At 25.4% G+C, this 120,161-nt stretch overlaps 25 protein-coding genes and 1 long non-coding RNA gene across 53 annotated transcripts; 15 read left to right on the forward strand and 11 right to left on the reverse strand.

The window, feature by feature from the left end:
- The first annotated feature begins 909 nt into the window (after nucleotides 1-909).
- On the forward strand, nucleotides 910-4,152 carry LOC122849327 (calpain-A-like). Its single transcript, XM_044148018.1, has 11 exons — nucleotides 910-975; nucleotides 1,072-1,230; nucleotides 1,585-1,680; nucleotides 1,750-2,472; nucleotides 2,615-2,817; nucleotides 2,891-2,933; nucleotides 2,996-3,092; nucleotides 3,218-3,345; nucleotides 3,425-3,617; nucleotides 3,697-3,869; nucleotides 3,937-4,152. The coding sequence occupies exons 1-11, from the start codon at nucleotides 910-912 to the stop codon at nucleotides 4,150-4,152; spliced, it is 2,097 nt and encodes a 698-aa protein (XP_044003953.1).
- Nucleotides 4,153-5,870: 1,718 nt separating this feature from the next.
- On the forward strand, nucleotides 5,871-8,966 carry LOC122848066 (pre-mRNA-processing factor 6-like). Its single transcript, XM_044145879.1, has 2 exons — nucleotides 5,871-5,965; nucleotides 6,054-8,966. The coding sequence occupies exons 1-2, from the start codon at nucleotides 5,871-5,873 to the stop codon at nucleotides 8,740-8,742; spliced, it is 2,784 nt and encodes a 927-aa protein (XP_044001814.1). The 3' UTR covers nucleotides 8,743-8,966.
- A 1,361-nt stretch (nucleotides 8,967-10,327) lies between these two features.
- LOC122849328 (protein PTHB1) lies at nucleotides 10,328-20,638 on the reverse strand. The gene is made up of 11 exons (XM_044148020.1): nucleotides 20,277-20,638; nucleotides 19,133-19,221; nucleotides 17,818-18,082; nucleotides 16,019-16,278; nucleotides 15,508-15,638; nucleotides 13,502-13,679; nucleotides 13,000-13,427; nucleotides 12,639-12,929; nucleotides 11,788-11,958; nucleotides 10,854-10,991; nucleotides 10,328-10,601 (listed from the first exon to the last, which is right to left on the reverse strand). Exons 1-11 carry the CDS (start codon nucleotides 20,549-20,551, stop codon nucleotides 10,374-10,376), a joined length of 2,454 nt encoding a protein of 817 aa, XP_044003955.1. The 5' UTR covers nucleotides 20,552-20,638; the 3' UTR covers nucleotides 10,328-10,373.
- A 1,031-nt stretch (nucleotides 20,639-21,669) lies between these two features.
- Nucleotides 21,670-23,673, forward strand: LOC122849329. The gene is made up of 4 exons (XM_044148021.1): nucleotides 21,670-21,826; nucleotides 21,899-22,347; nucleotides 22,431-22,475; nucleotides 22,562-23,673. Exons 1-4 carry the CDS (start codon nucleotides 21,670-21,672, stop codon nucleotides 23,648-23,650), a joined length of 1,740 nt encoding a protein of 579 aa, XP_044003956.1. The 3' UTR covers nucleotides 23,651-23,673.
- Nucleotides 23,674-23,970: 297 nt separating this feature from the next.
- Nucleotides 23,971-27,110, forward strand: LOC122848067 (pre-mRNA-processing factor 6-like). The gene is made up of 2 exons (XM_044145880.1): nucleotides 23,971-24,275; nucleotides 24,360-27,110. Exons 1-2 carry the CDS (start codon nucleotides 24,181-24,183, stop codon nucleotides 27,037-27,039), a joined length of 2,775 nt encoding a protein of 924 aa, XP_044001815.1. The 5' UTR covers nucleotides 23,971-24,180; the 3' UTR covers nucleotides 27,040-27,110.
- A 754-nt stretch (nucleotides 27,111-27,864) lies between these two features.
- LOC122849330 lies at nucleotides 27,865-29,773 on the forward strand. The gene is made up of 4 exons (XM_044148022.1): nucleotides 27,865-28,031; nucleotides 28,104-28,558; nucleotides 28,643-28,687; nucleotides 28,775-29,773. Exons 1-4 carry the CDS (start codon nucleotides 27,872-27,874, stop codon nucleotides 29,771-29,773), a joined length of 1,659 nt encoding a protein of 552 aa, XP_044003957.1. The 5' UTR covers nucleotides 27,865-27,871.
- Nucleotides 29,774-30,611: 838 nt separating this feature from the next.
- Nucleotides 30,612-31,648, forward strand: LOC122849331. Its single transcript, XM_044148023.1, has 3 exons — nucleotides 30,612-30,662; nucleotides 30,958-31,139; nucleotides 31,191-31,648. The coding sequence occupies exons 2-3, from the start codon at nucleotides 30,983-30,985 to the stop codon at nucleotides 31,646-31,648; spliced, it is 615 nt and encodes a 204-aa protein (XP_044003958.1). The 5' UTR covers nucleotides 30,612-30,662; nucleotides 30,958-30,982.
- Nucleotides 31,649-33,186: 1,538 nt separating this feature from the next.
- Nucleotides 33,187-35,003, forward strand: LOC122848102. The gene is made up of 3 exons (XM_044145938.1): nucleotides 33,187-33,555; nucleotides 33,642-33,686; nucleotides 33,774-35,003. Exons 1-3 carry the CDS (start codon nucleotides 33,292-33,294, stop codon nucleotides 34,857-34,859), a joined length of 1,395 nt encoding a protein of 464 aa, XP_044001873.1. The 5' UTR covers nucleotides 33,187-33,291; the 3' UTR covers nucleotides 34,860-35,003.
- Nucleotides 35,004-35,418: 415 nt separating this feature from the next.
- On the reverse strand, nucleotides 35,419-37,446 carry LOC122848105 (dnaJ homolog subfamily C member 1-like). The gene is made up of 6 exons (XM_044145941.1): nucleotides 37,024-37,446; nucleotides 36,841-36,942; nucleotides 36,548-36,766; nucleotides 36,211-36,455; nucleotides 35,621-36,140; nucleotides 35,419-35,540 (listed from the first exon to the last, which is right to left on the reverse strand). The coding sequence occupies exons 1-6, from the start codon at nucleotides 37,168-37,170 to the stop codon at nucleotides 35,469-35,471; spliced, it is 1,305 nt and encodes a 434-aa protein (XP_044001876.1). The 5' UTR covers nucleotides 37,171-37,446; the 3' UTR covers nucleotides 35,419-35,468.
- Nucleotides 37,447-38,090: 644 nt separating this feature from the next.
- On the reverse strand, nucleotides 38,091-42,414 carry LOC122849332 (mutS protein homolog 4-like). Its single transcript, XM_044148024.1, has 5 exons — nucleotides 40,553-42,414; nucleotides 40,274-40,489; nucleotides 39,997-40,205; nucleotides 39,746-39,938; nucleotides 38,091-39,674 (listed from the first exon to the last, which is right to left on the reverse strand). Exons 1-5 carry the CDS (start codon nucleotides 42,410-42,412, stop codon nucleotides 38,091-38,093), a joined length of 4,062 nt encoding a protein of 1,353 aa, XP_044003959.1. The 5' UTR covers nucleotides 42,413-42,414.
- Nucleotides 42,415-42,726: 312 nt separating this feature from the next.
- Nucleotides 42,727-45,377, reverse strand: LOC122848095 (T-cell activation inhibitor, mitochondrial). Of its 2 annotated transcripts, none has more exons than XM_044145927.1 (8): nucleotides 45,027-45,377; nucleotides 44,836-44,950; nucleotides 44,338-44,723; nucleotides 43,953-44,265; nucleotides 43,778-43,878; nucleotides 43,566-43,709; nucleotides 43,340-43,471; nucleotides 42,727-43,259 (listed from the first exon to the last, which is right to left on the reverse strand). In XM_044145927.1, exons 1-8 carry the CDS (start codon nucleotides 45,047-45,049, stop codon nucleotides 43,025-43,027), a joined length of 1,449 nt encoding a protein of 482 aa, XP_044001862.1. In that variant the 5' UTR covers nucleotides 45,050-45,377; the 3' UTR covers nucleotides 42,727-43,024. The 2 variants fall into 2 exon arrangements, with proteins under 2 accessions (XP_044001862.1, XP_044001861.1); XM_044145926.1 differs by having other exon boundaries at nucleotides 42,728-43,259; nucleotides 43,566-43,727; nucleotides 45,027-45,342.
- A 21-nt stretch (nucleotides 45,378-45,398) lies between these two features.
- On the forward strand, nucleotides 45,399-48,115 carry LOC122848098 (equilibrative nucleoside transporter 3-like). Its single transcript, XM_044145929.1, has 9 exons — nucleotides 45,399-45,792; nucleotides 45,899-46,044; nucleotides 46,115-46,196; nucleotides 46,259-46,437; nucleotides 46,505-46,883; nucleotides 46,946-47,180; nucleotides 47,254-47,339; nucleotides 47,405-47,604; nucleotides 47,681-48,115. The coding sequence occupies exons 2-9, from the start codon at nucleotides 45,902-45,904 to the stop codon at nucleotides 47,790-47,792; spliced, it is 1,416 nt and encodes a 471-aa protein (XP_044001864.1). The 5' UTR covers nucleotides 45,399-45,792; nucleotides 45,899-45,901; the 3' UTR covers nucleotides 47,793-48,115.
- On the reverse strand, nucleotides 48,101-52,133 carry LOC122848056 (DNA-directed RNA polymerase III subunit RPC2). Its single transcript, XM_044145859.1, has 4 exons — nucleotides 51,933-52,133; nucleotides 51,704-51,858; nucleotides 51,455-51,631; nucleotides 48,101-51,387 (listed from the first exon to the last, which is right to left on the reverse strand). Exons 1-4 carry the CDS (start codon nucleotides 52,005-52,007, stop codon nucleotides 48,306-48,308), a joined length of 3,489 nt encoding a protein of 1,162 aa, XP_044001794.1. The 5' UTR covers nucleotides 52,008-52,133; the 3' UTR covers nucleotides 48,101-48,305.
- An 18-nt stretch (nucleotides 52,134-52,151) lies between these two features.
- Nucleotides 52,152-54,820, forward strand: LOC122848110 (isovaleryl-CoA dehydrogenase, mitochondrial). The gene is made up of 8 exons (XM_044145948.1): nucleotides 52,152-52,661; nucleotides 52,724-52,813; nucleotides 52,887-53,108; nucleotides 53,184-53,511; nucleotides 53,586-53,679; nucleotides 53,756-53,846; nucleotides 53,918-54,086; nucleotides 54,148-54,820. The coding sequence occupies exons 1-8, from the start codon at nucleotides 52,521-52,523 to the stop codon at nucleotides 54,279-54,281; spliced, it is 1,269 nt and encodes a 422-aa protein (XP_044001883.1). The 5' UTR covers nucleotides 52,152-52,520; the 3' UTR covers nucleotides 54,282-54,820.
- LOC122848119 (PDZ and LIM domain protein Zasp) lies at nucleotides 54,684-64,001 on the forward strand. 9 transcript variants are annotated; one of them, XM_044145967.1, is made up of 10 exons: nucleotides 55,128-55,941; nucleotides 56,102-56,232; nucleotides 56,504-56,657; nucleotides 60,179-60,334; nucleotides 60,682-60,732; nucleotides 61,224-61,312; nucleotides 62,653-62,797; nucleotides 62,872-62,904; nucleotides 63,141-63,218; nucleotides 63,488-63,591. In XM_044145967.1, exons 1-9 carry the CDS (start codon nucleotides 55,831-55,833, stop codon nucleotides 63,198-63,200), a joined length of 930 nt encoding a protein of 309 aa, XP_044001902.1. In that variant the 5' UTR covers nucleotides 55,128-55,830; the 3' UTR covers nucleotides 63,201-63,218; nucleotides 63,488-63,591. The 9 variants fall into 9 exon arrangements, with proteins under 9 accessions (XP_044001905.1, XP_044001907.1, XP_044001908.1 ...); XM_044145966.1 differs by having other exon boundaries at nucleotides 63,485-63,521; XM_044145970.1 differs by lacking the exons at nucleotides 55,128-55,941; nucleotides 63,141-63,218 and adding an exon at nucleotides 54,684-54,904 and having other exon boundaries at nucleotides 63,485-63,996.
- A 2,292-nt stretch (nucleotides 64,002-66,293) lies between these two features.
- On the forward strand, nucleotides 66,294-72,825 carry LOC122848053 (GATOR complex protein Iml1). Of its 7 annotated transcripts, XM_044145853.1 has the most exons (13): nucleotides 66,294-66,534; nucleotides 66,619-66,803; nucleotides 66,873-66,998; nucleotides 67,072-68,434; nucleotides 68,494-68,580; nucleotides 68,778-68,786; nucleotides 68,871-69,088; nucleotides 69,153-69,533; nucleotides 69,604-69,804; nucleotides 70,118-70,267; nucleotides 70,744-70,817; nucleotides 71,050-71,226; nucleotides 71,292-72,566. In XM_044145853.1, exons 1-13 carry the CDS (start codon nucleotides 66,456-66,458, stop codon nucleotides 72,544-72,546), a joined length of 4,305 nt encoding a protein of 1,434 aa, XP_044001788.1. In that variant the 5' UTR covers nucleotides 66,294-66,455; the 3' UTR covers nucleotides 72,547-72,566. The 7 variants fall into 7 exon arrangements, with proteins under 7 accessions (XP_044001788.1, XP_044001786.1, XP_044001789.1 ...); XM_044145851.1 differs by having other exon boundaries at nucleotides 66,294-66,803; nucleotides 71,101-71,226; nucleotides 71,292-72,825; XM_044145854.1 differs by having other exon boundaries at nucleotides 66,294-66,803; nucleotides 70,118-70,213; nucleotides 71,101-71,226; nucleotides 71,292-72,825.
- A 27-nt stretch (nucleotides 72,826-72,852) lies between these two features.
- LOC122849333 (4-coumarate--CoA ligase 1-like) lies at nucleotides 72,853-75,210 on the reverse strand. The gene is made up of 7 exons (XM_044148025.1): nucleotides 75,204-75,210; nucleotides 74,938-75,119; nucleotides 74,516-74,692; nucleotides 74,098-74,435; nucleotides 73,891-74,037; nucleotides 73,581-73,829; nucleotides 72,853-73,518 (listed from the first exon to the last, which is right to left on the reverse strand). Exons 1-7 carry the CDS (start codon nucleotides 75,208-75,210, stop codon nucleotides 72,909-72,911), a joined length of 1,710 nt encoding a protein of 569 aa, XP_044003960.1. The 3' UTR covers nucleotides 72,853-72,908.
- A 66-nt stretch (nucleotides 75,211-75,276) lies between these two features.
- LOC122848120 (protein ABHD11-like) lies at nucleotides 75,277-76,438 on the forward strand. The gene has a single exon (XM_044145974.1). The coding sequence runs from the start codon at nucleotides 75,527-75,529 to the stop codon at nucleotides 76,421-76,423; it is 897 nt and encodes a 298-aa protein (XP_044001909.1). The 5' UTR covers nucleotides 75,277-75,526; the 3' UTR covers nucleotides 76,424-76,438.
- Nucleotides 76,438-79,743, reverse strand: LOC122848082 (SCF E3 ubiquitin ligase complex F-box protein GRR1-like). Of its 2 annotated transcripts, none has more exons than XM_044145905.1 (5): nucleotides 79,373-79,743; nucleotides 78,910-79,085; nucleotides 78,386-78,837; nucleotides 78,263-78,301; nucleotides 76,438-78,177 (listed from the first exon to the last, which is right to left on the reverse strand). In XM_044145905.1, the coding sequence occupies exons 2-5, from the start codon at nucleotides 79,064-79,066 to the stop codon at nucleotides 77,089-77,091; spliced, it is 1,737 nt and encodes a 578-aa protein (XP_044001840.1). In that variant the 5' UTR covers nucleotides 79,067-79,085; nucleotides 79,373-79,743; the 3' UTR covers nucleotides 76,438-77,088. The 2 variants fall into 2 exon arrangements, with proteins under 2 accessions (XP_044001840.1, XP_044001842.1); XM_044145907.1 differs by lacking the exon at nucleotides 79,373-79,743 and adding an exon at nucleotides 79,279-79,370 and having other exon boundaries at nucleotides 76,595-78,177.
- A 146-nt stretch (nucleotides 79,744-79,889) lies between these two features.
- Nucleotides 79,890-81,590, reverse strand: LOC122848103 (F-box/LRR-repeat protein 2-like). The gene is made up of 3 exons (XM_044145939.1): nucleotides 81,281-81,590; nucleotides 81,157-81,195; nucleotides 79,890-81,071 (listed from the first exon to the last, which is right to left on the reverse strand). Exons 1-3 carry the CDS (start codon nucleotides 81,545-81,547, stop codon nucleotides 79,986-79,988), a joined length of 1,392 nt encoding a protein of 463 aa, XP_044001874.1. The 5' UTR covers nucleotides 81,548-81,590; the 3' UTR covers nucleotides 79,890-79,985.
- Nucleotides 81,591-81,619: 29 nt separating this feature from the next.
- LOC122848139 lies at nucleotides 81,620-82,387 on the reverse strand. Its single transcript, XR_006373442.1, has 3 exons — nucleotides 82,273-82,387; nucleotides 81,812-81,984; nucleotides 81,620-81,735 (listed from the first exon to the last, which is right to left on the reverse strand). It is a non-coding gene; the product is annotated as an uncharacterized LOC122848139 (long non-coding RNA).
- Nucleotides 82,388-82,575: 188 nt separating this feature from the next.
- LOC122848057 (2-oxoglutarate dehydrogenase, mitochondrial) lies at nucleotides 82,576-91,831 on the forward strand. 6 transcript variants are annotated; one of them, XM_044145860.1, is made up of 10 exons: nucleotides 82,576-82,703; nucleotides 83,966-84,223; nucleotides 84,322-84,531; nucleotides 86,214-86,316; nucleotides 86,654-86,716; nucleotides 87,392-87,882; nucleotides 87,959-88,138; nucleotides 88,207-89,945; nucleotides 90,139-90,276; nucleotides 90,397-91,831. In XM_044145860.1, exons 2-10 carry the CDS (start codon nucleotides 83,972-83,974, stop codon nucleotides 90,494-90,496), a joined length of 3,276 nt encoding a protein of 1,091 aa, XP_044001795.1. In that variant the 5' UTR covers nucleotides 82,576-82,703; nucleotides 83,966-83,971; the 3' UTR covers nucleotides 90,497-91,831. The 6 variants fall into 6 exon arrangements, with proteins under 6 accessions (XP_044001795.1, XP_044001796.1, XP_044001798.1 ...); XM_044145861.1 differs by lacking the exons at nucleotides 86,214-86,316; nucleotides 86,654-86,716 and adding an exon at nucleotides 85,350-85,470; XM_044145863.1 differs by lacking the exon at nucleotides 90,139-90,276.
- LOC122848077 (rac GTPase-activating protein 1-like) lies at nucleotides 91,583-94,272 on the reverse strand. Its single transcript, XM_044145897.1, has 2 exons — nucleotides 93,850-94,272; nucleotides 91,583-93,772 (listed from the first exon to the last, which is right to left on the reverse strand). Exons 1-2 carry the CDS (start codon nucleotides 93,932-93,934, stop codon nucleotides 91,911-91,913), a joined length of 1,947 nt encoding a protein of 648 aa, XP_044001832.1. The 5' UTR covers nucleotides 93,935-94,272; the 3' UTR covers nucleotides 91,583-91,910.
- A 450-nt stretch (nucleotides 94,273-94,722) lies between these two features.
- On the forward strand, nucleotides 94,723-103,745 carry LOC122848049 (dedicator of cytokinesis protein 9). 4 transcript variants are annotated; one of them, XM_044145825.1, is made up of 8 exons: nucleotides 94,723-94,936; nucleotides 95,291-95,407; nucleotides 95,568-98,817; nucleotides 98,953-98,982; nucleotides 99,099-100,612; nucleotides 100,686-101,015; nucleotides 101,328-101,469; nucleotides 101,638-103,745. In XM_044145825.1, exons 1-8 carry the CDS (start codon nucleotides 94,838-94,840, stop codon nucleotides 102,783-102,785), a joined length of 6,630 nt encoding a protein of 2,209 aa, XP_044001760.1. In that variant the 5' UTR covers nucleotides 94,723-94,837; the 3' UTR covers nucleotides 102,786-103,745. The 4 variants fall into 4 exon arrangements, with proteins under 4 accessions (XP_044001760.1, XP_044001759.1, XP_044001761.1 ...); XM_044145824.1 differs by having other exon boundaries at nucleotides 101,328-101,478; nucleotides 101,638-103,744; XM_044145826.1 differs by lacking the exon at nucleotides 98,953-98,982 and having other exon boundaries at nucleotides 101,328-101,478; nucleotides 101,638-103,081.
- A 1,137-nt stretch (nucleotides 103,746-104,882) lies between these two features.
- On the reverse strand, nucleotides 104,883-107,016 carry LOC122848112. 3 transcript variants are annotated; one of them, XM_044145950.1, is made up of 6 exons: nucleotides 106,948-107,016; nucleotides 106,503-106,534; nucleotides 106,309-106,422; nucleotides 106,059-106,245; nucleotides 105,596-105,973; nucleotides 104,883-105,525 (listed from the first exon to the last, which is right to left on the reverse strand). In XM_044145950.1, exons 1-6 carry the CDS (start codon nucleotides 107,008-107,010, stop codon nucleotides 105,103-105,105), a joined length of 1,197 nt encoding a protein of 398 aa, XP_044001885.1. In that variant the 5' UTR covers nucleotides 107,011-107,016; the 3' UTR covers nucleotides 104,883-105,102. The 3 variants fall into 3 exon arrangements, with proteins under 3 accessions (XP_044001885.1, XP_044001886.1, XP_044001887.1); XM_044145951.1 differs by lacking the exon at nucleotides 106,948-107,016 and adding an exon at nucleotides 106,828-106,912 and having other exon boundaries at nucleotides 104,884-105,525; XM_044145952.1 differs by lacking the exon at nucleotides 106,948-107,016 and adding an exon at nucleotides 106,700-106,820 and having other exon boundaries at nucleotides 104,884-105,525.
- Nucleotides 107,017-107,820: 804 nt separating this feature from the next.
- Nucleotides 107,821-114,017, forward strand: LOC122848083 (F-box/LRR-repeat protein fbxl-1-like). Of its 2 annotated transcripts, XM_044145908.1 has the most exons (7): nucleotides 108,599-109,010; nucleotides 109,096-109,134; nucleotides 109,220-110,266; nucleotides 111,967-112,139; nucleotides 112,212-112,663; nucleotides 112,748-112,789; nucleotides 112,874-114,017. In XM_044145908.1, the coding sequence occupies exons 4-7, from the start codon at nucleotides 111,986-111,988 to the stop codon at nucleotides 113,954-113,956; spliced, it is 1,731 nt and encodes a 576-aa protein (XP_044001843.1). In that variant the 5' UTR covers nucleotides 108,599-109,010; nucleotides 109,096-109,134; nucleotides 109,220-110,266; nucleotides 111,967-111,985; the 3' UTR covers nucleotides 113,957-114,017. The 2 variants fall into 2 exon arrangements, with proteins under 2 accessions (XP_044001844.1, XP_044001843.1); XM_044145909.1 differs by lacking the exons at nucleotides 111,967-112,139; nucleotides 112,212-112,663; nucleotides 112,748-112,789; nucleotides 112,874-114,017 and adding exons at nucleotides 107,821-107,989; nucleotides 108,280-108,495 and having other exon boundaries at nucleotides 108,571-109,010; nucleotides 109,220-110,791.
- Nucleotides 114,018-120,161: the final 6,144 nt, after the last annotated feature.

A 120,161-nucleotide genomic window follows, 5' to 3' on the forward strand; every position in this document is an offset into this window, starting at 1 on the left:
ACATCTCTTATGATGCGAATATATAGTAAACAAGCAATTTCTTTTTTATCGTTCAAACAACAAACGGATATATTATATAGTAGTAAATACATCAGCAATGTCGTTTGTCGTTATCTTGTATGTATAAAATAACCGACAAGTCTGAAGCTGGTTTATCTTCTGCGAATTAATTGATGAAACTTAAATGATAAATATTTGAAAAAAAATTATTAACAAATGTATTATTGTTTTTTGTAAATAAAATTTAATAAATTAATAAATTTATCAATCAGTTTAATGATGAAATTAAAAAAAATATTCATAGATAAACACTTGAAATGATTGCAAAATAATTTTTGTCTATGATCATTACATGTTTTTAGTGAATAAATTATTTCATCGCAATTTATTTTCGAAATAATTTTAAAAAATATTTTCCAATTAAAGGCTGTTTATTTTTATGTATAGCCGGAAAAACAAATAAAATTCAAGGTAATGTGATAACAGAAATTATTCCTAAACAAACTATAAAAAAAAAAAAAAACTGCAACGCAAACTTTGAATTTTTTATTGGTTAAAAAATTTTAATAAATAAAAAATATTAGTTAATATTTATTATCGTACTGTATATTAAATATTTTACGACAACAAAAACATGATAACTCGAATTCCTGGGTGTAAATTTTATTTTTTTATTTTTTAATAACAATTTCTTGCTCAAAAAATAAATAAGCACTGTATTGAACAGACTTACCAGAAATTTTAAATTAAAAAATTTTCAAAGTATATTCTAAATACTCTGTAATTATGAAAATAAATTATATTTTTTTGATGTTTTTGCTGAATCAACTTGTTGGTAATTTTTTTCTGATATTTCCAAAATAAAATTTTATAAAATATAAATATATTTTTCAAGGTCATTGTAGTTCAATGAGGGATGATCCTCCCACAAGATTCCAAAGATTTTCGTCCGATGAAAACCTTCGAGAAATAACAGTAGAAAATGTCCAGGTCAACTAAGCTCCATCAAAATAATTTGTCTATTAAAATTTACTCGAATATTAAATGTAAAAAATTTATCTACTATTTCAGCTAACCGAGTACGTAAATGATGAAATAATTGAATTCCAACAGCAGGATTTCCATGATCTTCAAAGAAATTTACTAGAAAAAAAGGATCAATTCGAAGATGATCAATTTTCAGAAGAATTATTTGAATTGTCTAAAGAGAAAATTTTGAAAAGACCCAAGGTATTGAAAATAATATAATTCTACAAAAAAATAAAATTTTTGTACTGAATTTTTATTAAATACTGAACCATTTTTTTTTTTTAGGATATTATAAACAATCCAGTGTTATTTATTAAAAATAAAAAATATTTTCTTCCGAGACAAGGAAGACTTAATGACTGCTGGTTTATAGTTGCACTTATAAATCTTCAATATTATCCAAATTTATTTCAATTCATTGTGCAGCCAAATGAGCAGTCATTCGATAATAATTATGCTGGCATATTCCACTTCAGGTAAATACATGATCCACCATCATCATCATCATCATCATCATGATAAAAATAAAAATTTGCTATCATCAGATTCTGGCAGGCCGGAACATGGGTTGACGTTGTTATCGATGATCGTCTTCCAACTGAAAATGGAAAACTTGTCTATGCATCATCAGGATATGAAAATGAATTTTGGGTTTGTATATTTATTATTTGTTATTTTCTTAAAATTATCTAAATGTACTTTTTATTTACAATATTTTAGCCAGCTCTAATTGAAAAAGCTTACGCAAAATTACTTTATCGTTCATATGAAAAACTAAGTGAGGGTAATTTTAGAATATCAATGCAAGATTTATCAGGAGGTATAGGTGAAGAATACTTAACAGAAAGCTCATCAGAAAAATTATTTGAAATTATTCAAGATGCAAAAATCAGACCTACATTGATAGCTTGTGGGACTTCATTCAAAGTAACACCTGAAATGAGCGAATTTGGTTTGATGCAACGTCATCAGTATGCTATCACAGATGTAAAATTAGTGAAAAAAAAAAATGTTGATGATGAATCAAAGCTTATACGTATTCGAAATCCACATGGTAAAAAAATAAAAGTTTCTCATTTTGGTAAGATCCCTGATAGTTTTGAGAAAGAAATTATCAAGTCCAAATTAAAAATTGAAGTTGATGGTGAAATTTGGATTTTATATGAAGACTTTATTAAACTTTTTGAATTTGTTGAAATTTGTAATTTAACACCTAATCGAATAATCAATAATATTTATGCTAAAAAAGAAGGTAAAAAATTGTCACTATCAGCAATTGAAGGTAAATGGATGGGAGGAATAAATTCAAGAGAAGCAAGTGTAGATGTTATATCAAAAATTTATCCAAAATATAGTATAGTATTGACAAAGCCAGACTATGAAGATGAAAAATGTAATATTTTAATTGGCTTGTCAATAGAACGTAGACAAGATTTAGAAGAAGTTAAGAAAACTCAAATATATTTCAAAATTATCTATAAATCAGTATGTTTATTTTTTTAAATTATTAAATTTTTCATTAGAAAAAAATTACATGGCATCAAAAATACTTTATAAATTAAATATTAAAAATTTAAATTTCCAGATTGATGGAGATGAGATAATTGATGCACAAAAATCATTTGATTCTGATGATACAGAATTTGATCCAGTTGGAGGTTTTGGTCAAGCTGCTAAACGTTTGTATTTAAAACTTGGTACATATTACATCATACCATATACAACTGACACATTCAAAGGAGCAACTTTTTATCTGCAAATTTTATCTGAACATAAAAATATTTTAAAGTAAAGTTTTAAATTTTTATTTTTATTTCTATAGATTAATAAATTGTTTGAATTTTTCTATTTTTTAATTCAGGGTTCATGACCGAGATATTGATATCAACCAAATCATGAGTAAGGTAAATTATTTTCATCATTTTATTGTTATCATTACTATAAATATTATTTTTTTTTTCAACAGTTACATACCTTGACACCTGCAGATGACAATGAAAACCTAGATGATCAACTATTTTTAAATATGGCATCTAAAGTTGATGGAAAAATTGATTTTAAAAGTTTATATTTCATTTTAAGAAATGATAAATTTTCTTTTAATAAAAACTGTATGTATATATAAATTTTTTAAATTATTATTTTTGATTTTTTGTTAATTATAATTATTGATAATTTATTATACCAGGTTATATTTTACATGAACTAGTTGATGAAGTATTTCTTGAGTTAGAAACAATATTAGAAACTAAAAAATTTGTGTCGAAAAAAAAATTGTCTATTGCAAGAATAGCGAAAGTAACATTGACTGTTGAAGTAAGATAACTTTAAATTTTCTTTTATTTTAGAAAAATAATTCTGATGATATATGTGTTTTTATTTTTTTTTTTTTCAGGAAGCTTTTGAACGTTATGAAGAAGCTGGATCACCTGGAAGTATGTCCGTTCTTTTTTTGACACAAGTGCTAGAACGAAATGGATATTTGAAAAATGAAGAAGTCATTGAGACTGTACATGAAGAAATGGGAATGGAATTAATTCATGTCAATGATATAATTTTAATTGTCGTGGCTTTGAAAAGTAGATTTGGTAAAAAATGAAAATTAACTTATCATTTGTTGTATATTTTAATAAATATTTAAAACGAATCTTGTAATTTTATTGGCAGGATTACCTTGTGAGGAATTCAATGCAAATTTGTGCCAGGATTTTATTGCAATGGTACGCGGTTATGATGATTTTCAAGGCAATTATTTAAACTTTAATGAACCGACGATTCATGATTTAAGAATTGACACAAAACAGTTTGAAAAGATTACTCAGTTTATCACCGAATCAAAAGTAAATATATCTAAATTAAATTTTATTAATTGATGTTCAAATATGATAATAAATATTATTTGTTTAGAAACAATTCGACAATTATGCAACTGAATCATATTTTTCTGTACAATTTAAACAACTTAAAAATACTCTAGATGCAATTGATTATAAATTGAGATACAGTATGATTGCAAATATATTCCAAAAATATGGAAATGAGCTTGATATTTTTTATGATCAGTTTATACAGTCTGTTGTTGATACAACACTAATATTAGGTACAAAAAAAAAGACTGAATAATAATTAATATAATTAATTTACTTTTAAATTTTGTAAATTTTTTTTTTGTTGCAGCAAAAATACAAAAAATTAAAATTGCTGATAAAAATTTAAATGTCGATGAAGCTTACCAGAAATTATTTCTACAATTGTGGGAAAAAAAAAAATGAAAAAAAATTTAGATTGAAAATAAAGTGGATAAAATTTAATTATAAAAAAAAAATTAAAAAATTAAATATAAAATTAATATTGGATTATTTAAATATTCAATAGATTTGATTATAAAAAAAAACAAAAAATATTGTTTAAAAATAAATAAATAAAATTGTGTATTTTAAAAAATTTATTTGTGAAAATTTTTAAATTTTTATTTTTATATTTTTTAAATCTAAAAATAAAATAATACATATGTAAACTTGAACTATATGTTAATGACCGCAAAATAGACCCTGATGACCTTTTCTAAAAAAATCATTTCATAAATATATTATTGAAATAAAAATATCTAAACTAGATGACTAGAAATGAAAAAAAAAAAATTTTAAAATTTCTAAAAATATTTCAAAGCTTTTATTCAAGTGTATAAATATCTATATACTTTTCAATATTTTTTGAATAATAAATATTAATGTGTATTATTTTTCAGTATTTTTTTTTGTTAAATAATTTCATAGTAGATATGATATATATATAGACACACATTTGTTGTTGTCGGGCGTGTCTACTTATTATTACCGGCGCCGTATTATATGCGCCTAGAATATACTATTTTTTTTTTTTCTCGACTATATATTGCACACTAGATAAATGCAATATATTCTTCAACCTTGCCCGCCTTCTTCCGTTGATCATCATCGTCGTCATTCTTTTCCTCACAATATCAGCAAAAATATATAAAATTTTTAACACAAAAAAATGAAAAAAAATATTATATTATATTGCATATAGTGTACAAGATTACAATCTCAATATTAATATATATAAAAAATCATATTGCATACATATACATATATATATTTATATAATACGCATTGCACATAGTGTGCATTACACACTCGATGTGTGTACTCTTTTTATTATCCAATTATTGCCGTCACTCTATACACGAGAGAAATGGCGCCGCCGCGTCCGCGTATGTGTATAATAATTTTTTTTTCATTTAAAAAAAAAAAAAAACAATTTTATTTTTTTTATATAAAATATAAATGGGCCCCCATGCATAGACATGCATAAATTAAAATAAAAAATTACAATTCATTTTCTTTTTTTTTTTTTTTGCTTTTTTGAGTAAATTTTCAAGTTTTTAAAAGTTTAGTGGGTAAGTGGCTCAGTCTAGTGGTTTTTCATGACATTTTTAGTGGGAAGATGGCTATCGAGTCTGCACCCGTATTCACAGGTGTTTACAGGGCAAATTTTATACAATTTAGGGCTTTTTTTTGCCAATAATGGCGCTAGTCAAATTTTTTTTATATAGATTTCACATCATAAAGAATTTCACAAGCGCTACCAGTGGAGGAAAAAAGAGTCCTAAATTGTAATGCCCTGTAAATACGGGTGCGAAAAGTGAAAACGTATTTAATACGTTGTATTGCCAAAAAAAAAAAAAAATTATAAAAAATTAATTAATAAATAATTATTGACTCGAGTGAACTATTTAGATAGATCTATTTATTTATTTATTCATAGATCTATTTATTTATCTATATAATAAATAAATAAATAAATATATAATATAAACAATGGCAGTTCCATCAGTATCAATGTCAACAAGAAATAAAAAACATTTTCTTGGTGTACCAGCACCTTTGGGCTATGTTGCTGGTGTTGGAAGAGGGTATGTAAATTTAATAAATTTAATAAATATTATTAAATTGTATTTTATTTTGTTGTTTTATTTAACATTTTTTATTTATTATTTTTAGAGCTACTGGATTTACAACACGTTCAGATATTGGTCCAGCAAGAGATGCAAATGATGTATCTGATGATCGTCATGCACCACCACCAGCAAAAAGAGCTAAAAAAAAAGAAGAAGAAGGAGAAGAAGAAGATTTAAATGATACAAATTATGATGATTTTAATGGCTATGGTGTATCATTATTTAGTAAAGATCCATATGATAAAGATGATGAAGAAGCTGATGCAATTTATGAAGAAATTGATAAAAGAATGGATGAAAAACGTAAAGAATATCGTGAAAAATGTTTACGTCAAGAATTAGAACGTTATCGTCAAGAACGTCCAAAAATACAACAACAATTTTCTGATTTAAAACGTGAACTTGTTAATGTCAGTGAAATGGATTGGAAAAATGTACCAGAAGTTGGTGATGCACGTAATCGTAAACAAAGAAATCCACGTGCTGAAAAATTTACACCGTTACCAGATTCAATATTATCATATAATCTTGGTGGTCAAACAACAACAAGTATTGATCCATCATTTTTATCATCACCTGGTAGTGGTATGTTAACACCAACTGGTCATTTAGATTTACGTAAAATTGGACAAGCACGTAATACATTAATGAATGTTAAACTTATGCAAGCATCTGATTCAGTTGAAGGACAAACAGTTGTTGATCCAAAAGGTTATTTAACTGATTTACAAAGTATGATACCAACATATGGTGGTGATATTAATGATATTAAAAAAGCACGTTCATTATTAAAATCAGTTAGAGAAACAAATCCATATCATCCACCAGCATGGATTGCATCAGCAAGATTAGAAGAAGTTACTGGTAAATTACAAGCAGCTAGAAATTTAATAATGGAAGGTTGTAAAGGTAATCCAATGTCTGAAGATTTATGGTTAGAAGCAGCACGTTTACAACCACCAGATACAGCAAAAGCTGTTATTGCACAATCAGTTAAATATATATCAACATCTGTACGTATATGGATTAAAGCTGCTGATCTTGAGAGTGAAATAAAAGCTAAAAGACGTGTATATCGTAATGCACTTGAAAAAATACCACATTCAGTTAGATTATGGAAAGCTGCTGTTGAACTTGAAGAACCTGAAGATGCTAAAACTTTACTTAGTCGTTCAGTTGAATGTTGTTCAACAAGTGTTGATTTATGGCTAGCATTGGCACGTCTTGAAACATATGATAATGCAAGAAAAGTACTTGAAAAAGCACTTGAAATTATACCAACTGATCGTCAAATATGGACAACAGCAGCAAAATTAGAAGAAGCTAATGGTAACAACCATATGGTTGAAAAAAAAATTGATGATGCAATATCATCATTAAAAGCAAATGGTGTTGAAATAAATCGTGAACATTGGTTTAAAGAAGCTATGGAAGCTGAAAAATCAGGTGCTGTATATACATGTCAAGTTATTATTAAATCAATAATTGGTTGTGATGTTGAAGAAGAAGATAGAAAACATACATGGATACAAGATGCTGAAACATGTGTACAACAAGGTGCATTAGAATGTGCACGTTCAGTATATGCATATGCATTAAAAATATTTCCAAGAAAAAAATCAATATGGTTACGTGCTGCATATTTTGAAAAACAATATGGTACACGTGAATCATTAGAAAAATTATTACAACGTGCTGTACGTGTTGAACATTGTCCTAAAAATGAAACATTATGGTTAATGCGCGCTAAATCAAAATGGCTTGCTAATGAAGTAGACGCAGCAAGAGATATATTATTATTGGCATTAAAAGAAAATGCATATTCCGAAGAAATATGGCTTGCTGCTGTTAAACTTGAATCTGAAAATTCTGAATATGAAAGAGCCCGACAATTATTAAAAAACGCAAGAGAATCAGCACCAACAGCACGTGTTATGATGAAAAGTGTTAAATTAGAATGGGCATTAAATAATCTTGATGCTGCATTGAATTTAGTAAATGAAGCACTTGAAAAATTTGATAATTTTCCAAAGCTATGGCTTATGAAAGGACAAATTGAAGAACAAAAAAATAATTATAAAGCAGCACTTGATACATATGATCAGGGTACTAAAAAATGTCCAACATCAATACCATTATGGAAGCTATTAGCTAATTTAGAAAGACAAATAAATCAAATATCAAGAGCAAGATCAGTATTGGATAGGGGTCGTTTAAAAAATCAAAAAAATCCAGAACTTTGGCTTGAAGCTATTAGAATTGAAATGACACCAGATGGTGTACGTAATATGGCACATGCACTTATGGCTCACGCATTACAAAAATTTCCAAAATCTGGTATACTTTGGGCTGAAGCTATATTTATGGAACCAAGAGCACAAAGAAAAACAAAAAGTGTTGATGCATTAAAAAAATGTGAACATGATCCAATTGTATTACTTGCTGTATCAAAATTATTTTGGTGTGAGCATAAAATAACAAAATGTCGTGATTGGTTTAATCGTACAGTTAAAATTGATCCTGATTATGGTGATGCATGGGCATATTTTTATAAATTTGAATTATTAAATGGTACAAAAGAACAACAACAAGAAGTTCAAAAAAAATGTATTGCTGCTGAACCACATCATGGTGAACAATGGTGTAAAGTATCTAAAAATATTGCAAATTGGGTATTAAAAACTGAACAAATTTTAAATATTGTAGCAAATGAACTGCCAATACCAATTTAAGGTGTTACTCGAGTAAAATCAAAATAGTTAGAGACCAATGTAATTGATAAAAAACAATTCTATGCAAAGAAATACATCTATTCATAACTTTTTTTTTGTCCTTGGTAATTTTGTTTATTTATAATAGACTATTAAAGTTGCTATTTTTTTCGAGCTTAAACACGGTGAGATAGGGAGATTTTACTTTTTTTTGGGTTCAACCGAAGGGGGAGTCACTCCAAAATTTAGTGTACACCAGATTCCAATGATTGCATATAGTGTACAAAATTACAATCTCAATATTAATTCCTTATATAAAAAGGACAAACATCATCGGTCTTCCAGACATTTAATTGGTCATTGTTTTTCTCTCACTTACTCTCATACGAATTTCTTTCCGTTTGCCTTTTTCTATTATTTTTTTTTATATTTTTTTTTTAAATTGACATATTAAGCTAGCACAACTTTTTTAATAATCATCGAATCTGAATGCAATTGAGCTTAAAATTTTGTGCGAATTATGTGTTTTTTATGTGTAAATAAATAAATTTAAAAAATATTTCGTCAATTTATTCATTCTTTTTTTTTTTTATGATAATACTTGTGTTTATTAAATTAATGAACAATGAACATTTTAGAAGGTATGGATACAGGCGCTCGTAGTGCGCCAATGTGCTCGTATATATAAAAATCATATTGCATACATATATACATATTATATATATTTATATAATACACATTGCACATAGTGTGCATCACACACTCGATGTGTGTACTCTTTTTATTATCCAATTATTGCCGTCACTCTACACGAGAGAAATGGCGCCGCCGCGTCCGCGTATGTGTATAATAATTTTTTTTTCATTTAAAAAAAAAAAAAACAATTTTATTTTTTTTATATAAAATATAAATGGGCCCCCATGCATAGACATGCATACTTTGTTTATAACACAATAATAATAATATTAAATAAATTTTTATATAATTTAATTTCGAAAAACTTTTTCGAAATTTAAAAATTTTTTCAAATCGAAAAAAGGTAAATTTTTATATCGAAAAAAAAAAAAAATAAATGTTATGTAATATATGGATTAATTATTTATTTATTTTATTACGTATATTTTTTATTAAATTATATATTTATTCATAATTTTCTTGGAATAATAAAATAGTAATTTTATTTTTTACGTTGATTTTTTTTTTGCATTGGAAAAACTTAATAATTATGTTTATAATTACAACAGTTAATACTCAAGTTTGTTGGACATATTATTTGCATGTGAAACAGTTGTAAAAATTATATTTTTTTATAAACATGAATAGACGATAAAATATATATGTATACACATTCATTTCCTCAATCATTTCTCGCACGTGATCTTATGGCGTCGAGTTGGCGCTTTCAACCGTCAATTTTCCTAGATATATTTTTTTTTTTTTGAATTACTATTATTATTTTATTTATCGATACACATATGTATATTGTATATACGATGAATTAATATATGCCAAAGGTATGAGAATATATATTTATTATCAAAAGCACAAAATTATACAAACTCGCAATAAAAAAATTAATTTTAAACAGATTTTTTCTATTTAAATTTGTTTATTTGTCAATTTACTTATTTATTTATTATTGAATGAATTAATTATTGTCTTGGTGATGGATTTTCATCAACAACATCTTCTTGTACAGTATCTGTTGGTTTATTTAAACGTTCAATAGCATGAACAAGACGTTTTTTTAATTTAGCTAAATCACGAATTGTTTCTAATTTATTCCAGGATAATTGACGTGTTGATGGTTCACTTTCTGGTTTTTTAGATGTAACACGTAGCAGTGTAAACAATGCAACATCAGCAACCTCTTCCCAGTCCTAAAGAAAAATTTTAAATATTACTTTTTATTATTATTATTTAAATTTTTATAGTTATTTTTAAATGAATGGATTATATTGTTAAATTCACACGATGGAAATACGGCTATTACATGTGTTAATGATTCATATGTAGTTAATGTAAGTATATTTTTTATTTTTTTATTTACTTGTGAATTTAAAAATATTATTCATTTATTTATGTTTTTTTTTTTGAATTGTGAGGAATTATTTATGTATGAATTAACTCACCACGTCGTCTCTCAGCTGTGGCTCAAATCCAATTGCTGATTCTAATATTGAATATTTATCATCACTTATATTTGGACGAATCAAAAAGAGCAATAACTTTACAGCACATTGTAAATTATGAGCTGCATTCTCACGTTCCTTAAATAAAATTATTATGCAATTTTTATTATTAAATTATTTTGACAATTGGAGATTATTTTATTTCAATTTAAAAAATTGACAGTGTTTTTTTTTTTTTAAATTTATTGTTAATTAATTTATTGTAAAAAAAAAAAAATTTATTTATAAATTTTAAATATATTGATTATTAATTTTGAATTAATTTACAAATCTTTTTATTAATTTTTTTTATTGATTTTAAAATAAAACACTGGAATTTAAAAAACAAAAAATAAATATTTATTTTTAAAAATATTTTTACTTAAATTATAGAAATATAAATAAACAAAAAAATTATAAATATATTTTAACAAATACTATACTAAATAATAAATACCGTTAAACAAAAAATTATTAATCCAATTTAATTTACGATGTTAAAACAAGGTGTCTAGAAAATCCCAGCATTTAAATCATTTCAACTCTTCTACCTACTTTATAGCTATCCATATATTTATTTTCAAGCTAAATAAATAAATATAAAATAAAAAAATAACCAGATTACAAGATGACGATATGCAATTAGTTAAAATCAAGTAATTAAACATCATACATATATTTTTTTTCTATAAAAATAAATAAAAAACGAGTTGTTATGAACACGGGCATTTAAATGTTGCAAAATTATCCATATAAATACCCGTGTTTATTTATATAATATTTATAAATATAAAAAAATATATACAAGCATAAATACTAGACTAAAAAATAAAGAAAAATAAAAATATTTAAAAACACAGTAGTTTTATATTTTTAACATTATAATGATAATTACCAACTGTGCTTCTTCAAGTTTATCCAAGTGTGTAAACATGAGGCTATATGTTGATTCCAAAAGTACTGATATTCCACTAGATTCCAATGGTTTAATGCTTTTATCTCTGATACATTTTAATAATCCTTTTTCTATCATTCTCAACTGGTTCGTCAACAGAGTCAGTTCTTTCTAATCACCATAAAAAAAATAGATAAATATTAATTCAAGTAATTTTCGATTTTTGTTATTAATTTTTTTGTCTTTTTGTTGACCAACATTATCATCAACAAAATAATTAATTTTCAATTAATATATTTTTATTAATAAACTGATAAATAGTCAGTTTAAAATAATAATAATAATAATTTATTTAAATAATTAATTGATGCTTTAAATACACTTGGTCAATAAATGAATAATAATTTTATTTATTCTTCAAATGTGACAAGTGTCGATGATTTTAATACGACCATAAACACTCCCAACTATTTAATGAAAATAATAATTTAATTGCTAATTATTAATTAATATTGTAAATGATTTATAGAAGATTTAGAAATTATTTAAATGATGCTTGATCAAATTAAAATTAATTATTCGCAATCTATTTTATATTTACCAATAAAATTCTAAATATTTTATAAATTTATTACATCAATATTAATATTTTTCATATAAATAAATTTATTATTTATAAATAGATCAGCTATTGTTATTAAAAATATTTAAAACCATGTTGTATTATCGGTAGAAAAAAAAATTAAATAAAGATTTAGCAATTATTGATTAAATTAAACAGTGCCAGTTGATTCTAATCACCAAACAAAAATAAATAAATAAATAAATAAATATTATTAATATGAACTTACAGATATACGTTTGACTTGTTGACGACTGACAAAATGAGTATCAATTTGATTCTGTAAAAGTTGCAGATGGTTTTGTCCAATTGATGCAATAATATTTCCAATATTTATTGATGATTTTTTACGTAATCTAGCAATTAATTGTTGCACAACAATTGTGATTGATAATGAATCATTTGATTGTACACGATAACGATTTGTATTTGTACCAGCAACAATTGTCACAATATTATTTGTATTAATATGACGTAATCCAATTGCATTTGATGTTTTTTTTTCAATTTCATCAATGATAAATTCTTAAACAATAAATGCAAGTATACATTAATAAATAGTCAAATTAATTGATAAAATAAATTGTTGCTGAAAATGACGATTGATTTTCTGGTGCTGTTGGTAGAAATATAAGTCTCAATGGTAATTGAATTATTTTTTGTACAACACGTGGTCCACCAACATCTGTTTCATAAACAATTGTCAAATTTGCCTCAGATGATATTGCTGTTTTATTACCCTCAATTTTAATGACTGATTGAATTATTTGTTTGTCACGTAAGACTGAAAAAACATGATACTTATCATGAGCAACAAGTGGCTGCAATACGTCAATGCTTAATTGAACATCGTGAAGTAAAATATAAGATGAAAGTTCAATGGTGATTGTGCATATGTTGCGCTGAATTGTTGGCTCTTCACTTGTTGATTCAATTGGCATTTGGTTTATTGGTTCTAGGGACGTTTTAATTGTTGTAAGTAGCTCTGATTCCATTGTTGCAATTGTTAATTTATCGTCTTGAAATTTAAAAACAAAAAAATTTTAAATTTACTTGGAGTGTTGAGTTGTTTAGAAATTTATATTCGGGTACCTTTTTCTGGTGCAATTTTTGATAATCTACGTAATTCAATTAATTCTTTTTCAGCTTGAGCATAATCAAAACCTCTGCGATGAATTGGAGGAGCAACAAAAAGAGACGGTTCAGCTCCGAGATAGCATGCTTCTAGTTTTCCATCGTCAGATAAAATTACTACAACTCCTTCTAAATTCTTTAAAATAATATAATTATAAATTAATATTCAGTGAGTCAGATAATAATAAATGTCTACTTGTTTATTTTTGAAATAAAAAATGTGAAGGATGATGATCAACTCATCGTCCAACAATTTATTTTAAATATTTTTTTTTCTTCAAGGAATTTATGACCAATCGAAATGAAAAAAGGACTATTCCAAATAAACTATAATATATCTTTGAAATATAATTTTTTTACACGTGTATTTTTTATTTTTATGTATATTATCTTGAAAAATTCGAGCTGGCCATTAGCTTATCGAAAACGGGGTCGAGTGTCGATTGCCAACGGTCTTTCTTGGCCATCCAAGTCTCACGAAAACCCATCAATAAGATTGCATTTTGCTTTCGACTTGTCTCTATCTTGAAATAAAAAAGCTAAAAAAAATTCCATTCGATCGGGACACATATCCAACCATTTTTCACGCTTTTTTATTTTCTACATTTTTTTTTTTTTTAAATGTCTTCTAGAGATTTCGATGACACATCGATAAGTATTTATTTTTTTATATATTTTTTTTTGTTGAATTTATTCGAGAGATTATTTAATAGAATAATATAATTTTTTTTTTTTTCTATATATAGAAAATTCAGGGACTGTTGATAACCACATAACCACAAGTCACAACCGGAAGAAGCAAAAAAGATATACTAATATTATATATATTTGAGAAAAAAAAAATTAAAATGTTGATTGTTTTAGTGTAAAAGATTACGAAGGTCAACTGACAATCTCCCAACTATGATTACGATATATTTTAAACTGTTTTGTAGATAAAAATATATGTACTATTATTATATTTTTTTTTTTCTTTAAAGGTCGACATGGTCATTGAATAAAAAAAACTATACAGCACAAATAGTTGTGTCTATATAATAAATTGCATATAAATTATTTAAACACCTTGTGTTATAATAACAGGCTTGATTATAATTTACACACAAAATACTGCGATTAGTTAATACTTGTTACTAAATTATATAATAATTTTTTTTTTTTTTTCCAATTGAACAATATATACTAAACATGACAAGTTTAAGCTTTCATGAAGCATTCAAAAATATAAATAATATTTTTTTAAATAATTATTTTATTTTGTAAATATATTTTAATAATTAATTTTATAATTACACATTAGACAATGAATTATTTATTTTTAATTTACAATAATGACTGAAGCGTATTTTGCGATTTTTTTTTTATTAATTTTTTTGTCTTTTTGTTGACCAACATTACCATCAACAAAATAATTAATTTTCAATTAATATATTTTTATAACTAAACCGATAAATAGTCAGTTTAAAATAATAATAATAATAATAATTTATTTAAATAATTAATTGATGCTTTAAATACACTTGGTCAATAAATAAATAATAATTTTATTTATTCTTCAAATGTGACAAGTGTCGATGATTTTAATACGACCATAAACTCTCCCAACTATTTAATGAAAATAATAATTTAATTGCTAATTATTAATTAATATTGTAAATGATTTATAGAAGATTTAGCAATTATTCAAATGATGCTTGATCAAATTAAAATTAATTATTCGCAATCTATTTTATATTTACCAATAAAATTCTAAATATTTTATAAATTTATTACATCAATATTAATATTTTTTATATAAATAAATTTATTTATTTATAAATAGATCAATTATTATTATTAAAAATATTTAAAACCATGTTACATTATCAGTAGATGGAAAAAAAAAAAATAATTAAATGAAAAATATTCTGTCAGAGTAAAAAATTATTATGATAAAAAAAATATATAATAAAATAGCATTTTACCTGAAAATTTGCTCTTGCAATGGCAACAGGTGTGAAAGGCAATTGCGCGGACCATTTGAGTGTCGTGCCCTCGTAAACCAGCAGGGTGTCTGTATCGGCGACGACGAGAACCATCAGCTTGCCGTCCGGTTCTTAAACATGCAAAGTATTAATTTTTTTTTTTAAATAATAATAACGAATAATAATGTAAAAATTAAAAAAAAAAAGAATTAAAACTGTCTGTTAAAAAATTATACACAAATAAAATAACCGAGATAATATAAAATGAATAAAAGTCAAAAATGAATAAAGGCATCTACTAAAAGTAACTGTAAAAAATATATATAAAATGAGAGGTGTCACATCAACATCATAAACTTGTTCAACACATGTGATCTGTAAATGACATTCACCTTATAATTAATTATAAGCCATAAATTATATATTTAAATATAACAAAATAAAATTACAGAATTACAAATTAATATTATACATTTAAACTGGTTAAATTATAAATAAATAATTATCTTACCAATGACAAATGCTCGAAAAACCATTGGTGTATAATCAAGCCTTTTGACATATTTAACATTCGAACAATCATCACGAAAACAATAAATATGTTTTTCAGTTAAAACAATTATTCCAATTTCGAAACTACTCAGAACAACTGTCTCAATTCCCAGTACATTTTCACTAATATTATAGATCCAGTCAGGCTCCAATATTTTATCCTCATTTTTCATTTTATTTTCTTCTAATTTTCTGCTAAATTCAGCCATATTTTGGTATCTATTTTTGAAACAATAAAAATTAATTAATATGACAAAGAAAATAATGTCAATCATTGACAAGCCAATTATTTTTCATGCAAATTATTTTTTATCCTCGTATCATTATCATCATCGTCATTATCATCATCGTTGTTGTTTTTTTTTTTTTTTTCATTTTGTTGTTTGGCAACGTCATCACGAGTGATCGTATATGGTTATCCATATATAACTCGGTTTAAATATGAATTATTCATTTTGAATGGTATATGTATATTCTTGTCTATTTCAAACGACTTTAAGTGCACTTGGATTATAAATTATTTATTTATTCGTAAACTTGCACACACGTTTGTTCACAAATCTATACTGTAACATGTCAAGTCATAAATTTTTTTTTTTTTTTATTTTTCTTTAATTTTTATTATATCAGTTTGTATGGTTATTAAATTCTTTTGTATATTTAATTTTTAAATGCAAATTATTGTGTTTATTTCTTTAAAAATAAAATAGATATTATAGAAAATTTTTTTTTATAAAAAAAAATAATAATAGTTACTTTATTGGGCTTATTAAATTATAAATAGAAATTTTTTTTTCTTAATTTTGATTTTATATGTAAATAATGTAATTAGTAATTACAAATTAATTTTTTTGTACAATAGCAATTGGAATGACGAAAAACAAATTCTTTTTTAATAGTTAAAAATTCATTGAAAATTATTTTTATAGCCTAAAAAAAAATATTTCTAAATTAAATTTTCGTGATATTATGTTTTTATAATTTGAATAACACTCAAATATAATTACCTAAAAAATTTTAGAATTTAATTTCAATTATTTTTATTTTTTTTTTTCAATTTTATATTGCCCAATTTTAGTTGCAAATGAAATTCAGCATTTTTCGCTGCAGATCATATATATTTCTAAATGGAATTTTCACGAGATTATACTTTTATAATTTAAACAACACTTAAATAAAATTACCCTAGAAGTTTAAAAATTTAATTTTAATTATTTTTATTTTTTTTTTAATTTTATATTTCCTCTGACTTGCTGACAAAATTCAATTTTTTCATTCATATTTATTTCACATAATAATTATAATAAAATTTGTCAAAATAAAAATACCAATGAAAAGAAAAAATTATTATTTCTATAAATAACTAAATAAATTAAAAAAAAAAATATTCTTTTTATTAAAAAAAATTAATTTATGAAGATAATATTATTGAATTTATAAATTATGAAAAATATATAAAATCAAAGTTTGTCAAGGTGAATAAATAATTTATTTATCAAGATGTACGTAATTAATAGTCAACATGAAAAACACATGTATAATTTTCTAGTCTTAGTTTTCACTTGTGTACAATGAACTGTATTGTATTAAAAATTATTTTTAAACATTATTAATTAATCTACTGGCGCCATGAAATTCCTTTTTTTTTTTTCTCAATTTATTTAATAATAATAATAATATTGATTCAAATGAAAAATATAAAAACTATAACTATAATTAAATAATCTATCAATATTATTTATTATTATTTTAATTTACCTGTAACATTCGAGAATACGCCCTGGACTTGTTGTTATAAAAATATCATTATTAGATATATAAGCAATTTTTTCTGGTAACAATCTGTCTTTTAATGTTTGTGTAAATGTTGGTGCTTCTTGTTCGTAAAATAATAATGTACCATCAATACATTGTACACAAAAAAAATCTCTTCCTTTTACAGCACCAAATGATCCAGACACAAGTGATACAGGAAAACGAGATAATTCATGACTGTAAATTATTTCCAGGACACATCTATCACCTGTTAAAAATTACAATTATTATTAATTATTAAAATTTCATTTTAATTTTTAATTTAACAGATTAAATAATTAAATAATAAAAAAAAAATAAATACTGTCATTATTGAGAAGAGAATTATCTATTTTTTTTTTCTAATCAATTTCTATGTCAAATTAATAATAAAATTTTCCATTCTTCATTTAATGAAAAACAATTAAATAAAAAATAAATTTTAATTTTAACAATCATAAAATTAAATAACCATTTAAAATAAAGCAAAAAAATAATTCAATTCAATTTTTTTAAACATCTGCATTTTTTGTAGAAAAAAAAAACAATAAAAAAAATAAAATAATTAGCTAAAAATTAAGTTAAATCAATGCTCTAAAATAATATATAAAAATAAAAATATTATATGATAATAAAAAAAAATTAATAACGATAACAACAATGTGGGTCACAGACATATTTATTCCGTTAATTCATCACTATACAATAAAGTCAATGATCGGCTGAGATAAATAACGCAAAAAAAATAAAAATAAAAAAATAATAATAATATTGAGTAATTGAATGCGCGTAATAGATACATGTGTGTATAAATTTAACGATATTCATCACAACAAGTATTTTGATATCTCAAGATGTGAAACGATCGACCGGTTGAACCTCCCCTGTTGTCGATCCCTTGATATGGGTCACTGAAACCTTCTCACATGTACACAAATACACATGTAACTATGTCCTCCAACTTTTAAAAATACAAACTTGTATGTTATACTTACTTACTGTTTTTTTTTTTTATTATTTTTATTTATTTTTAAATATACGCGTAAACACTGAAAACATGACAGAGTGTAATATACTCTCCAACACGAAACATACATTAACTGGAAATCGTGCAAGTGTATTTTACTTTATTAATTTTTTAATTCAATTTTTTTCATTTTATTAAGTTTAATTGGAAATTGCTTCTGTTGAAAATTTATTTTTTTTGTATTTGTTATTATTAAATGTAATTAATTTAGAAGTGTAGGTTTTTTTTTTTTTGCATGAATTTTATACTTGCCATGTTCTGTTGATCCTGGTGTAAGTGTTACACTGTAGACTAATAATTTATTGGGTGTTAAAATTCCTAGACGAAGATCTTGAGAACCACTGAAAATTAAAAAAATTAATTATATTACTTATATTAAATAAACAAGGCAATAAATAAATAATCCCATGTATTTTTTAAATATCAATCAACTTCAAGCTTTCATGGAGTTTTTAAAAATGTAAATAATATTTTTTTAAATGATTATTTTGTTTTGTAAATATATTTTGATAATTAATTTTATAATTATACACATTAAACAATGGATTATTCATGTTTTAATTGACAATAATGACTAAAGTATTTTTTGATTTTTTTTATTAATTTTTTTGTCTTTTTGTCGACAAACATTATCATCAACAAAATAATTAATTTTCAATTAATATATTTTTATTAATAAACTGATAAATAGTCAGTTTAAAATAATAATAATAATAATAATTTATTTAAATAATTTATTGATGCTTTAAATTCACTTGATCAATAAATAAATAATAATTTTATTTATTCTTCAAATGTGACAAGTGTCGATGATTTTAATACGACCATAAATTCTCCCAACTATTTAATGAAAATAATAATTTAATTGCTAATTATTAATTAATATTGTAAATGATTTATAGAAGATTTAGCAATTATTTAAATGATACTTAATCAAATTAAAATTAATTATTCGCAATCTTATTTTATACTTACCAATAAAATTCTAAATATTTTACAAATTTATTACATCAATATTAATATTTTTTATATAAATAAATTTATTATTTATAAATAGATCAATTATTATTATTAAAAAAATTTAAAACCATGTTACATTATCAGTAAAGTAAATTATTAATAGTATTCTGTCAGAGGAAAAAAATAAAAAAATAAAAATTATTTATAAAAAGTCATTATTTAAATAATTCTTGTAATTTAAAAAAAATTATTGTAAATTCAAGGTCCCTCTAAATGACCGACATTATTTTTCTTATTTTATTTACATTTTATCTATTTATGCAAATTTAAAAGAAAAAAAACAATTTCCATTTAACTTATTATATGTAAAATATTTTTATTATATAAATTTAATTTCTATTGTAAAAATCATAAATGAATAATTCAATTTTCTTACGAAACAAATTTTCCAACTTTAGTATCAATAATGCAATTGGCAATATGTGCCTCAATAACAAGATCCGTTGTTTTATATCCCGTTGGTGCACCAGTCTCATTATCCCATTCAGATGAAGGACTGTATATTCTCAGGTTACCACTATGACTTGATACAATTACAACATCTTTTTTATCATCACCAAATAATGACACAACAAGAAGACTTTTATTATCAAATGTCTCATTTATACCACACTCAGTATGCCACCACTCTTTTGTACGAAACAACGACATTATTTATTGTTACTATTTCCACTAAAAAAAACTATGTTCCATTAAAAATTTTCCTTTAATGTTCCATTATTAACAATCAAAAAATTATCATCAACACTTTGTAGACATTATATTTTTAATAGTAAATTTTTTACAACCCTTGTTGCGTTGCCATAGAAACGATATCGAAAACACAAACAGTCTGTTGGAATTATTATTTCACTTGAATTCCAAAATTATCCACTAAATTAACAACAATAATAAATAAAATATTAAAATATTTATTTTCAATTTATTTATTTATAATCGTGAATTTAAATTATATAAAATTGTTTTTTTCAAGTTAATTATTTAGATTTAATTTATTTCGTCAAATGAAATTCAAATTGCCGGATGTTCTAGCGACTTGTTGCGGAACAAGTATTAACTACTTTTTAAGGTCACGTGATCAAATTAAATGGCTGAAAAAAAAAAAAATACATAATGCGGCCATATTCATATATGTAATACTACAATTACAGTAGTATTACATATATGGCCATATTAGCAATATATAAATATGTATCATATATATGTATATTATAATTACAATATTTATATGTATATATTTATTACCATAAAGAATATTATATGAATTATTCATTATGACATATGCACATAAATATGACAATTGTTATGTAATTATTATCATTAATATACAATTTGTAATATTCATAATAACATAGATTATTTCATCTATGTATATTTATTACATATTTATATGATTATTTACGTATAACCTAAAAAATAATGTTGAACAATTTTCATTGACTATTCAGGTATGTAAGTAGTTGTTTCCTTAAATTTTTGCTGATTTTAATTAATTTCTCTGTAGTCAGATGAATCAATATTTAATTAGTAATAAAAAACACGTGTTTAGGTTATTTTTTCTTCAACATTTTAATCAACAATTTCTTTATTTATCTTAAAAAAAAAATATACCGACAGGTATTATTAACTATATTCATTTGATTATTAAATTATTTGACATAAAAAATTTAAATTTATCATTATGGTTTTAATAAATATTTAATCAACAATCTTGACAGTCCAATAATATGTATTGTTTATATTTACAGTATAATACAGTATAAGTCGTGATGAATCCTGCAAAAAGAAGACGTATTGAGGAAGATCAACAAGTCTCTGCAGATGATACTGACAAGAAAATAGATCTCATCAACTCTCTTGATAATGATTCACTAGCACAAATATTTATGCTGCTGCCAATATCAGAGAGAATAACTATGGATCAAGGTATAATCATTAAAATATGTATTATTTAGTTTGTTGATATTAGTGTTTTAAATTTAATACTTTCTATTTCAGTTTGTTCCAAATGGAAAGAGGCCTGTCAACTAGCTTGGTATGACATTAAAAAATACAAATGTACCAATGCAATTGTTCGTAGTTATGAAAAATGTATTTTAACACAATCATACGTAGAAAAAGTATTATTCTATTGTGGTGTTTATTTAAAAGAATTAATTCTTTCAAAAATTTGTGACTCAAGTATCATGCCAGTAGTTGCTAAATACTGCAAAAATTTAACAACACTTGAATTTGAAATTATCAGATTTTGTTCTTCTGATACTAGTTACTTTGTTCAAGCATTCACACAGTTGAAGCAATTAAAAATCCTTAAAATACATATATTTGGAGAAAAAATTTACTTCCAGATATTAAATAATCTTTCAAAAGATATAGAGGAAATTCATTTATATTTTACCCTCGCTTTCATATCAGGCTCTGGTATAAACTCAGAACAATTTCTTGAGGTACGTAGCTATCGTTAGCCAAATATTATATTTTTTTGTCATTGATATAAAAGAATACTAACGTTTAAATTTATTTTTCTCAGATACTGAATGCAAATGATGAAAACCCAGTATCACCATCACTTTTCGTAAGTACTTATTGTTAGTCAATAATTATTTTTATTGTCATTTATAAGAACAAAATATTAACTTAGTCAAATTAATTTTATTTCAGTCTTTAAGAGAATTTACCAATCTTCGAAGTTTGACAATACGTTGTCAAAATATCACCGATATTATCCAAGAAATATCAAAAAAAACAACACTTGTTTATCTTGATCTCCAACAATGTCATACTGAAAACGAGATTTTTACATTCAATCAACTTTCAAACTTGGAACATCTCAACATTAAAGATGTATATTTCTGGGATAGCTGTTTTGAGAAGAGATTGATTCCAAATCCAATCAGTGATATTTTCAATACATGCAAAAAGCTAAAACATCTTGATGCACCAGACTTTGATGTTGATTTAGCTGAAATTAAAATGGAAAACTGGGTAAACTTGAGAAACTTGGTATATATATATATTCGCTGGCAAGCTAGTAATGCCATAATCAAAAAAATCATCAAGTATTGCAATAATTTGGAATTCATAAATATTGATGAATTAAATAGTGAATCTATTATAGAATTAACAAAATTAGAAAACCTCAATCACTTAGATTTCGAGATGACAAATATCGATAACGAAGTAATGGTTGCAATTTTAAATAATTGTAAAAAACTTAAACATCTGGTAATTTACGGGAGTAGAGTAGAGGCATCACTTTTTGATGATTTATCAAATTTGCTATATATTGAAAATTTAAATTTGGAATTTAGTAAGAAACTTGGAGATAGTGCTATGATTGCTATTGCTGCAAATTGTAAACTCGTGAAATGTTTGAATATTGAAAATTGTCAGTCCATCACTTCAACTGGTTATACTGCTTTAACGAGTTTAAAAAATTTGAAAGAACTAAACGTTAAACTTAGTAAAAATGTTGAAGACAATTTTATTGTCAAATTAAAAGGAATAAAAATTTTAAATTGTTCTCATTGCAACCAACTGACTGATGCTGGTGTCATTCATTTTATAGAAAATAATCCAGATCTTGAATATCTTAATATCGGTCATATCAGAAATATTACAACTAAAACAATAACTGCTGCAGATGAGGCATCTAAAAATCGTACAAATGATACTTTTTTATCAATAAAAACTTATAAAAGGGTTCTTCAAAAAGCTCTCATCAAATGTCAATGGTTAACTTATGGTTAGAATGGAATTGGAGTATTTTTTTTTTCTCAGCAGGTAGATCTTGTATTTTTTCTACATTTTAACAAAAAAATCATATTTAAAATAATAAAAATTACAAAAAAAAAACATATAAAATTTATTGAAAGTTGATATGTAAAATAATAATAAAATTAAAAAAAAAAATTATAATTCATTTCCTTTTTTTTTTTTTTGCTTTTTTGAGTAAATTTTCAAGTTTTCAAAAGTTTAGTGGGTAAGTGGCTCAGTCTAGTGGTTTTTCATGACATTTTTAGTGGGAAGATGGCTACCGAGTCTGGCAACAGCGCAACACTGGTCTCTAGTCTGCTTGAGTCTGCTCTAGTCTTCTTGGTGAAAACGTATTCAATACGTCGTATTGTCAAAAGAAAAAAAAATATATATAAATAATAATACAACAATATATTTTGTGTGTTGCATACATAATAAAAAAAGACTCATCATTAATTAATAAATAATTATTGATTCTCTATATTTATGTATGTGTAATAAATAAATAAATAAATAAATAAACAATGGCAGTTCCATCAGCATCAATTTCAACAAGAAATAAAAAACATTTTCTTGGTGTACCAGCACCTTTGGGCTATGTTGCTGGTGTTGGAAGAGGGTATGTAAATCTTATCTTATAAATATTATTAAATTGTATTTTATTTTGTTGTTTTATTTAACATTTTTTATTTATTATTTTTAGAGCTACTGGATTTACAACACGTTCAGATATTGGTCCAGCAAGAGATGCAAATGATGTATCTGATGATCGTCATGCACCACCACCAATAAAAAGAGCTAAAAAAAAAGAAGAAGAAGAAGAAGAAGAAGATTTAAATGATTCAAATTATGATGATTTTAATGGTTATGGTGTATCATTATTTAGTAAAGATCCATATGATAAAGATGATGAAGAAGCTGATGCAATTTATGAAGAAATTGATAAAAGAATGGATGAAAAACGTAAAGAATATCGTGAAAAACGTTTACGTCAAGAATTAGAACGTTATCGTCAAGAATGTCCAAAAATACAACAACAATTTTCTGATTTAAAACGTGAACTTGTTAATGTCAGTGAAATGGATTGGAAAAATATACCAGAAGTTGGTGATGCACGTAATCGTAAACAAAGAAATCCACGTGCTGAAAAATTTACACCATTACCAGATTCTATATTATCACATAATCTTGGTGGTCAAACAACAACAAGTATTGATCCATCATTTTTATCATCACCTGGTAGTGGTATGTTAACACCAACTGGTGATTTAGATTTACGTAAAATTGGACAAGCACGTAATACATTAATGAATGTTAAACTTATGCAAGCATCTGATTCAGTTGAAGGACAAACAGTTGTTGATCCAAAAGGTTATTTAACTGATTTACAAAGTATGATACCAACATATGGTGGTGATATTAATGATATTAAAAAAGCACGTTTATTATTAAAATCAGTTAGAGAAACAAATCCAAAGCATCCACCAGCATGGATTGCATCAGCAAGATTAGAAGAAGTTACTGGTAAATTACAAGCAGCTAGAAATTTAATAATGAAAGGTTGTGAAGATAATCCAATGTCTGAAGATTTATGGTTAGAAGCAGCACGTTTACAACCACCAGATACAGCAAAAACTGTTATTGCACAATCAGTCAGACATATACCAACATCTGTACGTATATGGATTAAAGCTGCTGATCTTGAGAGTAAAATAGAAGCTAAAAGACGTGTATATCGTAAAGCACTTGAACATATACCACATTCAGTTAGATTATGGAAAGCTGCTGTTGAACTTGAAGAACCTAAAGAAGCTAAAATATTACTTAGTCGTTCAGTTGAATGTTGTCCAACAAGTGTTGATTTATGGTTAGCATTGGCACGTCTTGAAACATCTAATAATGCAAGAAAAGTACTTAATAAAGCACGTAAAAAGATACCAAATGATCGTCAAATATGGACAACAGCAGCAAAATTAGAAGAAGCTAATGGTAACAAACATATGGTTGATAAAATAATTGATCGTGCAATATCATCATTAAAAGCAAATGGTGTTGAAATAAATCGTGAACATTGGTTTAAAGAAGCTATGGAAGCTGAAAAATCAGGTGCTGTATATACATGTCAAGTTATTATTAAATCAATAATTGGTGTTGGTGTTGAAGAAGAAGATAGAAAACATACATGGATACAAGATGCTGAAACATGTACACAACAAGGTGCATTAGAATGTGCACGTTCAGTATATGCATATGCATTAACAATATTTCCAGGTAAAAAATCAATATGGTTACGTGCTGCATATTTTGAAAAACAATATGGTACACGTAAATCATTAGAAACATTATTACAAAGTGCTGTTAAACATTGTCCTAAAAATGAAACATTATGGTTAATGGGCGCTAAATCAAAATGGCTTGCTAATGAAGTAGACGCAGCAAGATATCTATTATCATTGGCATTTCAGGCAAATGCAAATTCCGAAGAAATATGGCTTGCTGCTGTTAAACTTGAATCTGAAAATTCTGAATATGAAAGAGCCCGACAATTATTAAAAAAAGCAAGAGATTCAGCACCAACACCACGTGTTATGATGAAAAGTGTTAAATTAGAATGGGCATTAAATAATCTTGATGCTGCATTGAATTTAGTAAATGAAGCACTTGAAAAATTTGATAATTTTCCAAAGCTATGGCTTATGAAAGGACAAATTGAAGAACAAAAAAATAATTATACAGCAGCTCTTGATACATATAAACAGGGTACTAAAAAATGTCCAACATCAATACCATTATGGAAGCTATTAGCTAATTTAGAAAGACAAATAAATCCAATATCAACAGCAAGATCAGTATTGGATAGGGGTCGTTTAAAAAATCAAAAAAATCCAGAACTTTGGCTTGAAGCTATTAGAATTGAAATGAAAGGTGGTGTACGTCATATGGCACATGCACTTATGTCTAAAGCATTACAAGATTGTCCAAAATCTGGTATACTTTGGGCTGAAGCTATATTTATGGAACCAAGAGCACAAAGAAAAACAAAAAGTGTTGATGCATTAAAAAAATGTGAACATGATCCAATTGTATTACTTGCTGTATCAAAATTATTTTGGTGTGAGCATAAAATAACAAAATGTCGTGATTGGTTTAATCGTACAGTTAAAATTGATCCTGATTATGGTGATGCATGGGCATATTTTTATAAATTTGAATTATTAAATGGTACACAAGAACAACAACAAGAAGTCCAAAAAAAATGTATTGCTGCTGAACCACATCATGGTGAAGAATGGTGTAAAGTATCTAAAAATATTGCAAATTGGGTATTAAATACTGAACAAATTTTAAATATTGTAGCGAATGAATTGCCAATACCAATTTAATTTTTTCATTAAATATATATTTTTTTTTTATTTCATATAAAATAATAATTAAAAAAAAAAAAAAAAAAAAATATTTGTGTTGTGTGTTTGTGTGTATATGTTTTTCTTTTTTTTCCATCATTTGGTTCAATTGGATTATGTTATTTCATGATCATTTATTAATCGTGAATTTGAATTAGATTAATTGGTTTTTTTTCAAGTTAATTATTTAGATTTAATTTATTTTCGTCAAATGGAATTCAAATTGCCGGATGTATTAGCGACTTGTTGCGGAAAAAATATTAACTAATTTATAAGGTCACGTGATCAAATTAAATGGCAGAAAAAAAAAATTGCATACATGCGTACAATACTACATATATGCACATAGCGGCCATATTAGCAATATATAAATATGTATGTAGTAGTTTATTACATATTTATATGATTGTTGATTTTTATCACGTGTTATAACCTATGAAAAAGAATAACAAAGTTGGACGAAATTTTTTTTTTTTTCATTATCTATTCAGGTAAGTTAGTAAATAGTTGTTTCCTTAAATTTTTGCTGATTTTAATTAATTTCTCTGTAGTCAGATAAATCAATATTTAATTAGTGATAAAAAACACGTGTTTAGGTTATTTTTTCTTCTATATTTCATTCAAAATATTCTTTATTTATTGGCAAAAAAAATATGCATATAGATTTAACTATGTTTATTTGATTATTAAATTATTTGACATAAAAAATTTAAATTTATCATGATGGATTTAATAAATAATTAATCAAAAATCTTGGCAGTCTAATAATATGTATTGTTTATATTTACAGTATATTTACTCATCATAAGTCATGATGAATCGTGCAAAGAGAAGACGTATTGAGAAAGATCACCAAGTCTCTGCAGATGATGTTGAGGAGAAAATGGATTTCATCAATTCTCTTAATAATGATTCATTAGCACGAATATTCATGATGCTGCCTATATCTGAGAGGATAACTATGAATCAAGGTATAATTATTAAAATATATATTATTTAGTTTGTTGATATAATTGTTTTAAATTCAATATTTTCTATTCCAGTTTGTTCCAAATGGAAAGAGGCCTGTCAACTAGCTTGGCATGACATTAAAAAATACAAATGTACCAATACAATTGTTCGTAATCATGAAAAATGTATTTTAACACAATCATACGTAGAAAAAATATTGGTCAATTGTGGTATTTACTTGAAAGAATTGATTCTTTCAAAAGTTTGTGATTCAAGTATCATGCCAATAATTGCTAAACACTGCAAAAATTTAACAACACTTGAATTTGTAATTTACATATATAAAGAAGAACGTTATACTGATCGCTTTCGTAAAGCATTTAAACAGTTGAAACAATTGAAAGCCATTAAAATACATATATATGGATATAACTTTAAATTTCAAATGCTGAACAGTCTTCCAAAAGATATAAATGAAATTCATTTATTTTTTATACCTTATGTATCGCAAGAATCGTTGGGTCTAGACCCAAAGGAATGTTCTTTGGTACGTAGCTATCGTTAGCCAATAATTATATTTTTTTTCCATTAATATGAAAGAATACTAATGTGTAAATTTATTTTTCTTTAGGTAATATCTTCCTATTTATTCTACTCAGTAAAGGTATCACGTTTCGTAAGTATACTTATTGTTAGTCAATAATTATTTTTATCGTCATTCATAAGAAAGAATATTAACTATGTTTAATTAATTTCATTTTAGTCTTTAAAAAAATTTACCAATCTTCAAAAGTTGACAATGCATTCTTGCACTATCAACAATATTATTCAAGAAATATCACAAAAAACAACACTTGTTTATCTCGATCTCCAAGAGTGTAAGACGACAAAAAAGATATTTACATTCAATCAACTTTCAAACTTGGAACATCTCAACATTAAAGGAGTGTCCTTCGAGGATAGTCCATGGCAAAATATTCCAAACCCAATCAGTGGTATTTTCAATACATGCAAAAAGCTAAAACATCTTAAGGCACCAGATTTTGATGTTGATCTGGCTGAAATTAAAATGGAAAACTGGGCAAACTTGCAAAACTTGGCATATCTAAATATTCGTTGGCAAGCAAGTGATGCAATAATTAAAAACATCATCAAGTATTGCAATAATTTAGAATTCATAAATATTGATGATAAAGAAGTAATGGTTGCAATTTTAGATAATTGTAAAAAACTCAAACATCTGGTAATTCACGAGAATGATAGAGTGGAGACATCAATTTTTAATGATTTATCAAAAGTGCAGTATATTGAGAATTTAAATTTAGCACATTCTGGCAAACTTAAAAATAGTGCTATTATTGCTATTGCTAAAAATTGTAAGCTCTTAAAATGTTTGAATATTCAAAATTGTTCCATCACTCCAACTGGTTATATTGCTTTAACGAGTTTAGAAAATTTGAAAGAACTCAATATTGAATCAAATAAAAATGTTAAAGAAGATTTTATTGTCAAATTGAGAGGAATAAAAAGTTTAAATTGTTCTAAATGCAAAAAACTTACTGATGCTGGTGTCATTCAATTTATAAAAAATAATCCAGATCTTGAATTTCTTGATATCAGCGATATCCCGAAAGTTACAATTGACACGATTATTGCTGCAGAGGAGGTATCTAAAAATCGTACAAATGATACTTTTTTATCCATAAAAACTTATGATCATTATCTTTCAAGAGCCTGCATTGAATCTCAATGGTTAGTTTAATTTTAGAATGAAATTGGAGTATTTTTTCCTCATCGTGTACATCTTGTATTCTTTCTACATTTCTACAAAAGAATCATTTTTAAAATAATGAAAATTAAAAAAAAAATCATTATAAAGCTGTTGTATTATTATTTTTGCTAATTAATTGTTCCATTTATGTTGAATTTCGTTTGAACAAAAATATGTAGTTATGGAAAATTAGATTTAAAATAAAATTTTTTAAATAAATTTAAATTTTAAATTTTTAAAAGATGATGAGTTGAACTGATTAAATAATCTTGTGACATAATGAGTCTGATTATAATATGAATTTATATAACATTGATAATTATATGCCAAATAAGCAACAATAAATTGACAAGTCAAGGTAAATTAATAAAGTTTCAAATTATTAATTAAGACTCAAATTTAAAAAAAAAAATTTTTTTTTTATTTCCATATTGTTTTTTTGAGCCAAAAAATTGATGAATAAAGAATAATTTTGTATACCTATTTACATTTCGATTGATAATTTTTTTTTTTTTTGTATTTTTTTTGTTTCACATTGTAAATTTACATATAAGTAAAATATATAAAAAATTTTATCTTCGTCGTTACAATTATCAATAATATATATTTTTAATTGGTTGGTCAACGGAATACTTGAATAATGAATGGCCAATCAATAATGAGCGTTTTTACATATGGCTGCCGAAAATTTCGATATGGCGCCTCCGATAATAGAGCGAACCTAATACTAACAGTCGGTATATTTATCTCCATCTCACTCTCATCAAAACAAAAATAAACAATAACAACAATAAAAAAAAAAAAAGAGATTGATTGATCCTATAATTATTACAAGTAATAACAAAGCTTTTTTTTTTCATTCAAGTAATTTACGATTCAGGTAATTGTTTCCTTAAATTTTTGCTGATTTTAATTGATTTTTCTGTGATCAGATGAATCAATATTTAATTAGTGATAGAAAACACTGCAAAACAAGTGTTTATAGGTTATTTTTTCTTTAATATTTTAATCAACAATTTCTTTATTTATAATCAAACAAAATATATATTTATAACTATGTTCATTTGATTATTGAATTATTAGATATAAAAAATTTAAATTTATTATTATGGCTTTAATAAATATTTTATCAACAATCTCGACAATCCAATAATATGTATTGTTTATATTTACAGTATATTTAACTCATCATAAGTCGTGATGAATCGTGCAAAGAGAAGACGTATTGAGAAAGATCACCAAGTCTCTACAGATTATGTTGAGGAGAAAATTGATCTCATCAATTCTCTTGATAATGATTCCTTAGCACAAATATTCATGCTGCTGCCTATATCTGAGAGAATAACTATGGATCAAGGTATAATCATTAAAATATATATTATTAAGTTTGTTGATATTAATGTTTTAGATTTAATATTTTTTATTCCAGTTTGTTCTAAATGGAAAGAGGCCTGTCAACTAGCTTGGCATGACATTAAAAAATACAAATGTAGTGATGCAATTGTTCGTGGTTATGAAAAATGTATTTTAACACAATCATACGTAGAAAAAGTATTATTTAATTGTGGTATTTATTTGAAAAAATTGATTCTTTCAAAAGTTTGTGACTCAAGTATCATGCCAATAATTGCTGAATACTGCAAAAATCTAAGTACACTTGAATTTGTAATTGTCGTAAATAAAGATGATAGTTACACTGATCGCTTTGTTCAAGCATTCACACAGTTGGAGCAATTGAAAGTCGTTAAACTACATATAACTGGAAAAAGATTTCAATTTCAAATGCTGAATAGTCTTCCAAAAGATATAAATGAAATTCATTTATTTTTGAGATATGCTGAACCGCCACGGATGAAGATATTTTAAAAGCTTGCATCGAATCTCAATGGTTAATTCATTGTTAAAATAGAACTGAAGTATTTTTTTTTCTGCAGGTACTTATCATATTTAAAATAATAAAAATTAAAAAAAAAATCATTATAAATCTGTTATATTATTATTTTTGCTAATTAACTGTTCCGTATTTGTTGAATATTCTTTAAAATAAGTAAATTGACAAGTCTAGGTAAATTAATAACGCTATTATCAATTAAATAAGACTGATTGAAAAAAAAAATATTTTATAAAACATGTTTCGAATCTTTTGTAGCTAAAGAAGAGGGTATTTAATTATTATGCTTATTATTTCTCGTAATTTGTTTGATTGTGTAGTAGTGTTTTACTACATAATACATATATGAAAAAATGAGTCTGTTTCGGGTCGAACCACAGATGTCTGTCGGAGTGTCGGTCCCAGACTGACCAGATTTTAATTCTTTTTATTTTTTAAACAAAATACAATAAGCTGATAAGTTTTAAAAATTACTCTGTTTTTTATGGCTAGATCGTGAGATCATACAATTTAAAATAACATGTGACTAACAATTTGTTTTATATTTTTTTTCAAAATACTTTAAACGACGATTTAATTCATGTACTTTTTAATACCTTTTTTAACAAACTCGAATATTCCCAGACATGGTCAACTAATGCATAGATTTTTTGAGTAAAAATCACGTAACAAATAAAACTATAAACTCAAGTTTCTCTTTGGTAATATTATAGCATATTTTTTAAAACATTATTTGTCAAGAATTAGAGAAAATCTCACATCTGTCAAACAACTGCACTAACGTATTTTCGATACACAGAATGATCGTAAAATCGACAATAAAAAAGTAAATTTATAACTATTTAAAATAAAATAAATTCATGAAAACGTCTTGGACTTTCCGGTCGTAAAATCTATATTTTTTGTTTACACATGGTACTTTTATGCCACCCCTTGGACCACACAAGGCCCAATTTTATGTCTAAAAATCCCACCACCAACACATATAGTTTTTTACCCTCTCTTGAAGTAATTTTTGACCAATTAAAATTAATTTTTAACTAAGTATACACCCATTTTTTGGACTTGACAATTTTCAACAAACTGAGAAATCAGTTGCTCTCCAACACTCGTTTACGTTACATCTCTAATTAATATTGATTCGCGTACAACGGGATTTCTTTATACTATATAAAGTATATTTACTCATGAATCGTGATGAGTCGTGCAAAGAGAAGACGTATTGTGAAAAATCAACAAGTCTCTGCAGATGATAGTGAGGAAAAAATTGATCTCATCAACTCTCTTGATAATGATTCATTAGCACAAATATTCATGCTGCTGCCTATATATGAGAGAATGACTATGAATGAAGGTATAATCATTAAAATATAGATATATTATTTAGCTTGTTGATATTAATGTTTTAAATCTGTTATTTTCTATTTCAGTTTGTTCCAAATGGAAAGAGGCCTGTCAACTAGCTTGGCATGACATTAAAAAATACAAATGTACGGATACAATTGTTCGTAGTTATGAAAAATATATTTTAACACAAACATACGTAGAAAAAATATTATTCAATTGTGGTATTTATTTAAAAGAATTAATTCTTTCAAAAGTTTGTAAATCAAGTATCATGCCAGTAATTGCTGAACACTGCAAAAATTTAACAACACTTGAATTTGCACTTCTCGAATATGGGGATGATAATACTCATCGCTTTGTTGAAGCATTTACACAATTGGAGCAATTGAAAGTTGTCAAAATACATTTATCTGGCTTTGGCTTTCAACTTTATATGCTGAATAGTCTTCCAAAAGATATAAATGAAATTCATTTATTTTTTAGACCTTTTGAAGCGGCAAAAGCGTTAGGTCTAGACACAATGCAATGGTTGATGGTAAGGAGCTATCGTTAGCCAATAATTATATTTTTTTGTCATTAATATGAAATAATATACTAACTTTTAAATTTATTTTTCTTCAGTTAGTATCTACCAGTAAAAAAAACTCAGTAACACCATCACGTTTCGTAAGTACTTATCGTTAGTCAATATAATTATTTTTATTGTCATTCATAAGAAAGAATATTAACTTTGTTAAATTGATTTTGTTTCAGTCTTTGAGAAAATTTACCAATCTTCGTAGTTTGACAATACGTTCTTACGATATCACCGACATTATCCAAGAAATATCAAAAAAAACAACACTTGTTTATCTCAATCTTGAAAGAAGTATTTGTACAAATGAGATTTTTACATTCAATCAACTTTTAAACTTGGAACATCTTAACATTAAGGACGTGTCCTTCAAGGATAGTCAATCAGAAAATATTCCAAGTCTACTCAGTGGTATTTTCAATTCATGCAAAAATCTAAAACATCTTGATGCACCAGATTTTCATGTTGATCTAGCTGAAATTAACATGGAAAACTGGGTAAACTTGAAAAACTTAGTATATTTAAATATTCGTTGGCAAGCAAGTGATGCAATCATCAAAAAAATCATCAAGTATTGCAATAATTTAGAATTCATAAATACTTATACATTTAACAGTGAATTTATTATAAAATTAACAAAATTAGAAAACCTTAATTTTTTAAAATTTGATGATATGACAAATAGTTTTAATAAAGAAGTAATGGTTGCAATTTTAAATAATTGTAAAAAACTTAAACATCTGGTAATTTCCGGGTTTCATATAGAGGAGGCATCAATTTTAAATGATTTATCAAAATTGCAATATATTGAAAGTTTAAATTTAGCATTTTGTTGGAGCATTGAAAACAGTGCTATTATTGCTATTGCTAAAAATTGTAAGCTCTTGAAATGTTTAAATATTGAAGGATGTTCTATTACTTCAAGTGCTTATATTGCTTTAACGAGTTTAAAAAATTTGAAAGAGCTCCATGTTCAATCAAATTATAAGGTCAAAGACAATTTTATTGTCAAATTGAGAGGAATAAAAAGTTTAAATTGTTCTGGATGTGAAAAACTTACTAATGCTGGTGTCATTCAATTTATAAAAAATAATCCAGATCTTGAATTTCTCAATATCAGCGACACAAAAATTACAATTAATACGATTGTTGCTGCAGATGAGGTATCTAAAAATCGTACCAATAATACTTTTTTATCTATAAAAACTAACAATCCAGATCTTAGAAAAGCTTGCATTAAATCGCAATGGTTAATTTATTGTTAAAACGAAATTGGAGTATTTTTTAATAATAAATTGAAGAACTCCCAATGGGATTTTTCGCATATAATAATTCTCCAAAGAATTATCTATAGATTGCAAAAAAAAAAATCTAAATAAGTTGAAAAATAAAAAAGTTCAGGCTGCCTACACCCCTAAATCTTAATTAATTAATATTAAAATAAATATAAAATAATAAAAATAAAAAAAAAAACATTATAAAGCTGTTGTATTATTATTTTTGCTAATTAACTGTTCCATATTTGTTGAATTTTCTTTAAAATAAGTAAATTGACAAGTCCAGGTAAATTAATAAAGTTATTATTAATTAAATAAGACTCATATTGAAAAAAATAAATTACATCTTTAATGTAGAATATCCATGTATTTCGATATAATTTTTTTTTTTTTATATGTACATTTATTTTATCATTTAAATAATTAATAAATTTTTCAAAGACAAATTGTCGGTCCAAGAGAAAAATAAAAATATATTTAATTAAAAATAAAAAATATTGTGCTGTTATTAATTTTTTCTTTTTACATTTTATAGGAATTTATTTACTTTTTTTTTTTCATTTTAAATTTAATTTTTAGTTGTTATTTGGCAACTTGTTATTGAGGTGGTTCTTTTTGTTTTTTTTTAACAAGCTCAACCAAGTGACGATATCGAACTTGACATTCTTCCTGTTGATTAGAAAAAAAATACAAAAATATAATTATCAAATACACCAAAACATTATAAATTAATAAAAAATAATAATAACCTTTGTTTTTCCTTCAACAAAATGTGATATTTTTTCCCATCTATCACCACTTGTATTTTTAGGATATTTAAGTAATGCAGCTTCAAGTAATTTCTGTTGATCTTGACTCCACTCAGATGTATCATTTGTATCAGCACGTGTTTTAATTTTTTTTGGCTGTTCATCAATGACAACCTCTTCATTTGCTGGACCAGGTTTTAATCCTTCATCTTTAACTTTTTTAGCCATATGTGTTACTTCATTGACTGTTCTTGACATTGTTTCAGCAATTTTTTCCCATCTATCTGGTGTACCACCTGGATATTTTTTAACTAATTTAATAAGTTCTAAAATATCATCATCTGTCCATAGACCACCAGTTAATTTTAATTTATCATTTGTATTATTATTTGATCTTGGTAATTCTTTTTTATATGAATTTATTGTATTTACACTTTGTTCTTGTGGTGTAAAACCTTGTCTTCTTCTTCTTGGACCACGTGGTACTGGTTCTGGTTCTAGTTCTTCATTAGCTTCAGCACTATAAAATAAACATTTCATTTTTTTATCAGCAATTATATTATTATTTTTTTAATTATTATTAAACTTACAGTGCTGCTTCTTCTTCTTCTTTTTTTCTTCTTTTTCTTTCTTCAAGCAATTCTTTTAATGCTCTTATTGCTGATGGTATACCAACTATTGAATAAAATGTCCAGCATGGAAGTTGAAATGGCAATGTATTCCATACACTTGGTGTTGGTATTTTTTCAAGTATCTCAGCTAAATCTGGTACTTCCATTTTACCTTTTCTATTTTTTTTTTGTAATCTTTGTAGCTTACTTCCCAGTACTTGTTCCTATTTTTAAAATAACAAAATACACAATATATTAATTAAAATTAATTATACAATTTACTTAATTTTGTAATGACAATATCAACTAAACTAACATATGTGTAACGTTTTTCAAAATAAGCTGCCCAACCAACAAGATATTGTCCAATGGTTATAACAATAAATAATATAACACTCATTTCCAATAATCCCATTTTTCGTACATGACGATAATAATATACAGCTGATCGCCAATTTGGTAGTCCATTTATCAGGACATTATCATAATGTTTACGTTTCTCTGAATCTTTCAAGACATCATAAACAGACACCAGCTAAAATCATCAAAATTTAATTATAATTTTTGCTCCATTTTATTTGCCTTGTGATGACAGATTTATCAACTTACATTTCTAAATTGTACATCAGCATCTGGAGCACTATTCTTGTCTGGATGCAGCTGTAGAGATAATTGGCGAAATGCCTTTCTGATGCTACTGCTGTTTGCATTCTGTAAAATTAAAGATTTTTTTATCAATGAAAAGTTTGATTATTAATTTTGATAATTTTAAAAATAGATAGGTATATTTACTTGTGGTACACCAAGAAGTTCATAGAAATTTTGGTTAACTTCTTCAACAACATCAAATACTTCTAATTCTTCAGTATCCCATGCAAATGTCTGTTTACATATGGTCAATAACAAAAGTGCCGAAATAATATTTAACAAAAAATTCATTTTTATAGTTTGATAAATAACAACACATTACACATTAAAACAAATAAATAATTATTATATTTGCTATATTTTGGTCCACAATTTATGATATTTTAATGAATTTAATTTAATTTAATTTAACATTTATTTTATAATATTTAAAGTTGAAAAAAAAAAAGAGTTGTCAATGTTAATTTATTTGCCACATTGTCAGATGTCGGTTGATACTTGGACAACTCCACGTCTCTTCCACATAGTACACATAAAAAAAATTTTACAACTTGTTTTCCGGGGGGCTTTTTCATTAAATTATTGTTATTATTTTTATGAATTAATGAATTTTATTCCATTGGGTATGTAAACAAGTGCAGACGAGAGTCAGTGAAATTAAATATCGATTGTCGGTAAATTAGAAATACCGGGAATATTTGAATTTAAAATGGAATATTTCGATTAATCAAATTTACAAGTTAAAAAATTATTTATAATGTTTATACATTTTTTTTTTATAATTTTTTATTTTTCATAACAAAATATACTTTACAAACTTTTAACATGAATTAATTTTTTAATTAAAATTTATAAAGTAATAACCAATTTTAATTTATTAGAATTTAAATCATTTTTTAATTTATATAATTGTTAATAATAATTGTGTATTATTATTTACTATTTTTCTCAATTTATCAATATAAAACTAAATGTTTAATTTTTTTTTTTATAACAAAAAAACTTGAAATTTAAATTTAATTTTTTTTAATAAAGTTAAATGAAATAAAATAAATAAAGTTGTTGAGGATGAAAGAGAACCTCAAAATTATAATTATTAATATTGTTTAAAGTTATTATAAAAAAAAAAAAATAAATAATTATAATTTCTACCTGATTTATTATAATTAAATTAATTATTTTCAGGTATTAATTTATGATTTACTTGAAAATTAATTACGATCACTGTCTGTAACTAAAACAGTATCATCTATACTTGGTTGACTTGCTAAAAAGTCTTCTTCATTAAACTGACTTCCTTCAATAAGCCGAAAAACAGCTGCTTCTTTTTTACGAGCAGTTATTTGTGCCATTTCATTTTCCATAGATGATGTTTGAGAAATAACAAATTTTTCATATTCCTCATCAGAGTCAGTCATCCCTGGTAATAAATTAACATTTTTTCTATCATGGCTGCAGCTTGGTGAATTGATATTATAACCAGTCATTGCATGAAGCTCTGATTTTGTCAACATTGCAGGTGATTCTTGTGACGTACTTGATTGTTTTTTTTTCATATTATTATTTGTAACAAGTTTATCAAGTTTAAATTCTTTTTGAATTTCTGACAGTAAATTAATGCTACGAGAAGTTGTTGATTTTTTACCAACAGAAGTACGACTTGCTGGTGATTTTTTAACAAACGAAGATTGACCAGCTGGTGTTGAATTTTTAACAAAAGTTTTTGTTGTTAATGGTGTTTTTGGCTTTGTCACTTCAGACAGTATTAATTCGCTTCGTTTGACAATTTCAGATGTAAATAATTGATCACGTGATTTAACAAAATCGTCTCTTGATGTACTTGCTTGATCATAATCAATATTTTTTAATAAATACTTCATGTGTCTGTATTCTTCAGGCAATTCATCATTATTTCGTGATGGTACTTGAAATTTTGGTATGCCCAAAGTTGCAGCTGCCAATGCTGGTGTCATTACTGTTTTTTTACTCTTTAAATTATCTTCATAATCATCATCATTATCATCATGTGATATTTTATTTTTCATTGATTCATTTTCTTTTCTAAATTCTTGCCAAAATTCTGGTATTGTAAATTGATTTTTTGATGATGTACTTTTGACTGATCTTGGTACTGTTGTATTTTTTGGCTTGATAAATAATTTATTTTGTGGTGTTCTTGATGATGTTGGTATATAAAGAGGTGAATCTTTGTCTGTTAATATATTTTTAAAATTAAATGCTGGTCTTTTTGGTGTCATTGATGAATTTGATGATGTTACATTATCACGTTGATAAAATGGAAGATAATTTGGATCACCAGTACGTTTTGTTGATTGTTTTTTTTGTTGTGTCAATGGCAAATTAGGTTGTGACAGCTTTGGAACCTTTGCTCTTGGCTCAAGTACTCGTGAAACTGATGATGGTCTTTTTGATGGTGATTTTTGAAGAGTCACACGGTTTGATGATAAATAATTTTGTGATTTAACAGATATATTATCATCACAGTCACAGTAACTTGTCTCATCATCATTAACAATTAATTTACCATCTTTTGTTTGACCACAATAAGTTAAATTTGATTTTTGTTTATTTGGCACATCATTTTCTGTATCAGATAAATTATTAATATCTGTTTCCTCCGAATCATTACAAGTTAAAAGATCAATACCATTTAATAACGTTAATAATTCATCATCTTTTATATTTTTTTCTTCTATTTTTTCATAAACACTTGCCAATGCATCATAATTCATTTTAACACGATAATCAATTTGGTATCTAATTGTTTTATTAATCTGTAATTAATTTGTTTTTCATAGCATTAATTATCAAACGAATCATTGAATAATATTTATAAATTATTTACCTCCATTGTTTCTTTGATTTTATCAATATACATTTGTGCATCATCAAGTATTTTTTTTGGTAAACATGTTGATCTTGCAAGAATCATTCCATAATGTTCAATAACAACAACACCTTTTTTTAATTTATGTGTATAAACAAGTCGTGCTTCTTCAGGTCTATCTGTATCTCTTGGTATTGCTTCTAAATGATGACTAAAAATTAAAAATAAATCAATTGTAAATAATGTCGTTGACTTAATTTAATACGTACTTTGTTACATTTGGATAAACATCAGCCAACTTCCAGAGAAATGTAAAATGAGTTGCACTAAATGTAAAAGCTGGTGATAATAAAAGTAGCCTTGATATTTCCCATGCAATTGATGAGCCTTCTTCGACAGTTGTACTTCGACACAGCTCATCAAGAACAACGACTGATTTATTCGTCAATGATTGAAGTATATAATGAGCCTCCTTGATCTATCAATTAAAATATTTAATAAATTATTTGAATATAATTTTAAAAAATACTTGAATTATATTCATACCTCCATGGTAAATGTTGATGCATTAAATTCAAAATCATCTCTTGCACTTAGCCGACAAAAAATTCTATCAGATATTCTAAATTGTGCTTTTGTTGCTGGTACACGACATCCAATTTGTGCCATTATATGAAGCAACACAACTTGCTTTAAATACACAGACTTTCCACTCATATTTGGTCCACTTATTGTATGGAAATTATAAGCAATTGATGCAACCTTTAAAATAACAAATTTAATATCAAAAATAAATATGTAACATTTGAAAAATAATAAACTTACAATGTCATTTGGTGTTGGTGATTCAAATCCTAGAATATCCATAACAGGATGTCTTGAATTTTTAACATTTAAGCTTTCACCAAATGTTGGCTGAACATAATCAGCAATTGAACTTATTGATGCCAGTGACATTATAAGATCAACCTCAGCAACATCATCATTCAATTGAAACAAACAACCAATATGTTTTCTCAAATTAGCCAACAGTTCATCAAGTATTGCATTACTCATAAGATGTATTTCATCACGTGCATCTTTACAATGTTGACCATAAATAACAAGCTCTTCAGTTGTCATGAATATTATTTTATTTTTTCTATGTGCATGAATAAATTCATCTGGTAAACTTTTCAAGTCAAATGTTTTACCTTTTGGTATTTCTAATTGCACATGATAACCAAGTGAATTTGTAAAACCAAGTGATAATGATAGTTTATAATTTTCACTATATTTTTCAACCATTTTAACCATGTCATCAATCAATTCACAATATGCTTGACGTGCAATATCAAGCATATCATTTATTTTAGCTTTTATTGCAAAACATCTTTGCATATTTGCTGATGTACAACCTTTCAATGCTTTAGCATCTGGTTGTATAATTTTATCAATTTCATTTTTCATATCATTAAATCTTTCATCACTAATTGTACTCAGCACACGTTTAAAAAATGGTGATTTTGATGTTTTTAATGCACCCTGAAGTTCTGGTATAATGTCAATTGTATTTTTCAACAACAATATATAATTTAAATTTCTTTCAGCACATTGTATTGTATCTGCTTGACTTGTTTTCATAGCAAGACCAAGAAGACGATTACCACCAGATAAACGACGTATAACTGGTTGTAAAATTAAATGCAATGAACGATTTGATAATAATTCTTCAATACATGCTTGACGTGTTTGTATTACATTGATATTACATGATGGTTGTAAAATTGATGCACGAAGTAAACGACGACCCATTGGTGTTGAACAACGATCAAGTGAACTAAATAAACTATATTTTTTATTAGCACCATTACAATTAACAAGCTCTAAACTTTTAGCACTTTCAATGTCAATCATTGTAACATTTTCAGCACTTTGATAATTTATTCTCAATGATTTTGGCTCATAAACAAGATGTTGAATTGATTCAATGTATTTAAATAATGCTGATGCAGCAGCTAATGCATAATATTTACTATTAATAACAAGTTTAACTGATGAAAATTCATCAGCACAATGAGTTTTAATTCTTTCAAATCCAGTTGTTGCATTATAATGCATTCTAGCAATTTCAGTTATTGGAATATTGTTGAATTTTGATTTAATGGCATTATATAAACTTTCTGGATTTTGATCTTTTGATCCCATTGTTACTGGTAATAATATTTCAACTGGTTGAAACATGTTTATTGTTGTTAATGTGTTAATATAAGAATTATTATCACTTGTTTGACAAAGTACCATGTGTGGATATTGTGCATCCATTGCAGCCATTCCAATTTCACCTCTTGCATCACCACGACCACCAGTTATTGATATTATAACAAATTGATCATTTCCACCTGATGAATCATCTGTTGTTGTTGCACGACGATTTGCAGGTGTTGAACGAGTTGATACAGTTGAATTAATTCTTTTGTATGAAGATGATGATGTTGTTTGATGATGTTGTCCACGATTTGATGTTGCTCTTGGTGTTGTGTTTGGTAGATGATCAACAAGTGTACGTCTTTGATTATGAACTGGATATTTTGGCACAATATCAACTATTTGATTTGTTACAACTCCAGCAAGTCTTCCTCGACCTCGACCTCGACCTCGAAGTCTACCACGTCCACGACCTCGTAAATTATTATCTTGACCCATTACATTCATTGTTACTAATTTATGCAATACTCCATCAACAACAATCAACAATCTGCTCTTTTTTTTTTTTTATCTATTTATTTATTTTGCTCTCTCTCTCTCTCTCTTTGTCTCTCTTGAAACAAAACAACAACAACCCGCGAAATATTTGAAATTGTTTTTCGTTTTTAATAGTTCACGACGCCACCGGTTAAACATTATTGTTATTATTTAATTTTTTTATAATTAACGTTAATTAATTGATTAAAAATACTATAAATAAATATTCCAGAAAAAAAAAAATTGCATTTTGTTTAAATAATTATAAATTATCAATTTTTGTTTTTCATAAAATCATATATATTTTATTATTTTAAATATAATTGTTTAACAATTTTATTAATGGTTTATTTAAACTATAAAAAATAATATTTAACTAAATTGATAATTTTATTTACATAATTTTTAAAAAATTAATTTATAAAAAGAAAAAAGCTGATTAATTAATATTTTACATATTAATTTATAATAAAAAAAAAAAAAGAAATATTATTTTTCTATCAAATTAATTGACAATTATTTCTAATGAGGTATATCAAATTGTTTGTTTAATGATTTTTTTTTTTTTGTAATTTAAAGCTTCCAATCCCATGGAACACAAAGTACACCATCACTCATTACTGAATAATAATGAGTGATCCAAAGCTTGACACCCTCAAGCATTGGTGCAAGAATTATTTTATTTTTCAATAAATTTTCACAGCATTGAACCATTAAATCTGGTGTTATACTGTCATCCTTGTTGAGTCCAGCAAGACCAAGTTCTTTCAGTGCTTTCTCATGAATTTCTCGTTCAACATGTTTTATTCTAAACAACCAAAAAAAAATCCCTCATATAAACAATTGACAATTATTATTAAAATCTACAAATAAAATCATTAATCTTACTCATGATAATGATTCAATCTTTTCGTAGCTTCATCCAAATTTTCAGTGATAAATGTAACAAGTAAAAATCCAGGACACGATGATGGAACAATAAATTGTCCAGTTGGTGACAGCATAAGTGGTCCAGCTTCCCTATCATAATATGAATAACAATAAAACAAAAAAAAAATAAAAAAAAAATGAAAAGAATATTAATTAATTAAATATATAAAATGTAAACACTAACGTCTCGATGACAAGTTCATATGATGATAAACTGGCCGGCCAAACCTTTGGATATTTAGTCTTCCCTCGATAATCCAAGATTGTTGTTGTCAGTTGTCGTAGCTGTTGTTCATACTGGCCGACCATGACTTTTGGCATAAATTTCCTGCACATATAGAGTACCCTAAGCCTTAACATTATTTCATAAATCCAATTAATCACGTCATTACGCACCGTCTGCCAATTTTAATATCAAGCAATACTTGTGATACTGTTTTTTCAAATGTTGGTAATCTCAGCAATACAACATCATGTTTACGTACATTTTTAATAAGCTGTTGATTAAATTATTATTATTATTAAAATATTAATTAATCAATTATTATTAATTTAATTTGATGATACATACATCCAGCCAATTGTGACGTACTTCACCGGAATTAAGCATAACATTACCCTCTAAATTAATACCAGTTTCATTTGCAAATATTAATGTACGATCTTTGAGAACAGCCATTTGTTCTGGATGATGTTTAGCAAGTGCTTGAAATGACAATAAACAACCACGATAATGTGAAACATTCCAGCCACAGTCCCAGCTAACATTTTTTAGTCCAAGATCTTTTAATAATATTTTTTCTAATTTTTCAACTTCTTCTCTAATTGGTCTACATGATTCTAATTTAATATGAGCAGTATTAACATGTTTATCTAAATATGCCCTGAAAATAAACAATAATTTTATTGTTGTAATTGTTTTTTCAACTATTTGTATTAACAATGACAAAGATTACTTGAATGTATCAGGTTCAGCATCCATTTTTCTTCTCATAAAAATTGATTGAAATAATGGATCATCTTCAAGATCAGAAAATCTATCACCTGTTGTTTTATGATTATTTTTGTAAAATTTATTTTCATTATCATCATTTGATGGTTTTTCAATTTTATCAACAAATGTCGTTGGTAAATTGCAACTTTTTAATATAGAAATAATTGTTGTTTTTAAATTAACTTTATCATTTAATTGTATTTTAACGAGTTTAAATTTTCCAGCTTTAACATCAATATCATTTTTTGAACGTAAATAAAATGGTAATGTTGTTGGTTTTATTGGTCTTTGTTGTTGTAGAGATTCAATAACACAACTCAATTGTTTCAATGAATTTTCATTGACAGTCTATTGACAAATGAATTAATAATTAAAATAAAAATAATAATACAAAGTTCAATTGATAATAATTGTGTGTTGGGGAATGACTAAATATGCTGGTAGTTTATAAATAGCTCACCCTTTGTGTTGGAAATTGACCAAATAAATCAGGATGTACTGTAAAATAAAATGGCCTAAGTGCTGTTGATATTTCTCCAGTACTTAATGCTCTAACAGCATCATTTCTACAAAATCTAAAAATTTTAAAAATTCATTAATTAATTTTTAAACTTGTTAATTATATTTATAAAAAAAAAAAACAATACTCACGTTTTTTTTAATGACGAGTACATAATTAAAATAACACAATTTAAATAACGTAAATATTTTTTTTCTATTTTTTCTAAAACTCGTTTGTTGTTTTCTATATTTTTTTACATTCACTTTTATTCTAGATACTAGATAATAATTTATCAAGGATATTTACAATTACAGTAACAACAATAATAACAATAATATTTTTAAAAAATTAAAAAACAGCTGTTGTTGATGTACAGATACGTATCATCATTATCATCATCATCTCAGTGTGAGATGGTGAGAAATAAAAACAGAGATGATTTTTATTTTTGTTGATGCAACATGACAGCTGTCTTACTTACTACGCCATAAGCTAGTGACATCTTCGGGTTTAATTTAAGCATCAGCTGATTGTCAGCAATTGTCAGTGGGGGACAAAAAAAAAAGTAAATAAATAAATAAAAAAAAATAACGACATAAGAAGGGATATAAAATTATAAAATTCCAATGTATCTGCACACAAAGGAAAATAATAAAAATCATAACCAGCTGTTTGTGTTTTAATCTGATTTTTATGGATTATTTATAATGAAACTAATTAAAAAATAAATTAATTCAAATGATTAATAGAGTATTTAGTTTTATTTAGTTTTATTTGACACAACGAGATGCTTGGATATCTCTTTGGCTATCAAAAATCATTTAGAGTAATAATTTTAAGTTGATAGCAAAAAAACACCAAGATAAATAAAGTTCATTTCCTTGGTGTTGATTCGGGGGCCACTGAGTCATATCTGTAAGTTTAACAAATTAACTCAAAAATAAATGATAACCTTGTCAACATTGATATGATATTTTAAATAATTTACAACAATTTGTTGTTGTTTATTTTTTAAATATAGAAGATGGCATACTCGGTTAATCAAAGGCCTTTATTGGGTCTTGAAAATGACAGCGAATTTGATGATGACATTGAACCTGATTTTGACAATGCAACAGTATCAATTCAAGATAAAAAATTATTACTAAATAATCAACCAAAAGATAGGTAAATAATTTGTAATAATAATTTATTTATCAAATTATTAATTTGTTTTTTTTTGTCAATTATTTTACAGATTTAATTTTGCTTATATTGTTTTTTATCTTCTTGGCATCAACACAATGGTACCATGGAATTTTTTCATGACTGCAAATGATGTATGTAGCTAAAATTAATAGCACAAAAAATATTATTATTAATCCTTCTTTTTATTGTTTAGTATTGGATGTATAAATTTCGTGAAATACATGAAAATAATACTGGCCATGATCATTATTCACACATGGAAATAATGGCCAACAAAACAGAGCTACAAGCAAGTTTTACATCTTACCTAAATGTTGCGAGTGCAGTTCCAAGTTTATGTTTTTTAATTCTCAATGCATTTCTTTGTGATTGGTAAATAAAAAGCTACTTAATTCAAAACTATTTATAAATTTTTATGGTGTTTTTTCTATTGTTAAAGGATATCAATGAAAACAAGAATGATAACATCACAATTAATGATACTGTTGTTATTCCTATTGACAACTTCATTTGTTAAAATAAACACAGACAAATGGCAAGATGATTTTTTGATAATAACACTTGTAACTGTTGCAATTGTCAGTGCTTTGAGTTCAATATTTGGTGGTACATTATTTGGTATTGTTGGACGTTTTTCACCAAAATACATAACAGCAATGTCAGGTGGACAAGCATTGAGTGGTATTGTAACAACAATTGTTGCAATAACATCAATATGGATTGGTGCTAGTCCAGTTATTTCTGGACTTGTTTATTTTGCAATTGGTGATGTTGTTATACTTTGTTCATTTATTGCATATTTATTTCTTGATAAACAAGTAAGTTAATCATTTTTTTATTTCAATTTAAATCTGTTGATTTATTTTTAATTATTATTTAGGAATTTTTTAAATATCACATGAAAGAAGATATGTGTATTCAACAGCCAAATTTTTCATTGAATAATGAAGTTAGCTTTGTCGAAGGCCACAGAGTATCATTTAAAAAAATTCTAATTAAAATATGGCCATATGGATTTAGTATGTTTATGGTTTTTTTTGTTTCAATGTCAGTTTATCCAGCTGTTACTGTTTTGGTTGAAAGTCAAGACAAAGGAAAACATAATCCATGGAATGGTTTGTCATTAAACATTTAAAATAATTATGTATATTTTATTAAATATCTAATTTAAATTTAATTATTTTGCAGATGTTTATTTTGTACCTGTTGTTACATTTCTTGTATTTAGCTGTGGGGATTATGCTGGTCGTTTGCTGTCTGGTTTTTTTCTCTGGGTAAGATGGATCAAAAGATTAATGTCATTAATAAAATATTAATTTCCATTTATTATTTTAATTAGCCAAAAAGAAAACCTTGGCTTGTTGTGCTGTTATCAATATTGAGAATATTATTTATTCCTGCATTTTTATTTTGCAATGTACAACCTCGTAAGAATTTACCAGTTTATATAACAAGTGATATTTATTATATTATTCTTACTGTTTTATTTGCAATTGGTAATGGATATTTATGCAATATTTCATTTGTACTTGCTCCTACGTAAGTAGAATTATTTTATCTTATCAATATTTCGATTATTTATTTGTAGTAATTTAATTTAATTTTAATTCAACAGAATGGTAGAACAGCAAGATCAAGAAGTTGCTGCTGCAATGATGGGTGCTTTTCTTGGCTTAGGTCTTACATTTGGGTCAGCGATAAGTCTTATTTTTGTTAAAATAATTTAGCACAATTTACTGTAATAATAAACATATACTAAATTTTATAATTATACTTATTATTTTTTGTAAAAATATATTATTTTTTTAGATAAAAATTTTTAATATTATATTCTATTATTAATTTTAATATTTATTTTCAATTATAATAAATAATAATTGTTAAAAGTAAGGCAGTTGTTGGTTTGTAATAATTATTAATTACTTACTTCCTGGGACAATTGCAGCTAGCTAAATAAATAAATAAAAATTGCAAAATTATCTAGTCACCAGTGTCAATGTTACATTAAAAAAAGCACCACAACAATCAACAAAAATCTGTAAAAATAAAACCTCTATTTTTGATAAAACAAAATATAAATTTGTACATGAATTGAAACTCTTTATTAATTATTAATTAATTATCAAGTTTATAAAATATCATTTACAATCAAAAAAATAAAGTATAAATAATCAAGAAGCCTATTTAAAAAAGTATAAATATTTATTAAATATATTATATAATAAAAATATATAATATATTTAATCACAATAGTTTTTAAGTGAAAGTCTTGTGACAATATTCATTGATTGAAGTTCTTGAAATAATAATTTACAAGCATATGGCATAGTCATTGTTGATATTGATCCTTGTGCACGACAACCATGACACCATCCACTGTATGCCATGAGTCCACATTTATTACAAATATCAAGTTTAAATGCATCACTTGATAACATGAGTCTTTCAATGAGCATCATACTAGCACCATAACCAATAAGACAGTCTCTTTCCATTTCACCAAGTCTCAAACCACCATCTTTTGCTCTACCCTCTGTTGGTTGTCTTGTTAATACAGCTCTTGGTCCAGTTGAACGTGCATGAATTTTATCTTGTACCATGTGTTTTAATTTTTGATAATAAACTGGTCCAGAATAAATATATGCCTGTATTGGCTCACCAGTTGTACCAGAATAAAAAATATCTTTACCCATATAATTATAACCATGACGAGCTAAATCTTCACAAACATCATCAACTTTTGATCCACCAAATGCTGTACCATAATGAAATTTACCATCAAGTACACCAGCTTTACCAGATAATAATTCAATTAATTTACCAACTGTCATACGTGATGGAAAACCATGTGGATTCATAATCATATCTGGACAAATACCAGAATCATTAAATGGCATATCTTGTTGTTCAACAATTAATCCAGTAACGCCTTTTTGTCCATGACGACTACTAAATTTATCACCAATTTCTGGTCTTCTTGTTTGTCTTAATAAAATTTTAGTTATTTTTATATTATCATTATCAACTTCAATAACTTTTTCAACATATGCCTCAACTGGATTTTTATAAAAAATTGGTTTATCAGTATATTCATCAATGTTTCTAGCATTAATATCATTTGTTGATTTATTTGCATTACTAACTTGATCATCAGTATTTTTTGGTACTGCTTTATTAATAAGTACCTGTCTATTTTCAACTCTTGCACCAACAGCAGGAGTACCACTCCATGCAATGTATTCTTTTTCTTTATATGTCGCATCATCAAATGATTTTGTACATAATGCTTCATGTGGCCATACTGGTGCTTTTGTATCTTTATGTACAGTTGGTAATTTAATAACATCTCTAGCATTAGATTGATAGTTTATTAATGTTGTTTTAGCACTTTTATAAACAAGACATCTACCATAGCCACGATCAATTGATGCTTTATTTAATATTAATGCATCTTCAATATCATAACCACTGTATGACATTACAGCAACAATTGCATTTTGTCCAGCTGGTAATTTATCAAAATTAATAAGATCAAGTGTACGTGTTTTAACCATTGGTGCATGTGGATATACTAAATTATACATAATTGTATCAACTCTATTACGTTGATTGTAGCCAATTGTTCCCATTGCTTGTTTACCCATAGCACATTGATATGTATTACGTGGACTTTGATTATGATGTGGAAATGGTACAAGACCAGCACATACACCAAGCAATGTAAATGGTTCAATTTCAAGATGTGTTGTATTTTCTTCAATTTTTTCTTCATTAAATGCAATTAAACAATCATTTTCTTCATTAACATCAAGATATTCAATAATACCTTCATGTAAAAAATCTTCAAATTTTTTAATACCATGCTCAAGATCTTCAATATGTTTTTCTGTAATAAGTGGTTTACCTTTTTCAATAATAATATATGGACGACATAAACGACCACTATCAGAACTTATTTGTATTGATTTATAACGACGTTGTACAAATATTGATACAGAATAATGTATAAAACCTTTACGTCTTAACATTCTAAATACATTTAATAAACGTTGATGATTAATAACAACACCAAGTATATTACCATTTAAATAAACAGTATGTACACTTTTATGATTAATTTCTTGTCCACCAAGTATTCTAATATCTTCAGTACCACAATTAAATAATATTCTTGCTATTGGTAGTTCATCAACTTCAGTTGTAATATGTGTCATTAATGCTAAATTTTTAACAAGACCACAACCTTCACCTTCTGGTGTATCACTTGGACATAACATACCCCATTGTGATGGTTGTAATGAACGTGGTCCAGATACTTTACGTGTTTTTTCAAATTGTGAATTAACTCTTGTCATCATACCAAGTGCTGATATATATGATAAACGTGATAGTACTTGTGTTACACCATGACGTTCCATTCTAAAACGTTTTATTGTCCAATTACCAGATGATATTGCAAATACAAGAGCATTTGTTATTATTGTATCATGAACCAAGTATTTACCAATGTCAAATATTGATGTTTTTTGTTTTGGTATTAATTTTTTAGCCTTTTCTTGTAGCTCAGAGTTAAATCTTTTAAAACAATCTTCAAACATCAAGGCTAATAATGAACCAGCCAACTCAAGACGTTTGTTACCATAATAATCACGATCATCAAGTAATGATGGATCATTTTGTGCACTTATAACACGACGTACCATTTGTGCTAAATATACTGCTTTTGTTTTAAAACTATAATCAACAACTGGCACATGTGATAATATCATTTGCATTATAATATCTTTCATACTATCATATAAATTTTGTTTTGATGGTGTAGCCTGTTTTTTTTGTGGTATATTACGTTGTTTACGTTTATTTGACATATATTTTAATGCTTGATTTTGTGAATATACATTTAACAAATGACATTCTTCAAAACTTTGAAAAAATTTATTTTGAAATTCATCATCAGTACCAATTAATTGCATTATTTCCATGTCAGATGTTATTCCCATTGCTTTAAATAAAACACATATTGGTATGTCATCTTGAAATATATTATGACGTAAATAATATTTTCCAGATTTACCAACAATTGTTGTTTTTGTTTTTCTTTCATCAGTTGAACTGTTACAAAATGCAACAAAACAACCTTTTGTATCTTTTTCAAGAAGTATTCTATTTCTCAACATTTGTTCTTGAATTAGAATAACTTTTTCTTGACCGTTTATAACAAAATAACCACCTGGATCAAGAGGACAATCATCTAGCTCAGCCAATTGAAAATGTGATTTATCAGTTAAAACACAGTTGGAACTCCTCAACATTATTGGCATTCTAATTGAAAAATTTACAATTTTTATTAGCTTTATGATTTATTAATTTTATTTAATAATTTTATTACCTTCCAATTGCTACATCGTGTAAAACAACACGATCACTACCTCGACTGTACTCTACATCCACCAATATTTGGGCTGTATAATTTATGTCTCGTAGACGACATTCATGTGGTGTTGTTGGACGTAAATTACCTTTTCCATCAGGTTCATTTGGAGGTCCAATTCTAACATCAAGATATCTTTAAAATAAAACATAATATTATTAACATTACACAACACATTATGCACCATTAAATATATGATTAATTTACCTCAAGAAAAATAATGGATCAGCTTCACTAAAAATTTGATTATTTGCCTGGACAATTTTTTTAATGTCAACATTTATAAAATAATTAAATGAATCAATGTGTTGTTTAACTAATCCCTTGCCTTTTAAAAATGCTGGTACCAATTTCCATTTATCCTGTTAAATAATTATTAAATTAATTATTAACAAATTACTAAACAATCACATAACCTCAAAATATGATGATTTACCTTAATTGGTTTAACAATTGGTGAACACTTTTGTCCATCAATATTCTTCGGGGTATTATTTTTATATTCACCCATTTTTAAATTATGTATTCTCAATTATTGAGAGTTATTTTATTGTTTTATAAATTAATGGAGTAAAAACATGTGTTTCTCTCGTTTCTCTCCATTTTTTTTTCGCTCCAAGTTGATGATGATGATTTAAGTGCACTCTTGTGCCAGTGAAAAAAAGCTTGATCCCCGCATTGTTTATTTTGAATTTTTTTTTTTTAATAATAATATTAATCAACAAGTGGGAGAAATATATTTTTCATTTTATTAAAAAATAGGTCAAGTGATATCAAATCACTGTGTCTTAAAAATAAAATCATTAAATTATCGAGAGACAAAAACATGCAGGAATATTTATCAAATAATCAAAATGTTAATATATTCCAAGTTTTAATATGTTTATTTATTCGCGACTTGTGTTATCATGTGATTGATAAGACAATTTATATACACAAAACGATTCGGTAGAATTACCATATGTTTAATCCACTTGAAAATACATTTTTGCAAATTGAAAAATACTTTTATTATTAAAAAAAAATGATGGCTGGTTTGTATCGTAATGCATTAAATGTTTCAAGATTTTTAAAAGGTAAATTTGTAATAAATAATTCAAGATGTTTATCAAAATATTATCCAATTGATGAAAATATTTATGGATTAACAGATCAACAAAAAGAGGTTAGTTGAAATTACAAATAAATTATATAAATAAATTGAGCATTTTATTAATTTTTTTACAGTTGAGATCAGTTGTTTTTAATTTTGCACAAAAAGAGCTGGCACCAAGAGCTCAAGAGATTGATAAAAATAATAATTTTCCAGATTTACGAGTAAGTTAATAATGTATTTAATTAATTTGCAAAAATTAATTGGTAATTGTTTTTGTTGTTGAATGATGATTAGGTATTTTGGAAAAAACTTGGTGACTTGGGTCTTCTTGGTATAACAGCAAAAGGTGCATATGGTGGTAGTGATGGTACATATTTAGATCATGTTATTGTTATGGAAGAATTAAGTCGTGCTTGTGCATCAATTGCTTTGAGTTATGGTGCACACTCGAATTTATGTATCAATCAGATCAACAGAAATGGAACAGAACAACAAAAACTCAAGTATTTACCAAAGGTAAATGAGCAAATAAAAATAAATGTATATTTTAATTTTAAAAATAAACATTTATCGTTATTATAAAATATTTAGCTGTGTAGTGGTGAACATATTGGTGCACTGGCAATGTCTGAGTCTGGTTCTGGATCAGATGTGGTATCAATGAAATTAAAAGCACAAAAAATAAATGACTATTATATATTAAATGGTAATAAATTTTGGATAACAAATGCACCAGATGCTGATACTCTAATCGTTTATGCAAAAACAAATTTTAATGTTGAAAAATCACAACATGGTATAACAGCATTTATTGTTGAAAAACAAATGGAAGGTTTTAGTGTTGGAAAAAAATTAGATAAACTTGGAATGAGAGGTTCAAATACAGCTGAATTAATTTTTCAAGATTGTAAAATTCCAGGTAACAAATACAAATTAATATTTTACTATTATAAAATTAAATAATTATTTGTTTTTTTGTGTTTTTTTATTTAGAAAAAAATGTACTTGGTCAAGTGGACAAAGGAATATATGTTTTATTCAGTGGATTAGATTTGGAAAGACTTGTTTTAGCAGCTGGACCACTTGGGTAATTAAAATTAATCAAAAAAAAAAATATTTAATTGTTGCTTTTAATCAAAAATGATTTATAAATTTTTAAAAAGAATTTTACAAGCATGCTGTGATGTTTCATTTGAATATGCTCATACGAGAAAACAATTTAATAAAAAAATAGCAGAGTTTCAATTTATCCAGGTAAATATATAAGCTTGATTTAAATTAATTAATTAAAGCACTAATTAATTGTTTTTTCTATTTGTTTAAAGGGTAAAATTGCAGATATGTACACAAGCCTCAGTGCAAGTAGAAGTTATTTGTATTCAGTTGCAAGATCATGTGACACTGGACACATTAATCGAAAAGACTGTGCTGCTGTTATATTATTTTTAGCTGAAAATGCAACGAAAGCAGCTCTCGAATCAATACAAATTCTAGGTAATATAAAAATAAATTAAGATTAAATTACAAATTAATATTTAACAATTAAAATTAAAAGGTGGAAATGGATTTATCAATGATTATCCAACTGGTCGTTTATTGAGAGATGCTAAACTATATGAAATTGGAGCTGGAACAAGTGAAATACGTCGTCTTGTTATTTCACGTTCAATTACTGATGAATACTCATGAAAAAAGCAATTATTTTAATTTAAAAATAAACTCAAATCAATGATGACATTAAGATATATATTTTCAATCAACAAATGACATTGATAAATAATGATTAATAAATTATAATAAGTCATTCATTACTTAACAATAAAAATAGTTTTATAAATAAAAAAAAAAAAAGAAGTTTAATTGTGTTAACTTTGAGAGATAAATGAGTCACTAGAACACATTTTGTTTGAAAATTCAATTGAAAAATCAACCTTTAGCGCTATAGGTTGCTAATTTAAGGTGTTGACATCCTCATTTTATTTTATTTTTTAATGTCTGTCTTATTCTAAATGAGTCTTTTTCATTTCAATCAACATTGGTATTTATTGGTCTTTCTCACTCTGATCATTGTCACCAATTGGATTGATTTAAATACCCATTAATCGGATAACCGCCAAAGTAATTGGATCGGTTTTTTGTCGAAAATAATTTTTAAACAATTTATTTGTTTTTACATCATTGTTCAATCGAAACAGTGCCTGGTGTCAGTGCTTTTTTTTTTTTTTTTTACAATAATACAAATTAGCTAAATCATCAGAGATAACAGGATTATGGCACTTAAATTTTCAATTGGAAATTACTATACAACCTACGTGAGTCAAATAAATTTATCATAAATTTAATTAAAAATTAAAAAAACCACTTATCAACAAGTGAAGATAAATTTTTTTCATACAAAAAAAAAATTTCTATATCAAGATTGATTGATTTTTAAATTAATTAAACAAAAAATGTTTTCTCAATTTTAAATTATTCCGCCTTTTTAAATGCGCAAGATCAAAATTATAATTTTAACTTGGAACAAATAAAATATTTTAAAAATATATATATAAAAAAATTTTATTGATGCGTGTTGAATTGTTGATGATTTATGACAAGCTCTGTTAAATCACAGCTCGATTATATCAACAAGATTTTTATAGCATAGGGGATGATTGATCTAAAAAAAAGAGACAGAGATTATTGAGAAAGCAAATGTACATTACAAAATAAAAAAAAAAAATAAACACATTGTTAATAACAATATCATAAATATACACACATGTTTTAAAATCAATATGTGTTGTATTTGGCAATGTGGCAAAATGAGGCCACAATGAGTATGAAATAATTGTTATGTACCTCATTGTGAATATTGTGTAATATATATGTGTCAGTATCTATAACGTGATTTTATATTTCACCAGCAATTGAGGCATATTGGTAAATTGTATGCATGATAATTATTAGTTCACCACTAGCCACTGAACAGTGTACTTGATTTTTCTAAAATTTCCTCAATTTTTAATTTTTGTTATTAACTTTTTTTATCAACATCATCTACATCAACATCATCAACATCGAATTTAGTGTTATATTAATTTTTTTAATGTGAAAATTTAACGTTATTTTATGTTGTTTTTAATTGCCAAAAAAAAACAACAAAGTGATTTGAAATTTTGAAAATAAAAAAGAAGGATAAACAGGTAAAATTTTCTATAATTGTTGCTGATATATAAAAGGTCAAGGGTTCGAGAGCATGACGAGGAAAGATACGTTGGTATTGAAAATACAAAGACATCCAGGTCAACCTTGGGGTTTCCGCATTGCCGGTGGTGTTGATTTAGGCACACCGATTATCGTCACCCGTGTGAGTTTTAATTATTTATGTTTATTGTTGTCCTTGTTGTTTTTGCTGTATGTTGTGTTATTTATTTATTTTTTATTTATTTATTGACAAACAAATTAATGTTTTATATGTGGTATTTTTTTTAAAATTATTAATTAAATTTTTTGTTGATTTGTTTTAGTCTGAGAATGAAGACCTCCAGAAGGGTGACGTGATCAAGAAAATTGATGATTATGATGGTTCTGATTTGAGGCATGTTGATGCACAAGATTTACTAGTTAATACAAATTCATGTAAACTCGTTGTAGACAGGTTTGATATGTCGATTAATGGGTTTTTTTTTTAATTAAAAAAAATCAATTTATCGAAATTAAAAATCCAGCTTTATATTGACAAGTTTTTTAAAATTATTAAACAGATTTTTATATTTTCTTTTAAATATTTTTAAAACCTCACTGGCGACTTGATAAATTTTTTGAAAAATAAATTTAAATTAATAATTATAACAGTTAAAAAAAATGTTTAAAAAATATTTTTTTTTCCATTAAATAATGATTGATTTCTTTTTGAATGAAAAAAATAGGCAAAAAAAATCAAAAGATGATAAAATTCTTCCAAAAAGTCCAGTTCCACCGATGATGTCTCCAAAAGAATATAAAACTTATTCACCAGATCATTTTGAGCCACCACATGAGCATCTTGATGAAGTACGAGAAGAAAGATTTTACTTGTCTCAGGTAAAGAAAAAAATTATGAGTTGACAAATAGTTTTACTAATAGATTTTAGTTTTTTTAAATTTTTTTTATTTATAAATGTAGAATGTAAGGATAAATATTTTTTAAAAATATCGAAGGGTATTGACAAGGGCGTGCAACCTGATTTCACAAAAAAAATTAAAAAAAAAAAAATTATGCAAGCAAACATACAACAAGAGTGTGGCAAAATGCTGGGCTTGATATCTAATTTTAGAACAAAATAAAATGTCTATTTTGAAACGATCTAACACGTAGACTAGATGTTTGCAAAAAAACAAATATAAAAAAAAAAAAAACATTAACACATACATAAACATCAATTACACACTGAAAAATATAAAAAATATAAATCGAAAAAATAAGAAAATTAAATGTCAACGTATATAATGACAAACAAATAAAAAAAATTTACTGGTTTTTATTGTTTTGCCAAAAATTTAAAACAGTAAACAACTAAAATGGCTAATTTAAAATTTAAAAAAAAAATTACAAAAACAAGAATTATTTTTACACAATATATATATTTTTTTTGTTGATCATAAAAATCATGAAAAGTTTAAACAATTTGGTATTTATAAATATATAATTTTTTCCATTGAATTTTAAAATTTTAAATGGAAAAAAAAATATTAAATTTATTATAAATAATTATTGTAAATATGGCAATAAATTAAAAATAAAATTTTAATTAATTTTAAATTAAAGAAGTAAACAAAATAAAGCAAAAATATTTTCGATATAAATTTAAAATAAATTCGAAATTTAAAAATGTAATTAGAAAAAAATTTAAAAAATATAAAAACTATAAATCTAGTGGCTAGAAAACAAAACTATATATAAAAAAAAAATAATATTTTATAATTTTGATAGGTGGTTGAATGTATATGTGTGTTTGAGTAATAATTTAAAAAAAAAAATAAAAAAATGTAGGAGGTTGTCGACGATGATCGCATGAAGGTGTTTTTTTTTTGGATCATTTTGGATTGGGTGTGTTGGCGTTTAGAAGCAACTTGGAGAAGAGTTTAGTGCCATTCGTGCATCGAGAAGCATCGAATACAATAATTATTAAAAAATTATTAAAATATTATAATAAATAGACAAAAAGTGTACGATATAATTCAACGAAAACAAATTATTTTAAACGAATTTTTAGTGATAAATTTAATTTACATACACAAGTGTTAATTAATTTAAAATTAATTAAATTTCAATTATTTGTTTGAGTTATTATTTGAACAATAAATATGCCGGGATATACGACAACTTATCGTTACACAGTTGAAAGAAATCCAAAAGAAGAAGAATGTGCTGGCTCTTGGGTAAAAAAATTATAAATAAAAAAAAACAATAAAATTTTTAATTGTTTTCCTTTTGTTTATGAAAATTTCGTTTTTTTTTTTTTTTGATAATTTATTACGATGTGGTAAATGTCATTTAATTGTCAAGGTTTATTTGTATTTTAAAAAAATTAAATTTATTAACCAAAAATAAATGAATTTTCTAATAATAAAATTCAATGTCAAGAGCATAGAAAAATATGTGCAACGGGAATAGATGTTGATGTAGAAGGAGTAATAATTTTAACTTAAAACTTAGCTACGTTAAATTAAACCTTGACATATATATATTTTTTTTTTTTATTAATTTTATTTTAGATATTAAAAGAAAATTTAAATATTTAAATTTTAAAATAAATATTTACTTAAAAATTAAATTTTTTTTTGCATTTAAAAAAATGATTTATTAATAAAAAAAGGTATATTGTTTAAAAGAAAATTTCATTTAGTAATAAAAGAGCATAATTTTTATTAATTAAAAAAATTTTTATTAATTAATTTGAATAATCTTAATTAAAAGTAAAAAAATTATTCGAAATCGTTATTGGCACTCATACGGGGAAATTTACGGGAAATACGGGGACATTTACGGGTTTCACAACAATGTAATCAGTCCTACACATACAACGGTGGCTATGTTCACCGTAAATTCCCCCGTATTGAGTGCCAATAGCGTTACCGAAAATTTTAAATTATTTCGACGCGAAAAAAATACATTTTTACAAATAATTTGAAAAAAAAATTATCAATTATTGATTATTATAAATAATAAGAGATTAAAGGGTATAAATAGAGCTTTAATTTGATATGTTTAATGGATTTTTTGGAATAAAAATAAATCTTGAGTCATTAAAATGCATTGAGATGAAAGAAAAAGTATTAAGTATGCTCTTTCGATGCGTCTGTTTGATTTAATCTGCAAGCCAGCTGTCTAATATTGGGTTAGATAAATATTAATATACAAAAAAATAAGAGAAATCATTTTTAAAAATTTTATATATATTTTTTTTTATTTTAATGGACATAGTTGATGTGTGGCAATAACGCAAAGACGACAGAACTTGCGCGATATATTTTTGCCAGCTGTGAGCCTTCGGCTATTTCAAGAATATTACTGTTTCGTCTTCTGATGTTGCCCTGTAACATTAATTTTGACCTATTTGTCATTAACAAAAATAATAAATTTTTAATAACATAATATATATCGAAAATCAAATACATCAAATACAAAATAGAAAATTTTATAATGTTCAGGTAAATTATTTATTTAACAACAATGAAAATTTAATTTCATCACACTGTGATATAATAGTTTACATAAATTTATGCCAAAAAAAAAATACTTCAAATGCATATTAAAATATCTCATTCAATTGCCAACAAGTATCGTATTTCAATTTTCGAAAAATTGAAAATAATTATTTTATTTTTTTCATTCAATTTAAAATTCATTATCAAGCTGTAAAAAATTTTTTAAAAAAATATTATAAAAGCAAAAAGACTTTACAATTAGTAATAAAAATAAATAATCATATTTTTATTTATAAAAAAAAAAAATGAAATAGAAAATAAATTTAAAAAATGATAAAAATATAAAAATACATTTTCGTAATTTTTAAATCTTCAGTGATTCATGACAATTTTTTATAAAATTAATTTATTTGTTATTTTTTTTTTTCTTGTTTTCTTTATTTTTTTTAAATTTAAATGTATATATTTGTGTGATATAATTAAATATTTGAGTAATTTATTTAGATGTGAGCAAAGTCGCGCTCCCGCTTGGCATTTTTCCAAATTTCATTTTTCATGTTTAATATTTTATAATACGTATAATACACAAGCCATTATATATATCGAAGAAAAAAATAAAAAACTAAACCCAGTATAAATTTTCCATTGAAAAATTTAATTATTTCTATTGGAAATTTAAGTTATTTTTCTATTCGAAATTTTTTCGATTTATATTTTTCTTTTCGATTCGAAATCAATCACGTTTCGATTTTATAGAAAAAAACGAATAAAATCATCGAAATAATAAATTAAAAAATACATTTCAACTAAATTCATATAAAAAAAAATTAAAATAATTATTAATTAATTGATGAAATATTGCCACTTGATTTGTTGAATATTTAATGAATTAATTTGATAATTTTATTTTCCAGCCATATCGTACAACTCCTCTGGTTTTGCCTGGTGCAAAAGTCAAGAAGGATGCTCCACTTGGTGAAAGTTATCTTCGTCATCATCCAAATCCAATGATAAGAGCAGCACCCCATCATTATGAAGTTGCTCATCCTGAAGTTGCAATGAAACAAAAAGTAGGTAGTAATTATGGACGACAATTTCAATACTACGCATCTTATGTTGTTGAAATTAAATCATACAAATCAGCATAAAACCAATTTTAAAAAAAGAAAAAACATATTTACAAATTATATAGTATATATATTTTTATTTATTTATTTATTTTTCTTTCATTTAAAAAAAAAAAAGACAAAAAAAGAAAACAGCGATAGTGACATTTTTTTTTTTTTGTTATTCATTATAAATTAACTCATCATAAAATCATTTAAATTTAATTAATTGTATTAATTGCAAATTAAGTAATAATAAAAATCATTTGAAAATAAAAAATATAATTGTTAAATGGACGTATGATAATTAGGTGGCCGAAACGGTCTTGCAGCGTGTGTTGGGTCCAAAAGAAATTCCAAAGGTTTGATTTATAAAATTCATTGAAAAGCTTAAATTATTGCTTTTTAATATTAAAATAATTACATCATGCTTATTTATTGATTCTGCAGATGGATATGATTTTTAAAAATTTGCTCTAACTCATAAATCATGTAAAATTTTCTTCATAATAATTTTCGAATTTTTATAAAATAAATATCCAGATACTTTTTTTTTTTCATTTTGGATAATTGAATAAATCATCTGGATATTTAAAATTAATATTACAATTATTGTCAACGAATTTTGTAATAATTATACAACTGATTTATTAATTTTAATTTTTTTTTTTTGAATTTTAAGTATTAATAAAATGCACTATTAACAAATTGCATTTAAAATAATTTTTTTTTGAATCAGGTAACCCATTGATGAGTGGCCAGTGAATTTAAATTGATTTTAATATTTTAATTTGATTGAAAAATATATTTTAAAAATTATATTGAACGTATAAAGGAGATTTTTTCTTAACAGGTTGTCCATAAGCAATTCAATTCACCAATTGGACTTTACTCTGAACAAAATATTGCCGACTCAATCAAGTGTCAGGCCTCAGCAATTCCGTAAGTAAAAAAAAAAAAAATTGATAATCATATAATTAAATTAAAAATAATATATTTATGCTGATTTTAAAATTGAGCTTATTTTTATAGATAATTTAAAAGCATTTTAAAATTAAAATATATATTTATTTAGACAAAAATTCATAAATCATTTTTTATGAAATTAATTATGCCATATTTCATTGAATGATATGCTTACTGCACTTTTTTTTCTAAATTTATTTGCTTGAACTAATTGCAATTAATTTGATTACAAAAATAAATATCATCAAGTCATAATTAATAATTCATGACGAGACAAAAACACAACATCATTGTCATAAAAATTTTATAAAATAATTTAAAATATTTTTTCTAAATTTAAATTACGAGAAATATTATTTAGAAAAATAAATTAATTGGTTTTATTTATTTGTATTATTAAAGCCATTTTATTATTATTTTTTTTCAACATTTTTGATGTTAATTAATAAACAAAATACAATTTATTAATTTATTTATACTAAAATGGCATTTAAAATGAAAATAATATTTTTTAATTTTCATTTAATTTCTTTCCGTATTTTTGTTTAGAATTTACAATTATTTATTTTTGATAAATAAATAAATCTTTTATTCAATGAAATTATTATTGAAAAAAAGATATATATGTAATTTATTTTACAGCATATTCATTGATTTTTCATTTGTGAAACAAAAACGAGAAATTGAAGAACAAGCAAGATTAATGAAGGAAAGAGCACGTGAAGCTGCCTCTAATAATACGTGGCCCCAATTCAATAAGACAAATTAATATTTATATTAAATTATTATTACTATTAATTATCATTATTATTATTATTATCATTATTACTACTATTATTATTATATTGTTCATAATTATATAAGGATATAATATTATACAAGAATATTTTTGCTGATGGATAGTTGTTTATTAATTTCAAATTATTATTAAATTAATTTTTTTTCCCCCTTTCTAAATATTTATAAATATTTTTAGAATTTTTTTTTCTACCATTTTCCATCCTATCACAGTGTCATTGCATTATAAAAATTGATTATTCATTTTTTTTTTTTTTTAATTGATGACTGCTGACTTGATAATAATGAGACAATTTGACTTGTTTTTTTTTTTTACTTTATTTTTTTTTCATTTTAAAAAACTACTAATCATTTTTCTAAAATTTATATTAGTTATTATTATTAACAAATATTTTAATTTGGATGAATATTTAAAATTTAATTAAAGAGTTTTTGTTGTTTTTAATTTTTGATTTGAAATAATTATTAACAATATGAAAAATTGTATATTAAAAATTGTCATGATAAATTGAATGTAGTGGAAATAAACCAGTCAAGTATGATCCAAGTAAAAGCGAGGCTTACAAGGCACTTCAAGAAGAGCAATATGGTGATAATTATCAGGAAGTTAATCAGCCAGCTCGTGGTGGTGTTTTTGCACCTCAAAAAGCTCATCACAACAGGGCAAGTATAATTTTTTTGGATTATTATATTCTATTTGTTACAAATTTATAAATAATTTTATTTAAAATTTATAGGCTGCGCCTCCAAGAAGCCCAGCACCATCACATGTAAGTTAAATTCAAAAAAAAAAAATAACATATAATTTTGTTTATAAATTATTCTTTATTATTTTAATTTTCCTGTTGATAATAATTATTTTGATGACAACTCATTTGTCTTAAAATTTATTTCCTCATGTTTTTTAAATTATGTGAAATTTATATGTTTAAATTCATTTAAAATAACATTTAATTAATAAATTTGAAATAGCAAATAAAATGAAAACAATATTTGTCTGCTCAAGGGTGCAATGTATCGTCCTTTTCCACTTCCTTTCGTTAAGGACCGTGTCAATGGATACTAAATTATAGTCATCAATTTTGTACGTTTATTGTATATTTTTAAAAATAATAATTACCAGAGTTGCGTGTTGTATCATTTCTTTAAAAAAAAAAAAAACAAAAATCTATTATTTTTTTCTCTTATTATTTTTTTCATTTTATTTAATTTCATTTGTTGTTTGTTTATTATTTATTTATTAATTTGTATTGTTTGTATTAAAAATTTTGTGTGGCTTAATTTAAAATGAAAAAATAATATGTACCTAAATTGTTATTGTAAATATTGTTTTTTATATTTTTTCATTAGCAGGCAAGTGCACAAAATGACGAGGAAATAATTCATCAAAGCAACAGTTTTAGAAGAATTATGTACAGTGTTTTGGGGCATACCGATTATTAATTTATTTAAAAAATATTATAACTATGAAGAAGTTGAAGAAAATAAAAGAAAATAATATAAATAAATAATTATACTAAAATTTATAAAATTAAGATAATAAAAAAATAATATATTAAGAAGAAGGAGAGAAACAACATACCATCGTCAATTTTTCAATTTTTTTTTTAAATTCAAATTACCTTATTACTATTTGACAATATTATTTCGATTTTTTTTTTCATCTGATTATTATTGTTTATTATTAAAATTAATTTTCCTGTTATTTTTTTATAATTTATATATTTATTATGTTGATAATTAAATTGGCAATATTTTTTTTTCATTGAAATTCATTTATTAACGTCTTTATTGCATAATAATTTAATTATTAAATTTATGTAAATTAAATTTAAAAAATAAATAAATAAATGATATCTAAATTGTTTGTGGACTTATTTTAATTGTTATTTAATAATAAAAAAAAATTAATTTTATGATGAAAATGGCAAAAGGAAAGTTTTTGACATACTTGATAGCGGTTTAAAGCACCGTTTTTTTTTTTGAAAAAAACACATGCGGAGAACCATGTGAAAAAAATAATTTTACCACGGAGAAATTTTTCTGAAATTAACAACGAGGAAAAAATTTCTCCGCATGGGTCAATTTGGGAGAAATTCGGAGTAATCACGGAGAAATCCGGATTTATCACGGAGAATTCAAAGTTATCACGGAGAAATTCGGAGTTATCACGGAGAAAATCGAAAAAATTCAGAAAAATATTTTCACCAGGGATATATGATAGTTGATATTATTAAGTAGTGGTTTTATATATCTATTGACATTTTACTATCAATATTCACTCTATCTTTCGTATTTAAAACGAATTTTATGGACGCATTTTCAATCTCATGATTGGGATATTTCAAATACCAAGTGTCATTATATTTCATATCAATTGTTAAATAACCACTATGAAACATGAGAACTCCTGAATCTTTTTCCGAATCGGTTGATGTATCGAAGTCAACTATCGTTGTTATTTCGGTTTTGTAATCATCGAAAAAAAGTTGAAAATCATGTGGTTTATTTATAAGTTGGTTCGCTAAAACTGTTGGTATTCCAGTTTTAAACCAATAATTTTCAAATCGATAATTGGTTAAGCATTTTAAAAATGAAATTGGATTATATACTGTTTCACAATTATCAGAATCACAAAAAACCATTGTATTCTTTTTTCAATTCTTCTATGATTGCATCAATAACAACTTTCAAGTATTCTTTTGGCTTTTTCTCATCTGGTATTTTATTAGCAATTGTAATTAATATTTTATGATTGTTAGGATTACTATAACTATATCCATCAACATCAAGAATTTTAGAATCTTTTTCTTGATTAACATTTTTTATATATATTTTTTTATTCGTTTTTTTATCATAAAATTTTTCAGCAAAGTCTTGTAAATCACTGTTGAAGTTTTTTCTAATTACAAGCTCAGCAAAACCGCATATTTTATTATATTCGTTCTCGAGACTTATATGCTCTAAACTATTAGCACCTGACAAAATGTCACATAGGCTAAATGTTGTTATACCAACTGATAGAACCATATGAATAATTTCATGTTGGAATTTAAACAAACTATATATATTTGTCTATCATAATACTCAGTATATCACTTTTTTTTATTTTTATCAGCTGCATTAATTGGACAATCATACTCGTCAATTAAGATTACTACTTGGACTTTATAATTTTTATGTAATTTGACAATTATATGTGTCTCTACCCTAGTGAAAATATTTATCAACGATTTCTCCTGAATTTCTCCGAATTTCTCCGTGATTACTCTGAATTTCTCGCAAAATTGACCCATGCGGAGAAATGAGTGGAGAAAGGTATCTAGTAAGATAATAAAAATAATATATTGAGAAGAAGGAGAAACAACATACCATCGTCAATTTTTAATTTTTTTTTTAAATTCAAATTATCTTATTACTACACGACAATATTATTTCGATTATTTTTTTTCGTCTAATTATCATTGTTTATTATTAAAATTAATTATCAGTTTTATTTTCATGTTAATTTTTATATTTATTATATTGATAAATAAATTGGCAATATTTTTTTTTCATTGAATTTAATTATTAAATTTATGTAAATTAAATTTAAAAAAAAAATTAATGATATCTAAATTGTTGGTGGACTTATTTGTTGTTTAATAAAGAAAAAAAAAATTAATTGTATGATGAAAATGGCAAAAGGAGGTTTTTCACATACTGCGTTCAAATTGCCTTCTTGACAGCGGACCAAGCCGGCGTGATCAGACATACCAGCTTTCCTCCCATCTCGAAGGACTTATTCTCTCAAGAGGTCATCCATCCATCATCGAGTTTTCTCCTTCTCGCGAGGGACAGGGGCAATCGGGTGGGTTTTGAAGGGTAATGTGTTCCGGATACACATGCCTTCCGTGAAGGTTAGCTACTCCTTCAAGAAAGGACTGTTTGTATGTCCTCCTTCCGGGGTTTCCTTCCCCCTGATAATTAGAAAACTTTTTTGTATATATACTAACTACTCGCGACTTCACCACTTGTGAGAAACGGCGATTTTTAGCCACCTAGCGATTAAAATTATATTCTTAACTCTTTTTGCAATTAATCAGGAATTCATTTTACCGATTAAATAAAGACAGTAAAGAAAAAAAGAGAGAAAAATATAGCTAAACAACAACAAACACCTCATCATTGTCATTTGTCAGCAATTGTCAGTGATTTTTAGGACAAAATTGTTGAAGAAAAAATGTAGTTTTTAATTATTATCATTCAACAAATAACAATTAGATTGGCCAAGCAAAAAGCCATAATATAATTAAATAATAAAATTATTGTCTTTGACAATATGAAATTATTTAAATTAATAGTACATCAAAAGGGCTTTAGTCCTGAAGATTTGTTGATAAATCAAAAAGATTATCCAGGTATTAAAACTGGTGATGTTGTTGAAATATATCATCCAGATGACGAATTTAGTAGATTATTATTACAAGTTAAATTATTTAAAGATGATTTACAAGGTACAACAATAAGTGTTGAAAATAATATTGCAACAATGTTTCAATTACGTACATTTACTGATGTATTTATGAATACTGTTGATCCAGATAGTGTTGCACTTGATTCAATTGAATTAACATTTAAAGATCAATATATGGGAAGAAGTGAAATGTGGAGATTAAAAAATAGTCTTGTAAGTAAAAAAAAATAAATATTGTTGATGTTATTGTTGTTGATGTTGTTGTTGTTATTTTCATTGCAGGTCAACATGTGTGTTTATACAAATAAAAAAATAGAATTTTGTAGTGGAACAATAAGATGCCAGGTACATGAAATGTGGTCACAAGGTGATCGTGTTGCTTGTGGTGTCATAACAAATGACACAAAGGTAAATATTATTAAATAATAAAATAAAAAAAATATATAAAGGTGAATAATTGAAAATGAATAATTAAAAATAGGTTGTTTTTCGTTCATCAACAAGTATGGTTTATTTATTTATTCAAATGAGCTGTGAAATGTGGGATTTTGATGTACATGGTGATTTATATTTTGAAAAAGCAATTAATGGATTTTTAGCTGAATTATATCAAAAATGGAAAAAAAATAGTAGTAATCATGAAGTAACAATTGTATTATTTTCACGTACATTTTATGAAGCTAAAAATATTGATGAATTTCCAAATAACATGCGTGATTATTTACAAAAAGATTATCTTGGTAGATATTATGAAGATTTTTATAGAATTGCTGTACAAAACGAAAAATGTGAGGACTGGAATAATATACTTGTTAAGCTACGTAAATTATTTACAAATTATTCAACAATTGTATTGGATTATCATAAAAAACCAGGTATAACAATACCAACATCAACAAATTCAACAGCAGCACAGGGTAATTTTTTAGAAGTATTAAATATGTCATTAAATGTATTTGAAAAACATCATCTTGATAGAAGTTTTGATAGAACTGGTCAGCTATCAGTTGTCATAACACCAGGTGTTGGTGTATTTGAAGTTGATAAAGAATTAACAAATTTTACAAAACAAAGAATAATTGATAATGGTGTTGGTAGTGATCTTGTTTGTGTTGGTGAACAACCACTTCATGCTGTGCCATTATTTAAATTTCATAATAAAGATATAACAATAAAATCAAATGATGAATATAGAATGCCACATTGGATTAATTTAAGTTTTTATTCATCAAATAAAAAAATTCCATGCTCAACATTTATACCAAGAATTAAAATACCACAAAAAGTTGATAGGCAATATATTAAAACTGGTAAAACAACAAATAAAAATAAATGGTGGCCAAATGGTGTTAAAGATTATGCTGCATATGATAGACAAGTATTTCAATTGCCAACAGTTTCCACATCAAAAACATCATTGAGAGTTAAAAAAACAAGTGTAACATGTATTGACACATACAATAATACACAAACATGTAAAATTATAAAACGTAAAATATCTGATCCAGATATTAATCATTCACCAACTGATATTACAACATTGACAGCAAGAAGTGCTGCTATTTCAATACCAGATAGAAATGATGGAGTCATAAGAAAACATTCAACTGGTGATACAAATATTGGTAATAATAAAAATTCAACAAAAAGTGAATTTATTGATACAACATTGTCACCGTCATACAGACAAGTATCTGGGAGTGCTGGAAGTCCAATGGATACAGCAATACAATTTTCAACATCACAAAAATCTGCAAAAGGATCATTCAATCCATTTGATCGTTCTTATGTTAATATTAAACCAACCAGCAATAGACGTCGTTGGACTCATATATTTCCAAAAGGTTTGTTTGTTTTTAAATCATCATTTCATTTGAAAATTAATTATTTTTATATTAACCAGGACCAGCTGGTGATTTGATTCAACAACATCATCATCAAGCAGATAAATCAACATCAGAAAATCAATCTCAAGTTACCTTCAATGATTGTAAGTATTGCTTTTTTATATTATTTAAAATACATGTTACTAAAATAACTATAAAAATTCCATTCCATTTTGTGTATTAAAAATAAATAAATAAATAACGAAACATAAAAAAAATCATAATAATTTGTTTCATACATTCATCTTGTTGGGGAAATTAAAAAACATGGATGATGATGATTTGTGTTCAACTTATACAGCAATTATAGGTAACGTTTTTAACAATGATAAATTTAGTTTTTGTTTTTTTTTTAATAAACAAATTAATAATTGCTGGATAATAATTTTTACAGGTGTTGATTGGAAGTCATTGACAATACCAGCATGTCTACCAATAACAACTGATTATTTTCCTGATAAAAAAAGTTTGCAGGATGATTATGTTGTGTCTGATTATAATTTATTGCCAGATGATGTTAATGCTGATTATGCACAACAACGTGCTATTTATAAAAAGCCATTAACAACTGCTGAAGTGTTTAAAGAACTTGTCTCACAAAGACTTGCTCAGGTATTAATTAAAAATAAATAAAACATGTTTTTGTTTATTAATTTGTGTTTGTTTTTTTCATTAGGGTTTTCAATTAATTATTTTACCAACAATTGAAAAAGTCAAAACAATAAATGCTGGTAGTAATTCATCAACACATGTTAGCTCAGTTATTCGTGGTAGACAAACACAGTCAGAACCAAAAGAAGAATATCTTCTTAGCATTGGAAGAATATTTCATAAAATATCATTAAGTGGAAATTGTATAACAGTCACAAGTTATCGACCAAGACGTTCACATCCACCTTTTAATATTCATTATGGATATCGTTTTCATGCACCACATAATGATACATATGAAATGTCCTGGGTATCATTTACAAATGAAAAACCAGAAAATTATAGTTGGAATTATTTAGATCATTATATTTGTACACGTGGTGTTGCTGATTTTGCACGTTTTGAAGTAAGTTTTTAAATTAAAATCAAAGATATATTATTTTAACTTTAATTTATGTTTTAATTTTTCATTATAGTCACTTAAATATTGGAGATACAGAATGTTTTTATTACCACTGGCAAATCCAGGAACAACAAAAATAACTGAGGGCTCAACAACGTGTGATGTGTACAGTCCATCAGCATCCAATCAACAAGCAACACAAGTTGATTATTTCATACGTTTTATTGAATTTTGGTTGAATAAAATAAAACGTAACAATCCACTAGCTCACTGGGTAATGAAAAATAATTTTTATACTCATACATATTGCATGGCAAAAAAAAAAAAAATAATAATTTTAATTTAACACGCATGATTATATTAAACGTGTGATAATTTTTTATTACACAATTAATTACTCGACACTTGAAAATAGATAAAAAATAATTTTACATTTAATTTATATTAATAATCTCTCTCTCGAAAAAAAAAAAAAGAAAAAATTTAAATTATTTTATGAGCAGGAAAAAAAATGATATGGTTAAAAAAGAAAAATAGATTGTTGATATAATAATCTGGGAAAGGTGTTAAGCACGATAATGTTTCAGAGCCCAACAGCTCTAGGTGGGATACCTCCAAGAGATCCTGCCTCACACCTGACCAGACGCAGGCACAGCACAAGTCTGATATTCCTCACTAACCAGGTACATTCACCTCCCATCCAATTACAGTGCAGCAATATTGATATTATTATTCCGGTACAAGTATTATTTATTATTCCAAGTGTTTAAAATCATATTACATTATCATTCAGATAAACATTTCGTATACACGTTTTATTTTTTAGAAATTGATTTAAATTATACACATTTGTTTTAAGTTAAATTGTTTGTTGTTTAAATTATTATCATAACATTTTATTAACAAAATCATACGCTTGGAAATTAAATTCATTGTCGTTGTTGTTTATTTATTTTATTTTGTTTTATTTATTATCGTGCCTGTGTTTGTTGTGATTGTTTTTTTATTTATTAATTTTTTTTTTAAATTTAATTATTTAAATATTAATAATTAACATTTTTAATAGTTTTATTGCTGATCATGATACATTCATACGTTGACAAGCTGCATCAACACATGATTTAATTATTTTTTTTCTTTTTTTTTATTTTTATTTAATGATAGTTGAATGAGTTTTTTTTTTTTTTTTTGCTAATTTTTTATTGTATTTCAGAATAATGTTGGGGGAACTTCACCTTTTCGTGAAAGAGTGGGAAGTAATCGGCTACATGATAAACCAAGACCAAGGTTTGATTATCAAATTAATATTTATTGTTTTGAAATTTTTTAATTTCAGCTTGTTTTTTTATTATACAAATTTTTTAATTTTTAACAGCTTTTTTATTATTTTTTATTACTAAAATATTTCATCTTGGTGAATGGAGTTATTTAAAATATAAAATATAATTTTTTAATATTATTTGCATTTTATTTTCTCAGCTTCAAATGTTTTAATTTTTTTTTTCTTTTTTTTTTCAAGCAACAATAAATTTGATAAAAATATTTTTAAAAATTTTCGGCTAAATATCAGGTCAGGTTCAAAAGTGGGTGGTATGGATCGTGGTGGTAAAGTATCACCAGCAAGTGAAGCAGTTAAGCCACTTTCATTGGATCAACAATCCCATCAAGATGTCCACACTGAAAATAATGAAGAAAAGTAAGATTTTCAATTAAAATTAAACCCAGCAAAATAAATAAAAGTATTTTATTAATTATTTACAGTGTTAATAATGATGTATCAAGATTAAAAAGCAACGCATCAAACATAGAAATAATTGAAGCCCTAAAAAATACTCATCCAGATTTTTTTATTCAACATGCATCATTACCAAATCAGACATTTGCAAGTGCTGATATAATATTCTGGTTAAACAACAACATCGAGGGTGGTACAAGTGTTGATAAAGGAATAAAAATAATGCAAAATATGATTAATGAAAAATTAATTTGCCATGCATCTGGTGATTATACAAAGCCATTTATAATTGGTTATTATTTTTACTATATTGTACAAGAAAAAAATCACAAATTACAGCATTATTCATCAGCTCAAAGTTTTGAAAATGAATGGGTTGAAATTGAAATAAAACCACCAGTAAATTGGTGTCAACCAGTTACAAATTCATCATTAACAAATATACCAACATCAACATGTGAAACAATTGATGAATCAAATATACCACCATTTTTACGTGATGATTTAGATATATATTTATTAAGCCAAGAAAAAGAACGTCAAATAATTAATTGTAAACATACACATCTTGATATTGATATTAATTCAAAGAGTGATAGAATTGAATGGGGACATTTACGTTATCAGTCATTATTTAAAGTTGATCATTCATTTGAACTTGTTGTACAGTGGGTTGCTGCATCTGGTAGTATGGTTGGTGATTTGATACTTTTTTGGCAACGTAAAGCACAAATGTATCAGCTACAAATGGTACCAATACCAAGTGAATTAATATCATTACCAAATTCATTAAAAAGTGATCCATTAAGAGGACCAATATTTATACCACTTGATACTGAATGTTTAATGCAAAATAGAGATCATTTATTTGAAGAATTTCGTGAAGAAACATATTCACACAGATTATTTTTATTTCAAGAAGCAATTATACAAAAATTTGGCTTTATACCTTGTCAAATTGATTGTAATGATAATAATGATTATCAGTATGTTCATGTTACTGGTAATGCATTTATTTTATTACCATCAACAATTCATCAAAGACAAAGAAATCGTCTTGGTGATAGACGAAGTGGTTTTTTGTGGTCTTGGAATCATATGATTAGCAGAAAAGGAAAATCATTGTCATCAGCTGGTGATGAATTATTTCATAAAAAAATTATACAAGATTTTAAATTTTTTTGTACAAATGGTGATAATAGACTTAGTCAATTTTGGGAATCTTGTTGGGAATTAAAAGAAAAATCATGTCTTGATAATAGTTCAGTTTTTGTTAATTAAAAAATTTTAAATATTTTTGTTTTTTACTGTAAAAATTTGTGTAAATTAAATCATCAATATTAAATATTAATATTTCTTTTTATAAAAAATAACAACGAAATAAGTATAAATTTTTTAAAGTTAAATATGATGTAGTTTTTTTAAAAAATATTATTCAAATGTACAATATTTTATTTTTTATTGACAACAAATACTTTTATAAATTCAACAGTGTGCCATTGACTATTATTAATTCAAAATGTCTTTTTTAATTAAATAAATTATAGCCTGATTAATGATAATACAATTGTCTCTTTATTTATTTTTTTTTCTTTAAAGATTTACATGGAATTAGATTGTAATTTTATTATAAATTATATTTTCTACGTATCATCAATATAACGTAGTTGTTTTCTTAATATTTTACCAGCTGCATCTTTTGGAATTTTATCAACAAAAACAACTTGTTCAATTTGCTTGTACCGAGCAGCTCTTGTAGCAAGATATTTTTTAACATCATTTTCACAAATAACAGCTCCTTTTTTTTTGACAATAAATGCTTTTAAGATTTCACCAGATCGTTCATGAGGTATACCAATAACAGCAACATCAGAAATTTTATCATGTTGATGAAAAAGTAATTCAAGTTCTGTTGGTGACACTTGCATGCCATTGACCTTGATTATTTCTTTGATTCTTCCATGAAGTGTTAAATTTTCATTTTCATCAAAGCTACCAAGATCACCAGTTTTTAGCCATCCATCTTGAATGGTATCCAGGGTTGCCTGTGGATTTTTAAAGTAACCTTTTGTAACTTGTGATCCCTTGACAAGTACCTCACCAATTTTATCAACTCCCAGACATTTTCCAAGATTATCATCAGATCTACCAATGATTTTCATCAAAGTGTTGGGCATCAAACGTCCCACCGAAGTGCAAGGACTATTTTTATTTCCAATTGTTATTACAGTTGTCGTCTCAGTTAGTCCATATCTATAATCAATAACCATCATAATTATTTCAACTTAAAAATTAATTTTAAATTAAACACATACCCTTGAGAAAAAATAAATTCATTTCCAAATTTTGTTCTTAATTTAGCTATATTTTTATTGCTAATCACTGATGCACATGTTATTATTTGTCTTAAATTATTTGTATGTTTTTTAGTAAATCTGTCATCATTGATCATCAATTGAATAATTGGTGGTACCAAAAAAAATAACGTTGATTTGTTATTGTCCAGGAGGCTTAAAAAATCAGTTGAGTTGAATTTTGATAGTAAAATCATCTTTGCACCATTGCTATAATTATAACAACATATTATTTATAATTTTTTTGTTGAAAAATAAATGAGGCATTTACCTTAGACCTGGACATAATACTACGGAAAATCCATATGCATGAAAAAGTGGAAGAACAAGTGGAATAACTTCCTGAAAATTTCCAACAGCTGGTTGAATTATTTTACAATCTTCATGATGAAATTGTGCCAAGTTTGTTACTAAATTTCTATAAAGTAAAAAAATGAATGATTAATTGTAAATAATTGGATGAGTTGAGATTAAATACCTGTGAGTAATTTCAACTCCTTTTGGAAGACCAGTGGTACCACTGGAATAAGGTAGAACCGCAGTGTCAGTCATGGCATTGACTCCAATTTTATCACCAGTTTTATAAAATTCCTGGACACAATCTGCAATGAGATCATCAAAATTGATGGTACCAGATGGCTGTGAATGTTTTTCATCATTTACATAAATTGGTGGATGTCTTATTGACGCAACGTCGTTAATACTTTCAATGATAACATTGTGTTTAATTAAAACACTCACTACAGCAACTGTCTCTGAATTTTTAAGCTGATTTTTTATTTCTCTTGAAGTAAATTCAGAATTAACAAGTGTTAGCTTCAATAAAAAAAACAAGCAGTAATTATTTATTTATTTTTTATCAATTAATAATAATAGATTTATGGAAATATAATTACACGAATTCCTGCTTCACTGGCTCCCAATGTAACAATTGCAAATTCTGGTATGTTTGGTAAAATAACAGCTACAGTTTCATTTGGTTTTATATTTAATTTTCTTAATGATGTTGCGAATTTACCACTGAGTTTACGAAGTTGGGCATAAGTGTAGGATCTATGAGTTGTTGAGCAAACCTTTGAAAAAAAAAAATCAATAATTTCTAAATTATAATAACAAATGAAAATATAATTTTTAAATTTAAATTTTTCATTTAATAATTAACAATTAATTTTAACAATTAAAAAGTTTAATTAACAGCGTCAAAATAATTTCGACAATCGAAAAAATTAAATAATTTTAATGAATTTTTCAATTTAATTTATTTAAATTAAACAAATTAATTACAAAATTAAAATAGTTTTTTTTTAAATTATATTACCAGTGCTGTTTTATCCCACCATTTGTCAACATCCTTCCAAATAATTTCATGCAAATATGATCCTTTAAAAGTATCGAAATTTTCATGACAAGATCGAAACACATTGTCTCCATCAACGAAACTATCACTTGTACATTTTTTTATAAATTCATCTTGACATTTTTGATTATATTTCTCATTAGAAAATTGACTGAAAATATTTTTATTAAAAACCATAATTTTTTCATTAACAATTTGGCGAATTTTTAATTTCGAAAAATACAAACGTAACATTTTTTTTTTCCACTATATATTATCTCACAAAAAAAATTCTGATAGCTTGGTTATTCAACGCGAGCATTTAAATGAAAAAAAAAAATTAAAAATAGCATTTGTTGTATTCTACAAAAGATCAAAGTAAGAATGTTTAAAATATTAACGATTAAAAATGAAGATAAAAATAACTCAGCAACTGGAACATCAATTTATTCCCACTACTCAAATATTGAATATAAAAATTTCTTTGCAAATTTAATAGTCTTCAGTTGAATAAAAATATGCCAACAGCATCACTGACCTAAAATAAATACCAAAAATAAACAAATATAAAATGTTATTGAAAAAATTATCTACAATATTATCAAGAAGTTTTCATACAAGTGTAATTTCAAGGTCATCAGTTAAGCTGGCATACAAATTACACGATGTGGATTCATCAAAAGACAAGCTGCCAATTGTCATAATGGATGGACTTCTTGGATTCAAAGAAAATTGGCAATACATTGGTCATAAATTGAGTGAAAATACAAAAAGAAAAGTCATCACAATTGACACGAGAAATCATGGTGAGTCACCAACAACAGAAGTGATGACATACAAATTGTTGGCTGATGATATTAAGAGTCTGTTATCACATCTTGGCTATGAAAAAACTGTGCTTGTTGGTTGGAGTCTTGGTGGATCAACAATGATGCTCAGAACACTCTGTGAACCATCATCTGTTGAAAAGCTAATTGTCATTGACATATCACCAGTTAGAATTCCTCCACTAGTTTATACATTTCCAGCTGTGTTTAATTATCTAAAAGATTACGATTTTTCTGGTTCTAAAAATCAACAGGATGCTGTTGATAAGCTTGATGTTTATTTGGCAAAGAGAATTAATAATCCAGCAACAAGAGATTGGATAACAAGTGGTGTTGTTGAAAAAAATAATGGAATGTTTGGATTTAAATTTAATCTTGAATTGATTATTAAAAATTTTGAAGCAAATCTTGGTGATTATATAAGTGCCATTGATGAGAATAAAGCTGTTGATAAATTTGAAGGTCAAACACTTTTTATTGGTGGTTCATTTAGTCATTATATTCCAACAGAAGATCATGATAAAATTAAATGTATTTTTCCAAATTGTCAATTTAGATATATTGAAGGTGTTGGACATTTTGTACCACGTAATAAACCACGTGAAGTTGTTCAACTTGTAACTGAGTTTATAAATAAATAAATTTATTAATTTTTGTGTTAATCATTTATTTTGTTGCTGTATTTAATAGCTTTAGCACTTTAGCTTAATAGCTTTAGCACATTTAATAGCTTAGCACGGTATATATTGTAAACTTTTTAAAAATTCTTTTTTCTGTTAATTTCGAAAGTAATTAATAAAATAAAAATTAAAAATAGTTGAAATTTATTTATGAAATTTAGATTAACAAATATATTCTACAGCGAAAACGAGTTTTGTCTGTATAAAAAATATCAAGATGAAAAAAAAATAAAAATAATTGAACCTTAGCTTTAGAACTTTCAGAATTCGACTGACAATGATAAGAACTTGTCATTCGTTTGAAAGTCACAAAGAAAAAAATTTGTAGCTCATCTGCGATGAGAAAAAAAAAAAACACATTGTATTATTTTGAATTTAAATTCATAGCAATAATTATCATAAATTATTTATTGTTTTTTATAAATTTTTTATAAATTGAATTGGTAATCCATGTAGACATTTTACTACGTTGTATGCGAAATATTCCAAAATAATTACTCTCTTCTTTAGCTACGAAAGATTCGAAACATGTTTTATAAAATATTTTTTTTCTCTCTGATGTATTATTGATAAGTGATAACTGTAACGACAAAGATAAAAATGCTAAGGATAAAAATACTCCAATTTTATTCTCTATAAATTAACCATGGAGATTCAATTAAGGCTTCTTTAAAATCTAAACCAATAGATTCTATAGTTAAAAAAGTATCATTTGTACGATTTTTAACTGCCTCTTCTGCACCAACAATCGTTTCAATTGTAAGATATGTGTCGTTGATATTAAGAAATTCAAGATCTGGATTATTTTTTATAAATTGAATGACACCAGCATCAGTAAGACGGTCGCATTCATAACAAAAGAAACTTTTTATTCCTCTTAATTTGACAATAAAATTGTCTTCGACATTTTCATTTACTGCAACATCGAGTTCTTTTAAATTTTTTAAACTCGTTAAAGCAATAAAAGCAGTTGAAGTGATGGAAAAACAGGCTCCAATATTTAAACTTTTTAAGAGCTTACAATTTTTAGCAATAGCAATAATAGCACTATCTCCAACTTTGTCACAAGATGACAAATTTAAATTTTCAATATATTGCAATTTTGATAAATCATCAAAAATTGATGCCTCCACTCTACTACGCCTGTCAATTTCCAGATGTTTAAGTTTTTTACAATTATTTAAAATTGCTGCCATTACTTCATTATTGATATTATTTGTCTTCGCAAATTTTAAATAATTAAGATTTTCTAATCTTGTTAATTTTATAGTAGATTCACTATTTAATTTATCAATATTTATGAATTCTAAATTATTGCAATACTTGATGATATTTTTGATTATTGCATCACTAGCTTGCCAGCGGATATTTAGATATACCAAGTTTTTCAAGTTTACCCAGTTTTCCATTTTAATTTCAGCTAGATCAACATGAAAACCTGGGGCATCAAGATGTTTTAGATTTTTGCATGAATTGAAAATACCACTGAGTAGATTTGGAAAATCTTTCATACGACTATCCACGAAATACACGTCTTTAATGTTGAGATGTTCCAAGTTTGAAAGTTGATTGAATGTAAAAATCTCCTTTTCAGTTCGACACTTTTGGAGATCAAGATAAACAAGTGTTGTTTTTTTCGATATTTCTTTGATAATACTGGTGATGTCACAAGTACGTATTGTCAACTTTCGAAGATTGGTAAATTTTCTCAAAGACTAAAATGAAATTAATTTAACAAAATTAATATTCTTTCTTATGAATGACAATAAAAATAATTATGGACTAACAATAAGTACTTACGAAACGTGATGGTGGTATATAATAAGATGAACAACAATCCTGAAAGAAAATAAATTAAGACGTTAGTATATTTTCATATGAATGAAAATAAAATATAATTATTGGCTAACGATAGCTACTTACCGACACCCACATGCCTCGGTTTGAACACGAGAATTCTCCCCATTCAAAAGGAAAAAATAAATGGATTTCATTTATGTCGTTGGGAAGACTATTCAGCATTTGACTTTTAAGTATATCTCCAGTTATATGTATTTTAACGACTTTCAATTGCTTCAACTGTGTGAATGCTTCATCACAGAGATCAGTATAACGATGATCTCCATCTACGTCAAGTTCAAATTCAAGTGTACTTAGATTTCTGCAGTATTCAGCAATTATTGGCATGATACTTGAGTCACAAATTTTTGAAAGAATCAATTCTTTTATATAAATACCACATTTGAATAATATTTTTTTTACGTGTGATTGTGTTAAAACACATTTTTTATTATTACGAACAATTGTATTGGTACATTTGTATTTTTTAATGTCATGCCAAGCTAGTTGGCAGGCCTCTTTCCATTTGAAACAAACTGAAATGGAAAATAACAAATTTAAAACATTAATATCAACAAACTAAATAATATATATTTTAATAATTATACCTTGATCCATAGCTATCCTCTCTGATATCGGCAGCATCATAAATATTTGTGCTAATGAATCATTATCAAGAGAGTTGATAAAATCGACTTTCTCCTCAACATAATCTGTAGAGACTTGGTGATTTTTCTTAATACGTCTTCTCTTTGCACGACCCATCACGACTCATGGGTAAATACTGCAAATATAAACAATACATATAATTATTGGACTGTCAAAATTGTTGATAAAATATGCAATTAAACAATAATGATAAATTTAAATTTTTTATGTCAAATAATTTAATAATCAAATGAACATAGTTAAATATTTATATTTTTTTTGATGATAAATAAATAAATTGTTGATTAAAATATTGAATAAAAAATAACCTAAACAAGTGTTTTTTTATCACTAATTAAATATCGATTTATTTGACTACAGAAAAACCAATTGAAATCAGCAAAAATGTAAAGAAACCATTACCTGAAATCTGAAATAAAAAAAACTTTGTTCAACTTTGTTTATTGTTATTGTAACTTGGATTACTTTCAATCATGGAGTTTAACTATGGAGTATGGAGTTTAACCGTTTAACATGCTTTCAATATAGGTTATAACAATCGACAATCGATAAAATATGTCTGGGATATGATGATATGCCTCGATAAGGACTCAAACTCACTGGACAGCACTGGACAGTGTCAACTTGGAGCCTTGACAGTTGACACTTGACACTATCGAGTTTGTTCTAAAAATCTAAAAATCACGGATTTGCAAAAAACTTAATAAATCAAGAGCAATCAAGAGGAGACACGGTAGTGCTTGACTCTCGATTCTCAATCTCGAGACAAGAATGAGAAAGAAATAGATGGAAATATATATGTGTCGATGAGAATATGTGTGAAAATATGTCTGGTTTTTCAATATAAATAATTAAATTTCAGGTAATTTATATCCCATTAGAATAAATACTAATACAACAGCTTTGTAATGATTTTTTTTTTAATTTTTATTATTTTAAATATGATATTCTTATGTAGAAATGTAGTAAAAATACAAGATGTACCTGCTGAGGAAAAAGATACTTCAATTGCAATCTAATAACAAATTAACCATTGAGGTTTAATGCAAGCTTCTGCAAGATCTAAAAAAGGAGCTCTTATAAATAAGAAAGTATCATTTGTACGATTTTTAGATACCTCATCTGCAGCAATAATCGTGATGATTGTAATTTTTGGGATAAAGCTGATATCAAGAAATTCAAGATCTGAATTATTTTTTATAAATTGAATGACACCAGCATCAGTAAGATTGTTGCATTCAGAACAATTTAATTTTTTTATTCCTCTTAATTTGACAATAAAATTGTCTTCAACATTATCGCTTGATCCAACATTAAGTTCTTTCAAATTTTTTAAACTCGTTAAAGCCATATAAGCACTTGAAGTGATGGAACATTTTTCAATATTCAAACATTTTAAGAGCTTACAATTTTCAGCAATAGCAATGATAGTACTATCTCCAAGTTTGTCACAAAATGCCAAATTTAAATTTTCAATATATTGCAATTTTGATAAATCATCGAAAATCGATGCCTCCTCTATATTAGACCCGTGAATTACCAGATGTTTAAGTTTTTTACAATTATTTGAAATTGCAACCATTACTTCATTATTGATATTATTTGTGCTCGCAAATTTTAAATAATTAAGATTTTCTAATTTTGTTAATTTTATAATAGATTCACTATTTAATTCATCAATCTTTATGAATTCTAAATTATTGCAATACTTGATGATTTTTTTGATTATTGGATCACTAGCTTGCCAGCGAATATTTAGATATACCAAGTTTCTCAAGTTTACCCAGTTTTCCATTTTAATTTCAGCCAGATCAACATCAAAATCTGGTGCATCAAGATGTTTTAGATTTTTGCAAGCATTGAAAATACCACTGATTGGGTTTGGAATATTTTCTGATTGACTATCCTTGAAGGACACATTTTGAATGTTTAGATGTTCCAACTTTAAAAGTTGATTGAATGTAAAAATCTCATTATTAGTCTGACAGTTTTGCAGATCAAGATAAACAAGTGTTGTTTTTTTTGATATTTCTTTGATAATGCCGGTGATGTCGCAAGAACGTATTGTCAAACTTCGAAGATTGGTAAATTTTCTCAAAGACTGAAACAAAATTAATTTAACAAAGTTAATATTCTTTCGTATGAATGACAATAAAAATAATTATTAACTAACAATAAGTACTTACGAAAAGTGATAGTGATAAATAATGAGTTAAAATATGAAACTGAAAGAAAATAAATTTAAACGTTAGTTTACTTTGATATTAATGACAAAAAAAATATAATTATTGGCTAACGATAGCTACTTACCTCTATACGTGAGCCTTGGTTTACATACAACGTTTTTGTCGATTCATAAGGTCTAAAATATAAATGAATTTCATTTATATCGTTTGGAAGACTATCCAGCATTTGACATTGAAATTTATTTCCAGATATATGTAGTTTAACGACTTTTAATTGCTTCAACTGTTTGAATGCTTCACCAAAGTGATCAGTATAACGATCATCTTTATTTATGTAAATTCCAAAATCAAGTGTTGTTAAATTTTTGCAGTATTCAGCAACTACTGGCATGATACTTGAATCACAAATTTTTGAAAGAATCAATTCTTTTATATAAATACCACAATTGAATAATATTTTTTCTACGTGTGATTGTGTTAAAACACATTTTTTATTATTACGAACAATTGTATTGGTACATTTGTATTTTTTAATGTCATGCCAAGCTAGTTGACAGGCTTCTTTCCATTTAGAACAGACTGAATTAGAAAATATTAAATTTAAAACATTAATATCAACAAACTAAATAATATACCTATATTTTAATGATTATACCTTGATCCATAGTTATTCGCTCAGATATTGGCAGCATCATAAATACTTGTGCTAAGGAATCATTATCAAGAGAGTTGATGAGATCCATTTTCTCCTCAACATCATCTGCAGAGACATGTTGATCTTTTTTAATATGTATCTCCTTTGCACTCATTATGGCTTATGGGTCAATACTGTAAATATAAACAATACATATTATTGGACTGTCAAAATTGTTGATTAAATATACAATAAAACAATAATGATAAATTCAAATTTTTTATGTCAAATAATTTAATAATCAAACGAACATAGTTAAATATTGATTTTTTCTTTGATGATAAATAAATAAATTGTTGGTTAAAATATTGAATAAAAAATAACCTAAACAATTGTTTTTTTATCACTTATTAAATATTGGTTTATCTGACTACAGAAAAATCAATTAAAACCAGCAAAAATGTAAAGAAACAATTACCTACCTGAATAGTCAATGCAAGTCAATGAAAAAAAAAAAACTTTGTTTAACTTTGTTAACGTTGTTAACAATCATATACTTAAATTGCATATATGACATATATATTTACCTATATGACCGAAAATTTCTAATCTTCCATATTGAAAAAAAAAAAATAACCATTATATCCCTAGCAAATTCGCCATGTAATTGGTCACTCTTCGTAGGTGTGCCACAAATATGTGTCTGTACCTGCGCGCGGTATATAGTCAATATAAAAAAAAAAAAAAAAACCCAAAACCAAAATGCATTTGCTTGTGTTAGTCCACATTTATAAATACATATATATTCCAAATTATCAATGCAATATGTGTGTGAGTGGCTGAGTAATTCATGTGAGTTTTTTCCCTGGCAGTTTGCAAATGGTGGACAAGACTGTCACATCGCCAACATCAGGTAATTTTTTATTTTTTTATTTTCATTTATTTAACCTACTTATTTATTTATTTATTTACCGGTAATATTAACTCAAAAAAAATATCATAACATTATCTCATTTCAACAATCAACCATATTGTTAAATATTTTTATTTTATTTTATTTTTATAAAAATTAACAATTAATTAATTATAATCCTAATCGCATGGTCATAAAAAAAAAACCAACCAACCAACGTATTTATTTCTTCACCGTTACGTAAAAATTATTGCACAAGATAAAAATAGTAGATCCAGACCAACAATGGAATTTTATTTTTCATCTCAAATGTCTTATTATTACTTTTTTAAATTATTGATTGTTGTGCATTCCTTTTTTTTTTTTTCATTATTCACCAGCACGCTCAGTGGAATTTTCTCCCGGCAAATAACCTAGTACATTTTATCGAATTAAAAAACAATAAATTACATGACCTAGTACACCTGTACCTTGCATACCTGTACGTCATCCTTGGTCACATGTGTCTATATAATAAAATTTAATTATTAAATTACAATACAGTGATTAAAATTAATTTATTTAACTCAAAAATTGATTTATTTTTTACTTAACAATTAACCGGTAATTTAACAAATGAAATTCTAAATTTTTAAAAACATTTATTATTAATTAGGCAAATTGTGTTCCTTGACCCACAATTTTTTAATACAGTTACACATCAATTGAGACCTTGTCATTTTGTTTTTCTTTTAAATTTAAATATTTATCTAAAGAAAAAAAATTATTTACTTGGATCTTTGATAACCCAGAAAAAATATTGTTGACATTTTAGTTGGATTTTTTTTTTGATGACATTTGGCTGATGACCAAAATTTTTTTATTTTTATTTACAATATTAGTTGATTTATATTTTTTTTTATTTTAAATCATATGACTTGTGTAACTGTTCCAAATATATTTTTCAGTATTTGTGTTTATTTATTTTTTTTTCAGTGTCATTGTTACAAAGTCCATGAAAAAATAATAATATATATTCAAATTTATGTACAACACATGTTTGTATCAGACAGTCAATGAACGATTGTTTTAAAAATTTAAAATGACCTTGTCTCGTGTTGATAAGAAATGACAATATAATTTTCAATGTAGGTTGTGTAAATTGTCATAACTGCGATTATGATTTAGCAAAAAGAATAATATTAATCTTTAAAATCTTGATTAAACTGTTGACAAATCATCAAGCATACTTATATTTTAATTAATATCATTTATTTTTACAGATCAAAATGTATAGGGCCCGGACAGTTTTTAATTCACTGACACCATTGGCCCCACGTGTTTGTGGGGCTGAAAGATTTGCATCTTGGTTAGTACGCAGTAATCCACTTGTGCGAACAACCCAAGTTGTTGTTAATGGAACAACACAAAAACGTCATGCAAGTAAAGCAGCAACTGAACCATTTTTAAATGGTTCAAGTAGTTCATATGTTGAAGAAATGTACAATTCATGGCTTCAAGATCCTCACAGTGTTCATGTTGTAAGTTTAACACAAAAAAAAAAAATATTTAAATCATCTAAAATACAATTTTAAATATTGTTTATCATGAAAATAATTTTATTCAATTTATTTTTTAGTCTTGGGATTCATTTTTTCGTAACAGCACTGCTGGTGCTGGTCCAGGTTTAGCTTATCAAGCACCACCATCATTATCACCAAGTTACAATCAAATACCACTTGGTTCATTGATGCCACTTGGTGGTGGAACACAAGTTGGACAAATGCCTGTTAATGAAAAAATTATTGATGATCATCTTGCTGTTCAAGCAATCATCAGATCCTATCAGGTATGATGATTATTTAAATTATTCTTTGATACCTTTTTTGATTTTCTAAATAATGAATTAGTATTTAATTTACCTGCAAGGCTTTTATCAATTTTTATTGAGCCACACAGCACCTCCCAGTAAAAGGTTTCATTGAATTGAGGAAAAATAATATACCAAAAATAATTACCAGTTTAATATATTTTAATTATTTTTCTGTTTATCATCATATTGTCTCATGGCATGAATTATCTTGAATTAATTATTAATATGGATATTGGTTGAATCCACTGCATGAGACGATTGTCAATTAGCTTAAACAAAAATTTTTTTTTTATGTATTTGGTAATATTATAAAACAAGGAAAATATCATTAATTAATAATTAATATTTTTTTTTTTTTTTGTTTATTTATAAGCACGCTTCGAAAGAAGGTAAAAAAGAAATTAAAAAAAAATCATTTGGGTGTATGCATTGGGGTTGTGAAATACTACATATTTGTGGATCATTTTTGTAATTTATTTTTATTTAAATTTCATAACACAGTGTGACGTTGATATGTCAACTTTGTAATTTGATGATAGCTAATTATTTAATCAAACAATTTATCCTTGACAATCACGTGAAGTGAATAAATTATTTTTAAAGATGATTTTTTTTATTTATAAATAGTATTTGATATACATTTTGTAAATTAAAAATAATTATTTGTATTTGTTTGCAATTGCTTTTTTTTAAAAAAAGGCATGGTGTACATTGTTGATTTCTTTTTTTTTCTAAATAAATTAACAATATAATTTAAAAGTTTAAAAACAAAAAAAAAATGAATGAAATTTAAGGCTCGGGGTCATTTAGTAGCTGATTTGGATCCCTTGGGTATTATGAGAACTGACCTGATACATACACATTACGCTGCTAGAAAGGGTGCCCCCGAACGTGTCCTTCGTCAATACATGCTCGGTAAGGCCATTCATTCATCATAATTTCATTTAACAATTTAAAAATAATCTAAAAACATACAAACAAATTTAAAGCATCCTGGTGATTAGATTAAACATTTATTTATTTATTTATTTATTACAATCATCAGCTTGTTATTACAAACAAACACACACACACACAAAAAAATCATTTGTATTTTATTTTTTAATTTTTGTTTATAAATTTTAATTGTCAATTTGTGTATTCATACTGATACTGAAAATGCATCATCGTCTGGGGTTAATATTACATGTCATTTCGAAAAAAAATTATCATCGAAACAATTTTTTTTTTTTTCGAATATTTGATATTCGAAATATATTAATTTGCTTATTATTTTAATTTATATTACTGTATTGAATTTGATAATAATTCACCTGAGGTAAGCTAAATGAATGATCTGCTTTTTGCATGTTCAAAAGATATTTTTCTTTTTTGCATGTTTATTTTTTTTTTTTTAACTAATGCTTGGACTGTTTTTATCACTCACAATTTGCTTCTATACTTGATTATTATTTATTTATTTATATTGGTTTTGGGAGGTGTTTGGTGCTGAAGAATTATGTTTTTTTTTTTTAAATTATCTATCAATTATTCTAGGTGTCCTATGTTAATTTAAAAAAAAATATATAAAAATTTACTTTTACAATTTGCTTTTTCTCTCTTTATTTTTCTTTTTGTTTAAAAAAAAAAAAAACAACAATATGCCATTAAATTGACAGATTCGTGGTCATCATATTGCTAAATTGGATCCACTTGGTATCAACAGCGCTGATCTTGATGATAGACATCCACAAGAATTGCTCTATAATCATTACTCTTTTGGTAAGCCATTATTGGTAAACAACAACATGAAAAACAAATCGACGTTAATTTAATTAATCTCTTTACTATTTAATTTCTTTTAAAAGTAATAATATCAGGTCTTCAAAAAAAAATGCATTCAAATCAAACAAATTTGCTTATAATTTTTCACTGTTTTATCTAGATTATTTATCATTTTCAAAGTAATTATTTTCATCAATCAAATAATACATTTAATAAATTTATATTTTTCTTCAACATGGAAAAATAACAGCGTAACCAATTTGAAGACTTTTCCCTTTCAAGTTAAAAAGCTAGCTTATGAAAAATATTTTGAGGTAGAATTTGATGTCCACAGAAAGGGGCCCTCGCACCACATACGCTCAGGACCTTCAATATCGAGTAGCCAGCCTCACAAAAAGTATGTAATTATGTCCGAAAAAAAAAACATTAAATTGAAAACAATATTAAATTTTTTCATGTGTACTGGTCGTGACACTGGTGCTGGGGTTCATTTTTCAATTAGACTTTTTAGATGAAAAATAATTAGATGGCTTTGGTGATGATGTTTTCATCTCGGTGATTTGGCTCTTAAAAAATGAAGTTATTTTTTTTTTATTTTCAATTTTCATGGTATGACCTTTGTATTTTATTTATTTACTTTTTTTTATTTTTTTTGTTTATTTTACCTTCAAAGGTTGCGCCGTTTTGTTTCCCTCTGTGCTTTCATATCATAATTTATTATAAAAAAAAAAAAATTTATCACTTTTTGCATCTCAATTTTCTCTTTTTTATCCTTCTAATATATTTTTTTTTTTCATTCCATTTGTAAATAAAACATGCACATTTTTAAATGATTTATTTTTGCATGAATTTTTTCATTTATTTATTTTTTTTTTCATCTAACTATTAAATAAAAAAAAAAAAATACAAATTCGATACAGATAAATATTTTGGCATTTTCAGTATTGGGTTGTCATAAATTGATGATAAAATTTGTAATATATTTTAATAATAATTCTTGTTTAATTTATAATTTCTAATAATTTTATTTTTAAAATAAAAAATTTAAAAAAAAAAAAAAAAACAAAAATAGAGGACACAGACATGGATCGAGTATTCAAATTACCATCAACAACATTTATTGGAGGAAAAGAAAAAGCCTTGCCACTTCGTGATATTTTAAAACGTCTTGAAAATGCATACTGTGGTCATATTGGTGTTGAATTTATGTTTATAAATTCACTTGAACAATGCAATTGGATACGTCAAAAAATGGAAACACCAGGTGCAATGGAAGTAACAAATGATGAAAAACGTTTAATTCTTGCTCGTTTAACACGTGCAACTGGTTTTGAAGCTTTCTTAGCACGTAAATGGTCATCTGAAAAAAGATTTGGTCTTGAAGGTTGTGAAATATTAATACCAGCAATGAAACAAGTTATTGATAAATCAACTGAACTTGGTGTTGAATCAATTGTCATGGGTATGCCACATCGTGGTCGTCTAAATGTTCTTGCAAACGTTTGTCGTAAACCACTTAATCAAATATTTACTCAATTTGCTGCTCTTGAAGCTGCTGATGATGTAAGTAAACAAAAAAAAATTAAACTAATTAATTATTCCTTAAAATTAAATTAAATTTTAAATTTTAAATTAATAGGGTTCTGGTGATGTCAAGTATCATTTGGGTACATACATTGAACGTTTAAATCGTGTTACAAATAAAAACATTCGTCTTGCTGTTGTTGCTAATCCATCACATCTTGAAGCTGTTGATCCAATTGTCCAGGGTAAAACTCGTGCCGAGCAATTTTATCGTGGAGACGGAGAAGGCAAAAAAGTATGTGAAAATAAAAATTAAATGAAAATTAAATATAACTAGCTAAATTTTGTTAATTAAATTTTCAGGTCATGTCTATATTATTGCACGGTGATGCAGCATTTTGTGGACAAGGAGTTGTATTTGAAACAATGCATTTATCTGATTTACCAGATTATACAACTCATGGAACAATTCATATTGTTGCTAATAATCAAATTGGTTTTACAACAGATCCACGTCATTCACGTTCATCACCATATTGTACAGATGTTGCACGTGTTGTTAATGCACCAATATTTCATGTTAATTCAGATGATCCAGAAGCTGTTATGCATGTTTGTAAAATTGCTGCTGAATGGCGTGCAACATTCCATAAAGATGTTGTTATTGATATTGTATCATATCGTAGAAATGGACACAATGAAATTGATGAGCCAATGTTTACTCAACCACTTATGTATCGTAAAATTAAAAATACACCACCAGCACTTGATATTTATGCTAATAAATTAATTACCGATGGTGTTGTTACACCTGAGGAAGTTAAAGATGTACGTGAAAAATATGAAAAAATATGTGAAGAAGCATATACAAATGCACGTCAAGAAACTCATATTAAATATAAAGATTGGCTTGATTCACCATGGTCAGGTTTCTTTGAAGGTAAAGATCCATTAAAAGCATCACCAACTGGTATTAAAGAAGATACACTTGTACATATTGGTAAAAAATTTTCATCACCACCACCAAATGCTGCTGAATTTGTTGTACATAAAGGTATTGAAAGAATATTAAAAGCAAGAATGGAAATGGTTGAATCAAGACAAGTTGATTGGGCACTTGGTGAAGCAATGGCATTTGGTTCATTATTAAAAGAAGGTATACACGTTAGATTATCTGGTCAAGATGTTGAAAGAGGTACATTTTCACATAGACATCATGTATTACATCATCAAACAGTTGATAAAGCAACATATCGTCAATTGTGTCATCTTTATCCAGATCAAGCACCATATACTGTATGTAATAGTTCATTATCAGAATTTGGTGTACTTGGTTTTGAGCTTGGTTATTCAATGACAAATCCAAATGCACTTGTTATTTGGGAAGCACAATTTGGTGATTTTAATAATACAGCACAATGTATTATTGATCAATTTATAAGTAGTGGACAAGCTAAATGGGTTAGACAATCTGGTCTTGTTATGTTACAACCACATGGTCTTGAAGGTATGGGACCAGAACATTCAAGTGCACGTCTTGAAAGATTTTTACAAATGTCTGCTGATGATCCAGATTATTTCCCACCAGAAAGTGAAGAATTTGCTGTTAGACAATTACATGATAGTAATTGGATTGTTGCTAATTGTAGTACACCAGCTAATTTATTCCATATATTAAGAAGACAAATTGCATTACCATTTAGAAAACCATTAATATTAATGACACCAAAATCTCTACTTCGTCATCCTGAAGCTAAATCAAGCTTTGATGTTATGACAGAAAATACACAATTTTTAAGAGTTATACCAGAAGAAGGTATTGCTGCTAATAATCCAAATGATGTTAAAAGAATACTATTTTGTTCTGGTAAAGTTTATTATGATTTAAAAAAAGCAAGAGGTGAAAGATCAATGGATGATAAAGTTGCTATTACTAGAGTTGAACAAATATCACCATTCCCATATGATCTTATTAGAAAAGAAACTGAAAAATATCCAAATGCTGAACTTGTTTGGGCACAAGAAGAACATAAAAATCAAGGACCATGGACATATGTACAGCCAAGATTTGTAACAGCATTACATGGAACTCGTGATGTCAGGTAATAATCAATTTTAATTAATTTTTTTTTTTTTTATTTTACTGTAAACATGGTCGACATTTTTCATTATTTTCCTAAATTAAACAATCAAAATCAATCTTGTATATCAGTCGAAAAAAAAACCGTATTATTATTATTTTGTTTATTAAAAAAATTACTGAAAATAAAAGAAAAATGTTGGGCCATGTTACAGTTGTGCAAGTACGAGTGATAGTAATGGTGGGGGTTGGTTGAGTGGTTGGTTTTCATCATCAAAACCAAAACCAATTGAACCAACAATTATTAACGACAATAACAATTCAGATGTTAAATCAAAATCAAGAAAAGTCAGGTAATCATTATCAAATATCAACGCACCAATTTTATGTGTCAACAACAATCATCATTGTGTTTATTAAATTGATATTTTTTAAATATTTATTTATGCTAATTTTATTATTTATCATTTCAGATATGTTGGAAGACCAACTGCAGCATCACCAGCAACTGGTAGTAAAATGCAACATCTTAAAGAACTCAAACAATTGTTTGATGATAGTTTCAATATTTAAAATCACTTTTTTGTAGCACTATGTAGAAAAAAAAAAAAACAAACGAGAAAACAAAACAAAACAAAAATAGAAAAAGACTAATTTTATTTATTATTCTTTGACCATAAATGTTATTATGACTATCTTGATTAATAAAAACAATAATTTTATAATTTTTTTAAAAATGTCAAAATGTTTTTAAATGCTCACTTGATAATTTTTAATTTCAATTAAATTTATGATTCAAAAAAAAAATTATTTATCTTTTTTTTTGTGTCACTGGATGACTTTTATTTATTGACTAATATTTATCTAGTACATTTCTCAATCACTCAATTATGAAAGTTAAAAATTTTTATTAATGAGCAATTTTTAAATTTTTTAAAATGACATTTAGAAAATTTTTTAAAAACTACTGGTAGCAAAAAATCAGGATTTTTTGACTAGTCAATGTGGTTTTGCAATTAAAAAAAAGAAATAAAAAAAAATATATTAATATTGTAATTAATTATTTTTTGTCAACAAATCAAGTATTATTATCAACCTGTGCTAATTATTAAATGCAAAAGTACATAAACAAATGTGATCAAAGAATTTTAAATTTCGAAATTAACTTAAATCATCTTATTTTTAATTTTCACAAAAAAAAAAAAAAAAATAGTAAAAACATCATACTGATGAATTAATAAATTGGCAATTTTACTTTATAATTTTAATTGTTTTAAAATATCGACGTGTTTATTATTTTAGTTAATTTAAAAAAATATTTGTCGATTTTTTTAGATGTTAAATGTAATAAAATGAAAAAAAAAAAAAAGAAAATTTATGTTCACAGTATTTAAAAAGATAAAGTTTGTTTTAAATTATTAGTTTTTAAAAAAAAAAAAAATATTATTTATTGGATTGTGGTGAAAATAGTTGGTAATATTAATAAATTTTAGCAGCATCAAAAAAATGAAAAAAAAAAAAAACAAAAAAATACCACTTACCTGAATAAAATAAATAAATTTGTAAAATTATCAAAAAATAGACAAACAAGATCATTTCTATTTGATAATTTTGGACAAGTGCTTATTGATAATTAAATTATAAATAAAAAGTTGAAATAAAATTTAAATTATTTTATTTATTTTGTCAAATATAAAAACTCCAATCCTAATACACAACAATAGTCAAGTTTTTTTTTTTTCTTTAATACAATTTCGATTGTTTAATTACTAAAATTAAATAGAAAAAAAAAGTACATTATAATTTATTACTAAATCTTTATTAATCTCATTTTTTAAATTTTGTTCTTGCTTATTAAGTAGCTTGGATTATAATAATTATCATTATTGTTAATTAAGTTATTCATTATAAAAAAAAAAAAAGAAAAGAAAAAAATACTTTTAAATGCAATACATTTTGTTGAAATTAATACAATATATTATATAAATTAAATACCACTACGTAATGGTGGTGTATCAAAATACTTTTTATGTCTTTTTAATCCACGACTGTGGCTACCAAGTGGTGTATTAAAAAATCCACGTGATTTTTTTAATAATGAATCAGTTGATGGTGTATGTTTTAATCTTCCACTTTTAGGTGTATCAGTACTAAATTTATTATCTCGATTAACAAAATTAGCCCAATAATCAGATGGTATTTTAAGTAAACTTTCAACAATTGATGCTTGTGTTCTTGTTTCATTTAGCATTGATATTGTTGATTGTTCTTTTGAACTATAACCAACTAATGTTGGTCCAAATACTGTTGCCAAATTACTTATTGGCATTCTACATTCAGGTGTACTTGATACACGTTGTAAATGTAATATTAAAAATGCAAGTGTATCTCTATTTGGTGGTGGTAATTCTGATATTGCTTGATAAAGTGCTGCTTCAGATTCTTGACTATCTTTTATTTCAGTTGCTCTAACAAAATCAGCCCATAAACTAACTGTTATTAATGGTTCACGTAATGAACGTAAAAAATCTTTTAATGTTGAACATATTGTTGCTATTTCAACATCTGATAAATTTGGTACACCACGTCCTTTTAAGAATTTTTCTTTTAAACATTTAACCTCTGATGAGCCACCACTTATACGATAAAGACCTTGTTCATTCATACCACGATTTTCAATTTCACCAATACAATGTACAACTAATGATGGTACCATTGGTGGTTCAATTGGTGTATAATCAGCAATTGTACCAGTAACACCAGCACGTAATGTTGGTGTATTACCAACTGGTATACATGGTAATGGTAATAAATCTTTACATTGTGGATGTGCAACAGCTTTACATTCACGACATTTAACAGCAACATTACTGAATTTTATTTTTTTACCACATGGTGCACATCTATCAGTTTTTAATACTGTTGTTCTTGTACCAAATTTATGACTTCTTGATAATTTTGTTTTTAATGTATAACCACCAATATTTGGACTTGGTTTAAATATACCCTCTGACTCTGAACCAGATGTTGAATTATCTGGTATTGGTGCTGATGGCTTTGGATTAAATGATAATTTATTTGTATCATTATTTGTTGCTGTTCTTGTTGTTGCTGTTGCTGCTGATGCTGATGGACGCTGATTACGTTCATTACTTTTACGATTTTTACGTAATAATAATTGAGGATCTTGATTTTCATTACCAGGCACAGCTTGGATAACTGATGATGCTGATATTGGTCCTTCTTTTGGTAGTGTTACTGTTGTTGTTGCAATAATACGATCAGATGTATTTAAATCAGCAACTTTGTGTATTGTACTACGACGTTTTTTAAATGAATATTCACCACTTGGACGATGTTCTTTCCATTCACGTTTTTTATGATTTTGATTTAACATTTCACTTGCATCAAGATCATCCTCTGATTTTGAATAACAACTTAAATCACTTAGTAATGTACCAGTACAATCTAATTCAGTTATTGTATTTAATTTTTCATTATACATATCACGACCATAATTATTATATGAACGTCCATTTAGTGTTGTGTTGTTTAAAAATTGTAATTTTTCACGTGTTTCATCATTTAAATTTCTACCACCGTCATTGTTAAATAATAAATCACGTGCCATACACATTTGTCGTTCAAGTGAATTTCTTTGATCTTCAGCAATACGACGACGTTTTTTTTCTTCATCAAGAAGACGACGTGCATGTGATAATTTTCTATCAAGATCAGCAGATTCATGCTCTGATTTTTCAAGTGCCTGATTTAAACGTTCACATTCTTGAATTGATGCTAGCCATTTTTGTCTAACTGTTTCTTGATTAATTGCAAATTGTAAAAATTCTGTAAATAATTAATTAATGCATTAATAATTGTTGTTTGTTGATTTTTTAATTTTAGATTAAAATTGATAAACTAACCTGCTTCACAAGAACCATTGACAAGAACATTTGTGCATCGCACAAGTTCATCAAACATTGCCAATAAAGATAATGTACTTGCCATTTTTTATTATAAATTATATTAAACATTAATGCTTAAAACAATTGCATTCATTTAATTGCAATATTTTATTTCAAAATATAGCGTCACTTGACAAGCTTGTTGCTCATAGCGTGTTCAAGTTATATATTTATTTACACAATTTTTTAAATAAAAATATAAATACTGCAAATAATAATACTTTTTTAATGCAAACTAGTGCATTTTTTTTAAATAAATACAATTTTATGTTAATTAATTCTAATAATTATTAACCCCTTATAAAATGTTATAAATACACTTGACTTTATTCATGTTTTGACGGTTGCAAAAACCGTTGTTTTAATTTTTTTCTCAGATAAAAAAAGAAAAAATAAAAAAAGAGAGATGGAGAAAATAAAAATAAAAATGGCCTCTGATTATCAGCCAACTTCACATCGTAAAAATTATCCTAAATTTAAATTAAAAATTAAAATTTAATGTAACTAATTAATTAAATCTTAGAAAAATAAAAAAATAATCAAATTTTTATTTTATAGATATAATTCTAATTTATTAATTAATTACAATTAAATTTGTTTATTTTTTTTTCGAAAAAAAATATCGAAATTTTATCTAAAAAAATTCAAGAAAAACAATTATTTAAACAATTAAAAAATTATAAACAAATATATGTTTAAAAATTAATTAAATTAGCAATTATTAATTATATTAATTAAAATTAATTATATCGATTAAAAGTCGATAATAAAAAACAATCGATTCCAACAAAAATGGCTGACAACTCTTTTTTTTTTTTTGGGTGCGGATGACACAGGATGACATGATGGTGTGTGTGTTTACTCCAAATAAATAATAAAGATTAATTTGTGTAAAATATTAATTAACAATAATGATAAATAAGTTGTAATATAATAATTCATAAAAATGAGTGAAAGAAAATTTACAAGAGGTCTTGGAAAAGTTGGAATGGCAGCACAATTACGAGAAACTGTATCTCAGGTTGTTCGTGAAACAACTGTCCAGGTATAATTAATTTTTTAAATGACATTGACATATCAAATTAACATGATAAACTATCAATTCTTATCAATAATTTAAACTATTTAATAAACGTCATTATATTATCTGCATGAAATTTAATTTTTCATTATCAAAATGACATCAATTATCAATTTCCTGGATGTACAAAACTTCCTCTTGTTTATTTAACTAAAAAAAAATAATTATTATCATTATCTTTTAACCACATTGTTTAATGACATTGATAACAACATTAAAATCAAAATTATAATTTTATTATTAAAATAAAAAAATAGTATATAAATAATTTATTTATTATTCAATTTTAAAAATTAATTTATAACAATTTATTTTCAGAATAAGCCACACCTTGTTGAACCCATTGACTTTGAAAGTTTTGTATTAAAAAATAAAACATTAATGCAAAATGATCCACAGCGTGAATTATTATTATATCCACCTGATGATGTTTCAGTGAGTAAATTTATTTTTAGACTAACTTTTTTTTTTCATGGTAAATGAGTCAAGACAGTGTCTTCATTCATCCCATCATCATCTAGCTACTATTATTTTTTTTTTTTCAAATAAAACCTTTTAATGATGGTTGTTTTTTTTTGTTTATTTAATTTTATAGCAAATTGTTTTACCAAGAAGACACAGAACAGTGGAGCCAATTGTTGAAAAAATATTAGAGGTGAGTGATGGAACAGAAAGTCTATTAACTAAAGAATGTTTACGTAGTTATGCATCAAATTGGAATTTAGTACACTATAAATATGCATCATACAGTGGTACATATTCTGAATTGCCAAAATTACAAAAATTAGATGAACTTAAAGATGAAATATATGAAATTGACATTGATGTTGACCAAATTGATGATGATATTACAAAAATTGATGGTATAACTAAAGAAGGATATTTAATGAAAGGTCCTGATATTGGTATTAGTGATAGAATGTTTGTTAATATTGGATCAAAATCATTTAAACGACGTTTTTGTCATTTACGTCAAGAAGTTGATGGTACATATATACTTGAACTATTTAAAGATGATAAAAAAGGTGAAACAAAATTAGCAATTATTATGGATTTTTGTACAGAAGTTATACGTAATCCAAAACGTGGTAGATATTGTTTTGATTTAAAAATGAGTGGTACACATAAATCATATACATTTGCTGCTGATAATGAAAATGACATGCAAGAATGGTTATTAAAGCTAACAACAGTATTACAACATTATAAACAACAAGAAGAAAAACGTGCAGCATCATTAGAAAGAACAAGTCAAACACCACCACCATCACCAATGCCACCACCACCAGTATATGGTACATTAAAAGGTCTTGAACAATCAATGAATCCACAATTAATTAAATATTCACGTGAAACTGATTCAAGTATATTAATAACACGTCGTGAAAATAGAAAAAAATTATTTAATTTTTATAATAATAATTGTAATATGACATCTGTAAGTAAATCAAATCCAACAACTCCATTTAATGATATGACAATTGAGCCATATAAAGAACAATTTGGTCAAAGAATATTTGTTAAATGTGAAACATTAAAATTTCGTTTACAAGCACCAATTGATGAGAATGAAACATTGTGTCAAGTTGAGCCATATCAAACGACATTGTGTTTATTTGATGCAAGAAATGGTAGAAAATTATCTGAAAATTTTCATTTTGATATTAATCATGAAATTGTACGTGATATGACAAATGAATTGAGTCCAAATGTCATAACAAATGGTGATAATAATAATGGTGATGATGATGATAAAAAAACCAAACAAAATGGTAATCATAATGCAAATGGAAATGGAAATGTTAATGACAATGATGAACTACCAGATGATTTAAAAAATATTCCAAATAAATGGATAATGTATCCAAGACAAGCAATATTTAGTATAAATAATCCACATCCAGATATATTTCTTGTTGTTAGAATTGAAAAAATTCTTCAAGGTAGTATTTGTCAAACATCTGAGCCATATATACGTGCAACAAAAGATCCACGTTTAGGTTTAAAAGTACATAAAAATGTACGTTCATGTTGTCAACGTTTAGGAAATTATAAAATGCCATTTGCATGGTCAGCAAGACCTCTATTTCGTTTATACAGTAATGAACTTGATGTATCATCTGATTTTCCAGCAATATATCGTCAAGAACCAAATAAATTACGTGATGATGATATATTAAAATTATTAAATGAATATCGTAAACCAGATAAGCTAAGTAAATTAACAATAATACCTGGATGGATTAAATTAACAATTGAACCATTAATTGATATACCAGATAATACATTAACAACATCATTAACCCCGCTAAAACCATTTCCATTACCACCAATAGCTAAACCAACAATTGAAATTATTGAATTTGATAATTTAATTGAAAAAGATATTAATCCATATACAAATTATACAAATCATCTTTATATTTATCCACAAACATTAAATTTTGATACACAAAAAATATTTAATCGTGCTAGAAATATTGCACTTGTTGTTGAACTACGTGATGATGATGATTGTAATGATGAAAAATCATTAAATTGTATATATAGTAAACCAGGTTCAAATAAAATTTTAACAAAACGTGTTAATTGTGCTGTTTTACATCATAATTCAATACCATCATGGTATGAAGAAATTAAAATACGTCTACCAACAAAATTACATGCAAAACATCATTTATTATTTTCATTTTATCATATTAGTTGCGATATGAATAAAAAAAAAGATAATACAATTGAAAATTGTGTTGGTTATTCATGGTTACTATTATTACAAAAAGGTAAACTTATGGTTGATATTGATACAAATATACAACATTTGTCAGTATCAACACATTTACCACCAGGTTATTTATCAATAAAACCACTTGGTCTTGGTAAAGGTAATGCTGGCCCAGATATAACATGGATTGATGGACAAAAACAAATATTTACAGTGTCATATCAACTTGTATCAACAGTATTTACACGTGATTCACATTTACATAATTTTTTTTTACATGCTGAAAAAATACATGACAATAAGCTATCTGGTATACCATCTGATAATGAAACATGTAAAATATTAAAAGCAGCACATGCCATACAATTAACAACAGCCATAACATTTTTACCAACAATATTAAATCAATTATTTTCATTGTTAACATGTTCACCAGCACCAAGTGAACAAGTTGGTATTTGTATTATTTGTCTTATTATACATTTAATTAATTTAATTCATAAAGCTGGAAGAAAAGATATATTAAAAACATATGTTAAATATGTATTTGTACCACCAATTAAAGATACAACATCTTCATCTTTATCTTCATCTTTAGCAACAACAACAACAACAGCGTCAATGACAACTGTACATGAACAATTGGCAAAATATTTACCATTATTATTACAACCAAGTAATCCAGATTTTCTTGTTGTTAATAAATTTATGCATCATTCATGGTTTTTTTTTGATATTATGGTTAAAAGTATGGCACAACATATGCTTATATCTGAAAGAATTAAAATGAGAAGAAATGAAAGATTTCCAATTGATTATCATAATGCAATTAAACAGCTAATACAAATTGTAACACCATATTTAATGAATAAATATAAAGATATGCCAATTGAAACACATGAATTAAATAAAAGTTTAGGTTTATTTTTAAAAAAATGTTTAACATTTATGGATCGTGGATTTGTATTTTCATTAATTAATAATTATATGGATAATTTTAAACCTGGTGATCCAAAAATATTACATGATTTTAAATTTACATTTTTACAAATAATATGTTCACATGAACATTATATATTATTTAATTTACCAATGATACATACAAGATTAACAAATAATAAAGGTAAATATATTTATAATATATCATTGATATTTTTAATTATCAAATTTATTAATTATTATTATAATAATTATGAAAATTATTTAATAATATTATCATGTATATTATTTTTTATTTTACTTGCTTCATTTAAATTAGGCTCAGAAACACCTGAGCCAGAAGTCGATGGTATGTTTCATTTATTTCTATTAATAATTCATCAAACTATTTGAATCATTTAATTAAATTTTCTAAGCTTTTATTTCCCAATTAATACTTAATATTTTATAATAATTTATTTACAGATTTGATGTTTGAATATTGTTTATCACAAGATTTTTGTAAACATCATTTTCTTGTTGGTCTTTTATTGCAAGAAGTTAAATCATCGTTAAATGAAGTAATACAAACACGTAAAATAGCAATAACAACACTACGTGATTTACTTGCTAAACATGAGCTAGATGATAGATATCAAAATAAAGGACAATTAAGTAGAATAGCATCAATATATATACCATGGTTAGGTATTGTTTTGGATAATTTAAATCGTTTTGAAATAATTGAACAACAAGATCCATATAAAATTGAGCCAAAAAAACAAAATGGAATATTATCATCAAGTAATTCATATTTATCAAATCAGCTATCATCAACAACAACAACAACAACAACTGATACACCAGTTAAATCAATCAATAGATTTACTCTTTATGTTGATACACATCAATCACCAATAAGATCATCAATGCATTTACGTGATTCAACATATTTTGCAGCAATTGCTGGACAAAGTTTAGAAAATGGTTATTCAAATTCAAGTATTGCATCAAATAATTCAACATTATCAAGTGCATCACATTCACATGTATCACAAGAAACAACAATTGCACGTGATGCTATTATTGATCCAATTAATACACAAAATTTAACAATTACAAATAATAATAATGCTGATCAAAATGGACACTCAAGATCATTGAGTGTAACACAAACATCATCACCAAGATTTGACAAGTTACAGCCATCTGAAACAAAAGATATATTGTTATGTTTTTTATTTGTTGTTAAATATTTAAATGATCAACAAATAATAGGATGGTGGCAACAGCTATCAGACAATGAGTTGTTAAATTTTTTTACAATTATCGAAATGAGTTTATATCATTTTAAGTATATTGGAAAACGACAAATAACATCTAGTCCAAGTATGATTAATGGTAAACCAAAAACAATTAAATCCATGACATTACCAGCACGTATGGCACCACCAGATTTTATAACAAATAATGATAGTAATAATACAACAATAACAACAACAACAGACATTGGAACAACAGCAACTGGTACATTACAACCACATAATACAACAATAAGAGATAATTTAATTGATGAAGATCATAGTAAATATCATCAGGCATTACTTGATGCAAATATGTCAACTGAAATTGGTCTTATAACACTTGATTGTGTTGGTTTATTTTGTATACATTTTAAAAATATATTACTAATTGATGGTGGTGATAATTTAATAATGGAAAAATTATTTAATATTTATTTGACATATTTACAAATTGGACAATCTGAAACAATGTTACGTCATGTATTTGCTAGTTTGCGAGCATTTTTAAATAATTATTCAATTGCATTGTTTCAAGGTAATGCAGTATTTTGTGGTAGACTTTGTTATGAGCTGTTGAGATGTTGTAATAGTAAATTAAGTTCAATTAGACAAGAGTCATGTGCTTTATTGTATTTATTGATGAGAAGTAATTTTGAATTTACAAGTAGAAAAGGAATAACAAGAGTTCATCTTCAGGTATTTATAAAATAACATTTTTTATATTTTTGTATTTTAAACATTTTGTTTTTTTTTTTTTTCTATTATCTAGGTGATAATATCAGTGTCACAAATGTTGGGCAATGTCATTGGCCTAAACAATTCAAGGTTTCAAGAGTCATTATCACTTATAAATAGTTATGCGTCATCAGATAAAGTCATGAAAGGCAGTGGCTTTCCAGTTGAAGTTAAAGACTTGAACAAACGTATACGTACTGTTCTAATGGCAACAGCACAAATGAGAGAACACAACAATGATCCAGAAATGCTTGTTGACTTGCAACACAGCTTGGCTAATTCATATGCAAGTACACCAGAATTGAGACACACTTGGCTTGAAACAATGGCAAGAAATCATGCAAGAGACGGAAATTTTTCAGAGGTAATTATTATTTTAATTAAAATTTAACTTTTAACATTTTTTTTTTGCCTAAAAATAATATTACTAATAACAGTGAATATTTAAAAAATTTATAAATATTTTAATTTATTTTTTTATAACGTGATTAGTATATTTTTTATGAAAAAAAAAACCGGAAAAAATACGTGTCAATGAGTCATCAAGCACACCACGTTATTTCCAAGCTTATCAGTTTTTTTTTTCCTTATTTTTTAATGAAAAATAATAGCTAAACTATTTGACCATTTTTTTTTTGTTAATATTATAATTTTAATGGTTTTTTTTTTCCATCAGGCTGCATGTTGTCAACTTCATATTGCTGCACTCATGGCTGAATATTTAAAATTAAAAAATATGAACTCATGGGGAGCTGAAGCATTTGATAAAATATCAATAAATATATCAAAAGATGAAAGAGGATTAAAACTAGATGCTGGTGAGATTTGTATGTTGTGGTCATGTTTGTGGTTTGCATGATTTTTGTATTTTCTTAGTTATTTGTTTTTTTTTTGTTTGTTTTTTTGTTAATTTAGTATTGTTGTTTTACAATTACCTGATAATATTATTAATTTATTAATTTACTTTTATTTGATAAATTAAACAGGGGTACAGGATATTCACTACAACGAGTCAATTTTATTACAACAACTTGAAAGTTGTGCTGAAATGTTGGAAAAAGCTGAACGTTTTGAGGTTCTTGGTTCACTTTATCGTTTGATTATTCCAATATATGAAAATAAAAGAAATTACGTTGCATTATCAACATGTTATTCAAATTTAAATAATGCATGTACAAAAATTGTTGAAGTAACTAAAACAGGTAAACGTTTACTTGGTAGATTTTATAGAGTTGCATTTTTTGGCTCAGCATATTTTGAAGATGAAAATTGTCAAGAATACATTTACAAAGAGCCAAAAGTAACATCATTATCAGAAATATCAGAACGTTTACATCGGCTATACTCAGATAAATTTGGTTTTGAAAATGTTAAAATGATTATGGACTCAGCACCAATTGATCAATCAACACTTGATCAAAAAATAGCATACATACAAGTAACACATGTGACACCATATTTTGAAAAATACGAATTAGATTCACGTCCAACTGAATTTGAACAAAATCATGATATATGCTGGTTTATGTTTGAAACACCATTTACAAATGATGGTAAACCACGTGGTAATCCAGAAGAACAATGGAAAAGACGTACAATTGTTAAAACAGATTATTATTTTCCATATATTAAAAAAAGAATTAAAATAATTGATAAAAAAGTAATATCATTAAGTCCAATTGAAGTTGCACTTGATGAAATGCGTCAAAGAGTACAAGAACTTGAAGATGTTGCATTAATTGCACCAGCTGATGCTAAAAAATTACAATTACGTTTACAGGGTAGTGTTTGTGTAACAGTTAATGCTGGACCATTGGCATATGCATCAGCATTTTTAGATCCAGCATTATCACCACAATATCCAGATGATAAAGTTGAAGAATTAAAAGATGTATTTCGTGAATTTGTTAAAATTTGTTATACAGCATTACAAATTAATAGTAAATTAATAACAAATGATCAACAAGAATATCAAGAAGTATTGAGAGAAAATTATCAAAAATTTTGTCAAAATTTATCGTCATTACTTGGTGAATCAGTATGGCCAGATGAATATATTGGAAGTTTCAAAAGAAATAGTTCTGCATTATTCAGTGCCATTAGTGGAACAAATAGTCACACAAGTAGTGCTTAAATTAATTATATTTAATAAAAAAAAAAAACATGACATCAACGATCTTTTAAAACAATGCCTTTGTCTTTTTTAAAAATTTATATACAATTTTATAAAGTCAATTTTTATCTCAGTTTAAATCAATTTAAAATCAGTCAATAGAATCTCTTTTTTATACTTTTTATAACTATGGGATTATACAAACAAATAGTCTGATAAACATGACATTGATTCAAAATAATATTAGCTATATTATGCGTGTAAATAAATGTAGTAAAAATGTAGTTTTGAATGATAAAAAAAAAGTAATAATAAATAATCACAGCAAGTATTAAATTATACTTATAATAAAATTTATAAAAAAAATCTTTTTCATAATATTATTTGTACAAAATATATTTAAAAGGAAAAAAATTAATTTTTCAAATTGAATATGTGATATTTATTTTATCCGGGCACAATGTTTGATTGTTTATAATTATTAAAATAATTTTTTTAATATGTAATTATGTATTTTATTTAATAATTCAATAGTATTTTCTACAAATGACAATACATTTCCATGTAATATTATTTTTAAATCAAAATTTATATATTAGTTTTTCTTTTTATTAATTTTTTTTGAAAAAAAATTAATGCCACAAAGAAAAATTATAGTAAACATATTTTTCATTTTGTTGTTAATGTTTATTTTTTATTTAAAAAAAAATAAAATAATTTATGGTGTGATATATCGATGTCTATTTCATATCAAGCAAGATTTAAAATAATTTATCATAATATTTATAGTATTGACGTCCTAGTGATGGAATAATCGCACAAAAAAAAAATTTTAAAAAAAAAATAATTATCCGTCTAATAAACATACTGTATATTGATATTTATCAATTGATTGTTTTTGCATAACGTGAACTATGTTGTGAAAAAAAATTAAGTAATAATGAATTAATAAATATTGATATTGAATTTTCACCAAAAAAGTTTGATTTATATTTATTATTAATCCAAACCTTTTTGTCATTTATTTATTAGTAAATATCAATGATCTGAAAATTAAAAAAATAAATTATAAATTTTTATTTGCAAGTGGTTATCAATGTTAATAAAAAAACAAACTATTTTCAAGTTTTTTAAAGTCAGTAGATATTTCTAAAATTGGTAAGGCAAATAGAAAATAATTAAAAAACATTTAAATTTACATTTTTGAAAACTTCATAAAAGCTTGAATTTATTATTTATTACATATTTAGTATATTGTTTATAAAAAAATACATGACAATACGTAATGCAGTACATGATATTATTTTCAAATTTATCAGAATTAAGTCCTTAGCATTTTCACCCAAATATTTCATTCATTTATTTAATTAATTGTTATTTTTTTCTAGTCTTAATTACTACTACACTTTTCATGATACAGTGTGCGTGCTGCCAATTTATTTATTTATTTCTATTAAGGATCTGTGCAATGGACAATGATCTATGCCATTATTTTATTTATTTATTTATTTGCTTATTTATTTCTCAATCAGTACCAAAAAAAGCCTTCAACTATTTTATTATATTTTATTTTTAAATAAACTGACGGAATTGGTATTAACATTATTTCGTAACTGCGTCAATTATTAATTAAAATATTTAACAATATTGTCTTGGACGCATTATAATTATCAATATTTTTTATATCAACCAATATTAAATTTAAAATCTCCCGTTGGCCATTTGAATGAAATTTATTAATATATTATTCAATAAACAATTTAAAAATCAGCTACTTAAGAATCAACCTTTTAATTAATAATAATTTTAAAGCGATAAAATACTTGAATTTTTTTCGATGTAATTTTCCTTTTTTTTTTTTTTTTATTGTATATAACTTTTTTATTTTTTAAATTTTAATTATTATTTATAATAAAGAAGCTTAATTAACAACTTTATCATGAACCACGTAGAATACAAATTTTTTTTAAATATATTTGACTCAAATTATCTACAAACTCGTTATTTTTTTGGCTTAGTTTATCGAAATAAATAATTCACCAACAAATACTGTGGTGTATTTAAATAATTTTTTTTTTTATCAATAAAAATCATCATTATCATTTTTTAATTAATTTCACAAATCATTTATTATTTTTTATTAATTGAATGAGGTAAAATATCTCATTCAACATTGACAGTCTTAATTGTTTTTTTTTTTTCGTTTTTTTAATAATCACCGAAATATTACTATTTTAAATTAAAAGAAAAAAGAAAATAATTTTCTGGCCTTAATTAGCTTTATCGCAAATTAATTTTATCATATTTAATTTGTTGATTATTAATGTTAATATTTTTGTCATAATTGTTGTGTTTCTTCTTCTTGTTCAGTAAGAACATTATTACCAATATTTTCATCTTGTTCAGACAATAATGGTACAGCTTGTTGATTATAATTATCATTTAAATCAGAAGGCCTCATACTACTTTGTCCAGGCAATAGTGTCATTGGTATTGTTCCCGATGGTGTTGTTGGTGCTGATCTTGATAACCATCTTTTATTTTTACTTTTTATTGATGATTGTCCAAGTGGCATGTACATTTTTCCACGTGCACGACGCATACGTGATAATGGACAATCATTTGGACTTGTTAATTGTTGTTGTTGTTGTTGTTGTTGATTATTATTTAATTGTGTATTTAATATTGATGGTCTACTTTGATAAGATGAATAACTATTTTCATGTGGTAATTGTTGAATTTTATCAAGTAATTCACGTAACTAAAGAAAAATTAATTAAATAATTAAAATTATATTTCTTTTTGTTTTAAAAATGCAATAATAATTTTACCTCTATTGTTGGACTAGTTGCTCGGGGTGGTGAACATGGTGATTGTGCAGCTAAACTTGATATGTCTGATGTTGTTCTATTATTACCAAGTGATACAATTGATCCACCATCACAAGTATCACCACCACCACCGCCACCACCTCCTCTATCACATTCCATAACTGATAATTCATCAATACTATTATTGCATGAATATGGTGGTGGTATTATTGTATTTGCTTCATTAACAACATTACACATAAAACTTGAACTCAATGAATCAAGTGTACTTGCATGTGATAATGTACGAAAATATCTCATAACAAAACCAGATGGTCCTTTACCAATTCCTTCATCAAAACCAATAACAAGTGGATATAAATCTGGCTTTGAAGTCACCTTATTATTTGAAAAAAAAAAAATCAATTGACCAGTTGGCAACACAATCTAACAATAGAAAAAATATTTGAATAATTAATTTTACCTCATTGTATGGTGGTGGAAGAGCTTGAACAAATGAACTACATCTACTGTAATGAGGTGGTGCATAGCATGATGTTGATGATGCACGTTCAGATCCATTTCCATCATCTGACAAGTCATCATTTCTTCGTTGCCACAACCAACAGCCACATACTGCAGCAAGTGTCAATCCTGCCAATATTGCTGCCCTAAAATTAATTATTTATTTTAATTTGTTAATCATCATTTTAATATTATTTATTAGGACTTACCAAAGATACCAATAGGTCCAAATCAAGATTGACAACATTTCTGTGAATGTTGTTGTTGGCTGTGAGTACATGTAGCAACAACCAAGAGAGCAACACTCTTTTGGTGGAGAGCAGCTGTATAATAAATATATTTTTCATTAAATATATTATTTTACAATTAAATAAATTTTATTTATAAAAAAAAAACAACTTACACATGCCCTCCATTGCAGAATTTAGCAGATACCTTTGAAAAATTATTGAAAAAAAATTATTATTGCACTTGTAATTATTTTTTTCATAGGAAAATTTTAATGTCAAGTGGTTTGTTTTAATTAAAATTTGATTATGAAAATATTTGATAAAATTAATTGGAGAAAAAAATATAATAATAATAATAATGTATACACACAATGACAAGCTTCGTGTATTGATCGAAATTTTCAGTGTGGCAGATGCGAATTGAAATTTTCACTTGCGCGTATTTATACTTGATTATGTTGGAAAAATAAAAAGAAAATTAATATTTAAAATGTTCACCTTATTGTATGATTTTAATGTTTATGTATTTTGTTAAAAATTAAATTATAACTGTTTGGTATTTCGATGAGTGTGTGTGCTTTTTTTTATTTTTATTTTTTTTTTTGTACTTTTTCTTACTTGGTTTATAAAAATTGTGAGGAAGATTGTTGCTATTGGACAGATGCGGCTCGCCTGCACCATTATACTACCACCACATTTACCAGGATAAAACATGATAAGCAGTGATACTAGTTGGGGGTTGATTTTCCTGGAGGGGTGGTTTATGGATTCTGCGCTTAAATATGTTTCAGTTTTATTTTTTAAATTATTAATACCAAGGTAAGATTGGCGGGAAACACGAATGAAAAGGTAAAAACTTTTTTAATGCAGAGCTTTAAAGAGCTTGCATTAAATCTCAATCGATTTTCAATCAAACAGGTAAATTTTCCACATTTTTACAAACAAATTATTGAAGAAAAATTAATAAATTAATCCAAAAAAAATTAGAGACTAGTAATTAAATCAATAAATTTTAAAAATAATTTTTCACTTTATAAAATCCTAATTATATTAAGAAAAATCAAAAATATTAATTAAAATAATTTTTTATATTTTTTAAATTGCTGAAATAATAATTCAAATTGTAGAGTAAATAAATAAAACATTTTTTTTATGAATATGAAAAAAATTTATAATTTGAAATATATTTTGATGATAATCTTTAGGTACATTTTTTTCAAGTTTATGAAAATAGTATATAAAATGGTATAAAAAATAGTCGCAGGGGTCCATGAATTTTAACAATTTCAATGAGATTTTAGAACATTTTAGATTATTCCAGATGAGAAAGAAAAAAAGGCAGCTGCGAAATTGTGTTTGAAAGACAGAGCAAAACATATGGTCATTGCCGCCAAAAATTATCTCACGTCAAGTTAGATATTAATAGATCAATGGCCAATCATTTACATATGATTTTACATATGGATAGGCTGGATATGGCGCCTTCGCTTTGCGATATCGATAAAAGAGCGTACTTAATACCAACAAATAAACAACAGAAAAAAAAAAAAAAATAATAAACAATAACAAATAAAAATAAACAAGAGGTTGATTGATATAAATTATTAAAAGTAATAATAATTAACAAAGCTTTCTTTCATTCAAATAATTGACGATTCAGGTAATTGTTTCCTTAAATTTTTGCTGATTTTAATTGACTTCTCTGTAGTCAGATAAATCAATATTTGCTTAGTGATAAAAAACACTTGTTTAGGTTATTTTTTCTTCAATATTTTAATCAACAATTTCTTCATTTATTTATCGTCAAACAAAATATAAATATTTAACTATGTTCATTTGATTATTATATTATTTGACATAAAAAATTTAAATTTATCATTATGGTTTTATTGTATATTTGATTAACAATCTTGACAGTCCAACAATTATATGTATTGTTCATATTTACAGTATTTTGCAGTATTTACTCATAAGTCATGATGAGTGCAAAGAGGATATGTATTGAGAAAAATAAACAAGTCTCTACAGGCTCTACAGATTATGTTGAGGAGAAAATGGATTATGATGTTGACAAGATAAAGGATTTCATCAACTCTCTTGATAATGATTCCTTGGCACAAATATTTATGCTGTTGCCAATATCTGACAGGATAACTATGGATGAAGGTAAAAGAATCATTAGAATATATATTATTTAGTTTGTTGATATTAATGTTTCAAATTTAATATTTTCTATTTCAGTTTGTTCCAAATGGAAAGAGGCCTGTCAACTAGCTTGGTATGACATTAAAAAATACAAATGTACCAATACAATTGTTCGTAATCATAAAAAATGTATTTTAACACAATCACACGTAGAAAAAATATTGCTCAATTGTGGTATTTACTTGAAAGAATTGATTCTTTCAGAAGTTTGTGATTCAAGTATCATGCCAGTAATTGTTGAATATTGCAAAAATTTAACAACACTTGAATTTGAAATTGACGTAAATAAAAATGATTGTTATACTGATCGCTCTGTTGAAGCATTCACACAGTTAAAGCAATTGAAAGTCGTTAAAATACATATACATGAATCTAGAGATAAATTTCAATTTAAAATACTGAATAGTCTTCCAAAAGATATAAATGAAATTCATTTATTTATTAGACCCTTTGAACAGGCAGAAGCATGGTTTATGGTAAGCAGTTATAGTTAGCCAATAATTATATTTTTTTGTCATTAATATGAAAGAATACAAACCTTTTAAATTTATTTTTCTTCAGAACCGAATTTTCCCTTGTGGTGATTCACCATCACTTTTCGTAAGTACTTATTGTCAGTCAATAATTATTTTTATTGTCATTCATAAGAAAAAATATTAACTTTGTTTAATTAATTTTGTTTCAGTCTTTGAGAAAATTTACCAATCTTCGAAGTTTGACAATACGTTCTTACAATATCACCGAGATTATTCGAGAAATATCAAAAAAAACAACACTTGTTTATCTCGATCTCCAAAAATGTACGACTAACCAAGCGAATTTTACATTCAATCAACTTATAAACTTGGAACATCTCAACGTGAGGGACGTATCCTTCACTTGGTCTAACCCAAATCTACTCAGTGGTATTTTTAATACATGCAAAAATCTAAAACATCTTGATGCACCAGATTTTCATGTTGATCTAGCTAAAATTAAAATGGAAAACTGGGTAAACTTGAGAAACTTGGTATATCTAAATATTCGCTGGCAAGCTAGTGATGCAATAATCAAAAAAATCATCAAGTATTGCAATAATTTAGAATTCATAAATACCGATACATTGAATAGTGAATCTATTATAAAATTGACACAATTAGAAAACCTCAATTATTTAAAATTTGAGAAGACAAATAATATCAATAATGAAGTAATGGTTGCAATTTTAAATAATTGTAAAAAACTTAAACATCTGGTAATTCATGGAGATGATAGAGTGGAGGCATCAATTTTTGATGATTTATTAAAATTGAAATATATTGAAAGTTTAAATTTGGCATGTAATTTAAATATTGGACCGAGTTCGATCACTTCAACTGCTTATGTTGCTTTAACGAGCTTGAAAAATTTGAAAAAACTAAATCTTGAATGGAACTCTAATGTTGAAGACAATTTTATTGTCAAATTAAGAGGAATAAAAAGTTTAAATTGTTCTGGATGCAGAAAACTTACCGATGCTGGTGTCATTCAATTTATAAAAAATAATCCAGATCTTGAATTTCTTGATATCAGCTATATCCCAAAAGTTACAATTGACACAATCATTGCTGCAGAAGTGGCAGTTAAAAATCGTACAAATGATACTTTTTTGGCTATAAAAACTCGTGATCCAGTTCTGAAAGAAGCTTGCATTAAATCTCAATGGTTAACTTGTGATTAGAATGGAATTGGAGTATTTTTTTTTCCTCAGCAGGTACATCTTGTATTTTTTCTACATTTCTACAAAAAAATCATTACAAAGCTGTTGTATTATTATTTTTGCTAATTAACTGTTCCATATTTGTTGAATTTTTTAATAATCCAAAAGATGTAGTTATGGAAAATTAGATTTAAAATGAAATTCAAAGGATGATGAGTTGTTGAACTGATTTGAAAATTTTTTTTTTTCAAATTTGAGTCTTATTTAATTGTTTACAATTTTATTAATTTACCTAGACTTGTAAATTCATTGTTGTTTATTTGGCATATAATTATTAATGTCATATAAATTATTATTATTATTATCAGACTTATTACGTCACAAAATTATTCAATTAATTAAATGAGACTCAAATTTGAAAAAGAAAAATTTTTTTTATTTCTATATTGTTTTTTTGAGCCAAAAAATTAATAAATAAAAGATAATTTTGTATACCTAATTACATTTTGGTCGATAATTTTTTTTTTCTTTTTTTTTTTAACATTGTAAATTTACATAAGTATAAAAGATATAAAAAAATTTATCTTTGTCGTTACAGTTATGAATAATACAATAGAAAAAAATTATTTTATAGAACATTTTTTTAAAAATATTTCGTATAGAACGTAGTAATATGTCTATGGATTAGATATTCAATTTATAAAAAATTTATTAAAGACAATGAATAATTTGACAATGTTTTTTTTTTTTTTTAATTTTTTATATTATATTATTGTTATTTTTTGGTCAACAACAAGACTGAATCACACAATTTTTTATTAATGTATATATTTATTTACTATTAAATATTGAGTCTCTGGAACTGGAAAATTACTGCGTCCATGGTAGAAATATATGGCGACCGCACTTTTTATTGGCTTAAAAAAACGTATGCGCATGGACATACCTGTATATTTCTACCATGACTGCGTCCAAATCAGAGGTCGCGGGCAGTCCCGGGGGTCCATGAATTTTAATGAGGCCGGTGATTTGATTTTTGAAACATTCCAGATTATTCCAGATTAAAAAAAAAAAAAAGAGGCAACTGCGAAATTGTGTTTGAAAGACAGAGCAAAACATATGATCATTGCCGCCGAAAATTATCTCACGTCAAGTTAGATATTAAAAAATTTTTAATTGGTTGGTCAACGGAATATTTGAATATGGAATGGCCAATCAATAATCAGCGTTTTTACATATGGCTGTCGTAAATTTAAATATGGCGCCTCTGATAAAAGAGCGAACTTAATACCAACAATCGGTATATTTATCTCTATTTCACTCTCTCATCAAAAGTTCAAAACAAAAACAATAACAACAATAAAAAAAAAAAAAAAAAAGAGGTTGATTGAGATAATTATTAAAAGTAATAACAAAGCTTCTTTTTTAGTTTTTTTCATTCAAATAATTTACGATTCAGGTAAATGTTTCCTTAAGTTTTTGCTGATTGTAATTGATTTTTCTGTGATCAGATGAATCAATATTTAATTAGCAATAGAAAACACTGCAAAACACGTGTTTATAGGTTATTTTTTCTTTAATATTTTAATCAACAATTTTTTTATTTATCATCAAACAAAATATATATTTATAACTATGTTCATTTGATTATTAAATTATTTGACATGAAGAATTTAAATTTATCATTATTTTTTCATTGTATATTTAATCAACAATCTTGACAATCCAATAACATGTATTGTTTATATTTACAGTATTTACCCATAAGTCAGGATGACTACAAAGAGGATACTTTTTGAGAAAGACCAACAAGTCTCTGCAGATGATGTTGACGAGAAAATGGATCTCATCAACTCTCTTGATAATGATTCATTAGCACAAATATTCATGCTGCTGCCAATATCTGACAGAATAACTGTAGATCAAGGTATAATCACTGAAATATATATCATTTGGTTTGTTGATATAATTGTTTTAAATTTAATATTTTCTATTCCAGTTTGTTCTAAATGGAAAGAGGCCTGTCAACTAGCTTGGCATGACATTAAAAAATACAAATGTAGCGATGCAATTGTTCGTAGTTATGAAAAATGTATTTTAACACAATCATATGTGGAAAAAATATTATTTAATTGTGGTATTTACTTAAAAGAATTAATTCTTTCAAAAGTTTGTAACTCAAGTATCATGCCAATAATTGCTGAATACTGCAAAAATTTAACAACACTTGAATTTGAAATTGACGTAAATAAAGATGATTGTTATAGTGATCGCTTTGTTGAAGCATGCACACAGTTGAAGCAATTGAAAGTCGTTAAAATACATGTAACTGGAGATAAATTTCAATGTCAAATGCTGAATAGTCTTCCAAACGATATAAATGAAATTCATTTATTTTTTCCTCATGAATCGGCAGAAGTAATAAGTATGAACCAAGGCGTATGTATGTTCGTAAGTAGCTATCGTTAGCCAATAATTATATTTTTTTGTTATTAATATCAAAGTATACAAACGTTTAAATTTATTTACTTTCAGGTTTGTTGTTCAACTTATTATGTATCGCAATCACTTATTATCGTAAGTACTTATTGCTAGTCCATAATTATTTTTATTGTCATTCATAAGAAAGAATACTAACTTGTTAAATTAATTTTGTTTCAGTCTTTAAACAAATTTACCAATCTTCGAAAGTTGACAATACATTCTTCCATTATCAGCAATATTATTCAAGAAATATCAAAAAAAACAACACTTGTTTATCTCGATCTCCAAGAGTGTACGACTATTAATAAGATTTTTACATTCAATCAACTTTCAAACTTGGAACATCTCAACATTAAAGACGTGTCTTTCATGGATAGTCATTTGGAAATTATTCCAGATCTACTCAGTGGTATTTTCAATGAATGCAAAAAGCTAAAACATCTTGATGCACCAGGTTTTGATGTTGATCTGGCTGAAATTAAAATGGAAAACTGGGTAAACTTGAAAAACTTGGTATATCTAAATATTCGCTGGAAAGCTAGTGATGCAATAATCAACAATATCATCAAGTATTGCAATAATTTAGAATTCATAAATATTGATAAATTAAATAGTGAATCTACTATAAAATTAACAAAATTAGAAAATCTTAATTATTTAAAATTTGGGTTTACAAATCTTATCAATGAAGAAGTAATGGTTGCAATTTTAAATAATTGTAAAAAACTTAAACATCTGGTAATTTATGGGTCTAATACAGTGGAGGCATCAATTTTTGATGATATATCAAAATTGCAATATATTGAAAATTTAAATTTGGTATTCTGTTGCAACCTTGGAGATGGTGCTATTGTTGCTATTGCTGAAAATTGTAGGCTATTGAAATGTTTGAATATTAAAAATTGTTCCATCACTTCAACTGGTTATATTGCTTTAACGAGTTTAAAAAATTTGAAAGAACTTAATGTTGGAATAAACGATAATGTTGAAGACAATTTTATTGACAAATTAAGGGGAATAAAAAGTTTAAATTGTTCTAATTGCAACAAACTTACTGATGCTGGTGTCATTCAATTTATAAAAAATAATCCAGATCTTGAATTTCTTGATATCAGCAACACAAATGTTACAATCAACACAATTATTGCTGCAGAAGTGGCAGTTAAAAATCGTATAAATGATACTTTTTTAGCTATAAAAACTAGTGATTTAGATCTTAAAAAAGCCTGCATTGAATCTCAATGGTTAATTTATCGTTAGAATGGAACAAAATGAAATTCGAGTATTTTTTTCCTCATCTTGTATTTTTTCTACAATTCTACAAAAGAAACATATTTAAAATAATAAAAATTAAAAAAAAAAAAATCATTATAAAGCTGTTGTATTATTATTTTTGCTAGTTAACTGTTCCATATTTGTTGAATTTTTTTAAACCAAAAGATGTAATTATGGAAAATTAGATTTAAAATAAATGCAATTCATTGAATATGACACAAATTTAAAAAAAAAAATTTTTTCTTATTTTCATATTGTTTTTTTGAGCAAAAAAATTGATAAATAAAAAATAATTTTGTATACCTAATTACATTTTTATTGATAATTTTTTTTTTTCGTTTTTTTTTTTTTTTTTAACATTGTAAATTTACATAAGTATAAAAGATATAAAAAAATTTATATCTTCGTCGTTACAGTTATCAATAATACATTCGAAACATGTTTTATAAAATATTTTTTTTCTAAACTGTCTATGGATTACCAATTCAATTTATAAAAAAATTTATGAAAGACAATAAATAATTTATGATAATTATTGCTATGAATTTAAATATAAAATAAGTCAATGTTTTTTTTTTTTTTTTTTTTTTCCATCGCCGATTTATACATTTTTTTACAATTAATTATTTTCTATTCATAAAAAAATAAACAACTTACACAAGCCCTCCATTGCGAAATTAGCAGATACCTTTGAAAAATAATTTAAAAAATTATTCTCGCACTTTCAATAATTTTTTTCATAAAAAAATTTAAATGTCAAGTGGTTTGTTTTAATTAAAATTTGATTATAAAAATATATTTAATAAAATTAATTGGAGAAAAAAAAAAAAAATAATGTATACACACAATGACAAGCTTGGAAAAATAAAGGAAAATTAATATTAAAAATGTTCACCTTATTTATGATTTTAATGTTCATGTATTTTGTTAGAAATTAAATTATAACTGTTTGGTATTTTGATGAGTGTGTGTGCTTTTTTAAAAATTTTTTTTTTCAATCAAACAGGTATAGCTTGTGCATTTTCCACATTTTTACAAAGAAATTATCAAAAAAAAATTTAATAAATTAATTCAAAAAAAAAAAAAAAAAAAAAAATAGGTACTAGTAATTAAATCAATAAATTTTAAAAATAATTTTTCACTGAATAAACTTCTAATTATAATTAACAAGAATTAAAGATATTAGCTAAAATATTTTTTTCTATCTTTTAAATTGCTGAAATAATAATTTAAATTATGGAGTAAATAAATAAAACATTTTTTTATAAATATGAAAAAAATTTATAATTTAAAATATATTTTGATTATAATCTTTAAGTACATTATTTTTTAAGTTTATAAAAATAGTATTAGTTTAAAATATTTTTTATTCATTAAAATATATTTTATATAAAATATGTTAGTTTTGATTAAAATATATATAAGTAAATAATAAAAATAATAATAAAAAATCATATAATTTTCTTACTATCTGATTATAATAATATTTGAAATTTATAAAATCGTTCTCTCTTGTCTTCAAACTAACTCACAAATCACATTATTAATCACCAATACTTGCAATCATATTTAAAACTTGCATTTCAACGTCATAAAAAAAAAAAACAAAATCAATTTTAACAATTTTCTTTTTCAATTATCTCTTCACTTATTTAATATAATAAATAAAAATTAAATTATAAATACTATGATTAATAATATACTTTCATTAAAAGCATTAAACTTTTGATATTAAATTCTAAACATTTGTCTTTGTAATTAACAATTACAATTATAATTTGATTATTGTTTTTCTATATTCTTACTGCTAATATATAATAATAAAAAATTCGAAATGCTTATAGTCCCCATGGGCTGGTTACGAAATGATTTTAGATAAGTTAGTAGTGAAAAAAACCTGTTCTTCAAGTATTTCTCTAAGACCTTACATTAATAGGTTTTTTTTTTTTTTTTTTACTTCTAAATTATATTTGAGCAAACTTCATACAAGTTCACCGTAAAAAAACGTAAAAAAAGTACATGTATCTATGAAAGTTAAGAATAAAAATTATTTTTCTTCGATACTTCGAAAAACTGGTGACTTCTTGGGTGACTTTTTTAATTTTTTTTCCAATTCATTCAAGGATTTTAATGATTTATCAGTCTTTTTCCAGAGTTTTCTTCCTTTGTAAAAACCCCAACAGAAATTGAAAATTTGAAACAAGATACAAGTCCCATTCCACGAAGATGTTGAGTACTCTTTTAATGTATATGTCGTATAATTAGTTGTTATAATACAAGCTATCATATTTGTAAGTACGATACCTGATATAATTATTGGGAGTATCCATGGATAATTTTTATACAATTTGTATAATAGTAATAATGGATTAATTATAAAACTCATTATTTTTATAATTATGTCACTACTTGCCTGTATCTCTTCAAACTTTTTATTAATTTCTTTTTTTTTATTTCGAATCATACTATTATCAAGCTGTTTTTCATAAAATTCATTATGTTCATCAATTAATATGTTTAGCTCGTCTACTTTTTTTCGATTAATTAACAATTCCAGTTGGCCAATTTCCTTCTTTTTTTCATCGAGTTCTTCTAAATAACATGCTAATTCTTCACTTGCTGCTGAATGTAATAGATTTGATTTTATATTACTCATTTTTATCGTCATTTATTACTGATAAATATGTGTTTTTTAAATTTTTTATATTATATTATTGTTGATCAACAATAAAACTGAATCACACAATTTTAATTTTTTTCTTATGAATATTTATTTTATATTTTAATTATTATTGACTCTTTGGCACTGTCGAATTAATCCATCCAGACCAGAAGAAAGGGACAGTCAGGGACAGTGAGACTGAGTCAGTGGTCAGTGGTCGGCTATCGCGGGGGTCCATGAATTTTAATGAGGCCGGTGATTTGATTTTTAGAACATTCCAGATTATTTCAGATGAGAGAAAAAGAGGCAGCTGCGAAATTGTGTTTGAAAGACAGAGCGAAACATATGATCATTGCCGCCTAAAATTATCTCACGTCAAGTTAGATATTAAAAAATTTTTAATTGGTTGGTCAACGGAATATTTGAATATGGAATGGCCAATCAATAATCAGCGTTTTTACATATGGCTGCCGGAAATTTAAATATGGCGCTTCCGATAAAAGAGCGCACTTAATGTCAACAGTCGGTATATTTATCTCCATCCCACTCTCATCAACTCTCATCAAAACAAAAATAAACAATAACAACAATAAAAAAAAAAAAAAAAAGAGGGGCTGATTGATATAATTGCTAAAAGTAATAACAAAGCTTCTTTTTTTCATTCAAATAATTTACGATTCAGGTAATTGTTTTCTTAAATTTGTGCTGATTTTAATTGATTTTTCTGTGGTTAGATGAATCAATATTTAATTAGTGATAGAAAACACTGCAAAATACGTGTTTATAGGTTATTTTTTCTTTAATATTTTAATCAACAATTTTTCAAGTTATCATAAAAAAAAATATATATAGGTATTTTACTATGTTCATTTGATTATTAAATTATTTGACATAAAAATTTAATTTTATTATTATGGTTTTAATAAATATTTAATCAACAATTTTGACAGTCCAATAATATGTATTATTTACATTTACAGTATTTATCCATGAGTCATGATGATGAGTGTAAAAAGGATACGTATTGAGGGAAATCACCTAGTCTCTGCAGATGATGTTAAGGAGAAAATGGATCTCATCAACTCTCTTGATAATGATTCATTAGCACAAATATTTATGATGCTGCCAATATCTGAGAGGATAACTATGAATGAAGGTATAATAATCATTGATATATTTATTATTTAGCTTGTTGATATTAACGTTTTCAATTTGTTATTTTCTATTCCAGTTTGTTCTAAATGGAAAGAGGCGTATCAACTAGCTTGGCACGACATTAAAAAATACAAATGTACCAATACAATTGTTCGTAATCATAAAAAATGTATTTTAACACAATCATATGTAGAAAAAGTATTATTCAAATGTGGTATTTATTTAAAAGAATTGATTCTTTCAAAAGCTTGTGACTCAAGTATCATGCCAGTAGTTGCTGAATACTGCAAAAATTTAACAACCCTTGAATTTGAAATTGTCAGAATTCATCCTTATGATACTAATTACGTGGTTAAAGCATTCACACAGTTGAAGCAATTGAAAGTCGTTAAAATACATATATCTGGATATATATTTCAATTTCAAATACTGAATAGTCTTCCAAAAGATATAAATGAAATTCATTTATTTTTTACAACTACTGAATCGCCAAATAAGTTGGATATAGACCCAGAACAATGGCTTATGGTAAGGAGCTATCGTTAGCCGATAATTATATTTTTTTGTCATTAATATGAAAGTAAACTAATGTTTAAATTGATTTTCTTTCAGTTTTATGTTTCAACTTATTATTTATCACCATCACTTTTCGTAAGTACTTATTGTTAGTCCATAATAATTTTTATTGTCATTCATAAGAAAGAATATTAACTTTGTTAAATTTATTTTGTTTCAGTCTTTGAAAAAATTTACGAATCTTCAAAGTTTGACAATTAATTCTTGCACTATCACCAATATTATTCAAGAAATATCAAAAAAAACAACACTTGTTTATCTCGATCTCCAAAAATGTAAGACTAAAAATGAGATTTTTACATTCAATCAACTTTCAAACTTGGAACATCTCAACATTAAGGACGTGTCTTTCATGGATAGTCAATCGCAAAATATTCCAAATCTACTCAGTGGTATTTTCAATACATGCAAAAATCTAAAACATCTTGATGCACCAGATTTTGATGTTGATCTAGCTGAAATTAAAATGAAAAACTGGGTAAACTTGAAAAACTTGGTATATTTAAATAGTCGCTGGCGAGCTAATGATGCTTTAATCAAAAAAATCATCAAGTATTGCAATAATTTAGAATTCATAAATATTGATACATTAAATAGTGAATCTATTATAAAATTAACAAAATTAGAAAATCTTAATTATTTAAAATTTGCGAGGACAAATAATATCAATAATGAAGTAATGGTTGCAATTTTAAATAATCGTAAAAAAATTAAACATCTGATATTTCCCTATAATAATAGAGTGGAGGCATCAATTTTTGATGATTTATCAAAATTGCAATATATTGAAAGTTTATATTTGGCATTTAGTCAAGAACTTGGAGATAGTGCTATTTTTGCTATTGCTAAAAATTGTAAGCTCTTGAAGTGTTTAAATATTAGAGAGTGTTTTCTCATCACTTCAATTGCTTATATTGCTTTAACAAGCCTGAAAAATTTGAAAGAACTAAATGTTAAAAGGAACATTAATGTTGAAGACACTTTTATTGACAAATTAAGAGGAATAAAAAGTTTAAATTGTTCTGAATGCAACCGACTTACTGATGCTGGTGTCATTCAATTTATAAAAAATAATCCAGATCTTGAATTTCTTAATGTCAGCTATATCACAGAAGTTACAATTGACACGATTATTGCTGCAGATGAGGTATCTAAAAATCGTACAAATGATACTTTTTTAGCTATAAAAACTGATGATTTAGATCTTAAAGAAGCCTGCAATAAATCTCAATTGTTAAAATCGTTTTAAATTATTTTTTTCCTCAGTAAGTACATCTTGTATATTTTCTACATTTCTACAAAAAAATCATATGTAAAATAATAAGAATTGAAAAAAAAAAATCATTACAAAGCTGTTGTATTTGTATTTTTTTTATATAACTGTTCCATATATGTTGATTCGTTTTTCAAACAAGAAAAAGCAGTTATGGGAAATTAGATTTGAAAAAAGTTTAAGGGATGATTATAATAATTTATATGACATTGATAATTAAATACTAAATAAACAACAATAAATTCACAAGTCTAGGTAAATTAAAAAAGTTATAATTAATTAAATAAGATTATAATATGGAAAGAAATTTTTATATAATTTTCTATACCTAATTACATTTTGATTGATAATTTTTCTTGTAATTGTAAATTGTGAATTTACATATGAAAAATTTTATCTCCGTTGTTACAGTTATCAATAATACATTAGAAAAAAAATATTTTATAAAACATATTTCTAAAATATTTCTTATACAACATAGTAAAATGTCTATGGATTACCAATTCAATTTAAAAAAAATTTAT

This window comes from Aphidius gifuensis, linkage group LG2 (assembly GCF_014905175.1).
Source record: "Aphidius gifuensis isolate YNYX2018 linkage group LG2, ASM1490517v1, whole genome shotgun sequence".
Classification (NCBI taxonomy): Eukaryota; Metazoa; Arthropoda; class Insecta; order Hymenoptera; family Braconidae; genus Aphidius; species Aphidius gifuensis.

What these genes read in the sequence shown, in the direction of transcription:
- LOC122849327 (XM_044148018.1), top strand. Translation starts at nt 910, where the DNA reads ATGAGGGATGATCCTCCCACAAGATTCCAAAGATTTTCGTCCGATGAA. An exon ending in GTAGACAAGATTTAGAAGAA is followed by an intron (nt 2,473 to 2,614) that starts GTTAAGAAAACT and finishes TTAAATTTCCAG; the next exon opens with ATTGATGGAGATGAGATAAT. An exon ending in TGGAAAAATTGATTTTAAAA is followed by an intron (nt 3,093 to 3,217) that starts GTTTATATTTCA and finishes TTATTATACCAG; the next exon opens with GTTATATTTTACATGAACTA.
- LOC122848066 (XM_044145879.1), top strand. Translation starts at nt 5,871, where the DNA reads ATGGCAGTTCCATCAGTATCAATGTCAACAAGAAATAAAAAACATTTT. An exon ending in GTTGCTGGTGTTGGAAGAGG is followed by an intron (nt 5,966 to 6,053) that starts GTATGTAAATTT and finishes TATTATTTTTAG; the next exon opens with AGCTACTGGATTTACAACAC.
- LOC122849328 (XM_044148020.1), bottom strand. Translation starts at nt 20,551, where the DNA reads ATGTCGTTGTTTCGTACAAAAGAGTGGTGGCATACTGAGTGTGGTATA. An exon ending in TTGCAAGAGCAAATTTTCAG is followed by an intron (nt 13,680 to 15,507) that starts GTAAAATGCTAT and finishes ATTATTTTAAAG; the next exon opens with AATTTAGAAGGAGTTGTAGT. An exon ending in AAAAATTGCACCAGAAAAAG is followed by an intron (nt 13,428 to 13,501) that starts GTACCCGAATAT and finishes TTAAATTTCAAG; the next exon opens with ACGATAAATTAACAATTGCA.
- LOC122849329 (XM_044148021.1), top strand. Translation starts at nt 21,670, where the DNA reads ATGAATCCTGCAAAAAGAAGACGTATTGAGGAAGATCAACAAGTCTCT. An exon ending in GAGAATAACTATGGATCAAG is followed by an intron (nt 21,827 to 21,898) that starts GTATAATCATTA and finishes TTTCTATTTCAG; the next exon opens with TTTGTTCCAAATGGAAAGAG. An exon ending in CAGTATCACCATCACTTTTC is followed by an intron (nt 22,476 to 22,561) that starts GTAAGTACTTAT and finishes ATTTTATTTCAG; the next exon opens with TCTTTAAGAGAATTTACCAA.
- LOC122848067 (XM_044145880.1), top strand. Translation starts at nt 24,181, where the DNA reads ATGGCAGTTCCATCAGCATCAATTTCAACAAGAAATAAAAAACATTTT. An exon ending in GTTGCTGGTGTTGGAAGAGG is followed by an intron (nt 24,276 to 24,359) that starts GTATGTAAATCT and finishes TATTATTTTTAG; the next exon opens with AGCTACTGGATTTACAACAC.
- LOC122849330 (XM_044148022.1), top strand. Translation starts at nt 27,872, where the DNA reads ATGATGAATCGTGCAAAGAGAAGACGTATTGAGAAAGATCACCAAGTC. An exon ending in GAGGATAACTATGAATCAAG is followed by an intron (nt 28,032 to 28,103) that starts GTATAATTATTA and finishes TTTCTATTCCAG; the next exon opens with TTTGTTCCAAATGGAAAGAG. An exon ending in CAGTAAAGGTATCACGTTTC is followed by an intron (nt 28,688 to 28,774) that starts GTAAGTATACTT and finishes ATTTCATTTTAG; the next exon opens with TCTTTAAAAAAATTTACCAA.
- LOC122849331 (XM_044148023.1), top strand. Translation starts at nt 30,983, where the DNA reads ATGAATCGTGCAAAGAGAAGACGTATTGAGAAAGATCACCAAGTCTCT. An exon ending in GAGAATAACTATGGATCAAG is followed by an intron (nt 31,140 to 31,190) that starts GTATAATCATTA and finishes TTAATGTTTTAG; the next exon opens with ATTTAATATTTTTTATTCCA.
- LOC122848102 (XM_044145938.1), top strand. Translation starts at nt 33,292, where the DNA reads ATGCCAGTAATTGCTGAACACTGCAAAAATTTAACAACACTTGAATTT. An exon ending in ACACAATGCAATGGTTGATG is followed by an intron (nt 33,556 to 33,641) that starts GTAAGGAGCTAT and finishes ATTTTTCTTCAG; the next exon opens with TTAGTATCTACCAGTAAAAA. An exon ending in CAGTAACACCATCACGTTTC is followed by an intron (nt 33,687 to 33,773) that starts GTAAGTACTTAT and finishes ATTTTGTTTCAG; the next exon opens with TCTTTGAGAAAATTTACCAA.
- LOC122848105 (XM_044145941.1), bottom strand. Translation starts at nt 37,170, where the DNA reads ATGAATTTTTTGTTAAATATTATTTCGGCACTTTTGTTATTGACCATA. An exon ending in CTGATGTACAATTTAGAAAT is followed by an intron (nt 36,767 to 36,840) that starts GTAAGTTGATAA and finishes TGATGATTTTAG; the next exon opens with CTGGTGTCTGTTTATGATGT. An exon ending in TTGAAAAACGTTACACATAT is followed by an intron (nt 36,456 to 36,547) that starts GTTAGTTTAGTT and finishes TTTTAAAAATAG; the next exon opens with GAACAAGTACTGGGAAGTAA.
- LOC122849332 (XM_044148024.1), bottom strand. Translation starts at nt 42,412, where the DNA reads ATGGGTCAAGATAATAATTTACGAGGTCGTGGACGTGGTAGACTTCGA. An exon ending in CATCAACATTTACCATGGAG is followed by an intron (nt 40,206 to 40,273) that starts GTATGAATATAA and finishes TTTAATTGATAG; the next exon opens with ATCAAGGAGGCTCATTATAT. An exon ending in AAATCAAAGAAACAATGGAG is followed by an intron (nt 39,675 to 39,745) that starts GTAAATAATTTA and finishes AATTAATTACAG; the next exon opens with ATTAATAAAACAATTAGATA.
- LOC122848095 (XM_044145926.1), bottom strand. Translation starts at nt 45,049, where the DNA reads ATGTACTCGTCATTAAAAAAAAC. An exon ending in TACTCGTCATTAAAAAAAAC is followed by an intron (nt 44,951 to 45,026) that starts GTGAGTATTGTT and finishes TAAAATTTTTAG; the next exon opens with ATTTTGTAGAAATGATGCTG. An exon ending in TATGAACTTGTCATCGAGAC is followed by an intron (nt 43,472 to 43,565) that starts GTTAGTGTTTAC and finishes ATATTATGATAG; the next exon opens with GGAAGCTGGACCACTTATGC.
- LOC122848098 (XM_044145929.1), top strand. Translation starts at nt 45,902, where the DNA reads ATGGCATACTCGGTTAATCAAAGGCCTTTATTGGGTCTTGAAAATGAC. An exon ending in AATAATCAACCAAAAGATAG is followed by an intron (nt 46,045 to 46,114) that starts GTAAATAATTTG and finishes ATTATTTTACAG; the next exon opens with ATTTAATTTTGCTTATATTG. An exon ending in TCATTTGTACTTGCTCCTAC is followed by an intron (nt 47,605 to 47,680) that starts GTAAGTAGAATT and finishes TTAATTCAACAG; the next exon opens with AATGGTAGAACAGCAAGATC.
- LOC122848056 (XM_044145859.1), bottom strand. Translation starts at nt 52,007, where the DNA reads ATGGGTGAATATAAAAATAATACCCCGAAGAATATTGATGGACAAAAG. An exon ending in CAATTGTTAAACCAATTAAG is followed by an intron (nt 51,859 to 51,932) that starts GTAAATCATCAT and finishes ATTATTTAACAG; the next exon opens with GATAAATGGAAATTGGTACC. An exon ending in CACGATGTAGCAATTGGAAG is followed by an intron (nt 51,388 to 51,454) that starts GTAATAAAATTA and finishes TTTTTCAATTAG; the next exon opens with AATGCCAATAATGTTGAGGA.
- LOC122848110 (XM_044145948.1), top strand. Translation starts at nt 52,521, where the DNA reads ATGATGGCTGGTTTGTATCGTAATGCATTAAATGTTTCAAGATTTTTA. An exon ending in ATAATTTTCCAGATTTACGA is followed by an intron (nt 52,814 to 52,886) that starts GTAAGTTAATAA and finishes AATGATGATTAG; the next exon opens with GTATTTTGGAAAAAACTTGG. An exon ending in TCAAGATTGTAAAATTCCAG is followed by an intron (nt 53,512 to 53,585) that starts GTAACAAATACA and finishes TTTTTTATTTAG; the next exon opens with AAAAAAATGTACTTGGTCAA.
- LOC122848119 (XM_044145963.1), top strand. Translation starts at nt 55,831, where the DNA reads ATGACGAGGAAAGATACGTTGGTATTGAAAATACAAAGACATCCAGGT. An exon ending in AAAAAGCTCATCACAACAGG is followed by an intron (nt 62,798 to 62,871) that starts GCAAGTATAATT and finishes TAAAATTTATAG; the next exon opens with GCTGCGCCTCCAAGAAGCCC. An exon ending in GAAGCCCAGCACCATCACAT is followed by an intron (nt 62,905 to 63,484) that starts GTAAGTTAAATT and finishes TTTTTTCATTAG; the next exon opens with CAGGCAAGTGCACAAAATGA.
- LOC122848053 (XM_044145850.1), top strand. Translation starts at nt 66,456, where the DNA reads ATGAAATTATTTAAATTAATAGTACATCAAAAGGGCTTTAGTCCTGAA. An exon ending in GACTCATATATTTCCAAAAG is followed by an intron (nt 68,435 to 68,493) that starts GTTTGTTTGTTT and finishes TATATTAACCAG; the next exon opens with GACCAGCTGGTGATTTGATT. An exon ending in TCTCACAAAGACTTGCTCAG is followed by an intron (nt 69,089 to 69,152) that starts GTATTAATTAAA and finishes TTTTTTCATTAG; the next exon opens with GGTTTTCAATTAATTATTTT.
- LOC122849333 (XM_044148025.1), bottom strand. An exon ending in GGTGGGATAAAACAGCACTG is followed by an intron (nt 74,693 to 74,937) that starts GTAATATAATTT and finishes TTTTTTTCAAAG; the next exon opens with GTTTGCTCAACAACTCATAG. An exon ending in GAATTTATTTTTTCTCAAGG is followed by an intron (nt 73,519 to 73,580) that starts GTATGTGTTTAA and finishes TATTGATTATAG; the next exon opens with ATATGGACTAACTGAGACGA.
- LOC122848120 (XM_044145974.1), top strand. Translation starts at nt 75,527, where the DNA reads ATGTTATTGAAAAAATTATCTACAATATTATCAAGAAGTTTTCATACA.
- LOC122848082 (XM_044145905.1), bottom strand. Translation starts at nt 79,066, where the DNA reads ATGGGTCGTGCAAAGAGAAGACGTATTAAGAAAAATCACCAAGTCTCT. An exon ending in ACCGAGGCATGTGGGTGTCG is followed by an intron (nt 78,302 to 78,385) that starts GTAAGTAGCTAT and finishes ATTTTCTTTCAG; the next exon opens with GATTGTTGTTCATCTTATTA. An exon ending in ATATACCACCATCACGTTTC is followed by an intron (nt 78,178 to 78,262) that starts GTAAGTACTTAT and finishes ATTTCATTTTAG; the next exon opens with TCTTTGAGAAAATTTACCAA.
- LOC122848103 (XM_044145939.1), bottom strand. Translation starts at nt 81,547, where the DNA reads ATGCCAGTAGTTGCTGAATACTGCAAAAATTTAACAACACTTGATTTT. An exon ending in ACCAAGGCTCACGTATAGAG is followed by an intron (nt 81,196 to 81,280) that starts GTAAGTAGCTAT and finishes ATTTTCTTTCAG; the next exon opens with TTTCATATTTTAACTCATTA. An exon ending in ATTTATCACTATCACTTTTC is followed by an intron (nt 81,072 to 81,156) that starts GTAAGTACTTAT and finishes ATTTTGTTTCAG; the next exon opens with TCTTTGAGAAAATTTACCAA.
- LOC122848057 (XM_044145860.1), top strand. Translation starts at nt 83,972, where the DNA reads ATGTATAGGGCCCGGACAGTTTTTAATTCACTGACACCATTGGCCCCA. An exon ending in ATCCTCACAGTGTTCATGTT is followed by an intron (nt 84,224 to 84,321) that starts GTAAGTTTAACA and finishes TTTATTTTTTAG; the next exon opens with TCTTGGGATTCATTTTTTCG. An exon ending in GAGACGGAGAAGGCAAAAAA is followed by an intron (nt 88,139 to 88,206) that starts GTATGTGAAAAT and finishes TTAAATTTTCAG; the next exon opens with GTCATGTCTATATTATTGCA.
- LOC122848077 (XM_044145897.1), bottom strand. Translation starts at nt 93,934, where the DNA reads ATGGCAAGTACATTATCTTTATTGGCAATGTTTGATGAACTTGTGCGA. An exon ending in CAATGGTTCTTGTGAAGCAG is followed by an intron (nt 93,773 to 93,849) that starts GTTAGTTTATCA and finishes AATTATTTACAG; the next exon opens with AATTTTTACAATTTGCAATT.
- LOC122848049 (XM_044145824.1), top strand. Translation starts at nt 94,838, where the DNA reads ATGAGTGAAAGAAAATTTACAAGAGGTCTTGGAAAAGTTGGAATGGCA. An exon ending in ATCCACCTGATGATGTTTCA is followed by an intron (nt 95,408 to 95,567) that starts GTGAGTAAATTT and finishes TTAATTTTATAG; the next exon opens with CAAATTGTTTTACCAAGAAG. An exon ending in GAGACGGAAATTTTTCAGAG is followed by an intron (nt 101,016 to 101,327) that starts GTAATTATTATT and finishes TTTTTCCATCAG; the next exon opens with GCTGCATGTTGTCAACTTCA.
- LOC122848112 (XM_044145950.1), bottom strand. Translation starts at nt 107,010, where the DNA reads ATGGTGCAGGCGAGCCGCATCTGTCCAATAGCAACAATCTTCCTCACA. An exon ending in TCACAATTTTTATAAACCAA is followed by an intron (nt 106,535 to 106,947) that starts GTAAGAAAAAGT and finishes AATTTTTCAAAG; the next exon opens with GTATCTGCTAAATTCTGCAA. An exon ending in TTCCACCACCATACAATGAG is followed by an intron (nt 105,974 to 106,058) that starts GTAAAATTAATT and finishes TCAAATAATAAG; the next exon opens with GTGACTTCAAAGCCAGATTT.
- LOC122848083 (XM_044145908.1), top strand. Translation starts at nt 111,986, where the DNA reads ATGACTACAAAGAGGATACTTTTTGAGAAAGACCAACAAGTCTCTGCA. An exon ending in ACCAAGGCGTATGTATGTTC is followed by an intron (nt 112,664 to 112,747) that starts GTAAGTAGCTAT and finishes ATTTACTTTCAG; the next exon opens with GTTTGTTGTTCAACTTATTA. An exon ending in TATCGCAATCACTTATTATC is followed by an intron (nt 112,790 to 112,873) that starts GTAAGTACTTAT and finishes ATTTTGTTTCAG; the next exon opens with TCTTTAAACAAATTTACCAA.